A 144179-nucleotide genomic window follows, 5' to 3' on the forward strand; every position below is an offset into this window, starting at 1 on the left:
GGCATGGACAGGGTGTATAGGGAGCAGCTGTTCCCCTTATTTGAAGGGTCAGTCACGAGGGGACACAAGTTCAAGGTGAGGGGCAGGAGGTTTGGGGGGGATGTGAGGAAAAACTTTTTTACCCAGGGCGTGGTGACGGTCTGGAATGCGCTGCCTTGGAGGGTGGTGGAGGCGGGTTGCCTCACATCCTTTAAAAAGTACCTGGATGAGCACTTGGCACATCATAACATTCAAGGCTGTGGGCCAAGTGCTGGGAAATGGGATTAGGTAGGTAGGTCAGGTGTTTCTCACATGTCGGTGCAGACTCGATGGGCCAAAGGGCCTCTTCTGCACTGTGTGATTCTGCGATTCTATGAATATTGAATTAAAATTATATTAAAATGACTAACCAGTATACCATTGCCACATTATGGACACTAAAGTACTTAAAAGTTTTATCATTTAAGTAGTTCATTGAGAACTGTAACCCCCTCAGGACAGGGACTGAAATGATAATAAGAAATGCCTATTTGAAAGACTGTGGGTGGAATCCTCCAGTCCTGTTGGCGGTGGGCTTGATGGCGGGTGGGTGGGATAATTCGGCATGAGGGGCAGAAATCGGTTTCACGCCACTGGGCTCATCAGATGGTGTCCGCCATCATGGAATGCCAATCGCTCCGGAGTCCAGCGTGAACACGATTTGCATCCTACTCATCCAAGTAAGGCCAGGCCGGAAACATTCCCACATGCCCAATTTATCATTACGCTGACCTACCCAGAACACGTTTGGATAAGTGTGATGTGCCAAAGATCGCGGACATCCGAGGTTAAGATGATGCTGGAGCCCAACAGCTACCAGACCCTGGAGGAACACGTGCATCACATGCTGGGTGGATTCTCACGGATGTGGCTCTGCCACAAAGCAGCTCGGGGAAGGTGGGAGGTCTCCGTCAATGGCTTGGGTTTGCTTCAGGACATCATGGTCTTGGCCATGGGCTGCTAAGTCAAGGGACCGGTACCATGTAGAGGTAGCCTAGCTTTGAGTGGGAGAGGAAGGTGTTCCTGGGGTGGGGGTGGGGGTTGCGTTGCAGGCGTTGGTGGGAGAGGAAGATCCATGTGTGACTGGGAGAGGAAGGTGTATTGGGGGGTGAGGTTGGGGGTGGGGGGGATGAAGGTGTTGGGGGAGTAGGTGTGGAGGGGCACAGGGAGGGAGGAAGGTGTAGCCAGGGAGAATGCAGCAAGTGGGGAGATCGGTGTAAGGGAGGGGGTTAAGAGTGGGGGAAGGAGGGAGCTCAGGGGGAAGGAGGGAATTCAGAGGAGGAAAGGTGTCAAGGTGAAGGAGGGAGTAAGGGCAGAGGAGGAATGTCCAGGCAAATGTGCAAGGGAGGGGTCTGTGGAATCAATGACTGCCTTCTGGGGAGCAATCTGAGGGTGGGCATGGTAGGAGGGAATGGTGAGTATGCCAGGGGGCTGAGGGAGCCGGTAGGGTGGGAGTGCAATGGTAGCAGTAGAAGGGGTAGCGAGGGTGGTTGTTGGGGCCTCAGAGGCAGACATGGACCTTGAGGGTGGGAAGGAGGAGGTTGGGGAGGTCATTGTGGATGGGGGTGGGATTCCCGGGAAGATCAGTAATGTGCATGTTCACCAGACATCCAGGAAAGAAAAGGATTTGTTTTGGTAGGTGATGGAGGAGAGGTGGAAGCTGATGTCTGGGGGGGGTGATAGTGATGAGGGAAAGGACAGGGGTGACTGCGTGGGGGTAAGGAGTGGGGGAGCTAATTCAGAACATGAGCATGACCATGTTTGTCAAATTGAAAGTGGGCAGAGCCTCGTGTTGTGCGGGAGCAGGTGTTGCATGGGAGTGTGACCAGTGGCTGGGCGGAGATGCAGCTCAGCTCACTTAAAGAGAACCCCAACAGGCAGCATTGAAAATGCTCGGGAGAGTGGGATGAGTGTGATGGAGGAAGGATCCGTGTGTGTGGATCTGCACCAGGCTCTGAAAGGCCCTGCCACACACATACTTCTCCCTCCAGAATCACTTGTGGTCTGGCTACGTGCAGCTGAACTGCTAGTGAGGGGAAATGCAGGAGGAGGACTCGTGAAGCCTGCAAATGAATCTGAAAGTCACCATTACACATTATTCAGTGAAAGAGAATATATTTCCAGATTGTAAAGTGACAAAATATGTTCCCCTGTGCAACCACTTGTGATCAGATTTCTTCACTTTTCCAGGCCTACCACCACTTCTTCTAGGTGCTGCCCTGACATCCGCAGCAGAGGTGGGGACAGCCTGTTCAATGCTTGGCCCTGTTGCCTCTGATGACTTTGGTGTGGGTCCACGGGAGAGCCGAGGCCTTGAGGGCCCCGGCTTGCTTTGGCTGTCCTCCCGTAGGCCAGCTGCCCCTTCTGTGGTGACAGAGGGCGAAGTTGAGGAGGGGTCACAAGCAAAGGGGACTCAGAGGGAGAGGGCGGCCTCTGATGTCCCTGAGTTTATGACACAGGGGTGATCAGCTACAGCTCCTCCTCCCTTCAGGTGCTCGAGGGCCCCGGCCTGACACCTTGAGGGGAAGGAGCACCTGGAGGGACGTTGATGTTCCTCATTTCCCTCTCGCGTTGCCACTGCAGGAAGTCACCCATGTCTGCTGCAATGGAGTGCAGGTCTGCACACATCCCCACATTCTGCTAGACCCAGGTCTCCCCAGGTCCCACCATCTTCCCCTCCATACATGCACATGTGGGGACGACTTCATCAGAGAGCAGGAGGACGCACTCCTCTGACTCACATGCCACCCTGTTGAGGGCTTCCATCTGCTGACTCTCCAGGATGAGTAGGAAGGCCAAATCCAGAGGCTTGTCATCTGACCTGGGCCTCACAGATGCCTCTTCCCCACCAGTCCTCTGAGTGCCGGGGAGCTCGGCTGAACCTGCCTCCTCCTGCTGCAGACGTGTGTCTGTGCGGTGAACACCAGGTTGTGAACACGAGCCTGCTCTAGGTCTAGGTCCCACCGAGGTGTGTGTCTCTGCGCTGGTGGAGGGTCTGGGTAAGCGCTGTGACGGGTCTTCCAGGCTGCTTATTTCCAGCTCTTCAATGGAGCAGATGTCCTTTTGGCTGGAGATGAGGACCTGGATGGAGCTGAGGGACTAGCTAGAGTGTCAGTCACGTGGCAGAGCTCCCTGTGAACCAAAGTTGAGATCATTAATGCATGGCAGCACAGTCAAAAGCAGGTGAGAGAGCACTCACAGTTGCATTGAGAGATAGACGATGTGGTGCAGGATCCTCACGTGGGTGTTCGCTGCCAACCTCACCGGCTGTAGGCGCGGCCCAGATCCTCACCAGTCAGCGCGATGGCACACGCTGCCATCATGCGGGTCAATCCAGCCCTGGTCTGGGGACTCTTCCTCCTGTTGTCAGCCAGCTTCCCCGGCATGAAAACAGATGACGAGAGTGTGAGCAGCACACTAAGGCACTGCGTGTAATGTTTGTGTGCTGAGCAGAGCCATGGATGTCCCTGAGTTTATGAGGGTGCAAGCCCCAGAGGGTATAGGCCTGATGGAGATGCGAGGGTGTATGTGAGAGTTAGTCGTGTTGTCCCTTGAGGTGTGAGATTCCTGTGGGTGTGCGATGGTTTCTGTGAGTGTGTGAGCTGAGAGTGTTCAGGTGGTTGGATGAGAGCATTCATCCTCTTCCTGCACTGGATGGCTGTTCTCTCTGCTCTGGTGGTGCTGACCACCCCTGCCATCACCTCCCAGGCCAGATTGGTAACTCTGGTGGACCCCCTGCAGCTAGAGTGGGGGTAGAGGACATTGCGGCAGCCTTCCAGCACTGTGTCCAGCAGGCACCCCAGAGAGGTGTCGCTAAATTTGGGGCTGGCGTCTTTGCTTTCAGGGCTACCTGTTGCCTAGAGCAGTCCTGGTCTGTGGACATGAAGCAAGCTGCACTCTGGTGCGCTTTAAATATAACGTCTGGAGTGAGGAAACACTGAGGTCACAGCATGGCAGGCAAATCCGAGCCCACCCACCAGCAATCTGGAGTCTTTCCCATGAAAGCTTTATTCATGAGGCAGGATGTGCCAGGAATGGCACAACAACGGTACAAAAATCCACCATTGCGGCCGGCAGGTAAAACATCATTTTTCACATCCTCAACCACACTTAGTGCAAATCTGGGACGATTCCACCCTAGATTTCACACCCAATTGTGGAACTTACTGAGTATTCCCATGATATAAACCTGCCTCCAGCTACTAAAAGGGACACCTGCACCTTTAACACTCAAACACTGATTGGAAGCGATGTTTCTGGAGATGGATATGTAACCGGCACTAACCCACTTCCACTGAAGGTGTGGAGTGAGCTGACTGGGAGGGAAGTGAGAGTTACAGGATGTCTCAGTGACCCAGCGAGAGGGTCCACAGCTTCTCAGATGTGACTCTGGAGGCCCTGGTGGGGGAGGTCCAGAGGAGGAGGGATGTCCCTCAGCCACAGGGAGTGAGGAAGGAGGTTACAGAGGCAGCTCATGCAGTGAACATGGAGGGAGATCACCCAGGCGGTGACAGCCCAGAGCACTGTCCCCAGGACATGGATACAGTAACGCAAGAAATTTCATTACCTTATACATTTGGTCAGAATTACTGCACCACCACCAGCGTCACAACCTCAACACACTGTACCTAGCATCGAAGGCTACACTGCCATTCACACAGCCCATGCTACTGCATCCTTCACATGCACAACTCATAGCTCAGACACATCTCCCAGCTCTTCATCCTTGACCTTCCCTTCATCGTAAGGTCAGAGTGGGAATATTCATGGGTGATTGCACCATCCACAAGATGCACTGCAGCAACTCTTCAAAGCTCCTTAGACTGCACCTTCCAAACCCACGAACACTACCACCTAGAAGAAAAAGGGCAGCAGATAGATGGCAACAACACCACCTGGAAGTTCCCCTCCAAGCCACTCACCATCCTGTCTTGGAAATATGTTACCGTTTTTTTAATGTCGCTGGGTCAAAATCCTGGATCTCCCTTCCTAACAGCACTGATGGTGTACCTACACCACATGGACTGCAGCGGTTCAAGAAGGCAGCTCACCACCACCATCTCAAGGGCAACTAGGGATGGGCAATAAATGCTGGCCCAGCCAGAAAAGCCCACATCCTGTGAATGATTTTTTTAAGAAGCAGCCCATACCCAAATGCAACAAGATTAGGACAACATCCAGACTTGGGCTGACAAGTGGCAAGTAACATTTGTGCCAAACAAGTGCCAGGCAATGACCATCTCCACCAAGAGAGAACCCAACCATTGCCCCTTGACATTCAATAGTATTACCATTGCTGAATCCCCCACTATCAACATCCTAGGGTTTACCATTGACCAGAAACTGAACCGGACTAGCCATATAAATACTGTGGCTACAAGAGCAGGTCAGAGGCTGGGAATCCTGCGGCAAGTAACTCACCTCCTGACTCCTCAAAGCCTGTCCACCATCTACAAGGCACAAGTCAGGAGCGTGATGGAATACTCTCCACTTGCTTGGATGAGTGCAGCTCCAACAAAATTCAAGAAGCTCAACAGCATGCAGTACAAAGCAACCCGCTTCATCAACATCACATCCATCACTCCCTCCACAACCAAAGCACAGTAGCAGCAGTGTGTACCATCTACAAGATGCACTACAGGTATTCACCAAGGCTCCTTAGACAGCACCTTCCAAAGCCACAGCCTCTGCTACCTCAAAGGACAAGGGCAGCAGATACAGGGGAACACCATCACCTGGAAGTTCCCCTCCCAGCCACTCACCATCCTGACTTGGAAATATATGACCGTTCCTTCACTGTCGCTGGGTCGAAATCCTGGATCTCCCTCCCTGACAGCACTGTGGGTGTACCTACACCACATGGACTGCAGCGGTTCAAGAAGGTAGCTCACCACCACCATCTCAAGGGCAACTAGGGATGGGCAATAAATGTTGGCCCAGCCAGCGAAGCCCACATCCCACTAAGAATAAGAAGAAAACGTGAAGCATTTTGCATCCTCAATCATAGTTGTTAATTCCCAATCAGCACTCCGACTCTTCCCGGACGAGATAGCACAGAACAGGCTCGAGCAGGACCTGACCGTGGGGAGGAGGGGCACGTCAGTATGAGGTCACTCCCCTTGAGGAGGCAGCGCTGGTGGTGAACGGGAGGGCAGTCGGAGACACAGTGAATGCAAGGAGAGCAGCTAGGGGGCATCTCACCGGGAGGTATGTGAGCATTCCAGCTTCCTCACAGAGACACAGATATTCCCAATCCCGAATCCCCCAAACCCATCCTCACTCACAACTCCATATGGTCTCATCACACAGACCCTCCTGTAGAGGTCACACACACTGCACCCAAACCCTCCCAACGTTATCATTGCAGGTTCCAGAATCAAGATCCACCTCACCCCATCCCCCATAGAGGAATAGGAAGATCCACCTCACCCCTTCCCCCATAGAGGAATAGGAAGATCCACCTCATCCCCTCCCCTGTCGAGGAATAGGAAGATCCACCTCACTCCCTCCTCTGTAGAGGAATGGGAAGATCCACCTCACCCCCTCCCCTGCAGTGAAATAGGAAGATCCATCTCACCCCTCCCCTGTTGAGGAATAGGAAGATTCACCTCACCCCATCCCTGTAGAGGAAAAGGAAGATCCACTTCACCTCCTGCCCTGTAGAGGAAGAGAGGTGATGAGTGGGGACATTAGTGAGGCAAATGGGTTTTTACAGCAATCCAATAGTTTCATGGTCACCATACTAGCTTTTTCTTCCAGATTTATTTAATGAACTAAACTTAAATTCCCCAGCAGGGATTTGAACTCATGTCGATGGATCAATAGTCCAGGCCTTATGGGGCCAGTAGCCTGCATCACTAACGGAAAGTTAATATCACTAATACCCCTGACTGCTGAGATAATGAGAGGCACCAGTTCCTGTACACTGCGTTAGTCAGTTACCCTGAATTCTGCAGAGTGCTGACTTCTCTGTCTCGTCCTGAAGATCCATGCATTTTCCTGGTGGGAAGGGCCTGAAGTCAACAGAGTGATTACTACAACACATTGCTCACTGAGTGACTCCACTGTACTTTTGGGAGGCCCAGGAACCAGAGGACAACCTTAAAATTCGATCCAGGCCATTCAGGGATGATGTCAGGAAGCATTTCTTCACACAAATGCTTGTGGAAATCTGAAACAGCCTCTCTCAAAAAGCTGCCAAGCTTGGGGGTCAACTGAAAATCCCCAAACTGCGATGGGTAGACTTTTCTTGAGTTAAGGGTATTAGCTGTTCTAGAATTAAGGCGGGTGAATGGTGGTAAGATATAAATCAGCCATGATCTAATTGATTGGCCAAACAAGCCTAAGGAGGCGAATGGCATCCTCCTATTCCTTGGACGCTAGTTTCTTTGAAGTGATTTTTTCTTTAATCCCAACTAGATTCAGCCCCATGTCAGGAGTGGACACCCTGTGGGCAATTTTCAACAAGCAAATATCAGCAAAGGGAGGGTTGGGGGAGGTAGATGGAGCTACCCTTGCTGAGTTTAGATTCCCAAGGCCAGCCTGGTGCATTTCGGTTGGGCCTCTAACTGGGCAAGCAGGCATCGCATGAGCTGCAGGAGCTGTTTCAATATGTGGAATTCCCATAGTAACTGTTCCTTCCTCTTTGGCAGGTTGCGCAGGGTGTGTCACTTCATCGTTAACCTGCGGTACTTTGAGATGTGCATCCTGCTGGTGATCGCAGCCAGCAGTGTGGCTCTGGCAGCAGAGGATCCCATCAACAAAGATTCAGAGAGGAATCAGGTAAGCCTGTGGTGACCAGCGTAGAGTGAGCATGCTGAGCTGGCAGGCATGATGTTGTCCCCTTAAGGCCCTGGCTACCACCTCTAGGATTGTCCAGCATTGGCCTGGAGCCCCTTCAGGAATTTAAAAACAAATCTCCAGGGATACTGCAGCAGAGTTCCTTATTGCAACAAATATAGACTGCAGTGAACAAAGACCACTGGCACAGCGTGGAGCCTATAATATTAATGCAATTCAATCTACTCCTTCGGTAGGAGGGGGATTCAGTTCCAGTATGTCAGCTGTAGAATAATTCAGGCTCAGGTCCCTGACTAAGCTATGGCTCCTTTAAGAACTGCCCCTTTATAGATAATTGAGTGCGGTGAGGGAGAAGACATTGTTCAGTCAGGTTCATATAAGGGGATGTTCAGGAGACATAGGTTTCGAGAGAGGCTGGGAATTGAAGAACTCGATAGTTGTAATGTTGGACCTTGCATCGTGTTATGTGCATTGCTTGCAGCTTGAATTTTTATTTATTCCTTTATGGGATGTGGACATGAATTGGAAAGGCCAGCTTTTATTGCCCATCCCTAACTGCCCCTTGAGAAGGTGGTGGTGAGCTGCCTTCTTGAACCGCTGCAGTACATGTGGTGTAGGTACACACACAGTGCTGTTAGGGAGAGAGTTCCAGGATTTTGACCCAGCGACAGTGAAGGAACGGTGATATATTTCCAAGTCAGGATGGTGAGTGACTTGGAGGGGAACTTCTAGGTGGTGGTGTTCCCATCCATCTGCTCCCCTGGTCCTTCTAGGTGGGAGAGGTTGTATATTTGGAAGGTGCTGTCGAAGGAGCCTTGGAGAGTTGCTGCATTTCGTCTTGTAGATAGTACACACTGCTGCTAATAGAGACAGTGAAGGTTTAAGGTCATGGACAAGGTCCTGATCAAGCAGCTGTTTTGTCCTGATTTTAATCAAAGAGTATTGCTTGTAAAATAAGATAGCTCCGTGATGATAGGACCCTGTAACACATGGTGTCAGGAGTAGAATTTAAACACTCTAACAGTTTAAAAAAAAAGACCAATCCCTTGGATAAAATGTGGAGAGAGCTTGTGTGAGCCACACATGGCCTGCAACAGGCCCATGGTACCACACAAGAGAAGACTACCCTGATCCTTGAGGCCCAGTGGAGACTACCCAACTGCTGGTGAACCAGGGCAGCACATCGAGTCAGGAAAAGATCACAGAAGTGAGGCAGCAGCAGGGCCAGACAGAGTGACAGGCTTCCCTCATCCAACCCATCCAAACCTGTCAAATTACCCCAGAGGATGAAGTGCAAGTTTACCCATTGGCCTTTGTGCTCAGCAGATGAAGTGGCCACCAGACCAATGGGCTGGCACCATGGCTTCCTTCTGAGCAGGCCATGCTCAAAAGGCTGGCTTTGATCTCGAGCAGTAAGTGCTCAGTGGCCACGGGTGAAGGTGGCGTCCTTCACCAGGCTGGACTCCCCTTAACTGTACAGCCTCAGTGACTCAATGCCTGAATTGACCAGGTAGTCAAGGCACCCCACTGACTAATGTTTGGCTTTCTACATCAGTTGAAGCCACCATTTGGTCTATCAGGATCATGGAGTTGCCACTATCTACAAGCCTGTTCACACAGCATCAGGTTAAGGGGACCCAGCCTGTGGCCAAGAGATAATCACTGCAGAGGAACTGGTCAGATCCCTGACATTCTGCAGCTCATGTCACCCCTGAGTCCCAAGAATGGGACTGGACTCGGGGCTGATAACTCTAGGAGGCATGGTGGCCGCTGAGAAGCAACCAAGAGACTTACACCACCCCTGAGGGAATCGCAGCAAATGTGTCAATGTTTGCGGTTTGATGAGAGTGGTTAGGGAGTGGCATATAAACCAAACCTAGAGGAGCCCAGGTAATCAGCTTCCAGAGAATGCAAGCAGGGATTGGCCGAGTTAGTGTAGCTTGGGTGCCTTGTGGAGGCTGCTCACACTTTCCTAGAAACAATGAACGTTAACGGAAAGGAGCTGACGGCCCTTCCTGGTTCTGAATGCAGCAACCCTGCTTCCCTTGACTTTCACATGGCGTTCACTCTCAGCCAGGCAGCTAAAACAGGAACCCAGGGTCGAGTTGGAAATGAAGCAAGCTGCCTGGGAAGTGAAGCCTGGAGTAGTACTCCAGCTTTCGCAGCCTGTAATACTGGGAAGGCATTTCTCAAGAGTTTAATATCCTCATCAGTGAATCCAGAAAGGCAACAAAGGCAATGGGGTGCCCTGCTCAGACTCCAAGTTGTACCAGGGACCCAGGAAAACCAGAAAATCAAAAGGGGGCAGGGAGCAGAAGTTAACCCCAAGACGGTGAATCTGTGAAGTATTTGTAAGAGCCTGTGAGGTGACAGCTGAACTGGCCAGCCAGGAAGCTCTGAACTGCCGTTCCCAGCAAAAGCTGACTGGTCTGACCCAACTAGAGTCTGCAGAAAGCACAGGAGGAACTATGAGATCAGCTCAGCCATGGAAAGCTCGGCAATTGCAGCCTGACAGTCAAAGTGGAAATCCTGTGTAAGTTGGCACTGAAGACAGAAGAAAAGCATCAACCCTTTTCAATGATCGGGATGAAGTGAAGATGAAAATCAACAATGAAGAGCAAAAGCCAAATGATCTCAGCTGCAGGGTGGCCCTGTTGAACAGGCTTGACCGGTGAGAAGGAGCTGAAAGTGCGAGACTGCGAAACAGAGCAAAGAAATGGATAGACACTCTGAAAAATCACAATAAAAAGTCAAACCTAACACTGGAAATAGAGGAGCTGGTGTCTTGGTTGAAGTAGTTGGAGGGGGTGACCTGGTGAAGGTGGAGGTGTAAAACCAAACAAGGCAAAGCCTCCCTAACCCAACAGCTGGAGGGAATCAAAACCAATATTATCTCAAACAAGGTGGTTGGAGAAGAGGAAACCCCAGAGTTGAAATACTGAGACCGTGACTGCAAGAGACCAGAAACAAGACCTGGTGCCAGCAGCTCAGGCACTGAAAGGGGAATTTCACAAACTGACTGGCAATAAGGAGCTGATTTGATTATTACATGCTCTGGAAAAAATTCTAACAAGAAGCTCCACCCGAGCAAGGGTTTGGCTCCGTTAAGAAATCGCCCTTTAAAGATAATTATTCCCGGAGTGGGAGGAGACTTCTCCCCATCGGATGATGATAAGAGAGAAGGATCAGGTGAATTTGAAGAGGTAAAATGCACCTTGTGGGCCTTGCCATTGTAAAACAAAAGGAGGGCCCTACAACAACAAACAAAGACAATCTACAGCAAAATGCAGTGAGTGGAGGATAGTTACATACAAATTATGTGCCTATAATGAATCACCGTCACTTACAGCAGTTCTGTGCATGTGTGCAAGCGCTGTGTGTGCCCCCACTGTCACTCACTTTCTGGCTGAGTGCCCTATATGGAGTGGCCTGTTTTGACCTGAATGTTGGGAGGGTGTCAGGCAGGCCCCCCTGACAGATGGGCGAAGAAATGAGAAGGTACAGGTCCTCTGGGGCACAATTCTGAAGCAGCAGGGCTCAGGTTCACCATCTGTCTCCCTGCTCCAATCTGTGGGAAGGAGGGGAAAGGCAGAAAGGAGAAACAGGGAAAGAGCTTCTGAAAATAAAGGTAGTGCTTCATGTGTTTTATAACAGTGAGTCACTGAGCATCTCTCTCACTCTCTTCCAGGTGCTGAGGTACTTTGACTACGTGTTCACCGGAGTCTTCACGTTCGAGATGGTGATAAAGGTAAAATATTTCATCACCGAACTCTTATCTCAACTCTCCTTTCTCTAATCACAGTCTACCTACATCACAACATTTACAGACACAAAATGGAAATTTAATACTTCCCACATTTCAGAGGCAAACTGCCTTTTTCTCACCACAATGTCCAGTCCCTCTACACCCCAATCCATCACCAGAGTGTTAGGTCCCTCTGGCCCCCACCACAATGTCCAGTCCGTCTCCACCCCCATCCCTCACCACAGTGTCCAGTCCGTCTCCACCCCCGTCGATCAACACAGTGTCCAGTCTGTCTCCACCCCATCCCTCACCACAGTGTCCAGTCCGTCTCCACACCCGTCCCTCACCACAGTGTCCAGTCCGTCTCCACCCCCGTCGATCAACACACTGTCCAGTCTGTCTCCACCCCCATCCCTCACCACAGTGTCCAGTCTGTCTCCACCCCCGTCCCTCACCACAGTGTCCTGTCCGTCTCCACACCCGTCCCTCACAACAGTGTCTAATCCGTCTCCACACCCGTCCCTCACCACAGTGTCCACTCCATCTCCACACCCGTCCCTCACCACAGTGTCCAGTCCCTCTACACCTCCATCCCTCACCACAGTGTCCAGTCCGTCTCCACCCCCGTCCCTCATCACAGTGTCCAGTCCCTCCACACCCCCATCCCTCACCACAATGTCCAGTCCCTCTACACCTCCATCCCTCACCACAGTGTCCAGTCCCTCCACACCCCCATCCCTCACCACAATGTCCAGTCCCTCTACACCCCAATCCATCACCAGAGTGTTAGGTCCCTCTGGCCCGCACCACAATGTCCAGGCCGTCTCCACCCCCATCCCTCACCACAGTGTCCAGTCCGTCTCCACCCCCGTCCATCAACAGTGTCCAGTCTGTCTCCACCCCCGTCCCTCACCATAGTGTCCAGTCCGTCTCCACCCCCGGCCCTCACCACAGTGTCCAGTCCGTCTCCACCCCCGTCCATGAAAAAAATGTCCAGTCTGTCTCCACCCCCATCCCTCACCATAGTGTCCAGTCCGTCTCCACCCCCGTCCCTCACCACAGTGTCCAGTCCCTCTACACCTCCATCCCTCACCACAGTGTCCAGTCCCTCCACACCCCCATCCCTCACCACAGTGTCCAGTCCCTCCACACCCCCATCCCTCACCACAATGTCCAGTCCCACTACACCCCAATCCATCACCAGAGTGTTAGGTCCCTCTGGCCCCCACCACAATGTCCAGTCCGTCTCCACCCCCATCCCTCACCACAGTGTCCAGTCCGTCTCCACCCCCGTCGATCAACACAGTGTCCAGTCTGTCTCCACCCCATCCCTCACCACAGTGTCCAGTCTGTCTCCACCCCCATCCCTCACCACAGTGTCCAGTCCATCTCCACCCCAATCCCTCACCACAGTGTCCAGTCCCTCTACACCTCCATCCCTCACCACAATGTCCAGTCCATCTCCACCCCCATCCCTCACCACAGTGTCCAGTCCCTCTACACCCCAATCCATCACCAGAGTGTTCGGCCCCTCTGGCCCTCACCACAGTGTCCAGTCTGTCTCCACCCCCATCCCTCACCATAGTGTCCAGTCCGTCTCCACCCCCATCCCTCACCATAGTGTCCAGTTCGTCTCCATCCTCATCCCTCACCACAGTGTCCAGTCCCTCTATACCCCTATCCCTCATCACAGTGTACAGTCCGTCTCCATTCCCATCCCTCATCACAGTGTCCAGTCCCTCTACAGCCCCATCCCTCACCACAGTGTCCAGTCCCTCTACACCCCTATCCATCACCACAGTGTCCAGTCTGTCTCCACCCCCATCCCTCACCACAGTGTCCAGTCCGTCTCTACACCCATCCCTCACCACAGTGTCCAGTCTCTCTACACCCCCATCCCTCACCACCGTGTCTAGTCCCTCTACACCCCATCCTTCATCACAGTGTCCAGTCCCTCTATACCTCCAGCCCTCAGCACAGTGCCTACATCCCCAAACCTCATGAGAACACTCTGCACCTTACATTTCCTCCTTGAACACCAGCCCAACCAGTCCCTATTCAAGTGTCTGCTTGGCTCGGAAGGACCCTGTCCTCAGAAGGACTCTGTCCTCGGAAGGAATCTGTCCTCGGAGGGACTCTCTCCTCAGAGGGACTCTCACCTCTGAGTCAGAAGGTTGCTGGTTGGCATCTGGCTCCGGAGAGCTGAGCTAATAATCTGGGTTGACATCTCCAGTGCAGTACTGAGGGAATGCTGCACTGTCATGGGTGCCATCTTTCAGATAAGATGTTAAAGCCTGCTTTCTCGGGGATTGTAAAAGATCCCAAAGCAATATTTAAAGGAGGATAGGGAAGTTCTCGTTACTGTTCCAGTCAATATTTATCCATCAATTAATTATTTAATTTGATGATCTGGTCGTTATTACATTGTGCCTTATGGGATCTTGATTTCCCTGTTTCTTACAGTGACTACTCCGCAAGACAGCTTGAGTGGCTATGAAGTGTTTTAGGATGTCCTGAGGTTATGGAGGGTACTGTAGTAATGCACAATCCTTCATTTAGTGTTACCCTCTTCCGAGTTTACATTATCAGCCAAATATCTGGAAGAAATGGTCTTTAAACCAAATGTTTCACAGATATTTTTTGGGGAATGTGCCACTTTTAAACTTCAGATCTACTTGTGATTTGAGACCCCCACAATGTTCATTCCCCGTAAGCACAGCAATGAGCTTTCAAAATAGCCACTGCAATGATTTATTTAAAAATAAACTCCAAGCCCATTAGCAGGGCATACTGGGTATAGGCATAACTTAGCTTAATGAAGTTGATGAAATAATTAGTGAAAGGGCAGGTAACCATCTGATGAAATGAAAGCAGGCACCATGGCTTTACAGAGGACAGGTCCAACATCATCCATTCTTTCAAGGTAACATAGCATTTTGACAATGAGGGAGCTGCATGATACAGAGGACCTTCAGTTCACAGGCCCATGGAGGCATCTCTTACAAATGAAGGGCAGCGGTACCCAGGTTAAGATATAGATACATTGCAAGCTAATTGCACACACACACACACACAAACATGTCTATTCATGTAGCGTTCCTAATGTGAAAATCTTATCACATTCTTCACAGCAGGTAAAAGAGATAAGAGCAGAGGTGATCAAAAGTTAACTCACAGAGATAGCAGTAAAGTGGGATCTTAAAGGTACAGAGAGAGGGAGGGACACAGACATAGAGAGGCATTCCCAGAGTTTCAGCAGCAGAAGGGCAAAGGGGGTGGGAAATGCACAAGTGGGATTGATGGGGTCAGGCGATCGTAGAACTGAAGATGATCAGAGGATAGGAGGAGTGAGACTATGAAGGGGTTTAAATGTCAGGATGAAATTTTAAATTGGTGGTGTTGCCAGCCTGGGTGCCAGTGTAGATCAGTGACTCAGTGGTGATGGTTATAATGGGGTTTGATGCGGATTAGAATCGTACACGTTCCTGTTTTACATCGCTACTCCACTGGCTGCCACAGCTTCAGCTGCTCAGGCTCTGAGCTCCAGAATTCTCCCCTTATCCTCTACACCTCTCTCTTCAAAATATTTCCGAAAATTTGCCCCCTTACTCATCTGCCCTAATATCTCCTTATATGGCTTGCTGTTAAGTGTTGTACAATGATGCTCCTGTGAAGGCATCTCTGTGTGTTTTACTAACGATAAAGGTGCTATTTAAATGCAAGTCCTTGCTAATCTCTAAGAATTAATAGGTGACAGAGCTGAAATGTGAATCAACTACCGACTGCTAATTTTGCTGTGATCCTTTCTCTAGATGATAGATATTGGTTTGATTTTCCATGAAGGCTCGTACTTCCGGGACGTTTGGAACATTCTGGATTTTATTGTTGTGAGTGGGGCCCTGGTCGCATTTGCGTTCACGTAAGTGACTGACAGTAAGCAGAATGCTGGGTCAGGTTAGGCTACTTGGTGTTAATGCATGGGGTGGGGGATGGGAGGGACAGCGGATGGAGGTGTTAAAATGGGGGAGGGGGTTGAATACAGAGTAAAGCTCCCTCTACACTGTCACCATCAAACACTCCCAGGACAGGTACAACACAGGGTTAGATACAGAGTAAAGCTCCCTCTACCCCTCTACACTGTCACCATCAAACACTCCCAGGGTAGGTACAGCACAGGGTTAGATACAGAGCAAAGCTCTCTCTACATTGAAGCCATCAAACACTCCCAGGACAGGTAAAGCACGGGGTGAGATACAGAGTAAATCTCTCTCTACACTGTCCCAACAAACACTCCCAGGACAGGTACAGCACAGGGTTAGATACAGAGTAAGGCTCCATATACACTGTCCCTATCAGGCACTCCCAGGGCAGGTATACTAAGGTGGATTTACATAAAATTTCTATACTTTTGTTGATGAATTGTTCAAATATTGAAGCTGTAAAACATGGCTGTTGGGCTGATAGTCAAGAATCATTGAAAGAGGTAACGGGGAGTGTGATTGTTTGTAGGAAGACTGTGCACTGTGCGAATGGATGTGCCTCCCAACCATTTGGCAGAGAGTGGCAGTGGGGCAGATAGAGGGTATAGGCCATGCCATGATGCATCCAGCAAAATGTCCAGCTAGTGTTGGCAACTCTTCAGAGGGGCCTGCATGTGCACTGTCTGGCATCTCATGCTGCCGCTTGTCTCTGTACATGTGCTGAGATCTCCATGTTAATGCTCACTTGGCTCAAAGTATGATGGCCCTACTAACCCTGTACTCTTGTCTTCTCTCCTTTCTTCAATGACTCCTGCTTCACCTTCTAAAGGAATCTTATCGGGTAATTATAATCCAGATCTGCCTGCGTCTCAGCCTGAGGACTCCTCAGAGACTGACATGTGTCAACTACTGGTTGGGATCCCATGATGTGTGCTTGAATATTACTGTTGGGGTGGGGAGTCTAATTTCACTTGGGGACAATTGTTGGGGACTTAGTTAGGGCAATGTGGTGAAAAGGAAGCTCCATGGGATTCATCGCTGAAAAGGGCACAAGCCTCACTGGGCTGATTGCCCTCTCTTCTTAAATGTTCTTTATAGCTAACATTGTTAGAAGGAAAATGGTCAGATATCTTCACACTAACCGGGCTACAGGGAAATTAACAATAATGGTGTGTTATACATCTCTGAAGTGTTTAACACCAGTTTGGTGGGTACACGTTTCTGCCTGTTTAATGTCCCTGTGTTATCAGTCTCAGTGTTTAATGCTTGGGTGTTTTATGTGTCTATGTGTAATACCACTGTCTGATACATGCTAATACCCCTATGCTAATACCCTGCATTATACATCACTGTGTTTGTATATCTGTGTTTAATACCCCTGTATTATACAACTGTGTTTACTATCTGTGTGTTATACATATGTGTTTAAACCCATGTGGTACACATCTGTATTTAATACCTGTGTAGTATATATCAGTGTTTAATACCCATGTGTTGTACATCTCTGTGTTTAATACCCATGTGTTATACACCTCTGTGTTTAATACCCATGTGTTGTACATCTGTGTTTAATACCCATGTGTTATATATCTGTGTTTAATACCCGTATGTTATACATCTCTGTGTTTAATATCCGTGTGTTTAATATCAGTGTGTTATATATCTCTGTGTTTTATACTCATCTGTTATATATGTATATTTTATACCTGTGTGTTATACATATGTGTTTAACACTCCCCTGTTATAAACCTCTATATTTAATAACCGTGTCATACATCTCTGTGTCTAATACCCATGTTATACATCTGTTTTTAATACCTATGTTATACAACTCTGTGTTTAATACCTGCATGTTATATATCTCTGCATTTAATACCCGTGCTATATATCTCTGTTTTATACCCGTGTGTTATGCATCACTGTGTTTAATACCCATGTGTTATACATCTGTGTTTAATACCTGCATGTTATACACCTCTGCGTTTAATACCTGTGTATCTGAGTCTAACACCGTGTGTATCTGAGTCTAACACCGTGTGTATCTGAGTCTAACACCGTCTGTATCTGAGTCTAACACCATGTGTTATACATTTGTGTTCAATACCTGTATAGCAAACATCATTGTTTAATTGCTCTGTGTTCTATAACTGTGTTAAAAACCCCTGTATTATTCATAGATGTTTATTGCTTGAGTTAACATCTATATTTAATCCCCGTGTGTTACACTCCTGTGTTTAATGCCTGCATGTTATTTGTCTGCGTTTAATGCCTATGTGTTATAATCCTGTGCTTCATGCCTGTGTGTTATTTGTCTGTGTTTCATGCATGTGTGTTATATGTCTGCGTTTAATACCTGTGTGTTATACGTCTGCGTTTAATACTTGTGTGTTATACGTCTGCATTTAATACCTGTGTGTTATATGTCTGCGTTTAGTACCTGAGTGTTATATGTCTGCATTTAATACCTGTGTGTTATATGTCTGCATTTAATACCTGTGTTATATGTCTGCATTTAATACCTGTGCTATATGTCTGCGTTTAATACCTGTGTGTTATATGTCTGTGTTTAATACCTGTGTGTTATATGTCTGTGTTTAATACCTGTGTGTTATATGTCTGTGTTGAATACCTGTGTGTGATGTGTCTGTGTTTACTGCCTGTAATGTGTCATTGGTGTTTAATGTCTGTATGTTATTTTCACCTACAGGGGCTCCAGTGGGAAGGACATTAACACTATTAAGTCTCTACGTGTTCTGCGAGTTCTCAGGCCTCTTAAGACTATCAAGCGACTCCCCAAACTGAAGGTATGGACTTCATTTGCAGAGCATTTCTGACAATACCATGTCTGGTATTGGCCCCATAACATGGACATTACTCACTATTTCTGTGAAATTTCCTCTGTTGTTCTCCCGAATCTCCAGACCACTGACCCATACACATCTTCACATCTCCCTTTCACTTCATTGATCTAATCTCCAAATTCTCATACCATCTCCTACCCCAACCAATATTTACAGTAGCTCAAAGTTGTGGAAATTACCAGCGCAATGATCTCTGTAGCACATGTCAGTGCCAAACCGGAAAAGAAACAGGGATATTGATCAGGCATACCAGTAGCTACCCAGGCCTCTTAATCACACAGTCATTTCTTGGTTAGTCAGGGCAGATACACTTCCACCAATATTCACACCACTCCCTAGGAGGATTTAGACATTAAACTAAGAATGCTGCTTCAGTAATTGCCAAAGTTGCTATAAAATCTCTCAATTCCCAGTATTAACATATGAACATTGGTTTCAACATTGATAGAGAAATCTGCCATTCCTTGGTTTCCGCACGTCTCCCCAACTCCTTATGGTTCGAGTAGCCACCTCGACAGTTATCTCCTTCTAACAGCAATCCCAGTTCTTGTGCTGGCATGTTGATTATATGGCTACCAGCAAAATTCTTTACCTCTCTGTTGTGTTTCATTCCAAATCCATTGCCCACATTGCAACATCCAGGCCAAGAGGAGGCCATTCAGCCCCTCAAGCTCTGGCAGCCAGAAAAATCATGGCTAACCTATCACAATTCAGCATACTTCCCCTTTCCCTAAATCCCCTGACAACCTTAATGCCCAAAAATCAATTGATCTCTGAATTGAATAGATCCATTGGCTAAACATTCACAGCCCCTTGGGATAGGGAATTCCAAAGATTCACAATTCCCTGAGTGAAAGAAAATTCTCCTCAGTCCTAAGTGACCAACACCTTATCCTGAGAGAGTGTGACCTCTAGTTCTAGATCCTCCAACCAGCGGAAACAGCTTCTCAGCCTCTACTCTGTCAAGCCCTCTCACAAACTTATGTTTCTATGAAATCACCTCTCACTCTTCTCAGCTCCAGGGGAATATAGACCCAACGCTCTATTTATATTCAAAGGAGAATCCTCTCACATGAACATAGGAAATAGGAGCAGGAGTAGGCCATTCGGCCCCTCAAGCCTGCTCCGCCATTCAACTAGATCATGGCTGATCTATCTCAACACCATTTTTCCACACTATCACCATATTTCCTGATGTCTTTAACCATAAGGTTGGACGGGCAGTGAAAAATTTAATTCAATTAGATCTTTAATGGCCTTAATAGGCCTGTTAATTGTCAGCGAGCACCCACCAGCTGAAATATCGGGCGAGTACACAATGATGTCAGGACACTTGGCCGGCATCATACCACGTCATTTTACATTCATTCAGGTCGGGTGCGCGACACTGACGAGTGCAATATTCTGGCCCAAGGTGTGGTTTCACTGATGCACTGTAGAATTGGAGCAAGACTTCCTTTCTCTTATACTGCAAACCCAATAAAGGCTTACATAGCGTTTACCATCCTAATTGCTTGCTATACCTGCATGTTAACTTTCTGTGATGTGTACTAGGCATCCAAATCCCTCTGCATACCAATATGTACTAGTCCCTCATGATTAAAAAAAATTCTGTTTTCCTATTTTTCCTATCAAAGTGAATAATTTTACATTTCCTCACATTATATGCCACCTGCCACCTTCTTGTCCACTCTTCTAATCTGTCTACATCCCTTTTCAGCCTTGTTTTTGTGTCCTCCTCACAGCTTACTTACTCATCTTTGTATTGACAGCATACCTGGATATATTTTTTTCAGACTGGAGGAAGCTTTGTAGTGGAGTTCCCCAGGGGTCAGTGTTGAGTTCCTTGGTCTTTCATATATATGTATATAATATAATTAATAACCTATACCTTGGTCTAGATGCATGAATGACACTAGTACATTGTTCATTTGGACAGCCAGCACCGACACAGTGGGCCAAATGGCTGTAACAATTCTGTGATTCTATGATACATTATACTCGGTCCCCTTGTTAATGACATTGGAATACATTATAAACAGTTGGGGCCCCAGTTCTGAACTTTGCAGCACTCCATTAGTTACAACTTGCCACACTAAAAATGACCTGTTAATTCCTCCTCTCTGTTTTCTTTCCATTAACTAATTCTCACTCCATGTAAATGTATTACCCCATATTCCATGAGCCCTAATTCAAATGTAAAATACAATGGTGGTAATTTGAAATAAAAACACAAAATGCTGGAAATATTCAGCAGGAAGAGAGGAACAGGGTTAACGTTTCAGGTCGAAAACTTTTCATCAGAACTTGGATAACATGGTATATTAATCATGGTATGTTAAGATACACAGGTCGAGGGCATTGCTTGATAAATTACCTAGAGCATTTATAAAGAAAGACTTGGGTAGCTCCTCGTTAATATAATGGTTAGCGTTGTGGCCTGTCATGTGGGAGACCAGGGTTCAATTCCCCAAGTGGGAGAAGGCGTTGCCTAAATGGTTACTTGCCAAAGAGGCTGATGCGTGGCCAAGTGGATAGTATCCCTACCTCTGAGCTCTGGGTTTGAATCCTACTCCAGGACTTGATGGCCATAGAAGATGCATTATCAATCTTTGATTATCAACTTTTCAATCTTGCCACTACACCTATGGCAGGGGGTAGGAGCGGGCATCAGCCATGCTTGGTGTGGAGTGATGCCCCTCAAGCTTTAGCTGCTAGTGACCTGTTCTAGGAAAGACGTCTGGGACACTAGGGATTAGTAGGCAGGAGGCAGCCATATGTCATGCTGCTTTCTGGAAGTAAACCTATTAACAAGAAAAGTATTAGCTTCTAGTTTCATACTTCACCACTGGGCCTGGGATCAGCTTAACATGGCATGACATGTTGTGCCTGTCTCTGGAAAAAGGGAATGAGATTAAACAGTCTCTGTGCATAACAGCCTCAGTGATGTCTCTTATCGAACAGTAAACTGCAAACTGTGGGATGTTATTTATGTTTCCAGCATAGCCTGGGAGGAACAAAACACAAAAGTACATAGCCAAGGTCACCTTGACAGTCACAGGCAATGATCTTTGTCCTGCTCTGAGGTTGGAGTTATGGCTGCCGCAGATAGAAGATTTCAGTGATAACCCCTTTAGTGAGCGTTCTTCCCTGCTGAGGTTGAGGTAAGAATCTAGCTGCTAAAGTCCTGGGTAGATAGGGCCTGCTGCTGAGAGCCCTTCTCTCCCTTCCTTCCTCCTCCTCCCTCTTCTAGCAGCTTGTCCTGCTCAGCGTGGACTCTCTTCATTCTCAAGTCAAGAGGAAGCCCGAGTAGGCCAGCCATGTCTGGAAAAAACAAGTTTCAGTAAAAACTTCTAAATCAGCGCACTTCAGCACTAGATAGACTACTCTCAGCACACTTCTGAAACTTTAGTCAACCAGAGGACAGTTCCAAAAACAGCTACAATTTTATCTGTATCTAGAAAAAATAAAGCAGCAACTAACCTGTAAACAATTGACATTGCCAATAAGCAGTGGTGTTGGGGGAGGAGTGGGGACTGTGCAGTCGAGGGGAGGGTGATGGTGGCTCTTCATGCTGTTTAATGTTGTGCTCAGCTGTTAGATGTTAAGGCAGGGTGTAGGCTGGAGTGTCGAGTTTGAAAAGGTCAATGCAGGCTTCAATCCAGCCTACTATGCAAGCATTTATCGGTCCTTAAATATATCTCTGCTATTCACTTAATATTCCATGTGGCAACGAGGTCCATATTCTAACCTAAGAGAAAGCAAAATACTGAAGATGCTGTAAATCTGAAATAAAAACAAAAAATACTGGAAAAACTCAGCAGGTTTGACAGCATCCGTGGAGAGAGAAACAGAATTACCGTTTCCAGTCTATATGATTCTCCTTCAGAGCTAAAGCGAAGTAGAAATGAGATGGAGTTTATACTGTTGTGGGGTGGGGGGAGGTGGGGGTGGGGGTGGGGGTGATGGTGGAGCAAGTAAAGCTGGATAGAAGGCCAGCATTAGATGGGGGCTAAGGAGAGATTGACAAAGATGTCATGGACACAAGACAAAGGCAGTATTAATGGTAGTGGTAAAGACTAAAGAAGGTGCTGATAGTGGCATAAAGGTGTGAAAGTGGAATGTGTTAATGACAGAACAAGGGTCAGCACCCTGAAAGAGCAGCTGGCCCGATGTTGGGGAGAAAGGATATAAAGGGATAAAAGAGGAATTTGAAAGGAAAGACAAAAAATGAATTTAGAAGAAGATAAATATAAAAATAAGTAACTTTAAAAATGGGGGGTAAAGGTGGAGGAGTTCATAGTCAGAAGTTGTTGAACACGGTGTTAAGTCCGGAAGGCTGTAAAGTGCCTAATCAGAAGATAATGTGCTGTTCCTCCAGTTTGCGTTGGGCTTCACTGGAACATTGCAGCAGGCCAAGTACGGACATGTGGACATGAGAGCAGGGTGGTGTGTTGAAATGGCAAGCGACAGGAAGGTCTGGGTCATGTTTGTAGATTGAGCGAAGGTGTTCCACAAAGTGGACACCCAGTCTGTGTTTACTGTCCCCGATGAAAGCAGTATTTGCCCTCGGACAGTGAGGAAGTAAAAGGGCAAGTGTTGCACCTTCTGTGATTGCATGGGAAGGTGCCGTGGGAAGAGGATGAGGTATTGGGGTTGACAGAGGAGTGGAACAGTATGTCACAGAGGGAATGGTCCCTGCGGAATGCCACCGGAGGGGTGGAGGGAAGGTATGTTTGGTGGGGGCATCATGCTGGAGTTGGCGGAAATGGCGGAGGATGATCTTTTGAATGCGGAGGCTGGTGGGGTGAAAAGTGAAGACAAGGGGGACCCTTGTTAGGACTCCATCCAATTCTCTCAGTTCCTTCACCTCCGTCGCATCTGTTCCAATGATGCCACTTTCCAAAACAGCACTTCTGACATGTCTTCTTTCTTCCTTAACTGAGGTTTCCCCCCCAACTGTGATTGACAGGGCCCTCAACCATATCCGACACATCTCTCATGCCTCTGCCCTCACACCTTCTCCTCCCTCCCAGAACCATTATAGGGTCCCCCTTGTCCTCACTTTCACCCTACATTGAAGAGACCAATCGCAGACTGGGTGACCACTTTGTGGAACACCTTAGGTCTATCTGCAAGCATGACACAGACCTTCCCTGTCACTTGTCATTTCAACACTCCACCCTGCTCTCATGCCCACATGTCCACCCTTGACCTGCTACAATGTTCCAGTGAAGCTCAACGCACACTGGAGGAACAGCACCTCATCTTCCAACTAGGCACTTTACGGCCTTCCGGATTTAACAGTGAGTTCAACAACTTAAAACTGTGAATTGTCTCCTCCATCTTTATCTCTCTTTTTATATTTTATTTTTCATTTATTTATTTTCATACTTATCTTTTATTCATTTTTTATCCCTTTTTATCCTTTTCTCCTAACCACCCCCTCCTCCCCCCACCCCACACAAAGGGCCACCTGTCACTTGTTCAATCTGCTCTTTCACAGAGTGCTGACCCTCATTCTACCATTAACACATTCTGCTTTCTCACCTTTATGCCACTATCAGCACCTTCTTCAGCCCTCACCACTACCATTAACACTCCCTGTGTCTTGTGCCCATGACATCTTTGTCAATCTCTCCTTAGCCCCCACCTATCGCTGATCTTCTATCCAGCTTCATCTGCTCCACCCCCTGCCCTTCAACAAGATAAACTCCATCTCATTTCTACTTCTCTTTAGTTCTGAAGAAGGCCCATATGGACTGGAAATCTTAACCCTGTTTCTCTCTCCACAGATGCTGTCAGCGCTGCTGAGTTTTTCCAGCATTTTCTGTTTTTATTCCACGTTCTAACCACTCGCTGGGTGAAGAAGTTTCCCCTGAATTCTTTATTGGATTCATTAGCAACTATCTTATATTTATGGCCCTTGATCCTGGTCTCCCTTGCAAATGGAAACATTTTCCCTATTTCTATCCTAAGAAACCCTTTCATAATCTTCAAAACCTCTATTCCGCAGTCTTCTATTGTCTAGAGAGAAGAGCGTCAGCCTATTCAATCTTTTCTGATAGTTATAACCTTGCTGTTCTGATGCCATTCTAATAAATCTGTTTTGCACCTTCTCCAATTCCTCTATATCCATCTTATAATACGAAGACGAGGCATGTTCACAGTACTTCAAGTGTAGTCTAACCGGGATGTGATCCAACTTTAACATATCTTTTCTGCTGTTCAATCTCAATCCCCCAGCAATAAGCTCCAGTGCTTTGTTTTCGCTTTTTATGGTTTTATCTACCTGTGTCAATATTTTTAGTGACTTCCATATCTAAACCCCATTTGGACACCTATTTTCCAAACTAAGATATGTTGCCTCACATTTGTTGATATTTGGAGTTTCATTTGCCAATTACAGACTCACTCTGCAAGTTGATTAATGTATTCCTGTATTTTATTGCAGTCCCCTTCGGTATTAAGTACAGCTCCTGAATTGGTGTCGTCCACAAATTTCTAAATTGTGCTTCCAATTCCCACATCCAAATTATTTATCTCAACAGTGAACAATCCTTGTGGAGCACCAATTCCCAGCCTATCTGAGTAATTTGCCAATCTGAGTAATTACCTTTAACTCCTACTCTGTCCTGAAACCATTTTGATGTCCATTCTACCACTTCTCCCCTGTCTCCACATTTTCTGACCTTGATCATAAGTTTCCTAAGCGATACATTATTGAAGACTGTTTGGCAAACACAATACATTGCATCAACTACACTACCCTTATCTACCCTTCCTGTTACTGCTTCAAAGAATTCAATGAAGTTGGTCAAGCATGACTTTCTTTTTGGAATCCATGCTAAATTTAGTACATCTTTGAAGGATTCCATTACCTTTCCTGCCTCTGATGTTAAGCTAATTAGTTCCCTGGATTTGTTCTAACTCCCTTTTATATAAGGCGATGCTGTACTACAGTTCATTCAGAGAGTCCAAGTTGCTGTGGCAACATGCACTTTTACCTGCATGTTGTAGCCTGAAGCAATGGATAGTAATGGTAGCGGCTCCAACTTTCTTTCCATCACATGGCTGACCAGGAATCTCTACCACTCTTACCGCCTGCCAGTGGATTTACATGTTGATACTCAACTTGCTTGGTTACATTATGAATGCATCTTCTTTGGCCATCAAGTCCTGGAATGGGACTTGAGCTCGGAGCTTCTGGCTCTGAGGCAGGAGTGTTACCCACTGCACCACAATACCTCCTTTTTAAATATAGGAATCATATAAACTGTCTATCAGTCTCTGATGCTATTTCTTTTTCTAATTAATTTTTATGTATATGAATAATACCTGTGCCATCTCTTGCTTTCTATAATGTGTACGGATGCAATTCATCTGACCCAGGGGCTTTATCCTCTCTAAGTTTGATTAGTTTATCAAATAATCTCCCTATTTCCACCTTAGGATTTCCATCCTTTCTAATTTCTGTTTCTAATGGTGTCCACCATGTTAATATAGCCTGGTAAATATTGAAGAAAAGTAATGATTGAATATTTCTGTCATTTTGCAACCATTACCTGTAAGTTTATCATGTCTCCCTATCCTTATTTGATTCTACTTATATTGTTTGTGTCTGTATGATAATGCACTATTCCTTGATCATATCATTTTGTAGACTCTCTTTTCCTTCCTAAATGTTTTTTTCCCTAACATTTCCATATTTCCTTTTCTTATCCTCTCCTTTGTTATCTATGTACTTCGAATATGGTACTTTCTTTTATTTCTGTTTTACCTTTATTTCTTTATTTGTCCATGGTGAGTGAGCTTTTGATTCTCTTGGAATACATTTCTCCTGTACTCTATTGATCACCACTTTACATGTTTCCCACTGCCACTGTATTCCTTTATTTTTCTGTAAATTATGTATGTTTGTTTTCCCTAGTTTCATTTTTAATTCCTTGGTATTATTTTTTCTAAGTCATCACTTTGGTCTTTGTCTTACCTATATTCTTCTCAATCTTGATCCTAAACCTTCTTATGTTGTGATTGTTATTGCTTAGATGTTCCCCTACACTTTCCTTCATCGCACATGAAAAGAAATGAGAAGTGAGAGTGGGGGTTGATATGATATAAAATGACATCATCTCTCTCATTCTACCTCTTGGAGGGTGGTGGTGGTTCAGGGAAGAGTAAATTTACAAGCCTAAAGCGAAAAGTCAAGTCTGTAAAGCAGAGTTAGGATTTGGGTAAAATTGAGCAGAGTTTGTTCAGAAGAGACAGATTTTAACAACAATTATAGAGTATTAGTGACTATGGCCACATCAGGGAAAAATAGTAAGAAATTAAAATTAAGAGCACGTTATCTGAGAGGATGGGGCATTTGTAATAAAATAGCACAAATTAATGTCACAATACAAATATAAATGAAAACAAAATACAGTAGATACTGGATATCTGAAATAAAAACAAAGTGCCAAGAAACTCAGCAGGTCTGGCAGCAGCTGTGGAGGGAGAAACAGAGTTAACGTTTTGAGTCCAATATGACTCTCCTTCAAAGCTGGAGTTTGGAGACCCAAAGAGATTGGACTCAAAATGTTAACTCTGTTTCACTCTCCACAGATGCTGCCAGACCTGCTGTGTTTTTCCAGCACTTTCTGCAGATATATATAAGCTTGATCTAGTAGTTAATACTGAGACACCATTACAAGAGTCATCGAGGTTAAGGATTGAGAATTCCAGGTTGTTTGACTTTTAGAGAAGACATACAGAATGGAAAATGAACTGTTGTCCTGATAATGAGAGATTAGATAAAGACAGAAGAGAAGAAGGATCTTTATCCAAAATATCAGGATGTCGAATCAAATGGGTGGAGCTAAGCAATAACAAAAGGCAGAAAACATTGATGGGAGAAATTTATAAGGCCCATAATAATAGTTACAGTTTTGAATGGAGCATATGTCTGAAAATTAGAGCAGCACATAACAAGGGTGATCCAATAATCATGGGGGAGTTTAATCTTCATATAAACTGAACAAACCAAATTAGCAACTACGGTTTAGAGGACAAGTTCTTGGAATGCATTCAAGATAGATTTCTAAAACAATAAGTTGAAGAACCAACTGGGGAACAGGCTATTTTGGATCTAGTGCTGTGTAATGTGACAAGGTTAATTAGTAGTCTTATGGTAAAGGATGATCTGGGGAAGAGTGATCATAATATTATGAATTTTGTTTTGAGTTTGAGAGTGCTTTGGTTTAATCTGAACCTGGAATGTTTTTTTTAAAAAGTCAATTATTTAGGTATGTGGGGCAAATTGGCTGAGTTAGATTAAGAAATTATCCAAAAAAATATAATTTTAGATCATCAATGGTAGATATTTAAAGAGATAATTCAAAAGTGTTAAAGACAGGGTCTGGAGAGATGAACTGAAATCCCCAGTTCCTTTCTCTTACTGTCCATAATCAGTGTGGGTTTTTTTTATGAGGAAGTTCCTATCCACCAGAGTGTGTAGTCAATTTAGAAATGACAGCAGCAAGCTTTTGTGGATTAGGGAGGGTTATTTATTCACATATTCAATCCAAAAGCCTAAACTCTACATCAGTCACTCCCACACACACAAGAAACTAGTTTACTTTTACAAGTTGTAAACCAAAAGCACAGTTCATAGTTCACATGTTGTGTCCATGGTAGAAGAACAGTCGCTGTGGGGTCAATAGAGAGAGGAGTCTTTGTCACTCCGGAATTGTAGTTCACACGTGTTCAGTTAACTGACATCAGATATCCAGAATAATGCAGGATTTCTTCAAAGAAATGGATGTTCAGCAGGGCATAGAGCTTGGCACTTGTGGTTTTGTATCAGGAGGCCCAATATCTTGACAGAGAAACAAAAATAGCTGGAAAAACTCAGCAGGTTTCACAGCATTTGCGGAGAGGAACACAGTTAACGTTTCGAGTCCGTATGACTCTTCATCAGAACTAAGGAAATGTAGAAATGAGGTGAAATATAAGCTGGATGAGGGGGGTGGGACAGGTAGAGCTGGATAGAGGGCCAGTGATAGGTGGTGGCAAAGAAGAGACTGCCAAAGATGTCAGACAAAAGGACAAAGGGGTGTTGACGATGGTGATATTACCTAAGAAATGTGTTAATGGTGACATTAAGGGTAGAAAGCAGGACAAGCAAGTGACAGATAGCCCTAGTGGGGGTGGGGTGTTGGGAAGAGATCGAAATGGGCTGAAAGGTGGAGATAAAACAATAAACATCTTTGGCAATCTCTTCTTTGCCTCCACCTATCTCTGGCCCTCTATCCAGCTCTACCTGGCCCACCCCCCTCATCCAGCTTATATTTCACCTCATTCCTACATTTCCTTAGTTCTGATGAAGAGTCATACGGACTCGAAACGTTAACTGTGTTCCTCTCCACAGATGCTGTCAGACCTGCTGAGCTAGTCCAGGTATTTTTGTTTTTGTTTCAGATTTCCAGCATCCGCAGTTTTTTGCCAATACCTTGACAGATGGGCTTGAAGTTTGGAATCAGGCTGGGAGGCTCTTTAAAGATATATGGCTTCCAGGTTCTTAAAGGCAAGGATGGCACAACGTTCTGCTGCAGCTGTTGTCTCTTTCGGTGTTTTCTGCAGACTGTTCAAGTCTTTCTGGGTCTTCAGATAAAACTCATTATTTCCAGTTGGTCATGTAACCAATACTGGTATTGTCTGCCCATATTGGCTTAGCTGAAAGCCATTGCTACACAATGGAGATAATACAATGGACCCTTACTCAGGGTGAATTGGTTTCTGCTCAGCCCTCATTGTCAAAGGGTTCCAACTTGGAGACATGGGGCAGAATTTTAAGGTCGGCAGGTGGGCACACGCACAACCCGATCAGACACGAAATTGCACAAGATGATGTTGGGCGAGCCTGATGTTATCCTGCGCTCGTGTGATATTTCAGTCGGCAGGCATGCGGAAAAGTCAGAAGCGCGTCCGCCAACAATTAAGAGGCCAATTAGTGTAATTAAAGTTGCAATTGTCTCCAGTTTTTGTGGTCCGTCCAACCTTACAGTTGGCGGGCGGGTGAATCGGCCAGACAGCCTTTGCATTTTTCATGAAATCTCACCCAAGGGCAGGATGAAGTTTCCATTATTAAATAAAGAAATAAAAATCTATCGGCAGTATTTTTATCATCTACGTGCTGATTGTGATGCTCGGATATTTTTCTCCTGATTTTAAAGCTTTATTTATTTAATTGTTTTCAGGTCTTCAGCTCCCTGAGGCAGCTCTCTGCCTTCAAGGAGCTTTCATTCAGCGCTTACCTGCGCCTGCACATGCTTACATCAGCGCCAACCCTCCTCCCACCCCCACCCCAGCAGTGCTGACCATTTCAGCGCATGCTTCACACTGGTGGCCGTTAATTGGCCAGCCAGCATGAAATCATGGTCGGGGGCCAATCACAGTCAGCGGTCCTTCCCCAGCCGATCCTGAACCCGCCAATCGTGCCTGCCCGCAGACCTAAAAATTCTGCCCATGGAACCTGGGCTTGCGTTTTGGTTAAATCCTCAAACATTAACAAGTGTGAATTCCACAGATAGTATTCATCTGATATGTCCATTCCAAGGGAGGTCACCATCAAGGATGGGAAATTAGGAACTGTCTGGAAGTTTCAGTTGGTCTGTGTTAAAGTTACAAAGATCACCTGACCCCTGGTGGCCATCTTAAAGGTTTATCAGTGTCCAATTTAAATAATATGTAGTTTCAGAAACCTCTGTATGAATACAGAGTCCATATTTGAAGTTATCAATAGGACATCAATTCACTGGGCATGACAAATCTTAACATATATGCATTCCCTTGAGGAGTAAAGGCTCCATGGGAAATGTAGGCTAAGCCAGGCTAGAGAAGTGAAGATTCTTATTAGATTCAAAGAAGAGTTACATCATATTGCAACAAGGAGTGAGATTATAGGTGGGGTATTTGGGTATCAGCCAAAGATGGTCAAGAAATTGTTGGAAGGAGAAATTAGACTGATGTTTACAGGGGTGAGAAATGGAAAAACAGATTGTTAAAACTTCCGCATATCAAAAATAAATTAGTAAAAGTAAAAATGGTTCCCTTGGAAGCCGCACAGGAGAAATTATTATGGGGAATAAGGAAATGACAGATACATTAAACAAATATTTTGTGTCTGTCTTCACAGTAGAGAACACAAAAAACATATGGGAAATTATTACGAACCAAGGTCTAATGAGAGTGAGGACTTTAAAATAATTATTCAGAAAGAAAAAAAGTACTGGACAATTCTCTGGACTCAATGGCCTACACCCTAAGGTTTAAAAGAGGTGACCACAGATGGAGTAGATGCATGAGAATTTCCTAGATTCAAGGATGGTTCTCATACATTAGAATATTGCATATTTAGATTGGCAAAAGACATTCAATAAGATGACACACAAGAGTTTGTTGTATAATATTAGAGCTTATAGGATTGAGGATAATATATTAGCGTAGATCAAGGATCACAGAACACAAAATAAAAACAAACAGGTGATTTTTTGGGATGGCAGGGTGTAATGAGTAAAATACCGCAATGTTCAGAGCTCGAGTTTCAGCTATTTAAAACCTATATCAATCACTTAAATGAGGGGGCTGAATGTAATATACCCAAGTTTGCTGATGACACCAAGTTAGGTGAGAAAGTAAACTTTGAGGAGGATGCACAGAGAGTGGAAAGAGATATGGACAGGTGAAGTGATTTAGCAAGAAATATTGTGTACAGCTCTAACCTCCTTACTTAAAGAAGTATATACTTTCCTTATGGAAGGAGCACCCAAGGCTCTGAGGAGAGATTGAGCCTGTATTTCTGGAACTTAGAAGAATGAGAGTTAATCTATTGAAATGTGTAAAATCCTTGGAGGGTTTGACAGGATAGATACTGTGAGGCTGTTCCCCCGGCTGAAGAGTCTAGAACATGGGGTCACAGTCTCAGGGTAAGGGGTCGATCATTTAGGACTGAGTTGAGAAGAAATTCCTTCGCCCAGAGCATTGAGAATCTTTGGAATCCCCTATCCCAGAGAGCTGTGGACCTTTCATTTTGACTATCTTGAAGACTGGGATTGATAGATTTTTGGACACAATTGGAATTGAGGGAAATGGGATTGGGTGGAAAGTGGAGTTGAGATGGATGATGTCATGATCTTATTGAATAGTGGAGCAGGCTCAAGGGGGCTGCATGGACTACTCCTCCAATTTCTTATGTTCTTAAGCCCTGACCCAGCTTCATATCATCCACTACTCCTTGTCTCCCTTTCAGGAGAATGGGATGGGACCTGAGTAACTAAGGCATAGGTTGCAAGGGAGTCGGTGGGCTTAGGGCTTTGTCCTGATGTTACAATGCCTGTGGTATTCTGGTTTCAGGCGGTGTTCGACTGCGTGGTGACATCACTGAAGAATGTGCTTAACATCCTGATAGTCTACAAACTCTTCATGTTCATCTTTGCAGTGATCGCTGTACAGCTCTTCAAGGGCAAGTTTTTCTACTGCACAGACAGCAGCAAGCTGACTAAAAAGGAATGCAGGTGATGGAGGTCTTTCATAACTCCGAGTGTATTGCACGTGGTCAGACTGTACACACACACAGGCACACTGCACGCACCATACACACACACCATACACCAGACACACACTCACACTGCACACACCAGACACACATACACGCACACACCACACACAAACTCGCACATCCCATCCGCACCCCCACCCACACACAAACGCACAGTCACACTGCACACACCGTACACACCACACAGACACACACATGTACACACCATACACACAACCTACACACACCCTACACCACACACACAAACTCGCACACCCCATCCACTCCTACACACACACACTGACATATCCTATCCCCACCTAAACACACCCCACACCGCACACAAACTCACACGTTCCATCCACCCCTCCCCATACACACAGAAACACACTCTTTCACACACACACACACACGCGCGCACAAGCACACAGACACTGACGCATTCTCTCACTCTCGCACTCACTCACTCACTCACACAGACACACGTCCCATCCGCCCAACTCACTCACTCAAACGCACAAGCACATACTCATGCATGTACTCACACACACACGCACACACACCTCATACCCCATACACACAAACCTACCTACACACACACATGCAGATACTGCAAGTGTTCCCACACACGCACACGCACTCACACACACACACACACGCACACTCAATCAGAGAGTACTGCATGTGCTACAGTGAATACTACACTACAAACATGTAGTCTCACAGCAGGAACCAGAGTTCAAAAATACTTCAGCTGTAACATCCTGAAGTGATATGTGTGTGTATGAGTGAGTGTTTGCATGTGTACCTATATAACACTTTGAGACACGTGTTTATGTGCTCGTGTGTTTTTTATTCATTCACGGGATGTGAGCTTCACTGGCTAGACCAGCATTTATTACCCATTCCTAATTGCCCCTTGAGAAGGTGGTGGTGAGCTGCCTTCTTGAACCGCTGCAATCCATGTGGTGTAGGTACACCCACAGGACTGTCAGGAAGGGAGTTCCAGGATTTTGACCCAGCGACAGTGAAGGAATGGTGATATATTTCCAAGTCAGGATGGTGAGTGGCTTAGAGGAGAACTTCCAGGTGGTGGTGTTCCCATGTATCTGCTGCCCTTGTCCTTCTAGATGGTAGTGGTCGTGGGTTTGGAAGGTGCTGTTGAAGGAGCCTTGGTGAATTCCTGCAGTGCATCTTGTAGATGGTACACACTGCTGCTACTGTGCGTCGGTGGTGGAGGGAGTGAATGTGGATGTGGTGCTAATCAAGCGGATTGCTTTGTCCTGGATGGTGTGAAGCTTCTTGAGTGTTGTTGGAACTGTACTCATCCAGGTAAGTGGGCATCAAACTCCTGACTTGTACCTTATAGATGGTGGACAGGCTTTGGGGAGTCAGGAGGTGAGTTACTTGCCACAGGATTCCTAGCCTCTGGCCTGCTCTTGTAGCCACAGTATTTATATGGCTAGTCCAATTCAGTTTCTGGTCAATGATAACCCCCAGGATGTTGACAGTGGGTGTTTCAGTGATGGTAATGCCATTGAATGTCAAGGGGTGATGGTTAGATTCTCTCTTGCCTGGTCATTGCCTGGCACTTGTGTGGTGTGAATGTTACTTGCCATTTGTCAGCCCAAGCCTGGATATTGTCCAGGTCTTGCTGCATTTGGACATGGACTACTTCAGTATCTGAGGAGTCACGATTGGTGCTGAACATTGTACAATCATCAGCGAACATCCCCACTTCTGACCTTATGATGAAAGGAGGTTCATTGATGAAGTAGCTGAAGTTGGTTGGACCGAGGACACTACCCTGAGGAACTCATGCAGCGATGTCCTGGACCTGAGATGACTGACCTCCAACAACCACAACCACCTTCCTTTATGCTAAGTATGACTCCAACCAGCACAGAGTTTTCCCCCTGATTTTCATTGAATCCAGTTTTGCTAGGGATCCTTGATGCCACACTCAGTCAAATATGGCCTTGATGTCAAGGCCGGTCACTCTCACCTCACCTCAGGAGTTCAGCTCTTTTGTCCATGTTTGAACCAAGGCAGTAATGAGGTCAGGAGCTGAGTGGCCCTGGCGGAACCCAAACTGGGCGTCAGTGTACAGGTTATTGCTAAGCAAGTGCCGCTTGATAGCACAGTTGATGACCCTTTCCATTACTTTACTGATGATCGAGAGTAGACTGATGGGGCAGTAATTGGCTGGGTTGGATTTGTCCTGCTTTTTGTGTACAGGACATAGCTGAGCAATTTTGCTCATAGCCGGGTAGATGCCAATGTTGTAGCTGTACTGGAACAGCTTGGCTAGGTGCGCAGCAAATTCTGGAGCACAAGTCTACAGTACTATTGTCGTAATATTGTCAGGGCCCATAGCCTTTGCAGTATCCAGTGCCTTCAGCCATTTCTTGACATCACGTGGAGTGAATCGACTTGGCTAAAGACTGGCATCTGAGATGCTGGGGACTTCTGGAGGAGGCCAAGATGGATCATCCACTTGGCACTTCTGGCTGAAGATTGTAGCAAATGCTTCAGCCTTATCTTTTGCACTAATGTGCTTGGCTCCCCCATCATTGAGGATGGGGATATTTGTGGAACTTCCTCCTCCAGTGAGTTATTTAATTGTCCACCACCATTCACGACTGAATGTGGCAAAACTGGAGAGCCTAGATCTGATCCATTGGTTGTGGAATCACTTAGCTCTGTCTATCACTTGCTGTTTGGCATACAAGTCATCCTGTTTTATAACTTCACCAGGTTGACACCTCATTTTTAGGTATGCTTGATGCTGTTCCTGACATGCTCTCCTGTGTGAGCTTTGATACATGGCTCTGCTGTCATGGAGCCTTTTTTTATTTTCCAAGCTGTAATCCTTGATCAACCCATATCTCAAACATTTTATTTTCAAGCAAAACATGCAGTACATCTTTCAGTTCTTCAACTCTCAGCTCCATTTCCTAGGAAACTATACTTCTGTGCTCACTCGGCTTAGGAAAGGGTCCTCCCATTCCAGGTGCAGCTCTCTTTCAGAATAAGTTCTTAAAAGGGCTGCAGCCTCACTTGGCTGACAGAGCCCTCAGTTACCCCAGTACAACGAGTCTGGGTATGCATGTATGTTCCTGCGTGTCATGTGTATTCATTGGTTTGTGTGCATATGAGTGTGCACAAATATGTGTGTGTGTATCTTGCACACACGCTGATGTGTAGGTGAGTTTGTGTGTATCTTGTGCATGCCTGCATGTGTGTGTGTGTGTATGTGTCTGTATTGTATCTTGTGTACAACCAGAAGTGTGTGTATGTTTGGGTTTCTGTGTGTAAGTTTGTGTGTATCTTGTGCATGCCTGTGTGTGTGCGCGTGTGTCTGTGGGCTTGCCTATGTGCAAATGTATGAATGTGAGTGTGCATGTGTGTGCATGTCTGTGTGTGCGCATGTATGTGTGCCTGTGTGTGTGCACATCTGTGTGGGCGTCTATGTGTATGTCTGTGTGCATCTGTGTGCGCATGTGTGTGCGTCTGTGTGTGCGCATGTGTGTGCATCTGTGTGTGCGCATGTGTGTGATCTGTGAGTATGCATGTGTGTGCATCTGTGTGTGCATCTGTGTGTGCGTGTGTGTGTGCGTGTGTGTGTGCGTCTGTGTGTACGCATGTGTGTGCGTCTGTGAGTGTGTATGTATGTGCGCATATGTGTGCGTCTGTGAGTGTGTATGTGTGTGCGCATGTTTGTGCATGTGCGTGTGTGCACACGTGAAAATGTCTGTCACTTTATGGGATTCTTCTTTTCTGACCCCATTCAGAGGCCAGTATGTGGTTTACGAAACAGAAAATAAAGTTGTTGACCGTGAGTGGAAACGTTATGACTTTCACTATGATAACGTTATCTGGGCCCTGCTGACACTATTCACCGTCTCCACTGGAGAGGGTTGGCCACAGTAAGTACCTGCTAACCAGCAGACAGTGTAACTACCATCATTGGCATATTGGAAAGAATTGAAAAGGAACCTTTGTCATCAGCGAATTTGAATAAGGCTCCTTATGCCACCAAAAAACCATACCATGAGGGCATTGTGCCAAGACAGGGGTTAGCCTTGAGTTTAGAGTATCAGGGGTTATGTAGGATAGGGTCGATAGAAACAAATTATTTCCTGTCGTCGGTGATCCAGAACAAGGGGAATAACCTTCAGCTTAGAGCTAGGCCGTTGGGAGATATTGTCAGAATATAGTTCATCACATCAAGGCTTGTGGAAATCTGGGGCACACTCCCTCAAAAAGCTGTGATTCTGGGGGACAACTGGAAAAGGGATCATGGTGGACAGACTCAAGGGTCTGAATAGTCTTTGCCTATTCCAAAGTTGCTACATTATCTCTAAACAAATAGGAACTGATTCAGTGTACAGTCATAGCCCTGAGAGAGAGAGGGACTGAGAGACACAAGTCAGTGTACAGATATCTCCCTGAGAGAGAGGGACTGAGAAACACTAGTCAGTTTACAGCCATCTCCCTGAGAAAGAGAGGAACTGAGAGACACCAGTCAGTGTACAGATATCTCCCTGAGAGAGAGAGACTGAGAAACGCTAGTCAGTTTACAGATACCTTCCTGAGAGAGAAGGACTGAGAGACACCAGTCAGTGTACAGATACCTCCCTGAGAAAGAGAGGGACTGAGAGACACCAGTCAGTGTACAGATATCTCCTTGAGAGAGAGGGACTGAGACACACCAGTCAGGGTACAGCCATCTCCTTGAGAGAGAGAGACTGAGACACCAGTCAGTGTACAGCCATCTCCCTGAGAGAGAAGGACTGAGAGACACCAGTCAGTGTACGGATACCTCCCTGAGAAAGAGAGGGACTGAGAGACACAAGTCAGTGTACAGATATCTCCCTGAGAAAGAGAGGGACTGAGAGACACAAGTCAGTGTACAGATATGTCCCTGAGAGAGAGGGACTGAGAGACACCAGTCAGTGTACAGGCATCTCCCTGAGAGAGAAAGGGACTGAGAGATACCAGTCAGTATACAGATATCTCTGTGAGATAGTGGGATTGAGACACCAGTCAGTTTGAGGCTTGGTTTATGAGGAGGGTGTGCAGCATCCCTTTGCCTCAGGTATTAAGCTGTTGAACTCTGTGTTCTAACAGGGTCCTGCAGCATTCAGTGGATGTAACAGAGGCAGATCAAGGACCCATTCCAGGGAACAGGATGGAAATGTCCATCTTCTACGTTGTATATTTCGTTGTCTTCCCCTTCTTCTTCGTCAATATCTTCGTGGCATTGATCATCATCACCTTCCAGGAGCAAGGCGACAAGATGCTGGAGGAGAGCAGCTTGGAGAAAAATGAGGTCCTCACTATCTTCATTCTCTCTCTCTCACTTCTCTCTCTCCCTTTCCCCCCTTCACAACGATTCTCCCTCTCCTGCTCACTCTCTCCTTCACTCAATCTCTCCATCCATTACACCAAATTCTCCCCCTCCTTTGCACTCCATCCTCTCCCCCTGCTTTACACACTCTCCCTCCTACACACTTTACAATTCACACTCATTTGTTTCTGTGATGTTTAAGTATCAAATAAATAAAGCAGTAGATTTAAACTCTCTATTGTATCTGGAGCAGATTCTTGGGCAGTCCTCATGGCTATTACCTTCCAGTCTGCAGATTTCTTCTTTGCTGCCTCCAAAGCAACAGTGTACCCAATTAGAGTATTTTCCCAGATCCGCCCATTGTATCCTGCATTTACTGTGCCCTCCCACCTTTCACCTTAAACTGAGCTCCAGGCTCCATTCTACATTCTCATTCTGATCCTGACTGTCTTTGTGTTCCACATCCCAGCTCAACTTAACCCTTTGCACTTCCCTCCTGCACTTTTCTCTCCTTTGATCACCCCACCTCTATCACCACTCCCTTGTCCCCCAGCTACGTGCTTCTCACTGAATGCTGACTACTCTTCTCCAGCTGATGATTTCAACCTTCACCAAGTGCCCCTTTAAATCACAACTCCACGCCCCCATCCTCCACCTCAAACTTTAGCTCCCTCACCAGCTTGTTCTTTAACTCCTAAACCACTGCCCTGAACATTTGCACAACCCACCCCACCAGGTTTACTATCTGTTTTGACTCCCTCGGGGACTGTGCCTTCCACTCTGATCAGTGTGTATGTCTGGCAGTCTGTCAGTGTTTGAGCCTCACCCACTCGAATGCCTGGAGTGGTTCAAGCCCAGCAGCTGATTGTCACCCAGATCTGCATCCAACAGAAGAATTTAGGAAAGAGGAGGGATATTTATGCAATATGTGGAAAGAATATTTCAAGGCCTGTGCCCCTGTATTTACTGTATGTGTTTTATCCCCAGAGAGCCTGTATAGAGTTTGCCATCAGTGCCAAGCCCTTGACAAGGTACATGCCACAGAACAGACAGACATTCCAGTACAGAGTCTGGCACTTTGTGGTGTCACCTTCCTTTGAATACACTATCCTGACCATGATAGCACTCAACACAGTGGTCCTCATGATGAAGGTACGTTCCTAAATATCACAGTTTTGGTAATACTGGCTAACATTCCAGAATAGCAGGAATACAGAGTAATAATGGGTCATTTTGAGTAACACTGAGCTACACTGCAATGCTGGATAATACTGAGTAACACTGGGTTACACAGTAATACTGCATAATACTGAATAACACTGGGTTGCACAATAACACAATAATATTGGGTTACACAGTAACACTGAATAATACTGGATTACACAGTAACACTGAATAATACTGGGTTACATAGTAATACTGAACAACACTGGGTTACATAGTAATACTGAATAATACTGGGTTGCACAGTAACACTGAATAATACTGGGTTACACAGTAATACTGAATAACAATGGGTTAAATAGTAATACTGAATAACACTGGGTTACACAGTTATACTGAATAATACTGGTTTACACAGTAACACTGAATAATACTGCGTTACACAGTAACACTGAATAATACTGGGTTACACAGTAATACTGAATAACAATAAGTTACACAGTAATACTGAATAACAATGGTTTAAATAGTAATACTGAATAACACTGGGTTACACAGTAACACTGAATAATACTGCGTTACACAGTAACACTGAATAATACTGGGTTACACAGTAATACTGAATAACAATAAGTTACACAGTAATACTGAATAACACTGAATTATACAGTAATACTGAATAACACTGGATTACACAGTAACACTGAATAATACTGGGTTACACAGTAACACTGAATAATACTGGGTTACATAGTAATACTGAACAACACTGGGTTACACAGTAATACTGAATAATACTGGGTTACTCAGTAACACTGAATAATACTGGGTTACATAGCAATACTGAATAACACTGGGTTACACAGTAATACTGCATAATACTGAATAACACTGGGTTGCACAATAACACTGAATAATATTGGGTTACACGGTAATACTGAATAACAATGGGTTAAATAGTAATACTGAATAACATTGGGTTATACAGTGATACTGAATAATACTGGGTTACACAGTAACACTGAATAATCTGGGTTACACAGTAACACTGAATAATACTGGGTTACACAGTAATACTGAATAACAATAAGTTACACAGTAATACTGAATAACACTGAATTATACAGTAATACTGAATAACACTGGATTACACAGTAACACTGAATAATACTGGGTTACACAGTAACACTGAATAATACTGGGTTACATAGTAATACTGAACAACACTGGGTTACACAGTAATACTGAATAATACTGGGTTACTCAGTAACACTGAATAATACTGGGTTACATAGCAATACTGAATAACACTGGGTTACACAGTAATACTGCATAATACTGAATAACACTGGGTTGCACAATAACACTGAATAATATTGGGTTACACGGTAATACTGAATAACAATGGGTTAAATAGTAATACTGAATAACATTGGGTTATACAGTGATACTGAATAATACTGGGTTACACAGTAACACTGAATAATACAGGGTTACACAGTAATACTGAATAACAATAAATTACACAGTAATACTGATAACACTGAATTATACAGTAATACTGAATAACACTGGATTACACAGTAACACTGAATAATACTGGGTTACTCAGTAACACTGAATAATACTGGGTTACATAGTAATACTGAACAACACTGGGTTACACAGTAATACTGAATAATACTGGATTACACAGTAATACTGAATAATACTGGGTTACACAGTAATACTGAATAACAATGGGTTACATAGTAATACTGAATAACACTGAGTCACACAGAAATACTGGGTACTACTGAATAACTCTTGGGGTTACTCTGTAATAGTGAATAACACAGGGTTACACTGTAATATTGGGTACTACTGAACAACACTGGGTTATATACTGGAATACTGAATAACACTGGGTTACACTGTAATACTGGGTAATACTAAATAACACTGTAATACTGGGTAATACTGAATAACACTAGGTTACTTCTAAGTAACACTGAGCTATATATTGTAATACTGGTGTTGCAAACACTGATCTTTACAAGACAGTTATACTTTAAAATGTATCCTTTAAAAAGATGAAACAGCATGTTCTGGATAGGGGGCTGCGAGTTCATATTAAATACCTCCACTGGTATACAGACCCATGTGATCTGGTTGCCATGTGGCAGAAACTCAAACAGAAACCTATTGAAATAAAGTGAATTTTTCACACCTGAAAACAGTAACTCACAGAGAGGACAGGAACAGAACCAACAAGACTCTTGGAGATTTAGGGAACAAGTAGTCACCAAGGTGAGCCTTGTGAGCGAAAGTTGGCTCTGGAAGGCTCAGGCTGAGTGGAATAACTTTTGCAGGACCCTGGAAATTTCAACCTAGTGTGGCAGTAAGAAGTGAACCTGCTGGAGAACTGGGAGTAATTTTGGACTTGGTCTTGTAATGCTGCACATTTACCAGAAGTGCAGTGCACAAGGAAAAGCTTAGAAGGTGTATTCCTATTGCATTAATTAGTTACCTTTTTTTTAGTTTGATGTATCAGTTTCCCATTAAGTAATGTTTGACCTATGTTGATTTTAGTTTGTTTGTTACAGGAAAGATCTTAAAACCTAAAACCTTGTTATGTGATTCTTTCCCTTGGTGATTTAGAAAATTCATTTTCCAGAAGAAATTGATCAGTCTTTACAAGCATCATAAAATTGCATCACACTGTATCACTGTATAGTACTGAGTAATACTGTATTGCCCTGTCATCCTGAATAATACTGAATAACACTGGCTTACACTGTATCACTGGATAATACTGAGTAACACTGGATTGCACGGTCATCCTGAATAATACTCTAACACTGGATAATACCAAGTAACATTAGGGTAAACATTAAAATACTGGGGAACACTGAGTAACACTGTAACACTGGTAATATCGAGTAACACTGGGTTACACTCCAATACTGAGCAACACCAAGAAACACTGAGTAACACTAGTTTACATCACGTAACCATTTATAATATTAGCTCTCACTATGCCTTTACTGACTCATGCTAGGTAATTTTAGCTACGATTGGGTAACCCTCATTATCAATAGGTCAACAGTAACCTGAACAGTAATCTATAGCACTGGAATTAGCTAGCTTTCACTGGGTGAGGATAATGATTGATAAGGAGTTAAGGTGGGCCAATGGAATTGAGACACAGGCCAGCCATGATTTGACTGAAAAGCAAATCCAGTTCAAAGGACTGAATGTCTATTCCTGTGGGGGACCCTGAGACACACTGAGCAACACTGGATAAGAATGGTTAAGACCAGAAAATACTCTGGGTAACATTTGCTAGTCCTGGTTATAATTGGGTTTCCTGAGTTTCCGTGAGCTATTCTAAAGGGAAATACTGCAGATGTTGGAAATCCGAAATAAAGACAGAAAACGTTGGAAGCATTCAGCAAGTCTGGCAACATCTGTGGAGTGAGGAGACAGAGCTTGATGGAAGGTCACAGACCCGAAACATTAACTCTGTTCCTCAATCCACAGGTGCTTCTACACCACAGTTCCCACACTTTAGGAAGGATGCGAGGCTGTGGAGGAGATTTACTGGAATGGTTCCAGGGATGAGGGATTTTAGTTACAAGGTTAGGTTGGAGAAGCTGGGGTTGTTCTCCTTGAGCAAAGGAGATTGAGGGGAGATTTGACAGAGGGGTACAAGATTAGGACAGGTTTAGATAAGGTAGACAAAAAAAAGCTGTTCCCATTGGCTGATGGAACAAGGACTGGGGGACACAGATTTAAGGTTTTGAACAAGAGATACAGGGGGAATGTGAGGAAGAACTTGTTTACACAGCGAGTGGTGATGACCTGGAACTAGCTGCCCATGAGGGGGGTGGAAGCAGAGATGATGAATAATTTCAACAGGAAATTGGATGGGCACTTGAGGGAAATAAACTTACAGGGACACAGGGATAGAGTGGTGAGGGAGTGGGACTGACTGGATTGTCCCATGGGGAGCCAACATCGACTGAGTAGCCTCCTTCTGTGCCATAAATGACACTATGATCTACTGAGTAATTCCAGCATTTTTATTTTTTGATCAGTGAGTAATAACTGAGCATTGCTGGAGAACATTTCAAATTATTGGGTAACATTGGTTGCATTGCGGTATCTGGGTTTAACTAAGCAATGCTGAGTATTGTTGGGTTGCACTGGATATTGTTTAGCTGTCTCTGGGAGGCACTGCCGATCTCTGGCTGTCGCTACCCATCTCTGGCTATTCCTGGGTTTCACAAACTACCTTGGCATCACTGCATGTTTCTGGCATCACTGGTTGGGGTGTCACAGTCTAATTAATCACAGAATGAATTTGTACCTTTACGGACACTGGATCCCTCCATCCATTCCCTTTTTAATTGCCAAACCCGAGCTGATCCTAATCCGTCCAGTGGGAATAGTGTGAGTGATGTTTGGATTCCAATCGATCCACTATCTCCTTTCAGTCGCTGTTGCCTGATGGGTTAAAGTAAGCTTGGTGTTATTTATTTCCCAGTGTTGAGGTCTGCAGTCACTGGTGTAAGTTAGCTTGTCACACAGGTTCTATCCTTATTGTGTCCATGTGTGTTTTTATTGCAGCATCATTCTCCCCCATCAGGCTTTGTGAGTGTCCTAAAGTTCATGAATATCGCCTTCACCATCAGCTTCACACTCGAGTGTATCCTCAAAATCATTGCCTTCGGATTCCTGGTGAGCAAAGAGACAAAAAAAAATACTTTGGGGAAAATGTTGCAATTCAAACATTACAGATCAGGATAGATGGAGCCATGACTCGCTCCACACAGAAACGGAATTTGTGACAACCGGGGAATGAAGTGAAATCTCTACACCATAGTCAGCAATGGACAAAATTGAACACTTAATGACGAGATTGAGGTACAGAGAGATTTACTCTGTATCTAACCCTGCGCTGTACCTCTCCTGGGAGTGTTTGATGGGGACAGTGTAGAGGGAGCTTTACTCTGTATCTAACACCGTGCTGTACCTGTCCTAAGAGTGTTTGATGAGGACAGTGTAGAGGGAGCTTTACCCTGTCCCTAACCCCATGCTGTACCTGTCCTGGGAGTGTTTCTCACAACATATGGAAAAGTGCGATTGATCAAGCCATAAAAAGCAAATAATATAATAGGGTGTGAGGGAGCTGGGTTATTCTGATTTTGGAAAGCCCTATGATTTCAGTGATGTCTGGTTATCGGAACCATAATTTTGGACGATCCCAGCCAGCTCCAGCTCAATCTCTGACCACTGAGTCTGTGCCTCATGCAGCAGTTACAGTTTGCACAGCATGTTTACTGAGGATACTGTCTGGAAATGGTTTTCCACTTGCTATTCTGACACCTAATATTTATTCCCTCCTCCCAGAATTACTTCCGAGACTCCTGGAACGTGTTTGACTTTGTGACGGTGGTGGGCAGCATCAGTGAGATCATCGTTAACGAGTGCAATGTATGGACCTTCAGTCTAATACATATCAGTGTGTGAGGAAGCCTGGGAAAGAGTACACAATTGGGAGTGTGTATGTTTTACGAGAGAGTGAGTGAGGGCATGATTGGCAATGAAAGAGAATGAAGGGCAGGATTTTGAATGAGAGAGAGAGGGCATGATAGGGAATGAGACAATGAGAGAATGCAAGAGTGATGGTGGGAGAGAGTGAGAGAGAGCAGGATTGGGAGTGAGAGAAAGTGAGAGATGTGGGAGAGGGCAGGATTGGGAGTGAGAGAGTGAGGACAGGATTGGCAGTAAGGGAGAGTGAGAGAGGGCAGGATTAGGAGTGATGGAGGGTGAGAGAGAGGAGGATTAGGAATGAGGGAGAGTGAAAGAGGCCAGGATTGGGAGTGAGAGGGAGTGAGAGAGGGCAGGATTCGGAATGAGGGAGAATGAGAAAGAGGAGGATTGGGAGTGAGGGAGAGTGAGAGAGGGCAGGATTAGGATTGAGGGAAAGTGAGAGAAGGCAGGGCTGAGAGTGACGGTGAGAGAGAGAGAGAGAGGGACACACTGATATGGTAGGGGTATTGGGGCATGGGGATATTGGAACATTGACAGGATATTGGGACATTGACAGGGTAATGGGACATTGTCAAGGTTTTGGGGCATTGACAGGGTATTGGGACACTGACAGGATATTGGGGCATTGACTGGGTATTGGCACATTGACAGAATATTGGGTCATGGACCGGGTATTGGGACATTGACAGGATATTGGAGCATTGATGGGGTACCAATGACATATTGGGGCATTGACAGGGTGTTAAGTCATTGACAGGATGTTAAGTCATTGACAGGGTATTGGGATATTGATGGGGTATTGGGACATTGACAGTGCATTGATGCATTGGCAGGGCTTTGGGCTATCACAGGTAATTGGGACATTGTCAAGGTTTTGGGACATTGACATGATATTGGGGCATTGACAGGGCATTAATGCATTGACAGTGTATTGGAACATTGATGGGGTATTCGGACATTGACAGCATATTGCTACATTAGCAGGGCTTTGTGCAATCACAGTTAATTGGGACATTGCCAAGGTTTTGGGACATTGACAGGATATTGGGGTATTGACAGGATATTGGGCATTGACAGGATATTGGGACATTGACAGCATACTGGGACATTGACTGGATATTGGGACATTGACAGGGTATTGGGACATTGACAGGATATTGGGGCAATGATAGGATATTGGGACATTGACAGGATATTGGGGCATTGACAGGATATTGGGCCATTGTCGGGGGGTTGTACCTTTGACAAGGTGTTGGAACATTGACAGCATATTGGGGCATTGACAGGATATTGGGACATTGACAGTGTATTGTGCCATTGACAGTGGGTTGGAATATTGACAGGGTGTTGGAAAATTGACAGAATATTGTGACATTAACAGCTCATTGGTGCATTGACAGGGCTGTGGGCAATCACAGGGAATTGGGACATTGTCAAGGGTTTGGGACATGGACAAGATATTGGGGCATTGACAGGGCATTAAGGCATTGACAGGGTATTGGGACATTGATGGGGTATTGGGACATTGATGGGGTATTGGGACATTGACAGTGCATTGCTGCATTGACAGGGCTTTGGGCAATCACAAGTAATTGAGACATTGCCAAGGTTTTGGGACATTGACAGGATATTGAGGTATTGACAGGATATTGGGACATTGACAGGATATTGGGACATTGACAGGATATTGGGACATTGACAGGTTATTGGAGCATTGACAGGATATTGGGGCGTTGACAGGTATTGGAGCATTGACAGGATATTGTGGCATTGACAGGGTATTGGGACATTGACAGGATATTGGGATGCTGACGGGATATTGGGGCATTGACAGTGCATTGCTGCATTGACAGGGCTTTGGTCAATCACTGGGAATTGGGACATTGACAGGATATTGGGGCATTGACAGGGCATTAAGGCATTGACAGACTATTGGGACATTGACAGGATATTTGGGTATTGAAAGGGTATAGGGGAAAAAATAGGATGTTAGGGCATTAACAGGATATTGGGGCATTGACAGGGTGTTGGAATATTGACAGGATATTGGGACATTGACAGGGTGTTGGAACATTGACAAGGTATCGCGGCATTGACAGGGTATTGGGACATTAACAGGATATTGGGACATTGACAGCATATTACAGCATTGACAGGGTATTGGGGCATTGACAGGGTATTGGGGCATTGACAAGATATTGGGAGATTGACCGGGTATTGGGGCATTGACAGGATATTGGGGCATTGATAGGGTATTGGAGCATTGACAGGGTATTGGGTCATTGACAGAGTATTGGGACATTGACAGGATATTGGGGCATTGATGGTGTATTGAGATTTTGACAGGGAACTATGGCACTGATAGTGTTTTGAGGCTCTGATGGTGTATTGGGGCACTGATGTTGCATTGGGGCACTGATGGTGTATTGGGGTATTGACAGGGCACTGGGGCACTGATGGTGTATTGGGGAATTGACAGAGTATTGGGACATCGACAGTGTATTGGGGGCACTGATGTTGTATTGGGGCATTGACAGGGTATTGGGGCATTTGACAGGATATTGGGACATTGATGGGGCATTGGGGCAGAGACAGGATATTGGGACACTGATGGTGTATTGGGATGTTGACAGTGTATTGGGACACTGACAGTGTTTTGAGGCGCTGACGGTGTATTGGGGCACTGATGGTGTATTGGGGTATTGACAGGTTACTGGGGCATTGACAGCATATTGGGGCATTGACAGGGTATTGGGACATTGACAGGGTATTGGGGCATTGACAGGGTATTGGGGCATTGACAGGGTAATGGAGCATTGACAGGGTATTGCGACATTGACAGGGTATTGGGACATTGACAGCGTATTGGGACATTGACAGGATATTGGGGCATTAACAGGGTATTGGAGCACTGATGGTGTATTGGGATGTTGACAGGGTACTAGGGCACTGATAGTGTTTTGAGGCGCTGATGGTGTATTGGGGCACTGATGTTGCATGGGGCACTCATGGTGTATTGGGGTATTGACAGGGTACTGGGGTACTGATGGTGTGCTGGGAATTGACAGAGTATTGGGATATTGACAGTGTATTGGGGGCACTGATGTTGTATTGGGGCATTGACAGGGTATTGGGGCATTTGACAGGATATTGGGACATTGATGGGGCATTGGGGCAGAGACAGGATATTGGGACACTGATGGTGTATTGGGATGTTGACAGTGTATTGGGACACTGACAGTGTTTTGAGGCGCTGACGGTGTATTGGGGCACTGATGGTGTATTGGGGTATTGACAGGTTACTGGGGCATTGACAGCATATTGGGGCATTGACAGGGTATTGGGACATTGACAGGGTATTGGGGCATTGACAGGGTATTGGGGCATTGACAGGGTAATGGAGCATTGACAGGGTATTGCGACATTGACAGGGTATTGGGACATTGACAGCATATTGGGACATTGACAGGATATTGGGGCATTAACAGGGTATTGGAGCACTGATGGTGTATTGGGATGTTGACAGGGTACTAGGGCACTGATAGTGTTTTGAGGCACTGATGGTGTATTGGGGCACTGATGTTGCATGGGGCACTGATGGTGTATTGGGGTATTGACAGGGTACTGGGGTACTGATGGTGTGCTGGGAATTGACAGAGTATTGGGATATTGACAGTGTATTGGGGCACTCATGGTGTATTGAGGTATTGACAGGGTACTGGGGTACTGATGGTGTGCTGGGAATTGACAGAGTATTGGGATGTTGACAGTGTATTGGGGCACTCATGGTGTATTGGGCAATTGACAGAGTATTGGGATATGGATGGCATATTGGGGCATTACAGGGCATTAAGGCATTGACAGGGTATTGGGACATTGATGGGGTATTGGGACATTGACAGCGCATTGCTGCATTGACAGGGCTTTGGGCAATCACAGGTAATTTGGACATTGTCAAGGTTTTGGGACATTGACAGGATATTGGGGTATTGACGGGATATTGAGGCATTGACAGAATATTGGGGCATTGACAGGGTGTTGGAACACTGACAGGATATTGGGACATTGACAGGGTATTGGGTCATTGACAGAGTATTGGGACATTGACAGGATATTGGGGCATTGATGGTGTATTGAGATTTTGACAGGGAACTGTGGCACTGATAGTGTTTTGAGGCTCTGATGGTGTATTGGGGCACTGATGTTTCATTGGGGGACTGATGGTGTATTGGGGTTTTGACAGGGCACTGGGGCACTGATGGTGTATTGGGGAATTGACAGAGTATTGGGACAATGACAGTGTATTGGGGGCACTGATGTTGTATTGGGGCATTGACAGGGTATTGGGGCATTTGACAGGGTATTGGGACATTGACAGGGTATTGGGGCATTGACAGGGTATTGGGGCATTGACAGGGTAATGGAGCATTGACAGGGTATTGCGACATTGACAGGGTATTGGGACATTGACAGCGTATTGGGACATTGACAGGATATTGGGGCATTGACAGGGTATTGGGGCACTGATGGTGTATTGGGATGTTGACAGGGTACTAGGGCACTGATAGTGTTTTGAGGCGCTGATGGTGTATTGGGGCACTGATGTTGCATGGGGCACTGATGGTGTATTGGGGTATTGACAGGGTACTGGGTTACTGATGGTGTGCTGGGAATTGACAGAGTATTGGGATGTTGACAGTGTATTGGGGTACTCATGGTGTATTGGGCAATTGACAGAGTATTGGGATATTGATGGCATATTGGGGCATTAAGGCATTGACAGGGTATTGGGACATTGATGGGGTATTGGGACATTGAGAGCGCATTGCTGCATTGACAGGGCTTTGGGCAATCACAGGTAATTTGGACATTGTCAAGATTTTGGGACATTGACAGGATATTGGGGTATTGACAGGATATTGTGGCATTGACAGAATATTGGGGCATTGACAGGGTGTTGGAACACTGACAGGATATTGGGACATTGACAGGGTATTGGGGCATTGACAGGGTATTTCGGCATTGACAGGATATTGGGGCATTGACTGGACTTTGGGGCATTACCAGGATTTTGGGGTATTGACAGGGTGTTGGAACATTGACAGGATATTGGGGCATTGACTGGACTTTGGGGCATTACCAGGATTTTGGGGCATTGACATGATATTGGGGCATTGACTGGTTATTTGGGCATTGACAGGGTATTGCGGCATTGACAGGATATTGGCGCATTGACATGATATTGGGGAATTGACAGGGTATTGGAGCATTGACAGGAGATTGGGGCATTGACACGGTATTGAAACATTGACAGGGTATTTGGGCATTGACAGGATATTGGGACATTGATAGGATATTGGGGCACTGATGTTGCATTGAGGCGTGTATGGTGAATTGGGGCATTGACGGTGTATTGGGGCATTGATGGGTTATTGGGGCAGTGATGGGGTAGTGGGGCAGTGATAGTGCATTGGGGAATTGAAGGTTTATTGGGGCATTGATGATGCATTGGGGCAGTGATTGTGTATTGGGTCAGTGATGACGTAGTAGGGCAGTGATCGTGCTTTGTGGAATTGAGGGGGTATTGGGGCATTGATGGTGTATTGGAGCATTGATGGTGTTTTGGAGCAATGATGGTGCATTTAGGCATTGATGGGGCATTGGGGCAGTGATGGTGTATTGGGGCAGTGATGATGTATTGGAGCAGTGATGGTGTTTTGGAGCAGTGATGGTGTGTTGGAGCATTGACGGGGCATTGGAGCAGTGATGGTGTATTGGAGCAGTGATGGTGTATTGGGGCATTGATGGGGCATTGGGGCATTGACGGGGCCTTGGGGCAGTGATGGTGTGTTGGAGCATTGACGGGGCATTGGAGCAGTGATGGTGTATTGGAGCAGTGATGGTGTATTGGGGCATTGATGGGGCATTGGGGCATTGATGGGGCATTGGGGCAGTGATGGTGTACTGGAGCAGTGATGGTGTATTGGAACAGTGATGGTGTATTGGAACAGTGATGGTGTTTTGGAGCAGTGATGGTGTATTGGAGCATTGACGGGGCCTTGGGGCAGTGATGGTGTATTGGGGCATTGACGGGGCCTTGGAGCAGTGATGGGGCATTGGAGCAGTGATGTTGTATTGGAGCAGTGATGGTGTATTGGAGCAGTGATGGTGTTTTGGAGCAGTGATGGTGTATTGGAGCAGTGATGGTGTATTGGGGCATTGATGGGGCATTGGAGCAGTGATGGTGTTTTGGAGTAGTGATGGTGTATTGGAGCAGTGATGGTGTATTGGAGCAGTGATGGTGTTTTGGGGCATTGATGGGGCATTGGAGCAGTGATGGTGTTTTGGAGCAGTGATGGTGTTTTGGAGCAGTGATGGTGTATTGGAGCAGTGATGGTGTATTGGAGCAGTGATGGTGTATTGGAGCAGTGATGGTGTTTTGGAGCAGTGATGGTGTATTGGGGCAGTGATGGTGTATTGGGGCATTGATGGGGCATTGGAGCAGTGATGGTGTATTGGAGCAGTGATGGTGTATTGGAGCAGTGATGGTGTATTGGGGCAGTGATGGTGTATTGGAGCAGTGATGGTGTATTGGAGCAGTGATGGGGCATTGGGGCAGTGATGGTGTATTGGAGCAGTGATGGTGTATTGGAGCAGTGATGGTGTATTGGAGCAGTGATGGTGTATTGGGGCATTGATGGGGCATTGGAGCAATGATGGTGTATTGGAGCAGTGATGGGGCATTGGGGCAGTGATGGGGCATTGGAGTAATGATGGTGTATTGGAGCAGTGATGGTGTATTGGAGCAGTGATGGTGTATTGGGGCAGTGATGGTGTATTGGAGCAGTGATGGTGTATTGGGGCATTGATGGGGCATTGGAGCAGTGATGGTGTATTGGGGCAGTGATGGTGTATTGGAGCACTGATGGTGTATTGGGGCAGTGATGGTGTATTGGAGCAGTGATGGTGTATTGGGGCATTGATGGGGCATTGGAGCAGTGATGGTGTATTGGGGCAGTGATGGTGTATTGGAGCAGTGATGGTGTATTGGGGCAGTGATGGTGTATTGGAGCAGTGATGGTGTATTGTGGCATTGATGGGGCATTGGAGCAGTGATGGTGTATTGGAGCACTGATGGTGTATTGGGGCAGTGATGGTGTATTGGAGCAGTGATGGTGTATTGGGGCATTGATGGGGCATTGGAGCAGTGATGGTGTATTGGAGCACTGATGGTGTATTGGGGCAGTGATGGTGTATTGGAGCAGTGATGGTGTATTGGAGCACTGATGGTGTATTGGGGCAGTGATGGTGTATTGGAGCACTGATGGTGTATTGGGGCAGTGATGGTGTATTGGAGCAGTGATGGTGTATTGGGGCATTGATGGTGTATTGGAGCAGTGATGGTGTATTGGAGCACTGATGGTGTATTGGGGCAGTGATGGTGTATTGGAGCACTGATGGTGTATTGGAGCAGTGATGGTGTATTGGAGCACTGATGGTGTATTGGGGCAGTGATGGTGTATTGGAGCAGTGATGGTGTATTGGGGCATTGATGGGGCATTGGAGCAGTGATGGTGTATTGGGGCAGTGATGGTGTATTGGAGCAGTGATGGTGTATTGGGGCAGTGATGGTGTATTGGAGCAGTGATGGTGTATTGTGGCATTGACAGGGCATTGGGGCAGCAATGGTGTATAGGGGCATTGATGGGGCAGTGGGGCATTGATGGTGTATTGGGGCATTGATGGGGCATTGGAGCAGTGATGGTGTATTGGGACATAGATGGGGCATTGGGGCAGTGATGGTGCATTGGAGCAGTGATGGTGTTTTGGGACATTGACGGGGCATTGGGGCAGTGATGGTGCCTTGGGGCAGTGATGGTGTATTGGGGCATTGACAGGGCATTGGGGCAGTGATGTTGTATAGGGGCATTGATGGGGCAGTGGGGCATTGATGGTGTATTGGGGCATTGATGGGGCAATGGTGCAGTGATGGTGTATTGGGACATTGACGGGGAATTGGGGCAGTGATGGTGCATTGGAGCAGTGATGGTGTATTGGGACATTGATGGGGCATTGGGGCAGTGATGGTGCCTTGGGGCAGTGATGGTGTATCGGGGCATTGATGGGGCATTGGGGCAGTGATGGTGTATTGGACTATTGACAGGGCATTTGGTCAATGATGGGGCATTGATGGGGCATTGGGGCAGTGATGGTGTATTGGAGTAGTGATGGTGTATTGGAGCAGTGATGGTGTATTGAGGCATTGATGGGGCCTTGGGGCAATGATGGTGTATTGGGGCATTGATGGGGCATTGGGGCAGTGATGGTGTATTGGACTATTGACAGGGCATTTGGGCAATGATGGGGCATTGGGGCAGTGATGGTGTATTGGAGCAGTGATGGTGTATTGGGGTATTGCCAGGGTATTGGGGCATTGACTGGGCATTGACGGGGCCTTGGGGCAGTGATGGTGCATTGCGACATTGATTAGGTTTTGGGGCATTGATGGGATGTTGGAGCATTGAGGACATATTGGAGCAGTGATGGTGCATTGGGGCACTAAGGGGGAATTGGGGCATTGACGGGGCATTGGGGCATTGATGGTGTATTGGCGCATTGACGGGGTATTGGGACATTGACAGCGTACTGGGGCACTGATGGTGTTTTGGGGCATCGACAGAGTATTCGGATATTGACAGGGTATTGGGATATTGTCAATGCATTGGGACCTTGATGGGGTATTAGGGCATTGACAGAGTTTTGGGGGATTGACTGGGAATTGGGATATCCACAGGGTATTGGGGCAGCAATGGTGTATTGGAGCATTTACAGGGTATTAGGGCAAGGACAGTGTATTGGGGCATTTACAGGGTATTGGGGCATTTATGGGGTATTGGGGCATTTACGGGGTATTGGGGCATTTACGGGGTATTGGGACATTTGTGGGGTATTGGGGCAGCAACAGGATATTGGGATATTTACAGTGTATTGGGGCGACAATCATGTATTGGGACATTTACGGGGTATTGGGGCATTTATGGGCTATTGGGGCAGCAACGGTGTATTGGGGCATTTACAGGGTATTGGAGCAAAGATGGTGTATTGGGACATTTATGGTGTATTGGGACATTTACGGGGTATTGGGACATTTACAGGGTATTGGGGCAACGATCGTGTATTGGGACATTTACGGTTTATTGGGACATTTATGGGGTATTGGGACATTTACGGGGTATTGGGGCAGCGATGGTGTATTGGCACATTTACGGTGTATTGGGACATTTATGGGGTATTGGGGCAGCAACAGGATATTGGGACATTTACAGTGTATTGGGGCAACGATGGAGTATTGGGACATTTACAGGGTATTGCAGCATTTACGGGGTATTGGGGCAGCGATGGTGTATTGGGGCATTTACAGGGTATTGGGACATTTATGGGGTATTGGGACATTTGTGGGGTATTGGGGCAGCAACAGGATATTGGGACATTTACAGTGTATTGGGGCAACGATGGTGTATTGGGACATTTACGGGGTATTGGGGCATTTACGGGGTATTGGGGCAGCAACGGTGTATTGGGGCATTTACAGGGTATTGGGACATTTACGGGGTATTGGGGCAGCGATGGTGTATTGGGACATTTACAGTGTATTGGGACATTTATGGGGTACTGGGGCAGCAACAGGATATTGGGACATTTACAGTGTATTGGGGCAACGATGGTGTATTGGGACATTTATGGGGTATTGGGGAATTTACAGGGTATTGGGGCAGCAACGGTGTATTGGGGAATTTACAGGATATTGGGACATTTACGGTGTATTGGGGCATTTATGGGGTATTGGGACATTTACGGGGTATTGGGACATTTACGGGGTATTGGGGCAACGATGGTGTATTGAGACATTTACGTTGTATTGGGACATTTACGGGTTATTGGGGCAACGATGGTGTATTGGGACATTTATGGGGTATTGGGACATTTACGGGGTATTGGGGCAACGATGGTGTATTGGGACATTTATGGGGTATTGGGACATTTATGAGGTATTGGGACATTTACGGGGTATTGGGGCAGCGATGGTGTATTCGGGCAGCGACGGTGTATTGGGGCATTTACGGGGTATTGGGGCAACGATGGTGTATTGAGACATTTACGTTGTATTGGGACATTTACGGGTTATTGGGGCAACGATGGTGTATTGGGACATTTATGGGGTATTGGGACATTTACGGGGTATTGGGGCAACGATGGTGTATTGGGACATTTATGGGGTATTGGGACATTTATGAGGTATTGGGACATTTACGGGGTATTGGGGCAGCGATGGTGTATTCGGGCAGCGACGGTGTATTGGGGCATTTACGGGGTATTGGGACATTTACGAGGTATTGCGGTATTCGGGCAGTGATAGATGCTGGTTAGAGAAGCTAGCGAGGGGTATCTTGTTTGCTGCTTGTTTCACTGCCAAGGTGTGGGATGGTAAAAAGCAGGAAAGTAGATTGGATTGCCGAGAGTTTTCAGAAAGGAACGTGCCCCAATACCCCATGAAGATGCAGCTTGATGACAGGCAGTGATTATTACTGTGACACAGATGGTGAAAGAATTCCTTTGATCCAACATTCGAATCTCTCTACAGTTAAAGTTTGTGAATCTGAACTTCCTGAAGTTATTCCGTGCTGCCCGGCTGATCAAGCTCCTGCGTCAGGGCTATACCATCCGAATCCTGCTCTGGACCTTTGTGCAGTCCTTTAAGGTATGAGAAACACCTAAACACTTACAATCGGTGAAACAAAAAGGGGTTGAGCAGTGTCCCACTCAGCAAGGTCATGTGATCGATAAAGGAGCGAGATCCCATTGCACTGTAGACTCAGCACCAATCCAACACATCTCAAAAGTTCTGACCTGCACCCAGAACCCAATGCCAGGGCAGATCAGTTTGTATGAAGCTGTGCATCCTGACATCAATCTTGAACTTTCCTTTCCCGAGTCTTAGACACTGCCCCATTCTCTCGTATCCTGGGCACAAAATCACAGAAGTGTCCTCTGACATTGCACGATGCAGAACGTTCCACAGCCTGATCCCTGTTGCTTGTATTATTGTAGTTGTTGAAATATTGCTGAAAAAGGAGACATGCCATCTCAGCTTTTTGTTTTGCACCCATCAGGACAGCTTACAAGAGATTACCATACTGTAATGGGGGGGAAACAATTTATACTACATAACGAGTGCTGATTGGTTGGCAAGTGTTCTCTGATTAGTCGAGGCATTGCCATGGAAAATGTAGCATGGAACAGGCAGCCGTCCAGCTTTGTTCAGGTTCAAACCGGGTAGATCAATGATTGTCAAGGCATTGCCCTGTGGAATGAACCAGGGAATGACTGTTCGCTAAGCTTTTGTTTGGATGAAAAAGGTGCAAAGCGTGGACACGTTCCTCTGTACAAAGGACAGGGCCCTGTATGTGAATGTCCGTGGCTTCCCGCATGTGTAAGTGAGCCCAACTTAAACTAGTTTTCAGTGTAATCCTTAGCACAATTAGGATTGTTTAGCAGGTGCTGTCCAATTGCACATTCACATCTAATACTGGACACTATGTATTGAGTTTGAGTTTTGCAAGCACAGGCTGGTTGGGTAGGGCCTGTACTTTGCCCATAGTGCACAGTGGCTAGGACATGCTCTTTGATACCAATCGCCAGTCATTGGGATGTATGTCAACATACTTGGCATCACACCAGCACTGAAAATCATATACTATTGATATACATGTGATAGGCAGAATGTCTTTTAGGCTTGACAGCAGCATCCTGTTAGTGGCGAATACCACTCGTGTTGTTACTGCACAATAGCAACGTGAAACAGCTAGCTTCACCTGTTGCTCAAATTTTTGAGACACCTTACCCTTCCAAGATAATCTGACGTAGACTGGGCACTTTTCAGAACCAAAGTTGCAGCCTTAGGCCCGTGAGTTTGCGTGATATACGCGAGCAGTGACCTGATCAGGGTAGCCATTATCCCACAGGATAGCATTGATGCGCCCTATTTCAGCATCAAATTTGCATCCCAATGACTGGTAGAGCATATTAAACAGCATGCCCCTTCAGCTGTTCACAACAGGCAAAGTACTGACTGTACCCAACCAACACATGCCTACAAATCTCAAAACATGGTGTGCAACATTAGATGTGATTGTACGTTTGGAGAGCACCTGCTAAACAATCCTAATTGTGCTAAGGATTACACTGAAAACCAGTTTAAGTTGGGCTCACAGTGTGGCTCACTTACACATGCTAGATGCCACAGACATTCACACACAGAAAGAAGGAACATGTCCACACTTTGTTTCTAGGCTTTTGTTTGGATAAAAAAAGTGCAGTCATTCCCTGGTTCATTCCCCAGGGCAATGCCTCCACCAATCAGAGTCCACTTGCCAACCAATCAGCACTCTCTCCTCATGCAGTATAAACTGTTGTTCCCCTGTTACAGTTTGGTAATCTCTTGCGAGCTGTCTTGATGAGTGCAAGACAAAAAACTTAGATAGCATGTCTCTTTTTTCAGAAATTCTCAGGTTCTGTACCAGCAAATGACTATTTGTTTGAAATATTGATGCACAGGTTGAAATATTGATCCCCTGGGAGCTGTAACGAATCATTAATAAACAGAGGTTTGGGCTTTCCTCTTTCTGGTTGTCATCTTCTGATTAATGTATCACAACATTTGTGATCAGCAAATGTTCTTCTCCCCAGGCCCTTCCGTACGTCTGCCTCCTGATTGCGATGTTGTTCTTCATATACGCCATCATTGGGATGCAGGTGGGACTCTCTGTTACAGATTTTACACTGAGAGAAGATATGTGAATACATTGAGCCAGTATCATTCTGTGTGCTGACTAACAGAATTGTCTCAATCTCTTCCTGGATTCCCTCAGCTCTTTGGAAACATCGGCTTGGATGACAGCACCCCCATCAATCGACACAACAACTTCCACACCTTCTTCAATGCCTTGATGCTGCTGTTCAGGTGTGTTGCGCTCGTGGCCACACCAAGCCAAGCCGTGCCTATTAGATTCTTCATATCTGAGCATTGCATTGCTCTGAAAGTGTCGTTTATAATTTAGGCTCTGAAATGTGATTGTTCCCCCACTGACAGTTTCTCTGTGAGCTTAATCCAATTGATGTAAACAAATCATACACTATTGAACTGGGAGGTAGTAGCAGTTTCGCTAGCCTGCTGTTTAAAAAAAAAAAAATTAAGTATTTAATATTTGGAGAAACTAATACACAAACATGTCAGCCATGGCTCAGTTGGTGACACTCTTGCCGCTGAGTGACAAGGTTTCGGGTTCAAGGCCCAGTGCAGGACTTGGACACGGAAATTAAGGCTGTTGTTCCAGTACAGTACTGAGGGAGTGCAGCGCTATTGGAGGTGCTGTCTCTTGGGTGAGATGTTAAACTGAGGCTCCAATTGCCTATTTATTTACATATAGTGGCACTATTTTGAAAGAGAGCGGGTGGGGGGGTGGTGGTTATCCCCAGTGTCCAGACCAATATTTATCTCCCAGTCAACATCACAAAATCAGATTATCTGGTCATTATCACCTTGCTGTTTGTGGGATCTTGCTTTGCACAAATTGACGGCAGTGTTTCCTACATTGCAATATGTGACAATGAAGTACTCCATTGGCTGTGAATCACTTTGAGGCTGGTCATGAAAAGCACTATAGTGCAAGTCATTTTTTTTCTTTGTAATGGCTTTAGAGTTTTATTTCAGTATTAAAAAGACCTGGAAGTAAATTGCTGGCCTGAGTAAAAGTGACCATAACATTGTCAGATTTTAGTAAGACCCCAGCCAATTCATTCATTCCTTTAGTGAGGGAAGCCTGACCCACTCTGAGCCTATATATGACTCCAGACTCACAACAGTGTGCATGACTGTTAACTGCCTTCTGAAGATGTCCAGCAAACCATTCAATTGTGTCGAGGGAATCTAGATTGGGAATAAGGGTTAGCCATGCTCACAGTCAAAGAATGAATAAAAATTAATTAAACTGGATCCCTAGCAAATGAGCAAAGACATATGTCGACACTCATTGTGAGATTGGTTTAATTCCTTATTCCTATTATCGCACAGCACTTTCTTTTTGCAATTAGAATAGAAAATACCTAGTGTGTTTCCCCAATACCCAGTGCGTGTTTCCCCAATACCCAGTGCGTGTTTCCCCAATACCCAGTGTGTGTTTCCCCAATACCCAGTGCGTGTTTCCCCAATACCCAGTGTGTGTTTCCACAATACCCAGTGTGTGTTTCCCCAATACCCAGTGCGTGTTTCCCCAATACCCAGTGCTTGTTACCCCAATACCCAGTGCGTGTTTCCCCAATACCCAGTGCGTGTTTCCCCAATACCCAGTGCATATTTCTCCAATACCCAGTGCGTGTTTCCCCAATACCCAGTGCTTGTTACCCCAATACCCAGTGCGTGATTCCCCAATACCCAGTGCGTGTTTCCCCAATACCCAGTGCTTGTTTCCCCAATACCCAGTGCGTGTTTCGCCAATACCCAATGCGTGTTTCCCCAATACCCAGTGCGTGTGTCCCCAATACCCAGTGCGTGATTCCCCAATACCCAGTGCATGTTTCCACAATACCCAGTGCGTGTTTCCCTAATACCCAATGTGTTCCCCAATACCCAGCTTTCCCTGTTAGTGTTTTCCCCATTAGCCAGTGTTTTCCCCATTAGCCAGTGTTTTCCCCATTAGCCAGTGTTTTTTCCATTAGCCAGTGTTTTCTCCATTAGCCAGTGTTTTCTCCAATAGCCAGTGTTTTCCCCATTAGCCAGTGTTTTCTCCATTAGTCAGTGTTTTCTCTATTAGCCAGTGTTTTCTCCATTAGTCAGTGTTTTCTCCATTAGCCAGTGTTTTCCCCATTAGCCAGTGTTTTCTCCATTAGCCAGTGTTTTCTCCATTAGTCAGTGTTTTCTCCATTAGCCAGTGTTTTCCCCATTAGCCAGTGTTTTCTCCATTAGTCAGTGTTTTCTCCATTAGCCAGTGTTTTCCCCATTAGCCAGTGTTTTCTCCATTAGTCAGTGTTTTCTCCATTAGCCGGTGTTTTCCCCATTAGCCGGTGTTTTCCCCTTTAGCCAGTGTTTTTTCCTCAGTGCCCAGTGTTTTCCCCATCAGCCAGTGTTTTCCCCATTAGCCAGTGTTTTTTCCTCAGTGCCCAGTGTTTCTCCCCATTAGCCATTGTTTTGTCCTCAGTGCCCAGTGCTTCTCCCCATTAGCCAGTGTTTTGTCCTCAGTGCCCAGTGTTTCTCCCCATTAGCCAGTGTTTTTTCCTCCGTGCCCAGTGTTTCTCCCCATTAGCCAGTGTTTTGTCCTCAATGCCCAGTGTTTCTCCCCATTAGCCAGGGTTTTGTCCTCAGTGCCCAGTGTTTCTCCCCATTAGCCAGTGTTTTGTCCTCAGTGCCCAGTGTTTCTCCCCATTAGCCAGTGTTTCTCCCCATTAGCCAGTGTTTTTTCCTCCGTGCCCAGTGTTTCTCCCCATTAGCCAGTGTTTTGTCCTCAGTGCCCAGTGTTTCTCCCCATTAGCCAGTGTTTGTCCTCAGTGCCCAGTGTTTCTCCCCATTAGCCAGTGTTTCTCCCCATTAGCCAGTGTTTTTTCCTCCGTGCCCAGTGTTTCTCCCCATTAGCCAGTGTTTTGTCCTCAGTGCCCAGTGTTTCTCCCCATTAGCCAGTGTTTTGTCCTCAGTGCCCAGTGTTTCTCCCCATTAGCCAGTGTTTTGTCCTCAGTGCCCAGTGTTTCTCCCCATTAGCCAGTGTTTCTCCCCATTAGCCAGTGTTTTTTCCTCCGTGCCCAGTGTTTCTCCCCATTAGCCAGTGTTTTGTCCTCAGTGCCCAGTGTTTCTCCCCATTAGCCAGTGTTTGTCCTCAGTGCCCAGTGTTTCTCCCCATTAGCCAGTTTTTTGTCCTCAGTGCCCAGTGTTTCTCCCCATTAGCCAGTGTTTTGTCCTCAGTGCCCAGTGTTTCTCCCCGTACTGACAGAGCCTATGTGTTTGCTGCAGGAGTGCGACAGGGGAGTCATGGCAGGAGATCATGCTGGCCTGCCTGAGTGAGAAGAGATGTGAGGGCACCTCGGAGAGCCGCTGTGGCACTGACTTTGCTTATTTCTACTTTGTCTCCTTCATATTCCTCTGCTCGTTTCTTGTAAGTGACAATCTTGGGGAATCAGATTGAATTTTTGTTATCCTGATGAAACGTTTGATACAAGAGCTCAATTGTTTTCAATCATTAAGCTCATTCTGTAATCAGCCTAACCCCTTTCCCAACACATTAATGACTTGATTCCCTCACTCAGGCCTCCCTGTCTCCCCCCACCCCCCTTCCTTGATGTAAATAGTCCCATCTCCATTCATGTCAGCCGTGCCCAGTGGGCCTCTGATCTGAATGCCAAGATTCAGGTTCAAGTCTAATCACTTTGGCACAAGATCAAGGCTGACACTGCCAGTGCGGGACTGAGGAAGAGATACTGCCTTTTTGACACAATGTTAAACCGAAGCCTCTTTCTGCTCTCTGAGGTGAATGTAAAGTATCCGATGGCACTATTTTCAACAAGAGCAGGAGAGATCTCCCCAGTGTCCTGACCAACATTTAACCCTCAACTAGATCATCTGGTCATTATCACATTGCTGTTTGTGGGATCCTACTGTGTACAAATTGGCTGCCATGTTTCATACTTTACAACAATGGCCACACTTTGAAAAGTACTCCATTGGCTGTGAGGTGCTTTGGGAGATCCTGAGGTGCTGACAAGTACTGTAGAAATGTAATCTCCAAATTTGCAGATGACACAAAGCTGGGTGGGAGGGTGAGCTGTGAGGAGGATGCAGAGATGCTTCAGTGTCATTTGGACAAGCTGAGTGAGGGCAAATGCATGGCAGATGCAGTATAATGTGGATAATTGTGAGGTTATCCATTTTGGTAGCAAAAACAGGAAGGCAGATTATTATCTGAATGGCTATAAATTGAGAGAGCGGAATGTGCAATGAGACCTGGGTGTCCTTGTACACCAGTCGCTGAAGGTAAGCATGCAGGTGCAGCAGGCGGTGAAGAAGGCAAATAGTGTGTTGGCCTTCATAGCCAGAGGATTCAAATACAGGAGCAGGGATGTCTTGCTGCAATTATACAGGGACTTGGTGAGACCACACCTGGAATATTGTGTGCAGTTTTGGTCTCCTTATCTGAGGGAGGATGTTCTTGCTGTAAAGGGAGTGCAGTAAAGGTTTACCTGACTGATTCCTGGGATGGCGGGATTGACATATGAGGAGAGATTGAGTTGGTTAGGATTATATTCGCTGGAGTTCAGAAGAATGAGGGGGGATCTCATAGAAACCTATAAAATTCTAACAGGACTAGACAGGGTAGATGCAGGAAGGATGTTCCCAATGGTGGGGGAGTCCAGAACCAGGGGTTACAGTCTGAGGATATGGGGTAGACCATTTAGGACTGAGATGAGGAGAGATTTCTTCACTCAGAGAGTGGTGAGCCTGTGGAATTCAGTACCACAGAAAGTAGTTGAGACCAAAACATTGTATGTTTTCAAGAAAGAGTTGGATATAGCTCTTGGGGCGAAAGGAATCAAAAGATATGGGGAGAAAGTGAGAGCAGGCTATTGAGTTGGATGATCAGCCATGATCATAATGAATGGTGGAGTAGGCTCGAATGGCCTACTGCTGCTCCTAGTGTCTATGTAAGTCTTTCTGTTGTTACTGTCTCCCCAAATTATCATCTCCTAATCTCTGATGTCAGGTTACTTGCTTTCTCTGTACTTGAGCAGCTCAAAGCTGTGGTCTCAGTGCAGTAGAGTGACCAGAATGGCCCACTATTAACCAGCTGGGCCCCAAACATGACACCACTGTGGCTACACTCCCAGAGCCTTCTTGCCCTCTCGCCTGATGTCAGCTCAGGCTGGAGCGGCCTCAGCCATCGATGCCCACAGCAGGTCAAGCGGTCATGTCAGATACACCTCCCTTTGTACAGGGCTTGGGTGTGTTCCCTCCCTTGCTGTTTGTTGTTGATCCTGAGGTCCACCCAGGTTTCTGAAATTGGGTTTTCCTTTCCTTTCAGATGCTGAACCTGTTTGTGGCTGTCATCATGGATAACTTTGAGTACCTGACGCGTGATTCGTCCATCCTGGGACCACATCACCTGGATGAGTTTGTGCGAGTGTGGGCTGAGTATGATCGGGCTGCATGGTAGGTGTTCCAGCCTCAAACTGTTTGTTAATTATTCTGTCAACAGAAGCATACAATAACAACATTATGTAAAGTAGCTGTTCATCTGAATCAACTGAAGAGATAAGTATTCTTCAGAAGAGAGGAAAGGGGAGCCACACAATGAGAGAATGGGAAGATTCCAGCCTCCAGTCTCTGACACTAGGCGCCTGCAACATAGCAGAGGTTGACGAATATAGACTGAAGTCTATAAAGAGGAAATTGATTCACCTGACACTCTGCTTTGGGACAAAAAGAGTTATCTGTACACTGACTGGTGTCTCAGTCCCTCTCTCTCAGGGAGATATCTGTACACTGACTGGTGTCTCTCAGTCCCTCTCTCTCTCTCAGGGAGATATCTGCACACTGACTGGTGTCTCTCAGTCCCTCTCTCTCAGGGAGATACCTGTACACTGACTGGTGTGTCTCAGTCCCTCTCTCTCAGGGAGATATCTGTACACTGACTGGTGTGTCTCAGTCCCTCTCTCTCAGGGCGATATCTGTACACAGACTCGTGTGTCTCAGTCCCTCTCTCTCAGGGAGATATCTGTACACTGACTAGTGTCTCTCAGTCCCTCTCTCTCTCTCAGGGAGATACCTGTACACTGACTGGTGTCTCTCAGTCCCTCTCGCTCTCTCTCAGGGAGATGGCTGTACACTGACTGGTGTCTCTCAGTTCCTCTCTCTCAGGGAGATATCTGTACACTGACTGGTGTCTCTCAGTCCCTCTCTCTCAGGGAGATATCTGTACACTGACTGGTGTCTCTCAGTCCCCCTCTCTCTCTCAGGGAGATATCTGTACACTGACTGGTGTCTCATTCCCTCTCTCTCAGGGAGATATCAGTACAACAATTGATGTCTCTCAGCCCTTCTCAGCTATAGTACCATAGAACTGAGTTTGCTCCCATCTGTCTAATGTTGATCTTGTATGTGTGGTACAGGGGAAGCAGATACTGTGGCCAGAATTGATGCATGATGATGTCAGGCGAGTGTCCTGATGTCATTGCGCACTCATGCGATATTTCATTGGGCGGGTGCACGCAAGAGTTAGCAACACGCTCGTCGACAATTAATGGGCCTATTAAGCCCATTAAAGTAATAATTAAATGTAATTTTTCATTGTCGGACAAGGTGGCCTTTGTATTTTTTAGAAACCTCATCCACAGGCGGTATGAGGTTTCCAACAGAAATTAACAATAAAATTAAAATGTTTAAACCTCATTTTATAACGTGTCCCTTCTCATGTGCCAGAGTCACAGGAGGGGACATGTTGTTAACATTTTTAAATTCTTTATTCATGTTTTTAAAAATCTTCAGCTCCCTGAGGCAGCTCTGTTCCTTCAGGGAGCTTCCAGTGTGTGCACCCGTGTGCATGCGCAAACGTCCACACCTCACCCTCCTCCCCTCCTCCCCCTCCCACCCTGGCAGCACTGCAGCGCGTGATTCACATTGGCCAGCCAGCATGAAATCGCTGTCAGGGCTCGATCGCAGTCAGTTTTACCACCGCCCCCAAGGCCCACCACGCCTGCCCTACGAGGTCAAAACCCTGCCCCTGAGTTGAAACTGTTTGGAGGGCCGAAATTTTTGCAATCAAAATAGCAACGATCTGCCATAGGACTCACCCATTACTGCCAATTTCATACCCGATTTGAATGCACATCCTTAGGATAACCTGATTCTTCAGTGTGCAGGAGCTGAGACTGAGTTGGACACACATCAGACGTACAGTACTGGAGGCGAGTGATTTGTCCCCTTTTACCCAATGCTTAGACATTGAGACCCAGATAATTCATCAGATGTTCTCTTCTGCTAAAGTTGAGGGTGGCTGGGAATGATGTGATAAACAATCAATCCAAGTGCCAGAGAAAGCAAGACAAGTCGATGGCAGCGTCTTTTCCCAGCAGCCATTGCAGGACTGGATGTCCTATATCGAAACTAAAAGCCCGAAGCTTCATTGAGGACATTCACAGGCACTGATTGGTGAGATCAACCAACCTTCAGAGCTCGCCCGGAAGTTTTTAGACCTTTCAGCCAAAATAGCTGTGGTGAAGTGACGAAAAAATGAGGGATGGAAAAGACAAGGGATGATAACCTCTTGGTTACCCCTTGAAACCCAGGTGACGTCCATTTGTTTCTCTGTTTAATCACACTTATGGGGCTCTGGCTACCAGTTGACGTCTCAAGCTCTTGGCCTGAAGTGGAAGATGTCTCCATCCACGGAATTAGCACTGAACTGTCCTCTTGCTCAGTAATCAAAATTATCTGCTGTTTGACTGTTGTTGTTGTCTAACCAAATGTGCTTTCTTTGTAGTGGAAGGATTCACTATAAGGACATGTACACAATAGTGTGTACGATCGCACCCCCCTTAGGACTGGGGAGGAAGTGCCCTTGTAGGGTGGCCTGCAAGGTTTGCTTCATATTGACTTACCACCTGGTGGTTGCCCCTCTGACTGAGGAATGACGGGCTTCCTTTAAAGAGACAGTATCTCAGATATGCTGCTACCAGCCCTCTCTTTGCACTGCACCTTGCTTTTCTATATAGATCCAATCCCCAGATTGAGACCATTCCAAAATTCCCAGGACCACTTGCCTCCTGACATGGTTGGTTGGATATTTGCCTTGGTGCCAGTGCCCTGCTTCACCTGCCGGGGCACTCAGCCATGTGTGTCCCCATCCTGGAAGCCAGCATATCTCTCCCGGACGGTGCTGTTTGAAGGCAGTTCTTAGCTCACACACGCTCACTCATGCACACTCAGGCACCCATACTCACTGACTCGCAACTCACTCTTGCATACACACTCACACAAATGCATGCCCACACACATCCACACGTACTCATGCACTTACTAGGTTGGTTCCTGAGAGATGAGGGCAGTTCCAAGCTGAGAGGCTGAGTAAATTGGGCCAGTACTCTCTGGAGTTTAGAAGAATGAGAGGTGATCCCTGAAACATACAGGATTCAGAAGGGGCTGGACGGGGTGTACACTGAGATGTTGGGGAATCTACAAAGGCACAGTCTCAGGATTAGCGGTCCAGCATTTAGGGCAGAAAGGAGGACCAATTTCTCAATTCAGAGAGTTGCGGATGCTCCATCGTTGAATACGTTTAAGGCTGGGATAGACAGATTTTTGGTATTTCAGGGAACCGAGGGATATGTGAGTAGGCAGGAAAATGGAGTTGAGGCAAAAGATCAAACATGATCATATTGAATGCCGGGCAGGCTCGAGGGCCTGTATGGCCTACTCCTGCTCGTATTTCTTATGTTCTTACATTCTCACTAACACACACACACTCAAGATTCACACACAGGCTCAAGGCCCTCTTACACACAAACACACCACATGCTCACAAACACACAACACCCGATATTTATATAGAAGCTGTAAGGACATGAAATATCCTAAGGTGCTTCACAGAAGTATTATAAAGCAAAATTAGATACTGAGCCACATAAAGCATTATTAGGGCCAAAATCATTGCCAGAGATGTAGGAATTAACAAAGGCAGAGATGCAGAGAGGTGTAGGGAGGAATTTCCAAAGTCTTAGGCCTAGGCAAGTGAAGGTATGGACGCCAATGGTGCTGCGGTTTTAAATTGGAGATGCTGATGGGGCCACAGTTAGATCAGTGTAGATATCGTAGGGAGTTGTTGGGCTTGAGGATATTAGAGGGAATCAAGGGCATGGAGGAATTGGATAACAAAGGCGTGATTTTAAAAACCAAGACATTGCTTGAGCAAACACTAATGTCAGTCATTGAGCACAGGGCTGATGGGTGAGCAGGACTTGGTCTGATCTTCCCCGGAGGCAGAGTGCTGGATGAGCTCACATTAATGAAAAGTAGGATGTTGGAGGCCAGCCTGGAGTGTGTTGGAATAGTCAAGTCAAGAAGTTACAAAGATATTGGTGAGCCACCCACAAACGCACAAACACGTGCACACACATGTGCACATATACTGACACGCACTCGCTTTCACATCTCTCTCTTGAACACAGCAGCCTGGGGCACTGGCACTGCAAAGAGTCCATAGAGGAGGGTTTCCAAGCGGTGGCACTGCCCAACACATCATTGACAAGTCCGGCACAGCGGGAAGCTGTTCCGCACAGACGCTCACACTCAGTTGAAAATTCTGAATCGTGGCTGGGACCTATGGCAGCCCAACATTTGGCTGGGGCTAAGATATTAAATTGGAGGTGTGGATTTGTGTAAAGAGAAAGGAAATAAGAGAAACTGTTTCTTTACTGAGGGCAAAATGCATAATCCAGATGCATGGAGTGCATGTCTTCCTCCCCCTCCCTCCCCCACTCCCTCCCTCCCACCCACCCTCTAACTCATGCTTGCTATGCTGGATACTGCTCATATGGTGGGAACTTAACCAGTACCACCTCATCCTATGGAACTTCACTGAGCCCGACCACATTTTCCCACCGCATTTATGCAACAGCTGAACTTTGCATAGAGAAAAATAATAACGAGCTGATGATAATTGGCAAAAACAAAAAGCCTGCTGGATGATGAGGGAAATTGTTTTGACCCAGCGAGTTGGCGTGATCTGGTAGGTGCTGCCTGAAAGGGCAGTGGGAGCAGATTCATAAGAGGAAGAGGTTCTTGAAACAAAAAAATCAGGATTATGGGGAAAGAGCAGGGGAGTGGAACTAATTGGACAGTTCTTTCAAAGAGCCAGCACAGACACGATTGACCGAATGGCCTCCATCAGTGCGATATAATTCTATGAAGAAGAAATGTTCTGCTGATTGAGATAGATGTGATTAACTCTTTCCTGTTCTGTTTCTCCTGGACATGCTTATCATCCCTTCCCTCCATACAAAGTGGCCGAATCCATTACACTGACATGTATCAAATGCTGACCCTCATGTCTCCACCGCTGGGTCTGGGGAAGAAATGTCCTTCGAAAGTTGCTTACAAGGTAGAAAAACAAAACTCAAACTGTGTCTGCTGAGATTGAAAGGGTACTTATCAGTGTTTGTGTTCTGGGTTGGGTAGAATTCTCAATCAAATAGGCAGCCTTAGAAAAGATTACACATCACGGTTTGTATCAGATGATTAAATTTTCCCGATCATATTTCACTGTTATTACGGTTCCAGAACTGCGTCTGGATCCTGTTCATTTCACCCAATTCTTTTCTGTGAATTCCATGTTTCTCAGAGTGAGTGACTTACGTGTTGGGAATAGAACACTGCACTTTCAGCACCGAGACTAAGCGGCCGCATCATAGCAAATGTTTGATGGGGACAGTGTGGATGGAGCTTTACTCTGTATCTAACCCCATGCTGTACCTGTCCTGGGAGTGTTTGATGGGGACAGTGTAGAGGAAGCTTTACTCTGTATCTAACCCCGTGCTGTACCTGTCCTGGCAGTGTTTGATGGGGACAGTGTAGAGGAAGCTTTACTCTGTATCTAACCCCGTGCTGTACCTGTCCTGGGAGTGTTTGATGGGGACAGTGTAGAGGAAGCTTTACTCTGTATCTAACCCCGTGCTGTACCTGTCCTGGGAGTGTTTGATGGGGACAGTGCAGAGGGAGCTTTACTCTGTATCTAAGCCCATGCTGTACCTGTCCTGGGAATGTTTGATGGGGACAGTGTAGAGGGAGCTTTACTTTGTATCTAACCCCGTGCTGTACCTGTCCTGGCAGTATTTGATGGGGACAGTGTAGAGGGAGCTTTACTCTGTATCTAACCCCGTGTTGTACCTGCCCTGGCAGTGTTTGATGGGGACAGTGCAAAGGGAGCTTTACTCTCTATGTAACCCCGTGCTGTACCTGTCCTGGGAGCGTTGATGGGGACAGTGTAGAGGGAGCTTTACTCTATATCTAACCCTGTGCTGAATGCAAAGTCCTCTATTCCACAGCATTAACATTCCTCACCTGTAATACAGAGTAAATAAAAAATGCAGAATAAATGAAAGTTTCACAACCACTTAAAGCTGCCTCAGGCCATTTCATGTTGTAACCTGCTGCATGAGCAGGAAGAGTCTCTCCATCTCTTCCCCTGCACGTCCTGCAAGAACACAGCGGCTTTGTGTGAAATTTGCGCGGGTAGTGCATGGTTCGCTCCCTCATTTAATTCCTGACCTATCCCATCCCAATAATCATTATCACACTTCCTGTGCTCGAAACACTTAGTCCTGTCAGAGGACTGATTGCCGTTCACTGCTGCAAAGGCTGATAGTGTCCTCACACATTACAGGGCATTGCTTGGTAATGTCTGTCCTATGAATATATTATGTTGATTCAGTTGTTTACAGATTGTCAGAACTGAAAGATCAAGACGTGGGACATGTACAGGTAATCCTGAGCCACAAGATTTGATCGATCCATTTTTATCAGTGTGGAGGACCAAGCCTCAATTTTCCAATTGCGCCTCATCTCAGGTCAGAGGTAACCTGCTGATCAGAAAATTGGAAAATCCACTCAACTCCACTAGAGGCCTTCCAAGTTGAGGCGCCACACATTGAGTGAAGCCAACCCAGGCAAGGGGGATCACAGATTCTGTCCCCAGTCCACGCTCTGTGCTGAGGCAGCTCAACCCAACCGCAGCATCCTCAATGTTCTCCAATCGTCCTCAGAGTACCCCGCTTTCCAGGAAGGGCAGTAGGTTCAGCGAGGCCTCCCAATCCGAGCTGCGTGTCATACAGGGCCAGGCTGGGTTAGGGGGCCATGCTGAGCTGATCCTCGGTTTCCAGCCTGGTGCAGGAGGAATGGCCACTTGAAGAATGTACCAGAGGGTGGAGCGGGGAAACGTTGTCACCGTGAGGAGGGAAACTTGAGATAGGACAAGGGAAAGTAAATAGCTGCCAAAAATCTCTCAGAGGTGAAGATGGCCCGGGCAGTGTTTGCTGCACTGTGCACAGGGTTTGGTCTTTCCTAGCATTCAGTCTCCCTCTCTCATCTCTCTCTATCCCTCCCTTTATGCCCTTCACAGCTTTTCTCCCTTTCTGCCTCCCTTTCTCCTACTTCACTTTCTCACTCTATTAATATCTTCCTTTGCAGTGTCTCTCTCTCTCTATTTCTCTCTCTATTACTCTCTCAGTTTTGCTCTCACTCTCATACTGTCTCTCTCTCTCGCAATCTTTCCCCCTCTCTCTCCATCTGTCTCTCTCTGTCTGTGTGGCTCTTGCTTTATCAATATCTTACGCTGTGCTGTACCTGTCCTGGGAGTGTTTGATAGGACAGCGTAGAGGGAGCTTTTCTCTGTATCTAACCCCGTGCTGTACCTGTCCTGGGAGTGTTTGATGGGACAGCGTAGAGGGAGCTTTTCTCTGTATCTAACGCCGTGCTGTACCTGTCCTGGGAGTGTTTGATGGGACAGTGTAGAGGGAGCTTTACTCTCTATCTAACCCTGTGCTGTACCTGTCTTGGGAGTGTTTAATGGGGACAGTGTAGAGGGAGATTTACTCTGTATCTAACCCCATGCTGTACCTGTCCTGGGAGTGTTTGATGGGACAGTGTAGAGGAAGCTTTACTCTGCATCTAATCCCATGCTGTACCTGTCTGGGAATGTTTGAGGGGTAGTGTAGAGGAGCTTTACTTTGTATCTAATCGCATGCTGTACTAGTCCTGTGAATGTCTGAGGGGCAGTGTAGAGAGAATTTTACTCTATGCCTTTATCAATATACAAGAAGGCCACTGGAGACTAGTAGGGATTGCTGGGGAATCAGCTGTATTCACAGATGTTCCCATCGGGAGCCATCATGCAGGTAGCTCTTCTCCCGGGCTGGCTGAGCCTTCGTTAGTTTAGAGTACAGGTTCAGAGTGCGGCCAGCGAGACACCATCTACAGAGTTTACCTTCCGAACCTCTCCACATGCTCAGTGGGTAGCACTCTCTCCTCTGAGTCAGGCGAGACACCATCCACAGAGTTTACCTTCCGAACCTCTACACATGCTCAGTGGGTAGCACTCTCTCCTCTGAGTCAGGCGGTCATGGAATCCAGTCCAGCAGCTGGGGTGCGCATCACCTCCGGGAGACCTTCAAAACAAGGCCCTCTCAGATGGGCTTATAAACAACTAAAGCAGAGCAGGGGAGCTCTCCGGGCTAATCCTGACTAACATTCTGCTCTCACCCAACATCACCCTAAACTGGACTATCCTGTTTCCCATTTGGAGGAGCTTCTGTGTGACTGTCAGCTGCACGCTTTCCCGCAATAATCACTGCATCTCAACGGCCATTCCTTGGTCCTAAGGAACTCTGGGTTTCTCACGGGGGTGAAACGTTCTATATAAGTGCAGTTCATTCCACCCCAGACACGACTCTCGATTGCTCCAACATTGATACAGCAGACCTTTATTGGCCAACTCTTTGACCTTGCCAACACTGCCTCAGCCACTTCACCTTTGTCCCACTCATGAATCTTACTCTGACTTGTGTGGTATTGGGAGATTTGGAAAGGGGCTGTTCTTCACACTATTACCTTACCATGGGATAACTTCTCTGTCAGGGTTTCCTGTCGGCATCTCAAAATAATGGGGACAAACGCAAAGAGGGAATTTAAACTCGATATGAAGCCCCCGAAAGCTCCACCACACAAATCTAAACTATCATCACTAAAGACAGGCTATCTGGTTATTATCACTGTGCTGTATGTGGGAGCTTGCTGTGTGTAAATTGGCTGCCATGTTTCCTACATTACAACAGTGGTACAGCTCCAAGTACCGCATTGGCTGTAAAATGCTTGTTGGCTGCCCTGAGGTCATGACAGGAATTTCTCTCTCTCTCTTCCTCCCTTTCTCTCTTCATAGTGTCTCTGTCTGTATCTTTTACTTTCTCTCTCAGTAAACCAGTGGATTACTCTTCTTAGATTTCCAGAAGTCATTTGATAAAGTGCTACATCAAAGGTTATTGCAGAAAATAAAAGCTCATGGTGTAGGGGGCAACATATTGGCATGGATAGAAGATTGGCTGGCTAACAGGAAGCAGAGAGTTGGCATAAATGGGTCTTTTTCTCTTTGGCAAGATGTGATGAGTGATGTGCATCAGGGATCAGCGCTGGGGCCTCAACTTTTTACAATTTATATAAATGAGTTCAACTCTTTATAATTTATATTTATATTTAGATGAAGGGACCAAAGGTATGGTTGTTAGATTTGCTGATGACACAAAGATAGGTAGGAAAGTAGGGTTAGGTGAGTAGGCAAAGACATGACAAATGGAGTATAACATGGGAAAATGTGAAATTGTCCATTTTGGCAGGAAGAATATAAAAGAAGCATATTATCTAAATGATGAGGGATTGCAGAGCTCTGAGATGCAGAGGGATCAGGGTGTTCCAGTGTATGAATCACAAAATGTTAGTACGCAGGTGCAGCAGATAATTAGGAAAGCTAATAAAATGGTTATCATTTATTGCGAGGGGAATTGAATACAAGAGTAGGGAGATTGTGCTTCAATTATATAGAGCACTAGTGAGGCCACATCTGGAGTACTGTATACAGTATTGGATGTAAATGAATTGGGAGCAGTTCAGAGAAGGTTTACCAGACTAATACCAGGAATGGGTGGGTTGTCTTATGAGGAAAGGCTGGACAGGTTAGGCCTGTACCCACTAGAATTTAAAAGAGTAAGAGGCAACTTAATTGAAACCTTTAAGATTCTGAGGGGTCTTGACAGGGTGGATGTGGAGAGGATGTTTCCTCTTGTGAGAGAATCTAGAACTAGGGGTCACTGTTTAAAAATAAGGGGTCACTCATTTAAGACAGAGATGAGGAGATTTTTTTTCTCTGAGTGTTGTGAGTCTTGGGAACTCCCTTCCTCAAAAAGCGGTGGAAGCAGAGTCTTTGAATATTTCTAAGGCAGAGCGAGATAGATTCTTGATTAACAAGGGGGTGAAAGGTTATCGGGGGTAGGCAGGAATTTTGGGGTTGAGATTACATTCAGATCAGCCATGATCTCATTGAATGGCGGAGCAGGCTCGAGGGGCCAAGTGGCCTACTCCTGCTCTGTTCCAATGCTCTCATTCGCTCTCTGTTTCTGTCTCCTCTCTTTCTGTCTCATTCTCTCTCTCACTGTCTCACTCTCAGTGTGCCTCTGTCTGTGTGTGCCTCTCCCCCTCTCCTTCTCTCACCCACACCCTATCTCACCCACACTCTCTCCCACCCACACCCTCTCCCGCCCACACCCTCTCCCGCCCACACCTTCACTCACCCAGTTCCCTTCTCATTCAGACTCTCCTTTTCTCTCTTGCCTGAACCCTCCCTCCCTCTTACCCGGCTGTCTCTTGCTCAGACTCGTGTCTCATTAGGTCTCACTCTCTCACTCTCCCTCACTTAATTGCTCATCCGCTTGGCCTCACTCCCTCATCGCTCAGCCTCACTGTCTCGCTCACTCGCTCAGCCTCGGTCTCTCATTCATCTCACTCGCTCGGCCTCACTGCCTTAGTCTCACTCCCTCATTCAGTTTCTCTCTCGCTCACTCGGTCTCACTGTCTCGGCCTCACTTTCTCACTCAGTTTCTCTCTCATTCTCTGGGTATGGGAGGGCAAACAAAGCAAGGGAGGATATTGAGAGGGGTAGAGGAAGTGAGAGACCTGGGAATGCATGTCCACAGGTCCCTGAAGGTGGCAGGACAGGTGGATAAGGTGGTAAAGAAAACATATCGAAAGTTTTCCTTTATTGGACGAGGTATTGAACACAAAAGCAGGGATGTAATGATGGAACTGTATAAAACGCTGAGTAGACAGGGATGCCCTGTTTCCCCTAGCTGAGGGGAAAATTACCAGGGGGCATAGATTTGAGGTGATTGGTTGAAGGATTAAAGGGGACATGAAGAAAACTTCTTCACCCAGAGGGTAGTGGGTGTCTGGAATTCGCTGCCTGGTTTGGTAGTTGAGGCTGAAACACTTGACTCATTGAAAAGGAACCTGGACCTGGACCTGAAGCGCTGGAACCTGTAAAGCTATGGACCAGGAGCTGGAAAGCGGGAGTAAACGAACAGCTAGTTTCTTTTATCTCTTTTTTGATCGGCACAGACATGATGGGCCAAATGGCCTCTTACTGTGCTGTAACTTTTCTATGGTTCTATAGTTCCTTATTAAATAAGAAAATTTCTAAATTTTAGAGATGCACCCATCAGGGCAAAAGACCATAAGAAGAGGGGCCATTTGGCATCTCGAATCTGCTCCACCATTCAATATTGTCACGGCTGATCTTCTGCGCCAAAGCTCTTTTCACGCTCGTTCCCTATATACTTTGAACCAAAAATCTACTTGTCGCAGCCTTAAATATATTCAGTGATGGAGCATCCACAGCCGTTTGGGTCTAAGAATTCAAGAGATTTACAACCCTCTGAGTGATGAAATTTCCCCTCCTCTCTGTCCTAAACGGCCATCCCATTATCCTGAGATTGTGTCCCCTTGTTCTAGATTCCCAGTCAGTGGAAACCACCTCTCAGTGTCTACCCTGTCAAACCCCTTCAGAATCTTACACGTTTCATTCTTTTAAGTATAGGCCCAGTTTACTCAGCCTCCCAAGGATAAAATTAGCAAACTTTTGCTGTACTGCCTCCAATACTAAGTATATTCTTCCAAGTATATCATTCCTTAGATATGGAGACCAAAACTGCACGTAGTACCCCAGGTGTGGTCTCACAAAAGCCCCGCATAATTGTCGCAAGACTTCTTTATTCATGTATTCCATTCCCCTTGCCTTTCTAATGGTTTGCTGTACCTGCACACTGACTTTCTGTGTTCCTTGCACGAGTACACCCAAGACAAATCAACATTTACAAGTTTCACACCTTTTAAAAATATTCTGCTTTTATGACCAAAGTGAATAGTCTCTCACTTTTCCACATTTACACTCCATCTACCATCTTCTTGTCCTCTCACTTAACACATCTATATCTCTTTGCAGCACTTTGTGTCCTGAACGCTTGCATTTCCACTTAGCTTTGTTTCGACAGCAAACTCAGATACACTACTCCCTGTCTCTTTGTCTAAGTCATTAATATAGATTGTAAATAGCTGAGGCCCCAGCACTGACCTTGGAGCACTCCACTATTCACTGTCTGTCAACTTGACAATGCTGCATTTATGTTTTTTGTTTCCTGTCCATTAATCAACCCTCTAAATATGCTCATACATCACCTCCATCTCCCTCCTTAATAGCACTGTGGGTGTAGCTACACCACATGGACTGCAGTTCACAAAGACAGCTCACCACCACCTTCTCAAGGACAACTGGGGATTGGCAATAAATGCTGACCTAGGCAGTGACGCCCACATCCCATAAATGAATTTAAAAAGTCCTTACCTTGTGTATTAATCTTTTGTGAGGCACCTTATCAGAAGTCTTTTGGAAATCCAAGTATACCAAGTCTATTGGCTCTCCTTTATCAACCTTACTAGTTACATCCTCAAAAATCCTAATAAATTTGTCAAACAGGATTTCCCTTTCATAAAACCATGCTGGTTCTGTCTGTTCATATGATTATTTTCTCAGTACATTCTTATGACTTTATTAATAATAGATTCCAGAATTTACCTGATTACTTATGTCAGGCTTATTGGCCTGTAGTTCTCTCAGCATCCTTTCTTGAATAGCGAGCATTGCATTTGCGAACATACGAATGAGGAGCAGGAGTAGGCCACTCGGCCCCTCGAGCCTGCTCCACCATTCAATAAGATCATGGCTGATCTGAATGTAACCTCAACCCCACATTCCTGCCTACCCCCGATAACCTTTCACCCCCTTATTAATCGAGAATATAGCTCTGCCTTAAAAATATTCAAACATTCTGTTTCCACTGCCCTTTCAGAAAGAGAGTTCCAAAGATTCACAACACTGAGAAAAAATTTCTCCTTATCTCTGTCTTAAATGAGTGACCCCTTATTTTTAAACAGTGACCCCTAGTTCTAGATTCTCCCACAAGAAGAAACATCCTCTCCACATCCACCCTGTCAAGACCCCTCAGGATCTTAAAGGTTTCAATTAAGTTGCCTCTTACTCTTCTAAATTCCAGTGGATACAAGCCTAACCTGTCCAGCCTTTCCTCATAAGACAATCCACCCATTCCTGGTATTAGTCTGGTAAACCTTCTCTGAACTGCTTCCAATGCATTTACACCCTTCCTTAAATAAAGAGACCAGTACTGTACACAATACCTCAGATGAGGTCTCAACAGTGCCCTGTGCAACTCAAGCATAACCTCCCTACTTTTATAATCAATTCTCCTCACAATAAATGGAAGCATTCTATTCGCTTTCCTAATTACCTGCTGTACCAGCATACTTGACCTTTTATGATTCATGCACTAGGACACCCATATCCCTCTGAATCTCACAGCTCTGCAATCTCTCTCCATTTAGATAACATGTTTATTTTATATTCTTCCTGCTAAAGTGGGCAATTTCACATTTTCCCACAATATACTCTGTTTGCCAGATCTTTGCCCACTCACTTAACCTATCCATGTCCCCTTGTAACCCCTTTATGTCCTCTTCACAATTTACTTTCCTACCTATCTTTGTGTCAACAGCACATTTACCCATCATTCCTTCGGCCCCTTCATCCAGGTCATTTATATAAATTGTAAAAAGTTGAGGCCCCAGCACTGATCCCTGTGGCACACCACTTGTCACATCCTGCCAACCACAAAAGACCCACTTATGCCAACACTCTGCTTCCTGTTAGCTGGCCATTCTTCTATCCATGCCAACATATTACCCCCTATGCCATGAGCTTTTATTTTCTGCAATAGCCTTTGATGTGGCACCTTATCAAATAACTTCTGGAAATCTAAGTACATCCACTGGTTCCCCTTTATCCACAGCACATGTGACTCCTTCAAATAACTACAGTGAAATTGATTAAACATGATTTCCCTTTCACAAAACCATGTTGACTCTGCCTGATTGACTTGAATTTTTCTAAGTGCCCTGCTATAACATCTTTAATAATACCTTCTAACATTTTCCCTATGACAGATGTTAAGCTAACTGGCCTGTAGTTTCCTGCTTTCTGTCTCCCTCCCTTTTTGAATAAAGGAGTTATATTTGCTATTTTCCAATCTAATGGAACCTTCCCCGAATCTAGTGAATTTTGGAAAATTAAAACCAATGCATCAACTATCTCACCAGCCACTTCTTTCAAGACTCAGGAAGTTGTCAGTCCACAACCCCAGCAATTTGCGAACTATCACTTATCTGCTGATTGTAATTTTTCTAAATTCCTACCTCTCTTCCAGTTCCTGATTTCCAGCTGTTTCTGGGATATTACTTGTCTACAGGGAAAACCGATGCAAAATAACTGCTCAATTCATCTCCCATCTTCTTATTTTCCATTAGTAATTCCCAGACTCACTCTCTATAGGAGCAACATTTACTCTGTTTACTCTTTTCTTATTTAAATATCTATAGAAAATCTCACGATCTGCCTTTATGTCACTAGCCAGCTTTCTCCTGTACTCTAATTTTCCATCCTTTTGTATCTTTTAGCCTTTCTTTGCTGTTCTTTATATTCTGTCCAGCCTTCTGACCTGCCACCCATCCTTGACTAATTATGTTATTTTTCTTCAAGTTTGATACGACCTTTAACTTTTTTAGTTAACCACGGATGGTGGATTCACCCCTTGGATTTTTCTTTCTCCTTCCCTTTAAATGTCTGCCACTGCAGCCAAAATTTTCCAGTCCCCCCCGACGGGCTTCCCCACGACAGGGCCGGTGAGCCATTGAAATCTCCGTTCACACTGGCGGACATGGGAGGTCCCACTGGCATGAGGGACTGGAAAATTCTGGCCTGCATCTCTGTTAACCTATCCTTTAACCTCATTTGCCAGTTCACTCAAGCTAGTTCTGTTTTCAGATACTTGCCAGTATCCGAGTTTAAAAACACTCGTCTTGGGACCACTCTTCTCTCCCTCAAACTGAATGTGAAATTCAATCATGTTATGATCGCTGCTTAGGGGTGCCTTCACTATTGTTATCTCCCAATGCAGCATTTTAGCTTCGTCTCCAACATGGTAGGTCTCAGGAGTACAGATTCTGGTCCAGTCTCCTATGTGGCCTGGGGTTATGTTCCTTTCCCATTGTTTTTTTGTTTGAGCTGTGCAATGGGAAGTCACCTGACAAAAATGGATCATCTGTCACTTTAGGTGGAGATATAATGAGTTGCATGTCACCCAGCAGCTTCTTCTGGTTAAGAAGGCAGTGAGACTGGTTTGGGTTGTCATTATGGGAGTATTGTGTTAAAAGTTCACATTCACTGCAGAGATGACTGTTCACCTGCCAACTTGCACAAATTAGTGAGTAAATCATCTTGAGATGGGAGTGGCCTCGTTTAAGGCATCATTGCAGAATGTGGGTGACATCACCTGTTGCTGTTTGTTTGGTATGCTCTAAAGTTGCAAGCTCTCCTGGATGTCCCTGGAGTCGCCCAGAATTAAAGATTACTCTCCCAGACATTGCGAGCAAAAAACCAAGTACATGAAAAATCATTGGAGCATTAAATAAAAATGTTTGCATTCGTTACAAAAATGTTGGAGGTGGGAGCACATGTAATTTGGCTGTCAGTCAAGAATCACCCACTCAGCATGTGAAGGTGGGACAATACAGAGATGGACATGTCGGGCACCCAAGGACTGGAGTTTGACGGCAGACAACTGGAGGACATGAGATGAAACCTCCAGGAATATGCTCAATCAGAGCTGGCAGCCTTTAGCGAATACCTTAAACAACTTGCTTTCCGTTCTCAGCGGGAGGAAGATGCAGTGAATAGAGGAGCTGGGCAAGGAGGAGGAGGTACAAGGGTTAGGGAACATGGCGGGGCCAACAAAGGAAAATGTTAAATTCCAGCACACACAAACCATCACTATCCCTGGAGCTGAAGAGTGTAACTATATTCCAGTTCTCTTCTCCCTGGACGGGTGGCCTAGCTGGATTTGACTTGTTGTCCTCTCCTTTATAGAGGCTGGTACTGATGAACATGCCTGTAAGTGAGGAGAAGACTGTCCACTTCACTTCTACCCTTATGGGCCTTATCAGGACTGCACTTCATATCAAGCTTGCAAAAGGTAAGAGAGATATTCAGTGTTGACACCACATCACTTTTGGGGTTACCATAACAACAGCAGCTTTCATTTACATGGGTGAGGACTCCAGCAGCAGATGAGCTGAAGTGGGGCAGAATTGGGTGGTGTTACAGAGATGGAATTATTTGATTTTGATTTAAGCCAGTTGAATGACCACAGTCTTGTAGTGTCTGGCCTGGCTAACCCAGAGGCCTAAGGGATGCAAGTTCAGATCCCATCATGACAGTTGCAGAATTTGATTTCAACTTGAAAAATCGATAAATTAAAAAAATGTTATACACTAAATGACTGGTGTGCCTCAGTCCCTCTCTTTCTTTCAGGGAGGTATCTGTACACTGACTGGTGTTCCTCAGCCCCCTCTCTCTCAGGGAGATACCTGTACAATGACTGGTGTCCCTCAGTTCCTCTCTCTCAGGGAGATACCTGTACAATGACTGGTGTCCCTCAGTTCCTCTCTCTCTGGGAGATACCTGTACACTGACTGGTGTCTCTCAGCCTCTCTCTCAGAGTATCTCTGCATTCTTGAGCTCCCATTGTGTGGGTTATATTGTGATACATGTTGAGATGTAGTTCCTGAATAAACTCTCTTTCAGGTGGAGCAGACAAGCAGCAGCTAGATGCTGAGCTACGAAAAGAGATCATGACTATTTGGCCTCACCTCTCACAGAAGACTCTGGACCTACTGGTTCCCATACACATGCGTAAGTGATGGAGCTCCTGTGTGAATACCCTTCATATGGCAAAATTTCCTTCAGTACAGTCTAGCACAGGGCTCAGTAACCTTTCAGGAATGGTGTGCTGAGTCTCCATTTATTCACCCTAATTTAAGTTTTCACATGCCAGTAATACATTCTAATGTTTATTATCACTGCTATAATCTTACCACTTTATTGTGATCCTTACCGTCGCTTTTCCTTGCTGAGTTTTCCAACATCTGACATTTACTTGGGTACTTTAAGCAGCCCCAGCATCCCCACCAACCTTTCCTCCCATCAAGAACCCCTCCCCATCTCCCTCCAAACAGTCCTCCCCACCTCCCCTTGACTCCCTCCCCACCTCCCCCCGACCCCCTCCCCACCTCCCCCCCGACCCCCTCCCCACCTCCCCTGAACCCCTCCCCACCTCCCCCCCGACCCCCTCCCCACCTCCCTGACCCCCTCGCCACCTCCCCCCCAACCCCCTCCCCACCTCCCTGACCCCCTCCCCACCTTCCTCCCAAACCCCCTCCACCCCGACCCACTCCCCACCTCACCCTGACCCCCTCCCCACCTCACCCCAACCCCCTCCCCACCTCCCTTCGACTCCTTCCCCGCCTCCCCCCCGACCCCCTCCCCTCCTTCCCCCCCCCTCCCCTCCCCACCCTGAGTTCCTCAATTCCCCCCAGACCTCCTCTCCCAATCCCAATTTCCTCAATCCCCTGGGCCTTCTCTCCATTAATCCAAGTTCCTCAATCCACTCTGGGCCCCCTCTCCCAATCACAATCTCTACAGGCTGCTTTGGGCTCCTGATTTCAATCTAATTTTTTCCCTTTTCCGGCCTTGGTACCATTGTAGGCCCATGGCTGAGTCTGACTAATTCTACCTTTACCAGGGATTGGGCCAGGGATCTCCATGGTGTGTGTTACCCAGTGCCCGTACAGACTGAGCTGTGTAATGTAACAGTGGTTTTACCGTTTATCTCTGGTTCAGTGGTTGTGACCTCAGGAATAAAGAGCTTCTCCTGTGTTCTTCAGCCACAGATCTTACAATTGGGAAAATCTATGCTGCCATGATGATCATGGATTACTACAAACAGAGTAAGACCAAAAAATACCAACAACTCCAGGAGGAGCAGGTACTGACCCAGGGGGAAAATACAGCACTGAACCTAATTGCAACAATAAGCAACATAGCACAGAGATTGCAGGGGGAATCCAAAATAAAAAGAAGGAAATGGGATGGGGATGGGGCAGGATTGGGGATTGGGATGGGATTAGGAAGGGGGTGGAATGGGGATGGGATTAGGAAGGGAATTGAAGAGGGGATTGGATAGTGGATGGGATTGGGAGGGGAGGGATTGGGATGGGGTTTGGTTTGGGGATGGGATTGGGAGGGGAGGGATTGGGATGGGGATTGAGTTGGGGATGGGGATGGGATTGGGATGAGGATGGGATTGGGAATGGGATGAGAGACATGGTTTGTTGCATGTGTATACCAGTCCCTATGCAATGGTCAAGCTGTAAGTAATCCTTCCCCAGCGATTGTGTGAACAGCAGACTTCAGGTGCACAAGGTGAGGCAATCCCATGATACTGGAATATTTGCCTCTCTGTTTGTTTGACACTGACGCAGGGCAAATCGCTGAACACATTGAGACACATAGACAAAAGCAAAATACTGCGGATGCTGGAAATCTGGAACAAAAACAGAAAATGCTGGAAAACTCAGCAGGGCTGACAGCATCTGTGGAGAGAGTTAACATTTTGAGTCCGTATCACTCTTCCTCAGATTGAGACACATGTTTGCTTCCCTTCAAGGTATCAGTCGTGGTTCAGTGGACAGCACAGTGGACTCTGAATCAGTCATTTGGTTGTAGGTTTAGTTACTGTTACTGAGACAAGCTCCTACAACTTAATATACAGGAGGGAGAAGGCAACAGGCTGAAAGTGGAAAACAAAAACAGAATTACCTGGAAAAACTCAGCAGGTCTGGCAGCATCGGCGGAGAAGAAAAGAGTTGACGTTTCGAGTCCTCATGACCCTTCGACAGAACTTGAGTTTGAGTCCAAGAAAGAGTTGAAATATAAGCTGGTTTAAGGTGTGTGTGTGGGGGGCGGAGAGATAGAGAGAGAGAGAGGTGGGGGTGTGGTTGTAGGGACAAACAAGCAGTGATAGAAGCAGATCATCTTCTATCACTGCTTGTTTGTCCCTACAACCACACCCCCACCTCTCTCTCTCTCTATCTCTCCGCCCCCCACACACACACCTTAAACCAGCTTATATTTCAACTCTTTCTTGGACTCAAACTCAAGTTCTGTCGAAGGGTCATGAGGACTCGAAACGTCAACTCTTTTCTTCTCCGTCGATGCTGCCAGACCTGCTGAGTTTTTCCAGGTAATTCTGTTTTTGTTTTGGATTTCCAGCATCCGCAGTTTTTTTGTTTTTAGGCTGAAAGTGGAAGCTGGTCATTAGAGTGGAAGGAGGCTCATGTTGGGTATAAACAGCAACACCAGCTAGTTATACAGATAGGGCTGCCCCTGTGCTGTGAACTCTGTCCTTTTGGGAGTAATCAGGTGCGAGAATAACTGCAAGTTCTTTCTTTGCTTAGAGTCGAACCCCTATGTTCCAGCGGATGGAAGCTTCCTCTCTGCCTCCACAGATTATCTCAAGTGCCAAAGCATTGCCTTTTCTACACCCAGACGTGGGGCCTGACATGTAAGTCCCACACCCTTGCTGAATTCTAAACCTGACAACGCTCCAAGCATCAGCCCCAAGACATTGCAAAGGCTTCTGTTAAATTATCTGATTTTTCTCACTCCAAGACCTCTCAATGTTTTCGCTGTAGTTTATACTGACGATCCACTTCCTCACCCCGGGGTCTAACATAGCAACAGGAGGAGGCCATTCAGCCCCTCGAGCCTGTTCACCCGCTCAATTAGATCAGGACTAATCTGCATCCTAACTCCATCAGCCAGGCTATATTCTGAGATGCTGAATACTCTTACCAACAAAAACCGACCCATCTGATTGGGAACATTTACAGATTCAGCAGCTCAGCGTGGGAGGATTGAGTCTGGGAGAGTTACTCACTGTGCTAGCTCATCTGTTCCAGACCCTGCTGCCCCTCCTCACTCACTCCAGACCCTCCCCCTCCTCAGTGACTACAGACCCTCCCCCTCCTTGCTGACTGCAGACCCTCCCCCTCCTCACTCACTCCTGACCCTCCCCCTCCTCACTCAGTCCTGACCCTCCCCCTCCTCACTGACTACAGACCCTCCCCCTCCTCATTCACTCCAGACCCTCCCCCTCACTCACTTCAGACCCTTCCCCTCTTCACCGACTACAGACCCTCCCCCTCATCACTCACTCCTGACCCCCTCCCTCTTCACTTCCTCCTGAACCTCTCCCTCTTCACTCACTCCTAATCCTCCATTAGTCCTGACATCCCCTTCCCCACTCACTGCTGACCCTCCGCCTCCCCATTCACTCCTGACCCTCCCATCTCCTCACCCAGCCCTAATGCTCACTCTCCTCACTCACTGCTGACCCTCCCCCTCATGCTTGACCCTTCCCACCTCCATCATTCCAGACCCTCCCCAATCTGCATCACTCCTGACATCCTCCCTTCCCACTCACTCCTGACCCTCCCCCTCCTCACTCACTCCAGACTTTCCCCCTCCTCACTCACTCCTAACCCTCCCCCACCTACCTCACTCCTGACCCCCCCCAGCTCCATCACTCATGACCCTCCCCCCTCCATCACTCATGACCTTCCCCCACCACTCCTGACCCTCCTCCTCCTCACTCCTGACCCAACCCCCTCCTCCCTCACTCCTGACACTGCTCCCCCTCCTCATTCACTCCTGATCCTCCTCCTCCATCACTCCCGACTTTCCCCCTCCTTACTCATTCCTGCCCTCCCCCTTCTCCCTCTCTCCTGACCCTGCTCCCTCATCCCCTGCTCCTGGCTCTGCTTCCTGCTCACTCACTCCTGGCCCTCCCCTTTCTCCCTCACTCCTGACCCTGCTCCCCCTTCACCACTGCTGTCCACTCTGCCAATTTTGTTTGAGTTTTTGGGTAAGCTCATCATTCAGACTCCTGATTTGAAGCCTTGCTCTCCAGGAGGATCTCTGTAGATAGATCTCTGATCATTATGAAGGCTGACACCCTGTAGGTATATGGAGTAGCTGCACACATTGTTCCATCCACCTCAACCCTATAATATGTCATCCAGCATATTGCGAGCTGTGGCTCAGTGGGTAGCACTTATGCCTCTGAGTCAGTAGTTTGGGGGGTTCAAATCCCACTCCAGAGACTTATGCACAAAATCTACACTAATACTCCAGGGAAGTGCTGTCATGTGGCTGAAGCATTAAACTGACACCCCCACTCATCCACCCTCTCAGGTAAATGTGAAAGATACTGTGGTGTTTTTTCAAGGAACGGCAGGTATTCTTGCCTGAGGCTGTGAAAGATGCTATATAAATGCAAGTTCTTTCATTCTAATGCCCTCACAGGGATAGCAGGAGTGAGTTTGCCCCCCTGGTGCCACTACCCCCATCAATCATGTTCCAGAATAGCAGGACTTCAACAAGTCAAGCAGAAGAATTCCGTAACCAACGGCTAAAGGTATGGAACCAGCTTCTAGTCAAATTCTAGACTAAAGTGGATAAAGTTGTACAAGGCAACCAGGAAAGGCTTGGGGGCTACACATTGTATGTTATTCCATATGGCCTTAAGGGTACAACATTGTGGCAACAAGGGTGTAAAGGTGGAGATCTTCAACATAATAGGAAGACGCTAGGAACATTAGCAAGGACGTGTACAGATTACCAGGGCGTGTACAGATTTCTGGGGCACATGCAGATTTCCAGGGTGTGTACAGATTACCGGGGCGCGTACAGATTTCCAGGGCACGTACAGATTTCCAGGGCGCGTACAGATTTCCAGGGAGCGTACAGATTACTGGGGCACGTACAGATTTCTGGGGCACATACAGATTTCTGGAGCACGTACAGATTTCCGGGGCACGTACAGATTACTGTGACCATGTTCATCACCTGCGGTGTTTGGTAGGGTTCCAGTGGTGACTGCTAAGGCTGGTCTGCGCCCAGGAGGGTCGGCTGCAAATAGGACAGGGTGCCGCGGTTGATTTTGTTGCTGGCTCCTCTCCTGAATGCTGCAGAGGTTAATGTCGGTGGCATTTCTCCTGGAGCTGTTTTACTGCAAACACCCTATCAGTGACACCCTGAGCTTTCCTGTAACCGCACGTATGCTCTGGCACCAGATCCTGGTCGCACTAAGAGGTTCAGAAGGATCCTGGCAAAAATTTTTCTGGCGATCGAGAGGAGTGAGATTACACAATGACTGTCAGAGGATTGGTGAATCTCTTTCTAATTGTACAGGTGAATGATGGAGATATCTTTCTGCAGGATTGTTTCTAAGTCCCACATAGACCAAAAGAGTTCAGTGACCTTCTTGGCCAGGCATTGACCTCCAGACTTGTAGATCTCATCTGGGATAGCGTCAGCTTCTGGAGTTTTGCCTCTAGACAGGAGTTTGATCGCTTTCATCCTTTCTAGCAGCATGGGAGGGGCATGAAGAGAGCATTTGATGGCAGCCTGCTGATTGCTTCTTCATGGATGGATGAAGGCCGAATAAGAATGTAGTGCTCTGCCCATCTTTGTAGAATTTGGCTTTTTCTGTGAGCAATGTTGACCCACAGGGAGATGAACAAATAGGCTTGGGCCCATATAAAGATATCAGATCATCATAGAATCCCCCCCAGCCTTTGTCAGCAGAATGGGACTGAAGTTCGTCTGCTTTCAGATTTAACCAAGCGTCTTGTATCCCTCTGAGCTGCAGTGGACCCGCCTCAGATAGACGAGTCTCACTGAGAGCGGTGGTCTAGACATTGTACCAAGCCATCAGTCTACCAACAAGAGCAGTTCTTCTCTCAGGCTTGCCGGCTGCAGCGTTGTCCATGAGGCTGCACACACTCCATGCACCTGTGGTGATCCATGTCACCTCTACTTTCTTTCTTGAGATTGACTTATGGCCTATGATAGGATCCCTGCAAGCTGCAGCCTTCTGATCAGAGAGGTGACAATGTTTAGGATGCCTTTTCGAATCCCTTCCTCATACCAGAGAAGTCAGCAAGCGTGTTCCCGAAAGAACAAGTCCTGTGGTGATTGGTGAGCGACACACGTTCACTAGCTGCTGTAGCCAGAGACCTGTACACAGTCAGTCAAGGCAATGGGATCGCTGTTCACTGGAAAGAAGCAGAAGTGGAACTTGGCAGCCCCTTGAGTGACTGAGCAGTCTTTCCAGGACCACTCTGCTCACCTCTCTCTTCATTACAACAGTGAGTCCACTTTTAAAGAGACAGTGGCTTAGTGGTAATATCACTGGATTAGTAATCCAGAATCCCAGGCTAATGCTCTGGGGTCAAGGGTTCAAATCCCACCATGGCAGCTGATGAAATTTGAATTCAAGTCATAGTCTCGAATTGAAAGCTAGTCTCAGTAATGACAACTGTGAAACCATTATCAATTGTTGTGAAAAGGACATTAGTGAACCATCTGGAAAGAAATCTGCTGTTGTTACCTGGTCTAATCTACATGTGACTCCAGACCCACAGCACTGTGGCTGACTCTTAACTGCCCTCTGAAATGGCCCAGCCACCACTCAGTTCAAGGGCAACCATGCTCACATCCCATAACAAATGAAAAAAAAAGAAAGCACTTTGGAATATTCTGTGGTCATAAAAGGCCCTATATAAATGCATGTCTTTTTTACTTTATTGGAGATTATTGGAACGTGTACAGATTATCAGTGTTAGCCTTGCCCAGCTCATTTGCTTCCTTTTTTTATGCTGCAGTATCCTCCTTGCCCTCACCCTGCCCTTTTCACTGCTATCCATTGGTTTGTATCTTTACATTCCAACCTTAAGGTTTTTAACCCTTAATGTTTAACCTTCATAATGCTTCTTAATGTTGAAGGATTGTGAACCTAAAGCTCCTGCAGTCCAACTTCTCATTAACCTGGCCCTGACCTGCAGTGGGGGAAGTTGCACCGTGTCAAGAGTGACCCTGTTATGGGGTCGGTGCACTGTTCCAGCTGATTTGACGCACATTTCACAAACTTCATCGGCACGCGTGTGCTGAAGGCCTTCATTGTCAGCCGAACATGTGTCCAATAGTATGAGGGGACCACCCACCACCCCCAACACCAACACACAACCTGTGTTACTTAAAGGGCAAGGCATCTAACTTGCAGCTGAGCTGCTTTTGACTCATGTCTGCTTTGACAAGGTTCATGGAAGTACTGTGCTTTGTTTCTCATTGTTTTGGGGACCAGGGGGGGTTGGTCAGTGAACACTGCATGAGATAGTGGAGGGGGTGCTGTTGTTCCAGGGGCCTCTAGACCTGCAACACAACTGAAAAATGGAGCAAGGTCTGCGGAGAGGGGAAGTTCTGCACAGGGAGAGGAGGGGGAGGAGGGCTTTGCACAGAAGACCCTACCCACCTTGAGTTGTCAGGAGCAATTCTACCTCCACCTCAGCCAGGAACAATGCCTAAAGCGACTCACATTCAACAAGGAGGTGGTGACTGAACTTGTCCATGTCCTTCAACCCAACCCACAGCCTCATATCAGAGTGAGAATCATGCTGTCAGTGGCTGTAATAGTCACAGTGGCTTTGCATTTCTGCACAACTGGATCATTCCAGGCAAGAGCAGCTGATATAATCACCGTGTCCCAGTGCACCGGCATTGATATCCCTGGGAGATGAAGGGCCTCAGCAATGCTGGGAGGGATGAGTGCACATCATGTTCTCCCTCAGCAGGGAGAAGTAGCATGGAGAGAGTACATGGATTTGCCAGGATAGTGGGGTTCCTAGTAGTGGAGGGTACCAAAAGCGGAGGGTGCCAGTAACTACACTCCCCTGACTCTGCAGGTCTATGAGAGAGGCACAAGAACCACAAGTGACCGGTGAATGCCCGCTATCCTGGCAGCATCTGCAGTGTCCCCTTCCTGAGGCAGTTTGCGGTTCAAGCCTTCCTCAGGTCTCCACAGAGAACCTGTATACTTCACTCATGGCCCCCCCTCCACAACCTGACTGCGCAAGGAGAGCGGGCCTATAACAGGAGCCAGCAGCCATGAGGAGAACACCATCGGCGTGCTGAAGTAAGACTTCTGCGGCCTGGACCAGTCAGGGAGAGCTCTCCAGCATAGACCCTGCACAGCATCACCATCATGAAGGAGACCAGCTCAGGTGGAACAGTAGGGGCAGAACAGAAGGAGGCAGCGAGGATGCATCCTGCACCTCTTCGCATGGGACAGACTTTCCAAGAGCATCTGTTCAGTCTCCAGCTCGCATTTCATGCCATATAGAAGAATAAGATGGGATTTGAGAAGGCACATAAAGCAGTAACATACTACATCCTCAATGTTTTCGGCCATGCTCTCTACATGCTGTGTAACACTTGGTCCATGATGTGCAGCACCATCTCCTCTGTCGGTGTACCTGACCCCTGCTGGTTCCGTCTGCCCCCTTTGGGTATGAGCCCTTGTGTCCTGTAAGACAGAGGGCAGAATATCAGTGCTGGTGCTGGACTGTGTTTGAGTGCCACAGCTGAATAGCCAGTGGTATCCAGAGGCAGCCAGAGGTGGATGTGAGGTATGTGAGGGTGAGTTGGAATATCGAAATGTTAGGTCTGAGTTCTGAGTGACAGGGACTGCTGCTAGATGAGCGATGGGAGTTCACTGAGCAGAGGGAGATAGTGGTGAAGTGGGTGGGAGACGTCCTGTGAAAATGCATTCACTGACCTTGAACGTGTGTCTGAGGCCACTGAACTCATAACATTATTGGAAACCATCCACCTGCAAAAGAAAAGAGGCACCCTCAGCCATGGTGACAAGGGCTATCCCCTCAAAGGTGGCTCTCATAGAAACCTATAAAATTCTAACAGGACTAGACAGGGTAGATGCAGGAAGGATGTTCCCAATGGTGGGGGAGTCCAGAACCAGGGGTCACAGACTGAGGATATGGGTAGACCATGATATGGGGTACACCACCCAGAGAATGGTGAGCCTGTGGAATTCGCTACCACAGAAAGTAGTTGAGACCAAAACATTGTATGTTTTCAAGAAAGAGTTAGATATAGCGCTTGGGGCGAAAGGGATCAAAGGGTATGGGGATAAAGCGGGAGCAGGCTAATGAGTTGGATGATCAGCCATGATCATAATGAATGGTGGAGCAGGCTCGAAGGGCCGAATGGCCTACTGCTGCTCCTAGTTTCTATGTTTCTATGACATGTCTGAATTTAATATTATAACAAAAGGAACCTTAGAAAACAAAATGACATAGGTGTTAAAAATCACATCAACTCATAAAGACCTCATCTCGGGCCAGCACAAAAGCATCAGTGATAAACCCAAGGTGTGCCTAAGGTGCCTTATGCTTACCTTTCTGGGTGCCACGTCTTGGTGCTGCCCCCTCACTGGGAGTGGCACCTGAGCCAGCCTGCTGACTCTACTGTCTTGTTGGGCTTGATGACCTTGGCGGTCATACTCTGGCCAGTGGAGCCTGTGCTCCACAGCCTCTTCTGATGCCACAGTCACTGGGAGAGGGGCGGAGGAGCTGCTGCCCTTATCCGGAGCACCCTGAGAGGAGCCCGCGGAGATGACAGGCAGCTGCTGTGCCGGCGTGAGGTTGCTTCAGACCTCCCTGCTCACCATGGATGGATGGGCACCGAGCTGGGAAACTTGATGCCCAGACCATCTCCCAAACTGGCACTGACTAGCTGAGGTCAACGCTGATGTGGAGGGTTTGCTGGTCCGAGCACATCCCCAGGAAGCCCTGACTGGTCTCCAGGAGGAGCCTCTCCACGAGAGTTGCCACTGTCTCCATGGAGGATGCATGGTGCTTGGCCATGAGGCTCATTGCTTTGACATTAGTCCACGTAGACTCCTCCACCATGGAGACCAGCCAAGCATAGCTTCATGTATCTCCCCCAGATGCTCCCGCACACCCAGCCACATTTCATGCGTTTGGTGCATCGCGGATGACTCCAGAGGCACATCATCAGGCACTGACTGAGCATGTGCCTGGTCCCCTGCAGTCCTCCGATTGCTGGTGCCATGGGCATTCTCTGTTTCTGCCAGCTCCTCCAGCACCTGTGAAGTACCCTCACCGCTGTGTCCCGGGACACTAGCCAATGTTCTAATTCCCACTGAGGTGCTAGTATCTGCGCTGGTGCCTCTCTAGCAGAGATGGTGTGACGCTGGTGAGACATCAGGGCCCTCAGGTGTGAGAGGGGGCTCCTGCTGCTCCTCCTCCCAGCCCTGCTTCGCTGATGCTGAAAGGAAGAGCAAGTACATTTGATTAGTTAACGTGGAGACAATGTCGATGTGCATCCCTGTCCCCTGGATCATTATGCGCTCATCCTTCCATAAGCAATGGTCAAGCCATGTTGCAAACTTCAATCACTGAACATTCAGCACTGCCATGGCTGTTGGAAGAACAATGCTGACCTCAGTGCTGGGCAAACATACCTGCCTGTGGCACCCCAGCCTCACCGACACCAGTGGAGCTGGGCACATGGCCCCTCTCCAAATCCAGGGCCTCTTGCTCAAAGCGGCTGAGAATCGCCACCTGGGCCGGCCCTCCGCCAGTCCTCACCCTCTCGGCGGCATTATGTGTATTCTTCTCCTGAAAAGGAGGGAAGAGCGTAGATTAGTGCTATTTGTACCTGAATTCTCTTCGCGCACGGCCCACCCCAACCAGAGTGGGACATTGCAGGCCTCCAGTGCCTCCTCACCCCGCTGCTGCTGAACACTCACACAAAGATGCCTGTCCCTCAACCCCGCACCCCCCCCCACCAAGACCCCCACCCCACCACCCCCTTGGCCAAATGCTGCCTAAACCACATTAGGCAACACACAGTCTAACCTTCAATATCAAGGAGGCACAAGTACATGGAGTGCAGAGGACAGCAGATCAATCGGTGCCAACGCCACCTTGAAGCTCCCCTCCCAGTATGTCATCACCCTGACTTGGACATGTCCTGAGGTTCCAGCACTGCGCCTAGGTGCAGCTCCTCCAGGTTGCCCCCAAAACAGTAATTTGGGTCTCAGTGTAACACATGCTGCGGGGGCAGGACCCATCTCTTCACCACCCTCTCAGGGTGACCTCGGCATGGGCAATATCTGCTGGCCCACCCAGCAAAGGGTCAATGGCGTCAATGATTCAATGCAGTCACTGCACTCAGACTAGGTGGGGGTGCGGGATAGCCTACCTGCTGGGTTAAGTGACCAATGCCATCATGGTACTCACCCTTCCTGAGCGCAACAGCTCGTTGAAGCGCTTGCAACACTGGATCCAGGTGCATCGCATCGCATGACAGGAGCTCACCACCTCTGCCACCTCCTCCCAGGCACATTTGATCATGCGGGGGGCCTCCTCCTCCCACCCTGGGGTACCAGGACCTCCGGTCATGCTGCCACCTCCTCAAGGTGGGCAGCAACGCAATCATCAGAAAAATGAGGGGCACAGTGCCCCCCCTGCCTGATCACCACCCCGCCCCCCCGCCCCCCCCACCCTCCCCTCCTGCCTGGCCTGCTCACCAGCAGCGCTCTGGGAAGCCCTTCCACTGGCCATGATTCACAGCCTTTGAAAGGCTGCAGCTACTTTTTAAAACAGGGTCACCATTGGACCCTGTGGTCATTGCAGTCCCACCGCTGCCCGCTCACTCCCACTGTCCTCGGGAGCCGCAGTTCACGCTGGGTGGGCCTTAATTGGCCTGCCTGTGTAAAATGGCTCCGCGTCCAGCTGCACCCGTTCCCACACCGCCTGCCCGACAGGCAGAAAATTCTGCTCCAGGTGTCCACCTTCCTGGCTACTGCTCCCATTCTTTGAGGGCCTCCTGATCTCCCCCAATCCTCCACCCCAGGAAACATGACCTCCCTCCTCCTGTTCATCGCCATCATTAAAGCCTCCGACACTACGCCTGTGAACCTGGAAGCCTTCTCTCCGGCCTGGTGCTCCATTTGTCTAGCTCCTGCTTATCCAGTGTCAGTGCAGGCAGCCAGCAATCTTCCAATCAGTGCAACTCCCCTTTATGAGGGGCGCACTAGCTTTAAGAGAAGACTATCTGCACCATCATGATAAGCACACACTAGTGGGCTCAACTTGTTGAACGCTCAGGCAGCCGGCAGTAATAGCCCCACTCGGCCCAACGCTGTTGTCATTTAAAAATGGAAGGAGCATGAAGCTTGCTTGCTGCTTGCCTCAGTGGGAGTTTGGTTAGGCAGTTCAGGGATCATGACCCCTCCACCCAAGAAAAGGCCTTGATGAATTTTTCACCCAATATTTCGAAAGCCAATCAAAATTGTCTATTAATGCTCTGACTTGCATAATTTGAGTAGTTTTCAAATCACTAACAATAAAATCCTTAATATTCACAAATGGTTCAGAGGAGAGTTTTGTTAATTAAATTTCCAACAGTAGTAAACAACAACTCATTCTTTATTAATATTTTATTTGTTTACTTTCAAACCATCAAAAGCACATCTTGCTGTTTACTGAGATAAAAGCAAAAAACTGTGGATGCTGGGAATCCAAAACAAAAATAAAAATACCTGGAAAAACTCAGCAGGTCTGGCAGCATCTGCGGAGAGGAATACAGGTGACGTTTTGAGCCCGTATGACTCTTCAACAGAACTAAGGAAAAATAGAAGAGAGGTGAAATATAAACTGGTTTACGGTGGGGGGGAGGGGGGTGCTGGGGTTGGGGGTGGGGGGCGGTGGGTCGGTGTGGGGGGTGGGGTGTGGACAGGTAGAGCTGGATAGAGGGTCAGTGATAGGTGGAGGTTGCCAAAAGATGTCATAGACAAAAGGACAAAGAGATGTTGACGGTGGTGATATTAGCTAAGAAATGTTCTAATAGGCGACATTAAGGGTAGAAAACAGGACGAGCAAGGTACAGATAGCCCTAGTGGGGGTAGGGGAAAGGGATTGAAATAGGCTAAAAGGTAGAGATAAAACATTGGATGGAAATATATTTAAAAAATAATGGAAATAGGTGGGAAAAGAAAAATATATATAAATTTTTGGAAAAGGGGGGATCGGAAAGGGGGTGGGGATGGAGGAGAGACTGATAATATCACCACCTTCAACAGCTCTTTGTCCTTTTATCTATGACATCTTTTGGCTACCACCACCTATCACTGGCCCTCTATCCAGCTCTACCTGTCCCACCCTACCCCACCTCCCCCCACCCCCCACCACCCCCCCAAACCAGCTTATATTTCACCCCTCTTCTATTTTTCCTTAGTTCTGTTGAAGAGTCATACGGACTCGAAACGTTAACTGTGTTCCTCTCCACAGATGCTGTCAGACCTGCTGAGTTTTTCCAGGTATTTTTGTTTTTATTGCTGTTTGCTGATGTTGACTGGTTCATCTACTGCATAAAACAACATTTACTGAGAAATGAAATAAAGTTTAGTAATTCAATTTTTTGATGGGATTTTTCAGCCTTTTGGAGAAGGCAAAAAATCTCTAATATCCTCAGATTCTCATTGCCAAGCCTTGTGAGTGCACAAATCACATGCGAGTTAACTGTGTAAACTGCACATACTCAGAATATGCAGATGGGCCCCAAAGCCTTTGTAACTGTGTGAAGCTCGGGACTCTCTGACAGGCTGAAGTCTTGTGGTAATTCAAGGTATTTTTAAAACTCAAAAGAAGATTCAATGGGTAACTTCAGTCATTGTGAATTCGTTGTGAAATGTGTACTTAATTTGCTTTGGCACAGACCCTAATTTAATATACATAAATCTCAGTTACTGAGAAAAAGAAAGGGCAACAAAAATGAATCAGAAAGCTTTTCAATAATATGGTTGGCGATCAAGAAGGATAGTTTACATCTTTACTCAGGATTTTCCCATTACCAATGGTTACATTGGGATTTTCAATGGTAACATAGAAGTGTTACTGAAAATCACAGCAACAGGCTTTGTGGCCAGGAAGATTTATAAATGTGACATCTAGTTCGCATATTAACGAGGTATATTGCATTAACTAGACTGTGAGTCTATTTGATTTGTGATACACAGGAACTAGAGAAAGGAAAACTGGAGTATCCCCACAACAGCCATTACCTCCCCATCGAAAGCCGAGGACGGGCAGTGTCCATGCCCCGACTTGAGATTGAGTCCGAGGTAAATCCTATTTGCTCTGCCTTTATCTAAGCCAATGGTTGTGTGTCTTTCTCCAGTGCTGACAGTAATGTAAAGGAATTTTTCCAAACTCCTGCCCTCAATCCCTGTACAAATAAATTCACGACCCCCATTTTCACTGTCTCCATGACCTGAGCAAATTATCTCTCCCTACTTACTCTCTATCAACACTATTCACAATTTTAAAAAAACACAATCAATGTTTTTCTTTGCCTTTCCTGCTCCAGTGGAAACAATCCCAGTATCCCAAGGCTTTCCTTTTTCCTTCGCCCAGTCCTGGGATCACCATGATTAGTGGAAACAATCCCAGTATCCCAAGGCTTTCCTTACATCCTTCCTTCAGTCCTGGGATAACCATGATCAGTGGAAACAACCCAGTATCCCAGGGCTTTCCTTATATCCTTCCCCAATCCTGGGATCACCATGATCTATCTATGCTCTATGCTGTCAGTGCTTTTATTGCCAATTCAATAATGGGACACCCCAAACCAATGTTTGGTGTTGAATAGTCATTCTTTTTCTGCTCTTGTACCCTGTGCTCCTGTTTATAAACCCAAAACCTCAATGAGCATTTTTAATGGTCACTGGCACTCACACCGAATCCCTGCCTCTCCCTCTCTCCACCAAACCATTCATCCAGCCAGCAGCATTTCACTGCACTAAATCTTCTGAATCTGGTTTTGAACAGGTTTTGAATGGGCCAAGGATTGGACTTATTTTGTATCTGTTGGGATTGAAGGGTTAGTGTCACTTTGTGTAGGGTTGGCCCAAGGTGGAATTAGCTTGTGTATATCTATCAAACAGCTATAACTATTCAAAATGTTTTCAACCAAGAATGGGCCAAGGCTCACAGTGCAGTGTCATTCAGGTTAGAGAGAGTAGGAGGAAAAACATGATAGTTTATAGTGTAAAGAGATAACACTTTGGGGATGTTGTTCCTGGGAGATGGGAAGACTGAGGGAAGGTACCAATGACCCTTGAAAGAATTGAGTGGGAATGGGAGATGATGAAGTAAGTTTTGACATGATACAGTTGGGATGAAGGGATGCCAATCCTCATTAATTAGCATTAAAAGAACAGAGGTCCCAGTCAGAATGGAAAGGTACTGCATGCCTGAATTATAAAAATATTGGTTATTAAAATGCCTTGTGTTGGCACTAAAATGACATGTACTGCTAATCATTTTTTTCTGGCGCACGTACATTGCTCACTTGACTCAAGGTTTATATATTTGTTCCTTCTGTGACTTGACAGTCAACCGAAGACACAAGTCCAATGAAACGCTCATTGTCTACATATGCGGGCCACCATTCGAGTGGCAGCTGGCTCAACAAGTACTCGCTGGAGAGAGCCGGCCCAGAGGAGCTCTACCAAAAACGGGGCCGCCGGCCTGGGAGGGCATCCAGCAGGTCTTCAGCTGCAGGTAACCACTGGCACGTTGAGGCAGTGTGAGGACAGCAATGTCTGAGGATGTCGGATTAAAATATTGATGACTTTTCAGCTGATGTGGCAAGGGGAGTGGGTGGGTTGCAGTCTGAACGCACCTCCTTACTCAGGCAATTGTTGAGCCCTGTTTCCACTCCCTGGGCTGCCCATGTCAGCCCGAATCATTTACCTGCTTTAAGACTACACGATGAATCCTGAAACTGAAAGCAGATCATACAACGAAGGACAATAGATTGAGGCCCAAAAGGGATTGGAATTTACTTGGGTAATTTTTTTCTCGAGACCTTCCTAAATAACAGTAAAGGAACACGAGCTGGCAATGACCATATCACAGAATCACATAGTGCAGAAGAGGCCCTTCGGCCCATCGAGTCTGCACCGACATGTGAGAAACACCTGACCTACCTACCTAATCCCATTTACCAGCACTTGGCCCATAGCCTTTGATGTTATGACATGCCAAGTGCTCATCCAGGTACTTTTTAAAGGATGTGAGGCAACCCACCTCCACCACCCTCCCAGGCAGTGCATTCCAGACCGTCACCACCCTCTGGTTAAAAAGGTTTTTCCTCACATCCCCCCTAAACCTCCTGCCCCTCACCTTGAACTTGTGCCCCCTCATGACTGACACTTCAACTAAGGGGAACAGCTGTTCCCTATACACCCTGTCCATGCCCCTCATAATCTTGAACACCTCGATCAGGTTGCCCTTCAGTCTTCTCTGCTCCAACAAAAACAACCCAAGTCTAACCAACCTCTCTTCATAACTTAAATGTTTCATCCCAGGCAACACCCTGGTGAATCTACTCTACACCCCCTCCAGTGCAATCACATCCTTCCTATAATATGGCAGCCAGAACTGCACACAGTACTCCAGCTGTTGTCTCACGAAGGTTCTATGTACTCCAACATGACCTCCCTACTTTTGTAATCTATGTCTCGATTGAGAAAGACAAGTGTCCCATATGCCTTTTTTACCACCCCGTTAACATGCCCCACCGCCTTCAGAGATCTATGGACACATACGCCAAGGTCCCTTTGTTCCTCAGAACTTCCTAGTGCCATGCCATTCATTGAATACTTCCTTGTCAAATTACTCCTTCCAAAGTGCATCACCTCACACTTTTCAGGGTTAAATTCCATCTGCCACTTATCTGCCCATTTGACCACCCCATCTATGTCTTCCTGTAGCCCAAGACACTCAACCTCACTGTTAACCACCCGGCCAATCTTTGTGTCATCCGCAAACTTACTAATCCTACCCCCACATTGTCATAAATGATGAATAATAGGGGACCCAGCACAGATCCTTGTGGTATGCCACTGGACACTGGCTTCCAGTCACTAAAGCATCCCTCTGTCAACACCCTCTGTCTCCTACAACCAAGCCAATGTGCATTTGCCTTCTTTATAAGTTTCCCATGTGGGACCTTGTCAAAGGCTTTGCTGAAATCCATATAAACCTGATGAGGTTTATGAGGGAGAAGGATGAGTCATGAACTAAAGGTGTAAATGTGGGTATAGCTGCCAGTGGACAGATGAGACTGAAATTAACCACAATAGACAGAGCAGAACTATTGATGGATGAAATTACAGATGAACCATGTGTTGAAAGAAATAGTACAGAACCTGTACATACCTCTAAAGGGGAAGAACTCTATTAGTGCAATTAAACAACTTTGGTCAATAAGGGAAGCAAGAGATAGTATAATACCAGAAGTAAGGGCTTATTTGAAGGCAAAAAGCAGGAGAAATCCCACAGACTGTGAGAGATATTTAGATATAAAGAAAGGAGGAAGAATGATGGAAAGGGAATATGAAAAAAAAACTTGCAGGGGATAATATCAAGAACAACATTAAAGATTTGCAAGTATATTAAAACTGAGGGGACAGGTAAGAGCAATGAGAGCCTTTCAACTACAGGCGCAGGTAATATTAGGCCAAAGATCCCCCGTACAGAGCAATGACTGTGGTCGCTGTTAGTCAGACTAACTCTTCTCTGTTTGCTATGAACAATATTGTGCACTGCAAGTTGCTGCATGTGGGAAATGGAAATGGCACTGCACACTCTCCAGGGCATCTGGGAGCTGAGTGAAGAGGAAAAACAACTGTGTGTGTTTAAACAATCAGATTGAAGGATTGTGAAATGAATGATGCAAAGACAGAGAAGGGGGATAAAGCGGTCGGTGAGTTCAATGTCAGATCAGCTACAGAAAAAGAAATAAAGGGAGAGGAAGTAAGATTTGATTAAGAGAGAGAAAAAAAAGATAGAAAGTGTTTTAAAATGATTTATTGAATGGTTAATATCTCAAACAACGATAAAAATCTGAAGGAATAAGACAGTGCAGTTATGATAGTTAGCTTTCAGCGTCAAAGAGGTTGATTGGCAATAATTAGCAAGTATCACACTGTTAAAATGGTAATTGACTTGAAATGACTCTCTGTGCGAGTTTAGTCTGTATTTATAGTGCATATATCACAAAATTCTATTGAACAATAACTGTTTATTAATAACACATACCTATATATATATATATATATATATACATGTTAGTAAAACTATTACTTTTATCTTCAATATCTCTAGCATTTTTTCATACTCTTAGTTATACTTTTACTCATAATTTCCCATCTCATATTTATTTCTTGGTATCCTGTTGTAGGTTTTTAGTACTTCCAGCATGCGAGATTTCAGTTTTTCCTTGCACTTGTGAAAGCCTTTTCTTTTGCTTGATGCTATCTCTTAACTGATTTGTTGATCATAACTGCACAAGTAAAGCTCTTGCATTTTAGGGTTATGTATTAGTTTATCCCAAATGTTTCTTTGAACCCTTCACACGGTATCTGTTAATCCAGCCCAATTTACTGTGGTTAACTTATCTTTCATTGCTTCAGAGTTTACCATATTTATATTTATAATCTTGGTTTGTAACTCTCTCCCTTCTCCCCAATATCAAAGTTAATTGTGTTGTGATCACTATTTGTGAGATGCTCCCATACAATTACGTTGGTAACTAACCATAGTTTATTACTCAGCATTAAATATAATATGGCCTATTACCATGTCAGTTCCAAAAACTACCCGAAATACTTTCAACAGATGTGTTGCCTTTACTAGTTGAGCAGTTTTGGTTCTCCCAGGCTATGTGAAAATTGGTGGGATTATTGCTGTCCTTTACCTCATTTATTGACCTGGCAGGGATTAATCCTCTCTTACACACTGATTTGGTTTGGATTGAGCTACCCTTGTCTCTGTGTGCTTACTACCATCACTATCACAACATTAAAAAGTTGATAAAGTGGAATATGTTTGTAAATTATTCTCAGGGATTTGTTTTCCCCTCTCACAGGGCTGCGAACTGGGGACATCCCATATGCAGACAGTCTGGAGAGAGGCCGTTCCAAGGAAAGGAAACACTTGCTGTCACCCGATAGATCCCTGTGCAACTCAGCAGAGCGTACTCAGCATCCACAGCAACAGTCCCGGGATGGGAGGCTAACTCGGTCCCCTAGTCTAGGGCGTTCGCACAATCACCAGGGACAGGTAGGCCCCAAGCTTGAGCTCTTGTCTGACAGTTTCCATGGGGACCAGAAAGCTGGAGCCTTTGATACAAGTGTGGTGGAGCTGATGTTTGTTAGACTCAGTTCACACATTGAATCAAAGTGTGCTGTACATCGGATCTAAACTGATCTAGCAAGAGCTAGTCAGACATGGACTAGTCAAGAATTAAACATTGTACTTTTCATTCAAAAGTGTATGTCTGGGTGGCAGCATTGGAACAGAATTCCCTCTGGCTATGAGATATGGAGCCACTTAATGAGCATGGACCTCGTTTCAATTTTAAAATGTGGTGTCCCTGCTCAGTTCAAATCTGACCTCAGGAAACGGGGGAAATTTACCGTACAGAAGGAAGCTATTTGGACCATCGTGTCTGTGCTAGCTGAAAAAGAGCAACCCTAACTCTGTCTCCCTTATCAAGCCTGTGAAGGACAAACTTTGACTGACATTTCCGGATTATGGGTAGTTTGACAAGGGTCCTTAAAGAGATCTTTGGAGGCCCCAAAATCTTGGAAAATCTTTAGACCCATAGAGAATCATAAAGTCATTTACACCACAGATGGAGGCCATTCAGCCCATTGAATTCATGCTAACTGCCCATGGAACAATCCACTCAGTTCCACAATCTCTGCAGCCCTACAAGTTTACTTCCTTCAAGTGCCCATTCAATTTCCTTTTGAAGCCATTGATTCTATTTGTTTCCACCACTCTCGAGTTCCAGCTCATTACCATTCACTGTGTAAAAAAAATGTTCTTCTTCACACTCCTCTACATCTCTTCCCCAAAACCTTAAATCAATGTTCCCTTGCCCTTGTATCATCAGCTAATGGGAACAGTTTTTCTTTGTCTACCTTATCTAAATCTTAAACTATCAAATCTCCCCTCAATCTCCTTTGATTCAGGGAGAACAACCTCAGCTTCTCCAACCTAACCTTGTGACTAACATCAACCACCTCCCCGCCCCAAACCCTACCACTGGATACCATCCTCCAGTCTAAAAAATAACCATTTAACATGACTTGCTACTTTCTGCCCTTAAGGCAATTTTTAATTCAATTGGCCACTGACCCTTCAATTCCATAAGCCTCAATGTTGTTAACCAGCCTTTTGTGTGGTACTTTGTCAAACACTTTCTTAAAATCCATGTAGACAACATCCACCACATTCCCTTCATCAACCTTCTCAGTTACTCCATCAAAAAATTCAGTTTGATTGTCAAACACAATCTGCCTTTTACAAATCTGTGCTGGCTCTCCTTAATTACTTCAAACCTCTCCAAGTGCCTGCTGATTTTTCCTTCATCATGAATTCTAAAACCTTGCCCAGACTAATCAGTCTGTAGTTGCTGGGACTATCCTTAAAACTTTTCTTGAATAATAACATCACATTTGCCACTCTCCAATCCTCTGTCACCTCCCTAGTATCTTGAGAAGATTGGAAGATTAAAGCAAGCCCTTCCACCACCTCTACCCTATTTCCTTCAGCAACCTGGGATGCAAGCCATCTGGACCAGGTTGCTGATCTACTCTAAGGATATTCAGCCTTTCCAGTACACCCTGACTCTCAATTTTCACCCCATCCATTACCTCCGCTGTTGTGTTTTGGTAATGATATAAACGCACTAATTGCTCGTAAGGGATTGTGTAAACATATTGTGGGTTCATTTATTGAGACAAGGCACAAGAGAACATTTATACAGAGGTAGAAAGGTTGAAGACAGCAGCAGCAGAGCTATGTGTGCGTGTGTGTGTTCTGCTCAAAAGTAAAAATGAAACTAAACTGGATCACATAACACACTTCCCTTCTAGTGATGTCATGCTGCAATCTCTTAAAGGCATATTATAACATCCACTGTCTCCGCTTCTACCAGTATTTTATTAGATTCCCCTTCCTTAGTAGATACCGATTACAAGGAGCTCACTAAGTATTCTTCCCCATGAAGGAGCAGGGAAGTTATTTACCCACTTGCCCACCAAATTTTCTACCCACCTTTGAATTGTCTACCTCCTTCCAGATTGTCTACTCCCTATACGTGACAGGAGCAATGTGTGGTGGTAGCTGATAAGTACCAACAGCTGGCTTGAATAATTTTGATGAGGTGTGAGGGAGAATATGATTCCTTCTTCTGGCTTCTCTGTTCGTGGTGTGCTGCCAGAATCTTGGCTGGTTTGGAATGCCAAGAAATTTACATTCCAGGATCTCCAAGAGTGATAACGATCCCAAGGCTAATTCACCTATCCGTGTGGACAACCAGCATGCTTCCCCCAGTACAGGAGGAGAGGTGACTATAACTCAGTGATCCGATCAGGAGGCTCTCAACTCGCCCACAATAAAGTAACGTGGGCCTGAAGAGGAATTATTCAAGCACTTGCATTTCTGTAGCACCCTTCACAACCATAGGACTTCCCAGAGCGGTGTATAGCCAATCAAGTATTTCTTTGAGGTGCAGTCTCCATTGTTGTGTAGAAAATGTCACGGCCAATTTGCACACAGCAAGCTCCTACAAACAGCACCATGATTATGAGCAGGTAATGTGTCCAGTGATATTAGTTGAGAGATAAATATTGCCCAGCATTCCAGGCACACTCAACTGCTGTTCTTCAAATAGTCCGCCTGAGTAGGCAGAGGGGCCCCAGTTTACTATCTCATCTGAAATATGGCACCTACCACAGTGCTGCAGTCCCTTAGCATTGGATTATGTGCACACATCTCTGGAGTGAGATCTGAACCCACACCCAGAAGCAGGAGAGATATCCACAACATGAAGGTTCACCCTGCTGCTGTTTGGTATTGGCTGGGGTTCACTGTGATTTGGGAAACCCTCCTACTAGAAGTTCAATGATCCCTATCTTGTGGTGGGGTCAGGCATTAACCATCGTTTTTTCTTTCCATCCTGTAGATGAACAGTTCAGTGAGTGAGAGCCCAATCCCTTCTACATCTGGAACCAGTACACCCAAACATGGGCGACGCCAGCTCCCGCAGACTCCTTCCAAGCCCCGGCCACACATTTCGTATTCTCCCGTAGCACAGCGTCCCGATACCTTGTCACCTCCCACAGACCAAGCCACCCCGAGGAGCAGAGAGGCCCGCTATCAGTCCCTGAGAGTTCAGCCAAGCAAGACACTGTGGACCGAGTCTCCTGGTTTGAGCAAGAAGAGTGAGAGCCAGCACTCAACACCCCTGCGCTACATTTCGGAGCCGTCCCTGACCCTGCACGATGACCTGGGCAGCTTGGACCAGGCCTTGGGCGAGGAAACACTCACCTTCGAGGCTGCTGTGGCCACAAGCCTCGGGAGATCCCACACCATCTCATCCGCCCCTCCTCTCAGGCACTCCTGGCAACTGCCCAACGGGAGTTACCGCACACGGGTGGTGCGATGCGGAGCTACAGCTGTCCCTGACCCATTCACTGACACTGACGAGGACGACAGATGCTGAAGCTGGCGAGGAGGTGGAGTGGGGTGGGAGGGAGCAGAAGAATGAAGAAGGAAATCTAATCGGCAAGCTCAATGGCACAAAAGATAGCCAACACCGAAAAAATATCAAACAGTGATAAACCTGAGAGAACCTCGCCAGACACATACTGCTGAAGAGACCAGACATTTTTGTTGCGTGGGCAGTTTGTATGGTGAATGGCAGTGATTTTGCTCCCCTCACCCACCTCCCCACCCCGCCACACCCCTCCCCCCCACCACCCCCTCCCCCTCACCTCCCCCCCCCCCCACCCCAACCCCCACCACCGCCCCACCCACCCTGTCGGTCATACGTGGATATGCCGCAGTTCAGGTTGACATTTTCCTGACTGCGTTTGGACGATGGTGTCACATTTTGGGAGGTTTAACAAGAGGAGTCTGCACCACTTCTGGAAATAGTTTTGGATGAGCTTCCTGGGAGTCCTCCCCTTTTCCCACTTCCTGGTGGTGATTGATGCGATGGACAGAGGGATGATGGCAGGGGAGCTAAGATCCTCGCTCCTGGGCTCTCTAGCTGTGTGTCTGCGCTCGGCTGTGCGCCGCTTGCAAACCTGAGGGGGAACCGATTGCCAAACCCATCCTGCCCAGCCACTGGGAGAAGGGAAATCCTTCATCCTTTTCTGATTGCCCATTCCTTCTGTGTGTTTGAAAGTGTTTATTTCTCTCCGAAAATCCAAGCCAAAAGCAAAACCTGAAGCTGGACAAGTGTTGTGATGGATTATACGCAGAGTGCAGTCATGTCGACAGAGCCAGCCATGACTACGTGGGCCTAGTGGGTTCTATGGGGTTGGCTTGCGCAGTGTGTTCAGCAGAACGCAGCCACCATGAGATGTGCCAACTTGTACCGAATCAGTTTTGAAATGCTTTAGACAAAGTAAAAAGCCAACATTTTATTTGTAAATAATTAATTTTCACCTTCCTTAATCCCCCCCGCCGCCCCCCCCCCCCCCCCCACTCCCAACCAAACATCCACTCTTACCCATCCCACCTCCACCCAGCCCGCCCCTGCCTGAAAGACTGGCCGGTGTGTATTTCTAGTCTGATGCATGCAGTTTGGAAAGTTCCGTCAATCTAGTGAGTTCAGTGACTAACTTACTGGCATGTGATTGAGGTTTTAAGCAGTGTCTTTGTTTTTTTCCGGTCTATGAAACATGTTTAAATAAAAGGCTTGATTTATAGTGCAAGATGACCATAACAGTCAATGGGCTGCCCTGCAGTCAATTCGATTGAAACAACCCCTGAGTCTTGTGTTCCAATACTGTATATTTGACACTGCGGTTGCTCTATATGAAGTGTATTGTGAAGTATTGACAATCAGAATGCTAAAAATCCTTTGCTTTGTTCTGAAGCTCTACCTTTTATGTCCAAATAAATGAAAATCCTTGACTATGTAAAGGTGCTGTGGTTTGAAAGTGAACCTGATCATCTCCCTTTCTGAAGGGGCTTGGAGTCTAGCTGGCAGTGTCATCTTAACATGCTGTGTGAGTGAGTTGTACCATTTCCCATTGGATCACTGGGGGCGTGAGACCTTGGGAGGGTGGTGAAAATAGTTCTTTGATGTGTCAGTGGGTATGGTGGAACCCAGTGCCCAGGCCAGCCTCCCAGAACCAAGGTACCAACAAAAAAAGGATGTCACTGGTATGTAGAAATCACTTAATCTACACAACATAAATATTGCTGAAAAGCGAGACATGTGACCAAAGCTTTTTGTCTTGCACTCATCAGGACAAATGCAAGAATACCAAATTTCAAATGATCACAACAATTTATACTACAGTAGAAAAGGGTCTGTTTGGTTGGCATTTCAACTCTGATTGGTTGAGGTGTTGCCATGGAGAAAGCAACAAGGAGCTATAGGCTCCCCAAGCTCCTGGGTAATTCAAAAAAAGGCACATATTCCTTTTGTTTGCCGAGAATGAATCTATGTGGCTTCTAGCAAGCATAAATGAACCACATTATGAGCTCAACTGATTATCTTAAATTGATTATTAGTGTAGTTATTAGCACACTCAGGATAAGCACTCTTCTCTGTAGAATAATTGTTGTGATTGTTTGAAATTTGCACTCTTGCTTTTGTCTTGATGAGCGCAAGATGAAAAACTTGACAGCATATGTCTCTTTTCAGCAATATTCAGAAATAGACCCAGATATTAACTTGGGGGCACACAAGGAATGGGCCAGGGTGTCCAATATTGCATGATAAATGCATAATTAATTTCAAAATGTCTGCCAGTGGCTGACTTTGGCATCCAGTGTACAGCAGCAGCAACAGTGATGAGGACTCACGTGATACAATTTCAACAGCAGGGTTTAAAGGGTCAATCCAAAGGTGGTATTTGGAGGAGTTTGGAGTTATAAATAAGGAAGGAGGAAGTTCATGAATGAATTCCTGACAAAGGCTGCATTATGGTATAACGATGTTTTCCTTGATGTTCAGCTGGGAGCTGTGAGGAGCCGGAGAGAGATATTCATCCCCAGGAATGGGAGGAGGAAACCTTCTGTTGATACCAAGAAAGATTGGCTAGAGGTGGCAGAGGATGTCAGCAGCAGAAGCATTGTAACATACTCATGGGTTTAGTGAAGGAAGAGCTTTAATGGTCTAGCCAATCCAGGAGAGATGAGTATAGTTGCACATCCACCTTCATCCCAGCCCCTATCCCTTATCTTCTCAAGCCAACTCAGCCACACACCTTGCAGGCACACCCATCCTTCTCTCTCTACACTTTCTCACATCCCCAGTCTATCCATCCACCACTGCCACTCACCCTGACCTGCATGCAATTTGATGCCTGTTCCTGACAATTACCCTAATTAAATGTACAGCACCCATCAGATGAACACGCGCCACCGCACTTTCACCCAGATCTGTTCTTTCCCCAGGTCCAAGAGAAGAGAGCACAGAACACCAGAGAGAGGGAGAGAATCAGAGGGAGGCTTCTGATAGTTCACAGCTGTAGAGCAGGAGGCAGCACTGGAGATCAGTGGTGGTTTGACACCTCTGGCCGTTGGAGGTTGGGGAGACACAGAGCTCACCCACACTTCATACAACACTCAGCCATGTCAACAGCAAGTGAAATATGACCATCTTCAAAATGACAAACTGCAACACACCTACCTTGCCAGTACTAACTCATATCCTCCTCTCTGACAGGGCCTACAGGATTACAGCAGCAATCGCAGGACCACATAGGCAATGAATCCTCCAAGGAGCTGATCCATTTGCACCATCACAGGACTCAGGTTTACCACTCACCAGCTCAGATATTCACACTGTGGTGACCAGTTAGGTAGTGAGTTGAATTTTCACATGATGCCTCATACTTGCTGTGGCAGGAACAGGGGTGGAGGCCTTAGCTCTTTCCAGACTCTGCCCTGCAATACAGTCAGCTTCTGTATCCTGTTTCCATCAATGAAGAGAATCATTGAACAGCAGTAGAGAATGTGCAATCATCAGACCTCCCAAGCACACTGACCATGATTGCAGAAGGAATGGAGGATCCATGGCTTGAGTTTGAGTGCATGATTGTTTTTGTTGTTTTTACATATCACCACATTGTTTTTCCTCTTGGAGAATGGTGTGGAGTTTTGGAAGGATTTGCAAGCTGAACTGCATTATGAAAATCCCTTCCTTGGCCATCAAGCCCTGGAGTGGGATTTGAACTCAGAGCCTTCTAGCTCAGAGAGAGGAGAACCAACAACTGACCACAATCTCCAACCAGGGTTGTTGTGTGTGGGAGGTTATATTGCAGGGCATTGTGATGGTGTGCTTCCCATGGACAAAGTAGCCAACTCAGTGGAACTTCAAACACTTCAAACAATTCAACGCTGTTACAACTGGGTGAGAAAGAGTGAACCTCTTCAGTCCCCTCAGCTGGTTGCAACAAAAGTTTTGTCATTTTCTTTTTCCCCAAATAGGATTTTTCTAATCTAAGTGTATTGACCTATTAATGGAAGCATCAAACCAGGTTTTTTTGAGTCAAAGAAAGTGTAACTTTATTAGCTACTAAACCTGAGAAAAAATAGAGATGCTACAACATACACAACACACAGATACCAGATGTAAGAAAGTTAGAATCCAAATAAAAGTTAAAAGAATATACAATTAAGTCTTTGGCTTGTCCTTGAAGCATAGATTGCTGAATGTTGTGGCCTGTTGAAGTTAGCTGGTTTTCTTTAAAATCCTGGAGTTGAATTGAAGTCCAGATAACTGCACTTTACTGGAGTCAATCTTAGCTCAGAGAGAGAATCTTAGCTCAGAGAGAGAGAGATTCCTTGCTGCTCCCTTCAGCAGTTTTTCCTATGACTTTGATTAGTTCTCTCTGTTTCTAGCTTGGCTAAACCAGTTCTTGGGAAAACCGTTTGCCAGTATATTCCAAGAAGGAGTTCAATTAACATGTCTTGCAGTCTTTGTTGTACAACAAATGGTCACATTTTTGACCCTTCATCTCAGAAACTTTTGACACATTTCAAAATAGTAGAAACCAATAGGAGATGGGGTTATTTTGTCCTCCACAGGGGGTTTTGAATATCTGTTGGGGTGTATCTGGCTGGTTAGCAGTTCCCATTGTCTTGACAGAATTACAGTTGATTAAAGTCCAGCATTTTGCATTTTTAATGCCTTCCTTTTTGAAGTGGACCTTGACATCCCCAGGTGTGAAATTCCATGAGCAACAGGTCAGTGCAATCCATATAGTAACTTTCCAGAAAAGGTCAATTATAATTTCAGATATCAGGTGACACGTTAGCCATTTGTCTTTTATTGCATTTTTTTTTAAAACAGTTTTTTTTCAAATACTTCAGTATCTTCCTTCCACAGCTTCCAACCTGATAGTCTCCCAACCTCGGACGGCCCGCTTCTACCTCCTACCCAAAATCCACAAACAGGACTGTCCCGGCAGACCGATCATGTCAGCTTGCTCCTGCCCAACAGAACTCATTTCTTGCTATATTGACTCCCTTTTCTCTCCCCTTGTCCAGTCCCTTCCCACCTACATCCACGATTCCTCTGACACCTTACGTCACATCAACAATTTCCAGTTCCCTGGCCACAACCGTCTCCTCTTCGCCATGGACGACCAATCCCTCTACACCTCCATCCCCCACCGGGATGGTCTGCTGGCCCTCGGCTTCTTCCTCGAACAGAGGCCCGAACAATCCCCATCCACCTCTACTCTCCTGTGTCTGGCTGAACTTGTTCTCACACTGAACAATTTCTCCTTAAACTCCTCTCACTTCCTCCAAATAAAAGGTGTGGCTATGGGTACCCGCATAGGCCCCAGCTATGCCTGTCTCTTTATGGGGTATGTGGAACATTCCTTGTTCCAGTCCTACTCTGGCCCCCTCCCACAACTCTTTCTCCGGTACATCGATGATTACTTCGGTGCTGCTTCATGCTCTCGTCTGGACCTGGAAAAATTTATTAATTTTGCTTCCAATTTCCACCCCTCCATCATTTTCACATGGTCCATCTCTGACACTTCCCTTCCCTTCCTTGACCTCTCAATCTCAATCTCTGGTGATAGACTGTCTAACAATATCCATTTCAAGACTACCAACTCCCACAGCTACCTTGACTACAGCTCCTCACACCCTGCTTCCTGTAAGGACTCCACCCCATTCTCTCAGTTCCTTCGCCTCCGTCGCATCTGTTCTGATGATGCCACTTTCAAAAACAGTTCCTCTGACATGTCCTCCTTCTTCCTTAACCGAGGTTTTCCACCCACGGTGATTGTCAGGGCCCTCAACCATGTCCAGCCCATCTCCCGCACATCCGCCCTCATGCCTTCTCCTCCCTCCCAGAAACATGATAGGGTCCCCCTTGTCCTCACTTATCACCCCACCAGCCTCCGCATTCAAAGGATCATCCTCCGCCAACTCCAGCATGATGCCGCCATCAAACACATCTTCCCTTCACCCCCCCAGGCAGCATTCCGCAGGGATCATTCCCTCGGGACACCCTGGTCCACTCCTCCATCACCCCTACACCTCAACCCCCTCCCACAGCACCTTCCCATGCAACCACAGAAGGTGCAACACCTGCCCCTTTACTTCCCCTCTCCTCACCATCCAAGAGTCCAAACACTCCTTTCAAGTGAAGCAACATTTCACTTGCACTCCCCTCAACTTAGTCTATTGCATTCGCTGCTCCCAATGCGGTTTCCTCTCCGTTGGAGAGACCAAACGCAGACTGGGTGACCACTTTGCAGAACACCTTCGGTCTGTCCGCAAGCATGACCCAGACCTCCCTGTTGCTTGCCATTTCAACACACCACCCTGCTCTCATGCCTACATGTCCGTCCTTGGCTTGCTGCATTGTTCCAGTGAAGCTGAACGCAAACTGGAGGAACAGCAGCTCATCTTCTGACTAGGCACTTGACAGCCTTCCGGACTGAATATTGAGTTCAACAATTTTAGATCATGAGCTCACTCCTCCATCCCCACCCCCTTTCCAATTTTTCCGCCTCCTTTTTGTTTTTCCAATAATTTATATAGATTTTTCTTTTCCCACCTACTTCCATTATTTTTAAATGTATTTCCATTCATTGTTTTATCTCTACCTTTTAGCCTTTTTTGATTCCATCACCCCACCCCCACTAGGGCTATCTGTACCTTGCTTGTCCTGCTTTCTACCCTTACACATTCTTTAGATAATATCAACACCTCTTTGTCCTTTTGTCTGTGACATCTTTTGGTTATCTCCACCTATCACTGGCCCTCTATCCAGCTCTACTTGCCCCACCCCCACCCCCTTAAACCAGATTATATTTCACCTCTCTTCTATTTTTCCTTAGTTCTGTTGAAGGGTCATTTGGACTCGAAACGTTAACTGTGTTCCTCTCCGCAGATGCTGCCAGACCTGCTGAGTTTTTCCAGGTATTTTTGTTTTTGTTTTGGATCTGCAGTTTTTTCCTTTTATCTCAGTATGTTTTTGGTTAGTTGGTGAAGTTATAGGTAGATCTCACTCAGACACAAGTTCCCATCATCATGACAGCCCCCGCAGGTCTCCAGCATCATATAGTAGATTCTGGATGCCAACATATCTCCCACCTTAAATATCTTGACTGATACCTTAGTCTTGGCCTTACAGATCTCAAAGAGACCTCATTAAAGTGTTCTGCAGAAGTGAAATGCAGATGGGTGAAAGGAAGGGTGATTTTTAAAAAAAATAAATCTGGAGTTAAAACATGGGCCAGGATTTTTCAGCCCCGCTGTGGCATGTCTCTCCCCAGCGGATGTGGCAAGCCATTTAAATCTCCATTCAGCTCAGCAGGGCCATAATATCCTGGCCATGGGCTCAGTAATGGTGGCCATGAAACCACAGCCGGGATTTTCCAACCACAGGAGCTTTGAGGTCAATTGACTTTCAGCGGGATCGGATGATCCCAGCAGTGGGTGGGGCTGGAAAATCTCTACAGGATTGTGATAAAAACCCATTTGGTTCGCTAATGTCGCCTTTACAGAGTCTGGCCTACATGTGACTCCAGACCCACAGCAATGTATGTGACTGAACCAGTCTCAGAAATGGTCTAGCCAGCCACTCAGTTGCCTTGAACATTCTACGCAAAAGCATAAGACTTCGGCTGAGGCACTTGGTTCAGCCACAGCAATGGGACACTCAGCCCTGTCAACCCTGCAAAGTCCCCCTCACTAACACCTGGGAACTTGTGCCAAAATTAGGAGAGCCATCCCACTGACTTGTCATCCAACAGCCTGACTTAGTCATCCTCACGGAATCATACCTTACAGACAATGTCCCAGACTCCACCGTCACCATCCATGGGTATGTCCTGGCCCACCGGTAGAACAGACACAGCAGAAGTGGTGGCACAGTGGTTGGTATACAGTCGGGAGGGAGTTGCCTTCTGGACTTCATGAAGTCTCATGGCATCAGGTCAAACATGGGCAAGAAAACCTCCTGCTGATTACCTCCATGTTTTACACTAATTGGAAGAAGCACTGAAGGTGGCAAGGGCACAAAATGTACTCTGAGTGTGGGACTTCAATGTCCATCACCAAGAGTCGTTCGGTAGCACCACAATTGATGGAGCTAGTCATGTTCTGAAGGTCATAACTGCCAGACTGGGCCTGCGGCAGGTGGTGGGGGAACCAAGAAGAGGAAAAACCATGCTTAACCTTGCCCACATCGATCTAGCTGTCATAAATGCATCTGTCCATGACAGCATTGGTAGCAGTGACCATCACACAGTCCTTGTGGCGACAAAGCCCTGTCTTCACATTGAGGATTCCCTCCATTACATTGTGTGGAACCACAGCCGTGCTAAGTGGGGCCAATTCAGAACAGATCTAGCAACTCAAAACTGGGCATTTATGAGCCGCTTTGGGCCATCAGCAGCAGCAGAATTGTATTCAGCCAAAATCCCTACCATAAAACAAAGGAACTAACCCTGGTTCAATGAGGCATGTAGGAGAACAGACCAGGAGCAGCACCAGAAATACATACAAATTAGATGCCAACCTGGTGAAATTACAACATTCAGTCCAAACAGCATAAGCAGCAAGTGGTAGACAGAGCTAAGAGATCCCACAACCAATGGGTAAGACCTAAGCTCTGCAGTCCTGCTACATCCAGTTGTGAATGGTGGTGGACAGTTAAACATCTCACTGGATGAGGAGGCTCCACAAATATCCCCATCCTAAGTGATGGAGGAGCCCAGCACATCAGTGCAAAAGATAAGGCTGAAGCATTTGCAACAATCTTCAGCCAGATGTGCCGAGTGGTTGATCCAACTCTGCCTCCTCCAGAGGTCCCCAGCATCACAGATGCCAGACTTCAGCCAATTCGATTCACTCCACATGGTGTCAAAGATCAACTGAGTGTGCTGCCTACTGCAAAGGTTAAGGGCCCTGACAACATCCCAGCTGTAGTACTGAAGGCTTGTGCTCCAGAACTAGCTGTGCCTGTAAGCATGCTGTCTCAGTACAACCACAACACAGGCCTCTAAACAATAATGTGGAAAATTGCCCAGGTACATCTTGTCCACAAAAAGCAGGACAAATCCAACCCAGCCGACTACCACCCCGTCAGTCTCTCCATCATCAGTAAAGTGATGGAAGGGGTCTTTGATAGTGGACACATGACATCAAGTGCCACACACTCAGCAATAAACCTGCTCAGGTTGGTTTCTGCCAGGAGCACTGCGCTCCAGGCTTCATTACAGCCTTGGTTCAAACATGGACAAAAGAGCTGTATCCCAATGGTGAGGTGAGATGGACCACTCGTGACATCAAGATGGCATTAGACTGAGTGTGGTATCAAGGAGCTCAACAGGATTGAAATCAATGGGAATTAAGAGGCAAACTCACCACTGGTTAGAGAGATTTTGGATTGACAAAGGAGTCAAGGGTTATGGGGCAGTCAGAATTTGAGGTCACATTCAGTTCAGCCATGATCCTATTGATTGGCAGAGCAGGCTCGAGGGGCCGAATGGCCTACTCCTGCTCCTAATTCTTAAGATCTTATGACACCTAGCACAAAGGAAGACGATTGTGGTTGTTGGAAGTCAGTCATCTCAGCTCCAGGACATCACTGCAGGAGTCTCTCAGGATAGTGACCTCGGCCCAACCATCTTCAGCACTTTTTTTTTATTAATTCACAGGATGTGGGCTTCGCTGGCTAGGCCAGCATTTATTGCCCATCCCTAATTTCCCCTTGAGAATGTGGTGGTGAGCTGCCTCCTTGAACAGCTGCAGTCCATGTGGTGTAGGTACACCCACAGTGCTGTTAGGGAGGAAGTTCCAGGACTTTGACCCAACGACAGTGAAGGAACACTGATATATTTCCAAATCAGGATGGTGAGTGGCTTGGAGGGTGACTTCCAGGTGCTAGTGTTCCCATCTATCTGCTGCCCTTGTCCTACTAGATGGTAGCGGTCATGGGTTTGGAAGGTGCTGTCTAAGGAGCCTTGGTGAATTCCTGCAGTGCATCTTGTAGATGGTACACACTGTGTGTCGGTGGTGGGGGGAGTGAATGTTTGTGGATGTGGTGCCAAACAAGTGAGCTGCTTTGTCCTAGACGTTGTTGAGCTTCTTGAGTGTTGTGGGAGCTGCATTCATCCAAGCAAATGGAGAGTATTCCAGCACACTCCTGACTTGTGCCTTGTGGATGGTGGACATGCTTTGGGGAGTCAGGAGGTGAGTTACTCACCACAGAATTCCCAGCCCTTGGCCTGTTCTTGTAGCCACTGTATTTATGTGGCTAGTCCAGTTCAGTTTCTGGTCGATGGGGATTCAACTTTGGTAATGCCATTGAACATCAGGGGGTGATGATTGGGTTTTCGCTTGTTGCAGATGGTCATTGCCTGACACTTGTGTGGCACAAATGTTACTTGTTGCTTGTCAGCTCAATCCTGGAAAATGTCTAGGTCTTGCTGCATTTTGACATAGACTGTTTTAGTATCTGAGGAGCCGCCAATGGCGCTGAACATTGTGCAATCATCAGCGAACATCTCCATTTCTGACCTTATGATTGAAGGAAGCTCATTGATGAAACAGCTGAAGATGGTTGAGCCTAGGACATTATCCTGAGGAACTCCTGCAGTGATCTCCTGGAGCTGAGATGACTGACCTCCAACAACCACAATCATCTTCCTTTGTGCTAGGACATACCTGGGCAATTTTACACATAGCCGGGTAGATGCCAGTGTTGTAGATATACTGGAACAGCTTGGCTAAGGGCACGGCAAGTTCTGGAGCACAAGTCTCCAGTACTATTGCTGGAATATTGAGAGGGCCCATAGCCTTTGCAGTAGCCAGTGCCTTCGTCCGTTTCTTGATATCACATGGAGTGAATCGAATTGGCTGAAGACTGGCATCTGTGATGCTGGGGACCTCCGGAGGAAGCCGAGGTGGATCTCGGCACTCCTGGCTGAAGATTGTACCAAATACTTCAGCCTTGTCTTTTGCACTGGCAAGGATGGGGATATTGGTGGAGCCTCCTCCTCCAGTGAGTTGTTTAATTGTCCACCACAATTCACGATTAGATGTGGCAGGACTGTAGAGCTTAGATCTGATCCATTGGTTGTGAGATCACTTAGCTCTGTTAATCACTTGCTGCTTATGCTGTTTGGCACACAAGTAGTCTAGCTTCACCAGGTTGACACTTCATCTTTAGGTATGCCTGGTGCTGCTCCTGGTATGCCCTTCTGCACTCTTCATTAAACTGCTTCATCAATGACCTTCCTTCCATCATATATATAAAAACAAAAAAACTGCGGATGCTGGAAATCCAAAAACAAAATCCAGAACAAAACAGTTCTGTCGAAGGGTCATGAGGACTCGAAACGTCAACTCTTTTCTTCTCCACCGATGCTGCCAGACCTGCTGAGTTTTTCCAGGTAAATCTGTTTTTGTTTTCCTTCCATCATACTTCATTAGTGGAGATTTTTACTGATAATTGCACAATGTTCAGCACCATTCACATCATCTCCTCAGATACTGAAACAGTCTGTGTCCATCTGCAGAAAGACCTGGACAAAATTCAGGCTTGGGCTAACAAGTGGCAAGTAACATTCGCATCACAAAAGTACCAGGCAATGACCATCTCCAGCAGGAAAGAATCTAACCATCCCCTCTTGACATTCAATGGCATTACCATCACTGAATCCCCCACCACCAACATCCTGGAGGTTACCATTACCATCAAGCCAGAGAATCTACCCTGGGTGCAGGACAGCATACTAGGAGCCGCACTTGCCATTCTAAAATGCAGGTGCCAACATCATGAAGCTACCACTTGCATGACGAACAGCAGAAGCAGCAAGTGATAGACAGAGCAAAGCGATTCCACAACCAACGGATCAGATCTAAGCTCTGCAATCCCGCCACTTCCAGTTGTGGATGGTGGTGGACAACTGAACAACTAACCCAAGGACAATCTCCATAAAAAAATCCCCATCATCAATGATGGGGGAACCTAGTACATCAATGCAAAAAGCCAAGGCTGAAGCATTTGCAAACATCTTCAGCCAGAAATGCAGTGAAGGTGATCCATCTTGGCCTCCTCCTGCATCACAGATGCCAGTCTCCAGCCAATTCAATTCACTCTATGTGATATCAAGACACAGCTGAAGGCACTGGATAGTGCAAAGGCTACGGGCCCTGACAACAACCTGGCAGTAGGCTTGTGCTCCAGAACTAACCGTGCCCCTCGCCAAGCTGCTCCATTACAACTATAATACTGGCATCTAACTGACAATGTGGAAAATTGCCCAGGTATATCCTGTCCACAAAAAAAGGACAAATCCAATCCAGTCAACTACCATCACTGAAATCCCTCAATATCAACATCCTGGGGGTTACCATTACCACCAAGCCAGGGGAGCAACCCTGGTTCATTGAAGAGTGCAGATGACCAAACTAGCAGCAGCAGCTGGCATACCTAAAATGTGATGCCAATAAAGTGAAGCTACAACACAGGACAACCTGCATGCCAAACAGCAGAAGCAACATGTTCAGGAGACTGAGCTAAGCAATCCCACAACCAACAGATCAGATCTAAGCTCTGCTCATATCTCCACTGAACAATCAGCAAAGTGATGGAACATGTTGACAGTGCTACCTCATTACAGCCTTTCTCCAAACATGGACAAAAGTGCTGAATTCCACAGGTGAGGCAGCTGTTCTTGACACTCAGTGCTGCCCTGGGACATCAGTGTAGATTATGGGCTCCAGTTTCTGGAGCAGGTCACAAACCCAAAACTTTCTGCCCCAGACCAAAAAGGGCTGCCCACTAAACCACAGCTGACACTGATATGAATGCAGGAGTTGAAGGTGTGGGGAATATGCTGCTGAGAGCTGTCAATGCGGCAGGGAACCATTATAGATTATTGATCAGATTAAGAGAGAAGTGTCATCTCCCACCATTACATAGTGAGGTAAAGATGACAGTTTTGTCCACACATTTTGGTTGATTTGGTATCCTTCTATCTGAGGGATGTTGGGAATCCCAACTCAGAACTTTGGCGAGGTCAGATGAGATCATCTGCGCTTATTATGATGCCTGATCAAGTCAATTCTGGAATGGCAAAGTCTGCCCAAGTGCCATACCTGACGTTGTCCCTAGCCGGTGGTGCGAGATGGTCTCTGCTGACACCTTGTTTGCAGGACTGGCATCTGCTTTGGAGCTTCTGAAACATGGCATGGTGCTGGCGATTTCCTGCCCACAGCTGGTGTTACCATTTGCATTGCCACTTGTTCAGCCATTTTACATTGAAAATATTTGCATAGGAGTTCTGAATGGAGAATTAATTTTTCAATATTACTATTAGATTTCCTGTATTGTTCCAAAAAGAAGTTAGAGGATTCAGTATTTGATAACAGTACAAGTATTTATATGTAGGGACTAAGATCAAGGTTACTGATTCAAAGCAAATAAATTAATCAAATTATACTCTCAATAAAATGCAGTCTGGATTTATTCTGTGTTTTATGAATTGAAAATCACAACTATTCTCTTTATTCTGCAGACACTAAAGTGAGAGCTCTTTAATTTTATACATACATTTAGAAACTATTTCACATGATCCAAAAATGTAGAAGATGTGGCTGAAAGATCAATATATCGAACAGGATTCCAGGTGACAGTAAGTCAGAGTTGATTCACGCAAAGACAAATTAGACACGTTTTCATCAGAACATAAGATTCAGAATACAAAATATGAGGAATTTGAGACATGATTTGCTAAGTATCGGGGAGGAACAGGTCACCTATCATAGCATCATAGAATGTTACAGCACAGCAGGAGGCTATTCGACTCATCATGTCCCTGCTGACCCTCTGTCAATGCGATTCACTCAGTGCCACTCCACTGCCTTCACCCCATAGCCCTGCACATTTCCCTTTGCAGATAGTGATCCAATTCTCTTTTGAATGCTTCAATTAACCCTGCCTCCACCATATCCTCAGACAGTGCATTCCAGATCCTAACCACTTGCTATGTGAAAAAGGTTTTCCTCCTGTCGCCATTGCTTCTTTTACCAGTTACCTTACATCTGTGCCTTCCAGTTCTCAATCCTTACACCAATGGGAACAGTTTTTCCCTATCTACTCTATCCATTTCCCTCATGATTTTGAATAACTCTATCAAATCTCTTCCCAAACTTCTCTTTGAAGAGAACAGTCCCAGCTTTGGCAATCTTTCTCCGTAACTGAAGTTTCTCATCCATTCCCATGAATCTTTTCTGCACCCTCTTTAAAGTCCTCAGATCCTTCCTAAAGTGTGGGTCAGAACTGGACACAATGCTCCATGCTGAGGCCAAACCAGGAAGGCCTTTTCCAGGCTGCTGGTAATGAGGACTGAAGCCAGCATGGACCACTTTGAAAATCTCTTCCTGTCCACAGTGATTTTCTTTCCCTCGCGATCCTGTTTTTTTAACCTTTCTCTCAGGCATGGATCCAACCTTATCAGGAATGTCTGCACTACAGGCATGTCCTTGGCAGAGCTAACAGGCCTATCCTGTGATTTGCAGACAGCACGCTTTCTTCATAAGATTTCTAAAATTTTCAATAAATTTTTAAAGATTTCTCACAATATAGATTTTATTCCATGAGCTCTAACTTTGCTCACTAGTCCGTAGCGCAGCACTTTATCAAATGCCTTTTGGAAGTCTATGTACACCACCACATCAACAGCATCTATTAACATCTTTTACCTCATCCAAAAACTCCAGCAAGACTTTGGACTTATGATCCTCAAAGCTCTCCATCACTGGGGTTTCCCTCCCCTCTCGTCTGGGTCTGTTGTAGACGAATTGATACCAATTATTTTTTATGATTAATCGGCAACTCAATTAGCACTGTACCATGTGACGAGCAGGATTAAAAACACAAAAATTTCCAGCTCAGAAGAAGGGCATTCAGCCCATCCTGTCTGTGGTGGCCAAGAAACAACTATCCAGGCAAATCACATTGTTATGTCTTCTGGTTCCCATACGTAAGAAATAATCACACTTTTGACTCTCTTTGCTTTTCTTATTTGCTTTTTCAATTCCCCTCTGAACCTTCTATATTCAGCCTGGCTCTCGGTTACATTAGCCACCTGACATCTGTCATAAGCACACTTTTTCTTCTTCATTTTATTTTCTATTCTTTTGTCATTTTGGATTTGTTTTCCCTACCTTTACTTTTCGAGGGAATATACCTTGCACCTGAACTATCTCCTCTTCAGTTACCATTTTCCCTGTCAACCTTTGATTCCAATGAAGGAGAGTATTGCAGAGCTGGAGGAAGAGGACGGCCCAGAGAACTCAAGGACAGAATCTATTTCACCAGAGCTAAGGAACAAAGAAGGTACAATCACATTGTTCACTGTGGTCTACAGGCCACCAAGCAGTGGGAAGGATGTAGAGGATCAAATTCAGAAGGAAGTTACAGAAAGATGCAAGAATTATAGAGTGCTTAATGGGGGACTTTAATTATCCAAACATTGACTGGGATAGTCTTAGTGTAAAGGGCAGAAAGGGTCAAGAGTTCTAGAGTGTGTTCAGGAAAATTTTCTTAAGCAGTATTTTTCCAGCGCAACGAGGAAGGAGAGATCTGGTTCTTGGAAATGAGGCGGGCCAAGTGGATCAAGTGTCAGTTTGAAAACATTTAGGGGACAGTGACCTTTGTCATAAGGTTTAGGCTGACTATGGGAAAGGACAAAGAACAATCCAGAGTAAGAATAATTAACTGGGGAAAGCCAAGTTCAATGAGTAAGAACAGATCTGGGCCGAATAAATTGGAGCCAAAGGTTGGAAGGAGAAACAGTAGCTGGTCAATGGGCTACCTCCAAAGAAGAGAGAGTTCGGTGAAGGTATATTCCCTCGAAAGGGAAAGATAGCACAAACAAATCCAGAGCTCCCTGGATGACAAAGGAGATAGGTGAGACAAAGGAGAAAAAATGTGCTTTTTACAAGTGTCACAATTGAAAACCAGACTGAAGATAGAAGGTTCAGAGAGGAGGTGAAAAAGCAAGAGAAGCAAAGAGGGAGTATGAAAAGAGACTGGCAGCTAACATAAAGGGGAATCCCAATTTCTTCTATAGGCATATAAATAGTAAAAGGGTAAAAGGAGGAATTGGGATGATGAGGGACCAAAAAGAGGATTTACACATGAAGGCAGTGGGCATATCTGAGGTAGTAAATGAATACTTTGTATCTGTCTTTACGAAGGAAGAAGATGTTACCCAGGCCATGATAACAGAGGAGGTAGTTCAGACACTAGAAGTGTTTAAAACTGAAGAGGAGGAGTTATTGAACAAGCTGTCTGTGCTTGAAGTTGATAAAGCACCGAGACAAGATGAGATGCACCCAAGGATACGAGGGAAGTGAGAGCGGAAATTGCAGAGATGTTGGCCATAATTTTCCAAGCTTCCTTCGACTCAGGGGTGGTCCCAGAGGACTGGAGAATTGTAAATGTCACAACCTTGTAACAATAACTTGGGACCAAGTTAATCATCACATGGACAAATGCACATTAATTAAGGAAAGCCAGCATGGATTTGTGAAGGGAAAATCATGTTTAACTAACTTGCTGGAGTTTTTTGATGACATAATAGAGGATTGATGAGGGCAATGCTGTTGATGTGGTGTACATGGACTTTCAAAAGGCATCAGTGCCACACAACAGATTTTTTTATTCACTGGATGTGGGCATCACTGGCTAGGCCAGCATTTATTGCCCATCACTAATTGCCTTGTTCAGAGGGCATTTAAAAGTCAACCACATTCTGTGAGTCTGGAGTCACAAGTAGGACAGACCAGGTAAGGACAGCAGATTTCCTTCCCTGAAGGGCATTAGTGATGCAGATGGGTTTTTACAACAATTGACAATGGTTTTATGGTCATCATTACTTTTACTTCCAGATTTTTATTGAATTTAAATTTCACCATCTGCTATGGTGGGAGTTGAACCCAGAGAATCATATCCTGAGTCACTTGATTACTAGCCCAGTGACAATGCCACTATGCCATTGCCTCCCCTTCTGCACTCATGGAATAAAAGAGACATTAGCAACATGGTCACATAATTGGCTGTGCAAACAGGAAGGCAATATTACTGGCTAATGGATGTTTCTCAGTCTGAAGGAAGGTTTGTAATGGAGTCCTCCAGGGGTCAGTGCTGGGACCCTTGCCTTTCCTGATACATACAAACATACGAATGAGGAGCAGGAGTAGGCCACTCTGGTCTTCAAGCCTGCTCTGCCATTCAACAAGACCGTAGCTGATCTGAATGTAATCTCAGCCCCTCATTCCTGCCTCCCCCAATAATATTTCACCCCCTTGTTAATCAAGAATCTACCTAGCTCTGCCTTAAAAATATTTAAAGACTCTGCTTTCACCACCTTTTCAGGAAGAGAGTTCAAAAGACTCACAACCTCTGAGAGAAAAAATTTCCCCTCATCTGTCTTAAATGGGTGATCCCTTATTTTTAAACAGTGAGCATGAGGGCAGAGTGTTTTGCTCAGCATGCGTGCAGGCACATGCCCGACACGCCCAAGTGCAAAATAGCACATTGGGCGAGCATCCCAATGGCATCACACACTCGTGTGATATTTTGCTTGCCGGGCATGTGCAGATGCCAGAGCCATGCCCACCATTAATTAAGAGGCCAGTTAAGGCCACTAAAAAGGCAATTGGCAGCGATTTTTCATTGCCCGTGCGATTTTCTGCTCATCACACGGGCAAAACGGGCAGGTGACCAGCCGACAATTTCAAAAACCTCATCCAAGGGCAGGATAAAAAGGGTCAACAGCATTGTCGGTGTGGGTAATGAGGAGTTTGGTAGATAGTTTGCTGCTGGTGACTTATTGGCACTTGGCAGCTTCACCTCTGTTCGGGGCTTCATTGTTAGAATTTCCAGGCTTCATTTCAGGACTCCTTGGTGCCTCCAAGGACCCCAGAGGATTCAGGCCATGTGGATCCTTCCAGGTATCAGACAGCCTTCCCTTTCCCTGGTAATGGGAGTTGTGGGCTCAGCTGGGGGCACTGCCACTGAGGAGGAAGAGAAGGGTAGAAGGGAGAGGAGGCCAGGTGTCCCTATGCAGCTTCCAGGGGAGGGGCCGGTGGGAGGAGAGGTGCAGGTACAAGGGATGCGGGGCCAGCAGGTAGTCCAAGGTGGAAGGGGCTACAGGAGACGCCACTATCCTGCTGCCAGGGTTTACAGGCGGTGATGCAGCTACCTCAGTATGTCCGAGGGGCAATGCCATAGGAGGCTCTGCCTCTCAAGAGAGATCGTGACTTCCATTTGCCAGATTATCGGCCCTGAGATCAGCTCCGACTGTGTGGACAGACACCCCATGCCAGTGGGGTGTCACATTGGCCCTCAACTTATAGGCCTCCGGCTCTTTCCAGGGCTCAGTGTGGGATCTGTGTGGAGTGTCCCAATCAGCCGTCCACAGTTGCATCAAGCTGGTGATCGAAGCTCTGTTCAGGCAGGTACTGACTTTCATTCACAGAACAAAGAACAAAGAAAAGTACAGCACAGGAACAGGCCCTTCGGCCCTCCAAACCTGCGCCGATCATATTGCCGGTCAACTAAAATATTTTGCACTTCCAGGGTCCATATCCCTCTATTCCCATCCTATTCATGTATTTGTCAAGCTGCCTCTTAAACACCCCTATTGTATCTGCTTCCACCACCTCCTCTGGCAGCGAATTCCAGACACTCACTACCCTCTGCGTAAAAAAACTTGCCCCGCACATCTCCTCTATAGTTTTCTCCTCTCACCTTAAATCTATGTCCCCTAGTAATTGACTCTTCTACCCTGGGAAAAAGCTTCTGACTATCTACTCTGTCCATGCCACTCATAATTTTGTAAACTTCTATCAAGTCGCCCCTCAATCTCCGTCGCTCTAGTGGGAACAATCCGAGTTTCTCCAACCTCTACTCATAGCTAATAACCTCCAGACCAGGCAGCATCCTAGTAAACCTCCTTTGCACCTTCTCCAATGCCTCCATATCCTTCTGATGACGTGGTGACCAGAATTGCACACAATATTCCAAGTGTGGCCTAACCAAGGTTCTATACAGCTGCAGCATGACTTCCCAGCTTTTATACTCAATACCCCTGCCAATGAAGGCAAGCATGCCATATGCCTTTCTGACTACCTTATCCACCTGCGTTGCCACTTTCAGTGACCTGTGGACCTGTACACCCAGATCCCTCTGCCCGTCGATGCACTTAAGGGTTCTGCCATTTACTGTATAATTCCTGCCTGTATTAGACCTTCCAAAATGCATTACCTCGCATTTGTCCGGATTAAACTCCATCTGCCATTTCTCCGCCCAAGTCTCCAACTGATCTATTTCCCATTGTATCCTTTGACAATCCTCTTCACTATCTGCAACTCCTCCAACCTTAGTGTCGTCTGCAGACTTACTAGTTAGCCCAGTTACATTTTCCTCCAAATCATTTATGTATACTACAAACAGCAAAGGTCCCAGCACTGATCCCTGCAGAACTCCACTAGTCACAGCTCTCCATTCAGGAAACCACCCTTCCACTGCTACCCTCTGTCTTCTATGACCAAGTTAATCCATCCTGCCCGCTCACCTCTGATCCTGTGCGACTTTGCCTTCTGTACCAGTCTGCCATGAGCGACCTTGTCAAAGGCCGTACTGAAATCCATGTATATAACATCCGCTGCCCTTCCATTCATTACCATACGGACGAGACCAGCCAGGCTGAGTGAACCAGAGGCTTTGCAGTGATTGCTGGCTTCCCCCGCATCCAGGGTGCAATAGACTGCACACATGTGGCCATCAAGATGTCAGTGCCCGGTGCCTTCGTCAACAGGAAGGGCCTCCACTCCATGAACGTGCAAATAGTCTGTGACCACAGGATGCTGATTCTACAAGTCTGTGCAAGGTACCCTGACAACTCCCACAATGCCTACATCCTGAGACACTCCCAGTTGCCGGGGCTCTTCAGTGCTCCAGCCCGATTGGATGGATGGCTCCTGGGTGACAAGGGCTATCTGTTGAAGAGGTGGCTCATGATACCTCTCCGCCACTCAAGAACAGAAACAGAGCAGCGGTATAACAGGAGCCATACCCCCACAAGAGTGGTGATAGGACCATGTGTCTTCTCAAGATGTGCTTCCGCTGCCTGGACCGTTCAGGGGCAGCACTACAATACCCCCGGAGTGGGTGTCACTGATAGTGGTTGTACGCTGCACTCTCCACAATCTGGCACTGGCAAGGGGGGGATCCACTGGAGGAGGAGGATCTTGAAGCAGCTGCACAGGCCACAGATGATGATTCCAGTAGTGAGTCAGAAGAGGGGCACGGTGAGGAGAACGCTGAGGGTTCCTTAGTAACTTCCAGGGAGGCAGGGACACCTGGGACACCTTGAACCAACGGTCCTTCAGCTAGGCTGCCAAATAAGCACTACCACCTCAAGCCAAGATCCATCCCAGATCACAGAAATGACCCTTTCCTTGGCCCCCAAGATACACTCAAAGCCTATTTGAGCCAGTCATGTTCAACATTACATACTGGCCTACCCTGCACCAATGAAATAAAAAATAATAAAGGTGAAGCATACTCAGGCCATTACAACAAAAGAACATTTATATCATGTTGAAAGTCAAAACAAATTAACAGAACTTTCTCTGGTCTTCAACCCCAGACCAGTTAAAATAAACAGAACATGGCAGAACAGAAGATCACCGTGACCTGTCCCTCTTGTGCTCATGGTGCCTTTAACTTACATTTGCGAGAGCTACAGCTTGTTACCCACCCCACCCCCCACCCCCCTCACTGGCACCGCCATTGGAGGCAGCTGCTGACTCTGCTGTCTTGTTGGGCTTGATGACCTTGGCAATCGTCCTCTGGCCAGTGGAGCCTGTGCTGCCCCTGCCTGGGAGGGAGTGTCCAGTCCCATGGCTGGCACCTCCCCAGTCATTGCAGCCTCATCAGATGCTACAGTCACTGGCAGAGGGGCAGAGGAGCTGCTGCCATCATCCAGAGTGCCCTGAGAGGAGCCAACAGAGATGCCAGGCAGTTCATGCTCCACCGTGAGGTCGCTCTGGGCCTCCTTGCTCACCATTGATGGACGGGCACCTATCTGGGTTACTGGGTGCCTCATCCATCTCCCACACTGACACTGACCACCTGAGGTCAGAGCCTGTGTGAGGGCTTGCAGGTCCGAGCACAACCCCACGAGCCCCTGGAGCTGCCCCTCCATGAGAGTTACCACTGTCTCAATGGAGGAGGCAGTGCACTTGGTATGAGGGTTAATGCAGTGCTCATGCTCTGCATGGACCCCTCCACAACAGAGAGACCATGACACGCAGACCCCCATGGATCTCCGTCAGATCCTCCCGCACATCTCACTGGACATCCAGCACCTGCTGCCTAATGGAAGGCTCCAGAGGCTCATCATCAGCCTTTGACTGAGCATTTTCCTGGTCCCCAGCATCCTCCGGCTGTCGGCACACTGGGCACTCTCTGCCTTCGCCTGCACCTCAAGTGAGTGTGAAGTGCCCTCGCCAACGTGCACTGACATTCTAGCCGAAGGCCTAACACCCATCTGCGGTCGTCCCTGGTTCAGAGAGCGGGTGTGATGCATCTGAAGCCTGGTGGGCCTCTGGCATGAGGGGTGGCTCTTCCGGGTCCTGTGATTGGGTGCGTGGTGGCAAACCTAAGGAGAGAACAATGACATGTTATTAGTTAAATTCACTGTCACTGCACATGCCAGGCACCCTGGTGAGACAATGGAGATCTGTATCAAGGTGCCCTCATCTTTCAATGATCAATGGGGTCTCCAGTTTTGAGGCTCTGATTAATGATGAGGCTACACCAGGATGTTTGTACAATTTGAAACTCTCACCTCTGTGCACTGCACTCTTACCTTCGTTTGGCACCCCTGCCTCTCCGTGGCTGGTTGACTGAGGTGTGTGGTGCCTCTCCATATCCAAGACGTCCTGCTCATATCTTGTTGGGATGAGGAGGTTAGCAGGGCCACAGCCAGTCCGGCACCCCTCAATATTGTTATGGGATGTTTTCTCCTGAAAGGATAGAGGAGCATTGATTAGCCCACTCTCTACCTGCAGCTCCACTGCACCCTGGCCAACCCCACCTGAGGAACACTCCACAGGGCACATCTGGGTCATGGCCCTCGAGCCGCAAGGTACTCAGTCCAAGCAGCCAGAGCTCACCCCCTGGGCCACCTCTGGCGTGAATGACAGCTGGCACTCAGACTCTAGCACCCCTGAGGTCCACGGGGACAGCCAGACCTTAACACTTCACCACACTGGTCCATGTCAACATGGTATTCACCCTTCCTGAGTGCAGCATGTCATTCAACCTCTTCAGGCACTGCACCCAGGTGCACCATACAACAACATGGCTGCTAACCAGCACTGCCACCTCCTCCCAAGCTCTATTTTGTAGGTACAGTGGCCTCCTCCTTCCATCCCTGGGGACAAGGGTGTCCCTCCTGATAGCCACTTCCTCCGCGAGGAGGACCGCGAGGCACTCATCAGAAAACCAGGGGTCCAAGTGCCCACCTAAGCAGCCCCCCTGACCTGATGTCTGCAGCGTCATTGGAGTCCATAATTTTTAATCTCCTGCTGACACACCCAAGATGTCTTTGTCGCCGGCAGCCTCCCAGAGCCTCACTGCTGGTTTTAAACCAGCCGCCAGGTTGCCATTGCAACCACCCCTTCCCGGCCATTGAGGAGCCACCTTAACTGGCCCACCACTGTGAAAATCGCGGCTGGGGGCCGATCCATTCTTACCCCATTTAAGTTGGCTTTCCCCCCCAGTTAGTTATTCTTACTCTGGATTGTTCCTTGTCCTTTTCCATAGCCAACCTCAGCCTAATGATACAACAATCACTGTGTCCTAAACGTTGTCCTGCTGACACTTGATCTGTTGGCCCACCTCACTCCCCAGAACCAGGTCTAGCAGTGCCTCCTTTCTTGTTTGACTGGAAGCATACAGCTGTAGGAACTCCTGACCCTCTCTGCCCTTTACACTACTACTATCCCAGTCTATATTTGGATAATTAAGTCACCCATTATAACTACTCCATAATTTTTACACATTTCTGTAATTTCCCTGCAAATTTGTTCCTCTTCATCCTTCCCGCTAGTTGGCAGACTATAGAGTACACGGAGGAATGTAATTGCACCCTTTTTGCTCCTGAGCTCTAGTTAAATAGATTCTGTCCTTGACCCCTCTGCGACATCCTGTCTCTCCAGCTCTGCAATATTCTCCTTAACCAATATTGCCGACCCTCCCCCTTTCATTCCTTTCCTGTCTTTCCTGAACACCTTGTAGCCAGGGATGTTTAATGGTCAGTCTTGTCCTTCTTTGAGCCAGGTCTCTGTTATAGCCACAACATTGTATTTCCACATGGCAATCTGCACCTGGAACTCTCGAATCTCATTTACTATACTCTGTGCATTCACAAACATGCACTGCAACCCTGATTTAGGCTCTCTTGCTTTCTGCCTTACTCTGAACTCACCTAATAACTTTCTATTTAGTGCAATCTGTCTCTCCCAGGATACTGTGCACCCTAATATCCCAGTCTAGTATTACCAGGGGTGGACTTTCATGCTGGCAGGATTTTACCGTCCCGACAAAGTCAATGGACTATTGAACGGCTCGTCACTTTTTACAGCCCCACCCCCTCCACAATGGGACTGTAAAATTCTGCCCCTGGGGCTATATTCTATTGAGCAAACTAAAACTAAATAAACAACTTAACTAATTAACAACTCCAGAGTCTCCTTATACTCTTGTGTATGCTAATAAACCAATTAATGAGTAAGCAAATTAATTAATGAATTGCCCTTCAGAGGTGATGTAACAAAAAATTCAAAAGAAACTTTAAAAATGATATTACAATAACATTACAATAACACAATGCATTCCAGACCCTGCAGTGCCCACCGGTCACAGAAGGGCCTCAAGCATACCGGCAGACACCGTGCGCTCCATTTCTGGGGACAACTGCACTCGAATGTGAAGGAATCTGTGGAAAAGAGTCAGAGAGTCGGGTCAAACAATCCCCTCAATCGCCTGCCACCTGGACCTGTTAATGGCCACCTTGGCAAGGCCCAGGAGCAGATGAACAAGGAGGTTCTCCAATCTGCCCACCTCCTCCGTGTTAATGTGGCAATCATTTTGTTAAAACCAATTGGTAGCTAAACATCTGATGGGCATTGATTACTCCATTTAAATAGAATAAAAAGGTAAAGCTGGAGCACTTTGTGTGGAAGCTACTGGGAAGTTAGTAGCACTGAGGAGTTGTCTTGGAAATAAACTAGCTCTAATCAAGAGACCAGCCTGAGATTAATTCTTCCACCACAGCCTCTTATTAGGAGTAACAAGGTAGCAGAGGATGAACTTTAAGTTTTGCTGATTGTTGCTGTGGATGAAGATTTCTGTCTCAATCTTCTGAGGGAAAAGAAGTGCACTGTTGCTGAAAATTTAATTTATGGAATGGTGGAAGGAAGGTGTAAAATTGCAACCTTTGACTACCCACCAGTTTTTTCTGACTCTGAGCCTTTATCAGCAATGTAAGGCTGAAGTTGAAATGTGGACCCAGGTTACTGCCATACCCCAGAAGAAGCAAGGTATGGCTCTGGTGTTATTACCAGCCAAAAGTAAGATAAGGAGTAAGGTATTTTCAGAGTGGAAAGTGAGTGATTTGGATCATGAAGAGGGATTAAACCATCTGGTACAATTTTTGGATATGTTTTAAAAAGGATGAAGTGTATGAAGCTTGGATGGTCTTTGATAGGTTTAGGAAATCAGATGATCAGTCCATGGGAGAATATATCATGGATTTTGATAACTGGTACAAGAGACAACAGAGATTTGAACTTGAAATTCCAGAATCAGTATTGGCATTTAAGTAACTGGACTGTGCTCGCATTTCCCATGTTGATAGTCTTTAAGTACTAACAGGGGTTTAATTCCAGGGGAGAGAATCTCTCTTAGATCAAATGGCTGCTGCCCTGAAAAATTTCTGGGGAAACAGTTGTTTGCTGCCTCTTGTTTAGCAAATGTGAACAACTATGCTGTAAAACAAAGGATAGAGGATTCGATGGTGACCGAATTTCGCGGTCGACCAACTTTTAGACGAAGATTCCAACACAAAGATGAGGTTAATGATGGGAGATCTGAAGATGGTTGTAACCCTAGCCAATTTGAGAATCGGGACAAAAAGCGTGTCTGGGATGGTGACTGTAGACGTTCAAAGCCAAAAAATGCACGGGGAATGGTTAATTGGTGTTTTTGGTGTGATTCCCAGCATCATTACACAAACTGCCCACAGCAAAGGAATCGTGTTTTTGAAGTGACCCACGAGATGGATTCATCTGAAACTGAAAGTGATCATGGTGACCCTGCCATGATGGAATTGTATTGATCACTGAGAGTTTGAATCCAGTGATGTGCATCTTGATGGTAGATTCCTTCAATTGTGTGGTTCTAGACAGTGGTTGCACTTCTACAGTGTGTGGCATGGACTGGCTTGACTGCTATCTGGAGTCTCTCGATGAGGCAGACCGGCGGAAGGTCAAGGGGTATGAAAGCTCTACCTGCTTCAGGTTCAGAGATGATAATACATTAATATCCTCCAAACAGGTGGTCCTCCCTTGTAATATAGCAGGGATCAATCTGTTTATCAGTACTGATGTGGTTTCTAGTGAGATACTGCTATTATTGAGTCGATCCGTAATGAAGAAGACTCAGGTGACGCTAGATATGAAGAATGATAGAGCTGTTGTGTTTGGGGGAAAAATGTGGATTTACATTTTACTCAGTCAGGCCATTACTGCTTGCCACTAAGGAAGCCAGAGATTTCTCATCAAAAAGTTCATGAAGATTTGTTAACTGCTGAGAATGAGAATTTGGTGGACAAAAAGAAGATCATTTGGAAATTACATGGACAGTTTGCAATTCCGACGCCACAAACTGAAGACTCTGCTTCGAGATGTGGGAGTGGTTGATAAAGGATATGATGATCTTATTGAACAAATCACTGCTCAGTGTGAAATTTGCCTTAAATATCACAAGACACCACCGCATCCTGTTGTGAGCTACCACTAGCCAAGGAGTTTAATGATGCAGTGGCAATGGGCTTGAAAGTTTGGGACAAGGGATAGGGTTTTTTTTACTACACTTCATAGATGTGGCAACCAGATTTAGTCTATCTACTGTGATACATAGTAAAGACAAAAGGGCCATTGTTGATAAGGTCATGGAAAAATGGATAGGAACAGAAATAGGAACACCAACGAAGTTCCTCACAGATAATAGTGGGGAATTCGCCAGTGAGGAATTTCAAGGTATGTGTGATTATTTAAACATCGTAGTTATGTATACTGCAGCTGAGAGCCCATTTAGTAATGGTCTTTGCGAAAGAAACCATGCAGTAATAGATGACATGTTACATAAAATATTGGCTGATCAATCAGATTGTAAACTGCAAACAGCGCTAGCATGGGCGGTGCACGCAAAGAATTCTCTGCAAATGGTTGGGGGGTACAGTCTATATCAGTTGGTGTACAGAAGAAATCCAAAGTTACCTTCGGTGTTGTCAGATGCTCCCCCTGCTCTAGAAGGAACCAGCCTGAGCTCCACCTTTTGCTGCTCAGCTTTGCACGTGGGCAGAAAAGCTTTCATTAAAGCTGAGGTTTCGGAGAAAATTTGGCGGGCCCTACAGCACTGCATAAGACCATCAGGAATACAGTTTAGACAAAGAGACATGGTATATTATAAAAGGGAAGGCCAGAAAGAGTAGAAAGGACCTGGCAAAGTTATAGGGAGCGATGGGAAAGTAGTAATTGTGCAACACGATAATCAAACTGTTAGGGTACATTCTTCACGGTTAATTGGTACTGACTATACCTTTACAGGTTCTGAACAGGATATAGAGCACGAGGAGGCACCATGCACTTCACACACATACACTGGATAGTTATGAGGAGCAGACAATGGAAGATAAAGCAAAAACAGAATTACCTGGAAAAACTCAGCAGGTCTGGCAGCATCGGCGAAGAAGAAAAGAGTTGACGTTTCGAGTCCTCATGACCATTCAACAGAACTGAGTGAATATTAGAAGAGGGATGAAATATAAGCTGGTTTAAGGTGGGGCAGGGTGCGGGGTGGGGGGAGAGAAGTGGAGGGGGGGTGGTGTGGTTGTAGGGACAAGCAAGCAGTGATAGGAGCAGATAATCAAACAATGTCACAGACAAAGGAACAAAGAAGTGTTGAAGGTGGTGATATTATCTAAATGAATGTGCTAATTAAGAATGGATGGTAGGGCACTCAAGGTACAGCTCTAGTGGGGGTGGGGTGGAAAGACTAGCAGGGCATATAAGATTTAAAAATAATGGAAATAGGTGGGAAAAGAAAAATCTATATAAATTATTGGAAAAAAACAAAACGAAGGGGGAAGAAACAGAAAGGGCGTGGGGATGGAGGAGGGAGTTCAAGATCTAAAGTTGTTGAATTCAATATTCAGTCCGGAAGGCTGTAAAGTGCCTAGTCGGAAGATGAGGTGCTGTTCTTCCAGTTTGCATTGGGCTTCACTGGAACAATGCAGCAGGCCAAGGACAGACGTGGGCATGAGAGCAGGGTGGAGTGTTAAAATGGCAAGCGACGGGGAGGTTTGGATCATTCTTGTGGACAGACCGCAGGTGTTCTGCAAAGCGGTCACCCTGTTTACGTTTGGTCGCAAGAAAGACCCAAACCTCCCTGTCGCTTGCTCTCATGCCCACATGTCTGTCCTTGGCTTGCTGCATTGTTCCAGTGAAGCCCAATGCAAACTGGAGGAACAGCAACTCATCTTCCAACTAGGCACTTTACAGCCTTCCAGACTGAATATTGAATTCAACAACTTTAGATCTTGAACTCCCTCCTCCATCCCCACCCCCTTTCTGTTTCTTCCCCCTTCCTTTTCTTTTTTCCAATAATTTATATAGATTTTTCTTTTCCCACCTATTTCCATTATTTTTAAATTTTATATGCCCTGCTAGTCTTTCCAACCCACCCCCACTAGAGCTGTACCTTGAGTGCCCTGCCATTCATTCTTAATTAGCACATTCATTTAGATAATATCACCACCTTCAACACTTCTTTGTTCCTTTGTCTGTGACATCTTTTGATTATCTGCTCCTATCACTGCTTGCTTGTCCCTACAACCACACCACCCCCCCCCCCCCAACTTCTCTCCCCCAACCCCGCACCCCACCCCACCTTAAACCAGCTTATACTTCACCCCTCTTCTAATATTCATTCAGTTCTGTTGAAGGGTCATGAGGACTCAAAACGTCAACTCTTTTCTTCTCCACCGATGCTGCCAGACCTGCTGAGCTTTTCCAGGTAATTCTGTTTTTGTTTTGGATTTCCAGCATCCACAGTTTTTTGTTTTTATATTGGCAGATAAAGGGTTGACTGACTATGAACAAAGTAACACTGAGGTACAGGACAACAGTCTTCGTCCAAAATGGCAACAACCCAAAGTAGGAACAAAGGTAACATACATGTCAGAAGGGACCAGTGTGTGGAGGGATGCTACTATCATAGGGAGAGCAGGAAAGGCCATTGGTAAATACAAACATTGGCTAAATGTGCAGGATGAAGGACAGGAGACAAGACCTATCGATTGGCAAACCAAGGTAAAGATGTGGAAACCCAGAAAGCACAGTGAGTTCTGACAGTGGACCAGAAAATGATAGTGACCCTAGGAAAAAATTATGGAAAGGAGTTCTGTTCACATGGGAGGATGATCATATAGTAGTAGTCCAGAAAGGGAGAAGAATGTGAGTAGAGGCCGTAGCTTAACAATGAATATTAGAAAACAAGCTAGCAATCTCAGTAGAAGTAGAAGTCCTTATAACAGAGATTCTAGTAACTGCTAATAAATTGGAGAATAAGCTGATAAAGGAAGCCTAACGGAAAGAGTTAGAAAGCTGGAAGGGATTTGGGGTATATTCTGAAACACCTGACAGAGGACAGCCAGCTTTATCTCACAGATGGATCTGTACAGAAAAGGTACTCCCAGACGGCACATATAAGCCCAAAGCGAGATTAGTAGACCAAGGCTTTGAAGAGAGACTAGGAGATCAGGATGTCAGAGTGGACTCGCCTACTGCAGGGAAAGTGAGTTTGAAGATTTTTTTAGCTATTTTGGCATCGTATTCCTGGGAGTGCAAATCAATTGATATAAAGGCTATGGAAATTGAATAAGTGTGTTTATGGGTTGAATGATGCATCAAGAGTTTGGTATTTTTCCGTGAGGTCTGTCTTGTTGAAAACCGGTTAAATTCAGTTAAAGGCAGATCCCGTGATGTTCTATTGGTACCATAAGGAGAAACCAGCTGGAATTTTTATCATGCATGTTGATGATTTCCTGTGGGAAGGATCTGTAGAATTTGAACAATGGGTAATCGAGAAGGTAAAGGAGGAATTCCAGTTCGGAAATCTGGCTTCTGAGGCCTTTAAATACATGGGTTTAGACATTGAGCAGAGTAAGTTAGGAGTGACCTTGAATCAACAATCTTATCTAGAGAATGTTAATCATATCCCAATAACTCGGGTTAGATCCTCACATAAAGAGGATCCTGCTACCAAGGAAGAAATGGAACAGTTGAGAAGTTTGAGCAGTTGAACTGGTTGTGCACTCAGACCAGGCCTGACACTAGTTATGATGTGTTGGAACTGAGTACCATGATGAAACATGCTACTGTTAAGCAAGCTCTGAGAGCAAATAAAAAACTTAAAAAATTAAATTTGGAGAAATGTGTGCTCAAGTTTTCAGCCTTGGGTGATCCAGAAGATGAGGTTGATCATTTTTAGTGCCGCTTCACATGCCGATCTTCCAGATGGGTACTCTAGCACAGCAGGGTGGGAAAGAACGATAAATATTGCCCACTGGCTTGGGAGGCCAAGAAAATAAAAAGGGTAGTGAAAAGTACCTTAGCTGCTGAAACGCTGGCCTGAGTAGAGGTATTAGATAAAGGGGTTTACTTCTATAACATACTGACAGAAATATTGTATAAGGGGCAATGTGGGAAAATTTTGCCCATAGAATGTTATGTTGATAACCGGTCTCTTTGGACAAAAAGTGTTACCGAAAAAAGGCTACGAATAGACCTAGCCAGAATAAAGGAGATGTTAGAAAGAGATCTCTAAGATAAAATGGGTTGACACAAGTCACCAACTATTAAAAAAAAAGTGCTTGCTCTAAAAAATTATTAACTGTGTTGGAAGAGGGGTGTCTTATAATGATGCAATGAAAAATTGTTTTTGTTTTATAATTGTGTGCGTATATATGTGGTAAAAGGAATTTGGGAATTATAGACGTGGAAATACATGACATTATTTCCCTCTGTTTGTTTTAAAAAAGTGTTCAAGTTTTTTTTAGTTTAAAAAGAAAAGAGAGGAATGTGTTAATATGGCAATCATCTTGTTAAAGACAATTGCTAGTTAAACAGGTGATGGGCATTAATTATCCCATCTAAACAGAATAAAAAGGTACAGCTGGAGCACTTTGTGTGGAAGCTATTTGGAAATAAGTAGCATTGAGGAGCTGTCTTGGAAATAAGCCAGCTTTAACCAAGAGACCTGCCTGGGTTAATTCTTCCACCACAACCTCTTATTGTGAGTAACATTCTGCACCAGCTGACTAAAGAGCAGGAACGTGGGGCTGAAGTGCAACCAAAACTTGAGGAACAACCCCCTCAAGGAGTGCCACATCAAATAACCTACTGGCAGAATTTTGCCTTTGTTGGTTGGGTGTGGTTGGGAAGCTGACTGCTGCCTGTGATTGGGCCAGACCACCATTTCATGCTGGAGGGCCACTTAATGCATTGATCACATGAGCAGGGCCATGTTATGAATGAGGTGTAAAATCTTTTTTTTAATTTTTATTTGCACTTGGAAACCTCATCTTGCCTGTGGATGAGGTTTCCTAAAAAGTGCAAAGGCTGCTTAGCCTTTGTGTGTGCCTGCCAACTGTAAGGTCAGATGGGCAGCAAAAAAATTAAAGTTAATACTTTAATGACGTCAATAAGCCTTCTAATTGTCGGCGGGCACACTGCTGATTCCTGTGCACTGACTGAACTATTGCTGGCTGCAATTGGTGTCGGACACTTGCCTGACGTCATCACCTGTCATTTCATGCTCAAGTGGGTTGGGCATGTGCCTGCCTGCTGAGGTGAAAATTCTGCCCTGTATAGACATGGAACACAGACCCCTCTAGGTTGCAGAAATTACAGGTGGCCTGGAAGTCCGTGAACCATCCTAATCTTTTGTTGCCCGGGACTGCTACGTGCAACGTCCTCCACAGCCAAATCCCTGATTTGAAAAGGGGAGGGGGTCCCATGTAGTGAGCCTCCCCCAGGGGGTCCCCGCCATCTTCAGAGGGCAGAACAGAATGTCATGTCCAGGTGGCCAATGAGGGTGAGGAAGTGGAGGTCGTACAGCAGCAGCCTGAACAGAGTGGAATGGAACAAAGGGGGTTTCTGCGAGACAGCTCAAATTGTGGGACTCTCAAGGAAGGTCTTGTGACCCAGGGCAAAGTGAAATTCCATCTGACACCAGAGGGAACGGAGCAGGGACAGGAAGAGAAGACATTGCAAGTGATTCTCTAATTACAATGACATCGATAAGAATGGAACCAGGAGAGAGCAGTCCCACCCAGCTGGACAACAGTGAAGGGGCGTTGGAGGAGGATGGTGAGGTCAAACCGTGTCAAAGGCTGCAGACAGCATGAGGAGGGACAGTTTACCTTTGTCACAGTCACAAAAGAGCTGTTTTAGTTCTGTCGCAGGACCAATGAATTCAGTTCAAAATGAAACATTCAGTTACCACCGCTTTGTACTGTCTCTGGATCAGATAATGATATGTTGTGTCTGGTGGTTGCCTCCTGTTCTGATGCGTTATGAAAATAATTATTTGGTCTTTGTGCGGAAGGCAAGTCTAACAAATACACAAGTACTGTCTGAAGGTCGTTGTTAGGTTTAAGGCAAGTCAACTGTTCTATTAATAGAGTTAATTGTATCCTAAATCCAGTCAGCTCAGGTTTACATATGCAAATAAAGGGATAACACCTGTTTGAGGCCCCCCTTTCCCCCACACTACAACATAGGCTTCTTGTCTACTTTAGGCACAGTCCACACCAATCTCTCCCCACCCCGCTAATTCCACCCAATACTGATCCCCCACCCCTTCAGCTTTCTGATTACCCCACCCACTGGCCACCTCTCCCCAGGCTATTGATCCCCCTGGCTACTGATTTCACCCTCCCCAAGCTTCCCCTGACTATTGATCTGCCTCCATTCCTAAATACAGAGGATAATTACCCCCTCACCCCAGCAGCCAATTCCTTTCACTGCCTACCAATAACCCTTACTGGCTACCAATCCACCCATGCCCACAGCTACCAATTCCCTCAACTCCCCCTTATCCCAGCTACTGATCTCTAGCCCAGGTTAACAATTCCCCCACTGCCCATCAATTACCCACCTCCCCCAGCTACATGACTTGCTCCCCACCTCCTCATCCCACTCTGATTCCCCCTATCATTGCCAAGAATAAGGTGATTAGGTTAAACTTCTGATTGGTTTACTAAAGCCTATGTCCAGGCAGCTGCCCACATCCCATCGCTCAGAGTTGGATATTGTTTCTTGAACAATCAGAGGCCTCTTCTGAGAACTGCTCTGATTTGGTGCAACTGAAGTCAACATGGAGAAAAATAACAGCTGATTTTTTTTTTCCCTATCCTGCAATCTCTTTACCTTGATGTCACAAGAACTAAGCCATTTGGGGATGGTGTCAGGAAGCACATTTGCATAGAGTCATAGAAATCTGGAACTCTATCTCAAAATGCTGTTGAGGCTGAAGGATCGATTTAAAATTTTAAAACTAACATTGGTCATTTTTTATTGGTTAAGGCATTGATGGATTTTCCCGTCACTGATGGATAAGCGTCCAGCTTAAAGAGCAGTTTACAGTCTAGGTTGATGCTCACATGTGACATTAGGCCAAGTGTCTATTTGCATAACAGATTACAAATACTGCACAGGAGGTCAGAGTTGGAGGGATGGATGGAGGCATTGGCTTTCTGCTTTGCTCGCTTGTCCTGCAGACACTTGACTGACTCTGTCCTCAAATATCAAAATCACTTGATGACAAAGATTTCTCCATTTGGGTCTGTCTAAGATTGTTTTCCCCCCCACCCCCCCATGTATTGGGATCCAACTTACAAACCCTGAGGTTGGCTTTCACATTGTCTTGATACGTTTGGGATGCTCTATGGTGTGGGTTCCTGTGTCCAGCTGGCTCTAGAGTATTGCCTTTGGTATGTGGGAAAACTCCAAGTGAACCACGTGAGTTAAGGTATTAAGGGATATGGAGCCAGTTAAGATTCAGATCAGCTTTAATCTAATTGAATGGTAGAATGGACTTGATGGGATGAATGGCCTCTTCCTGTAATTATATGTTCCATCAATAGCAATATCACGACCTCTTTGGTTTCGCTTCCAGAATTGGTAAGTTACAATAAAGGGCTATTGATGAGACTATTCCCCAGGTTGTAGCTGTCAAAGCCTCCTCCAATCACAAGTTTCACTATAATCCATTCCACGTTTCTCATCCCTGTAGCTATCAGCTGAGTGCTGCACTATTTGAATACCCAGGATTGTTCCAATTGAGTCTCCCTCCACCTTCCTAGGGTTCACAGCACATTGTAGTTTCCATAACTATGGCAATGATTCCTGTACCTTCATGTGTGTGGTAAATGCAGGTAGCATGCCACAGGGTTAACAAGTAACCTGTTAGAATCATTAGGCACAGCAGGAGGCCACTTATCCCATCATGCCTCTGAAGGAACTATTCATTTCACCCTACTCTCCTCCTCTTTTCCCCATCGCACTGTACCTTTCTCCCCTTCAAGTATTTCCTTTTGAGAGTTATTATTGGGCCTTTCATATATTGCACTCTTGATCTACTGTATCAAATCCCCTCATGTATTTGAACACCTCAGTTAAATCTTCCCTTAACCTTTGCTTGAAAAGAACAATTCCATCTTTTCCACTCCCTCCACAGAACGAAAGGCCTGGATTTCCATCCTGGAGGCAGGTAGCAGGACTTGGAAAATTGCTGGCTCAGCCCACCCGCCTTGTGAGAAAGTGCCCACAAAGAGGGGAATGGGAGCGGGCTGGAGTCGAGTCAACTGACCCAGGAAGAAGTGCAGACGCAGCCACGGGGGCTGCTGCTTGTGGAGACGGGCTGTTTAAAAGGCCCTCCTCAGACATGGTCCCAGTGAAAGAAAAGCACTTTTTTTTTCCCTCACCCTTCACACCAACTCCAAACATGCCCCATTCATGCCACCTCATACCGCCCCACCCCCCAATCCACTACCTATGTCCCCTCATGCTCCCTCCGCCTGGCCCTGTCATTTCTGCGCCCACTTACCCACTGTACATGTTCTACAACCAATGTTCACCACAGAGTAAAATGGGATGTGTTTTAAAAAAACAAACTTTTTGCAAAAATTGAATCCTTTGATTGTTTTTCCTTACGCTCGAAAAAAGGGTTCCCAAGTCAACCCGACTCGGTGAAAACCCGGACCAGAGTCTCCCATCCGTTGTGCCAGCTTATCTCTCATGCCTCAGTGGTAAATGGTTTGCCTACTATACACTTGCGTCTTCTGCTAGCCCACATTGCTCATTGATCCACTGTACACTTTCTACAGCCAGTGTTCACCACACTGTAAAGTGGGATGCGTTAAGTAAAAGCTTTGAAAAAACGTCCTTTGATCATTTTTTTCCTTATGCTTGTAGAAAAGGTTTGGACGACAAGCTAATAAAAGTGTCAATCATCCAGGCCCTTTGATGCTTCTAAAACCACAAACCATAATCACTTGAAACCATTTATCTATGTCAACAAACAATTGTGAAATTGGGGCGGAGATCAGAGCCTGAGCTGTCAATCAAACAATCTTTCCTCAGGGAGCAGGTCTTCTTATTGAAATAGCTGTCTGGGCTCTCAGCCAAGTGTACATAATGAGGCTTGGCTGAGATCCCACATATCTATTAGAATAACAGAACACCCAGACCCCCATAGGAATCATTGTTTGATTGAGAGCTCAGACTCTTCATCTCTGCAAATTTCACAATGGTGGTTGAAATAAGTAAGTGGTTTCAAGTGTTAGTAGTTTGTGGTTTTTGAAACTTTAAAAGGGCCTGGATATTGACACTTTTATTAGCCTGGGGTCCAAATCTCTTTTCAAGCATAAGGAAAAGTGATCAAAGGGCATTTTTTTCAAAGCTTTTATTTAACACATCCCACTTTACATCGTGGTGAACACTGGTTATAGAAAGTGTACAGTGGATCAATGGGCATGAAAGTGCGCAGCCTGGCACAGGGAGCATGAGGGGACATAGGGAGTGGATGGAAAGGCAGAGCTTGCCATTGGGGCCTGAGGGGCTGGGTGGGGGGGGACATAACTTGGTACAGGGGGTATGAGAGGGACCTTTTGAGCTTACCTTTTCAGAGTGCCCCTCATGCAGACTAGGGTTCATGACTCCTCTGAGAGACCGAGAATGACAATTCTTTATAAGCCTAGCCCGAGCCCATGAAAATTGCGGAGAAGTAGGAGATATCTGTCTCCACAATGGAGCCGGCCTGGAAAATCGCACAGCCCAGGAATGGGGTCAGGAATCCCGGAATCAGGACCCGCTCACCATTTTTAAAGGGTTCCCGAGTCAACCCGACTCGGTGAAGACCCGGACCAAAGTCTCTCATCCCTTGTGCCAGCTTATCTCTCTCACCTCAGTGGTAAATGGTTTGCCTACTATACACTTGCGTCTTCTGCTAGCCTGTATTGATCAGGCTAAAGCTCGTGATGTAACTTATTTACAAATGTATATTTAAATAGAAGGAAAAGGCAGACAGCAGAATAATCAGCAAGACATTTGCTTAATTGATACATTACTCAAAATTACCCTGAAATAAAAGTGTCTGAGATCTTAGAGCCTTTCGAATCGAGGTTTTTCCATGATTTATATTGTGACCTGTTGTATATTCTGTTCAGTAGGCCTTACAGATCCTGATAAAAACAAAAAAACTGCGGATGCTGGAAATCCAAAACAAAAACAGAATTACCTGGAAAAACTCAGCAGGTCTGGCAGCATCGGCGGAGAAGAAAAGAGTTGACGTTTCGAGTCCTCATGACCCTTCGACAGAACTTGAGTTCGAGTCCAGGAAAGAGCTGAAATATAAGCTGGTTTAAGGTGTGTGTGTGGGGGGCGGAGAGATAGAGAGACGTCTCTCTATCTCTCCGCCCCCCACACACACACCTTAAACCAGCTTATATTTCAGCTCCTTCCTGGACTCGAACTCAAGTTCTGTCGAAGGGTCATGAGGACTCGAAACGTCAACTCTTTTCTTCTCCGCCGATGCTGCCGGACCTGCTGAGTTTTTCCAGGTAATTCTGTTTTTGCTACAGATCCTGAGTCTGGTTAAACATTAAATGTTTATTGATAACACACATACCCTGTATACATCTATACAGGGTATAGCCCAAGCTATGAGCTAACTCCATGCTTGGTTCTACAAAGGTCTCTGTCCAGTCCACAACTGATTCTAATCTCAGGTCAGGTGTCACTTTACGTCACACTGGGCAGTACAGTTTCCCAGTCCCACATTAACCCTTACTATACTAGATACTCTTGGACTACATGCCCCAGATAATTACCCCACTCTGGCTACCATCTGCCCACATCCTCCCCCTATCCAATTACTGGCACCCAAACCGTGCCCCCCCCCCCCCACCCCCCCCGCCACTGCACCCTGCACATGCTGATTACCCCCTCACTAAGCTTACCTTAGCTCTAAATTCAGATGTGTCTCCTTTTATTGGACTCACCCCACAAGAGGAAATAGTTTCTCTCTAGCTACCCCTTTCAACTCTTTACCAAACCCCACAATCAGATCACTCCTCAGCTTTCTAACCTCAGGGGTATACAAGTACAGTCTAAACAACCTGTTGTCTCATCCAGGTATCATTCTGGCCTTTTAAAATTAAGGCAATAAATGAATTAATTACAGAAAACTACGGGCCATCACTTTAAATCTCCTCAGCTAAAGGAGTTACCTTTTTTGAGTTTGTTCATTGATTTTTTTTTTAAACATGTATTAATTCATGGGATGTGGGTGTCGCTGGCTGGGCCAGCATTTATTGCCCATCCCTATTTGCCCTTGAGATGGTAGTGGTGAGCTGCCTTCTTAAACCGCCACAGTCCATGTCGTGTAGGTACACCCACAGTGCTGTTAGGAAGGGAGTTCCAGGATTTTGACCCAGTGACAGTGAAGGAATGGCAATATATTTCCAAGTCAGGATGGTGAGTGACTTGGAAAGAAAATTCCAGGTGGTTGTGTTCACATCTATCTGCTGCCCTTGTCCTAGATGGTAGTGGTCATGGGTTTGGAAGGTACTGTCGAAGGACACTTGGTGAGTTCCATCTTGTAGATGGTACACACTGTTGCTACTGTGTGTCAGTGGTGGAGGGAATGAATGTTTAAGGTGGTGGATGGGGTGCCAATATAGTGGGCTGCTTTTTCCTGGATTGTGTCCAGCTTCTTGAGTGTTGTGGGAGCTGTAGTTATCCAGGCAACTGGGGAGTATTCCATCACACTCCTGACTTGTGCCTTATAGATGGTGGACGCACTTTGGGGAGTCAGGAGGTGACTGACTTGCTGCTGAATTCCCAGCCTCTGACCTTTTGTAGCCACAGTATTTATATCACAGAATCACAAAGTGCAGAAGAGGCCCTTCAGCCCAACAAGTCTGCACCGACATGTGAGAAACACCTGAGCTACCTACCTAATCCCATTTACCAGCACTTGGCCCATAGCCTCGGATGTTATAATGTGCCAAGTGCTCATCCAGGTGTTTTTTAAAGGATGTGAGGCAACCCGCCTCCACCACCCTCCCAGGCAGCGCACTCCAGACCATCACCACCCTCTGGGTAAAAAGGTTTTTCCTCACATCCCCCCTAATCCTCCTGCCCCTCACCTTGAACTTGTGTCCCTTCGTGACTGACCCTTCAAATAAGAGGAACAGCTGCTCCCTATCCATCCTGTCCATGCCCCTCATAATCTTGCACACCTCGATCAGCTTGCCCCTCAGTCTTCCCTGCTCCAGTGAAAACAACCCAAGTCTATCCAACCTCTCTTCATAACTTAAATGTTTCATCCCAGGCAACATCCCGGTGAATCTCCTCTGCACCCCGTCCAGTGCAATCACATCCTTCCTATAATGTGGCGACCAGAACTGCAAACAGTACTCCAGCTGTGGCCTCACCAAGGTTCTATACAACTCCAACATGACCTCCCTACTTTTGTAATCTATGCCTCAATTAATAAAGGCAAGTGTCCCATATGCCTTTTTCACCACCCCACTAACATGCCCCTCCACCTTCAGAGATCTATGGGCATACACGCCAAGGTCCCTTTGTTCCTCAGAACTTCCTAGTGTCATGCCATTCATTGAATACTTCCTTGTCAAATTACTTCTTCCAAAGTGTATCACCTCACACTTTTCAGGGTTAAATTCCATCTGCCACTTATCTGCCCATTTAACCATCCTGTCTATATCTTCCTGTAGCCCAAGACACTCAACCTCACTGTTAACCACCCGGCTATCCATGATGCTCTCCGACTCACGGATGCTCCACAGTGTCCCCAGCTGCTGTTCCAACTCCGAAACCTGAGCTTCCAGGAGCTGCAGCTGGACACACTTCCTGCACACATGCTGGTCACACGCATTGGAAATCTTCCCAGCTTCCCACATGGAGCATGAGGAGTATACCACGGCTTTGGGCTCTCCTGCCATGATTTATCCCTTTAAATTAAACCTTTAAATCAATTACTCTAGGGCCCTTCTTTCCTGAGCCTCGTTACTTCAGAATATACAAACTATAAAGCACAAAAAGACCTTAAAATATAAGCGATAAAAGTCGTAAATACTTACCTGAGCTTACCCACTACTTACCAGTCATTCCTTTCCCTTGTAGCCTCCACTGCTGTAGCAGGGCAAGACCACTCTCCCTGAAGATTTAAGAAGTGGGATAGCAAAGAAAAAATGCAAACAGCACCTCTTCCCTTGTGCATCGAATTCCCATTGTGCACCAAATTTCCAATACCTACACTCACTCTGGCTGTGTCTCACTCAGGATGAGGTCTTTCCCCTGTTCGTGTGCAAGCACACTGTAGTCTTTGGCTAGTCTAGTTCAGTTTCTTGTCAATAGTAACCCCAGGGATGTTAATAGTGTGGGATTCAGTGATGGTAATGCCATTGAATGTCAGGGGATGATGGTTGGATTCTCTCTTGTTGGAGATGGTCATTGTCTGACACTTGCAAATGTTATTTGGCACTTATCAGTCCAAGCCTGAATATTGTCCAAGTCTTGCTGCATTTGGACATGGACTGCTTCATTTGAGTGAACATACCATAAACTCCAGAAACCTTCGTGTATTTGCCAAGTTAGCTAAAATCACCTGAAATAGAAGATGCCACCTCATAGTTTTCCTCAGCTCTCTAAGCTAGAGGAATGAAAATCATCCAACCTGCTGAGCTCTGTACAATTGCCAGCGAACATGTCAGCAGAATATAACTTAGCTGTGCTGATTCTTGAAGTTGCACAGTGAGTGGTCACTGTCTAGAAAAATGTGCAGCTGGGAGATGTCGAAAGGCAGCTCCATCTACAAATGTGTCCCTCAGTCAGTGTCTCTTGGAAGGTGAGCAAAGAGAAAAGTTTCAAGCAACGGTAGCCTAATTCTAGATAGGGCAAGTAAGACTGGGCCGTGGTATTACCCAGTGTTTTCCCACTCTTCTTCTGCAGCCCCAGCAGAAGAGTTGGAAAATCTGAAAAGATGGCATTGCTGGTGTTTAATGTAGGTCATGTAGTTGAATTGAGTTGGGTTGAGGAACTTCAATTACAGAGAAGCTAGGACTATTTTCCTCGAAGGAGAGAAGGTTGAGAGATTTCATAGAGGCATTCAAAATCGTGAGGGACCTAAACAGAGTAGATAGGGAAAAACTCTTTCTACTCGTGCAATGAGAACAGGGCTCAGATTTAAGGTAATTGGCAAAAAAAAGTAAATGAGACAGGAGGAGAAACTTTTTCAGGCAGTGAGTGGTTAAGATCTGGAATGCACTGCCTGAGTGAGGTGAAGGCAGGTTCAACTGAGGTATTCAAGAAGAGGTTGTATTATTATCTGAAAAGGAAGAACATGCAGGGCTACAGGAAGATTGCTCCCTTGGAGAGCTAGCGCAGACACGGACTGAATAGCCTCCCTCTGTGCAGTAACAATCCTATGATTCTACGAATTCTTTAAGATCACTAACATGATGGACATGGGAGTGTCTATGTTGTTTATATGGACTTGCAGTAGACATTTGATAAGCTTCCGAGCAAGAGATTATTAGCAAAAACAATTGGATTTAGAGCCAACTTTAGGATCTGGGATGGAAATTGGTTGAAAGTCAGTGACTCTGATTTGGAGGGATGGGACTAGTGGTGTTTTCCAGTTCTGGGATCTCAATTTTTCACCACATTCATCAATGATTTGGGGAGATGGTGGTGTAGTGGCAATGTCTCCGGACCGGTAATCCAGAGGCCCAGCCAGATGCTCCAGGAACACAGGTTCAAATCCCACCCTGGCAACTGATGGAATTTAAATTCCATTAATAAAAGTCTGGAATTGAAAGCTGTCCTCAGTAATGCTACTATGGAGTGATCATCGATTGTTGTAAAAACCCCTCTGGTTCACGAATGTCCTTTTTAGGGAAGGAAATCTGCTGTCGTTACCTGGTCTGGCCTACATGTGACTCCAAACCCACAGCAACATGGTTGACTCTTCACTGCAATCAGGGATGGGCAACACATGCAGGCATTGCCAACATCACCCACATCCAGTGAAAGAATAAAGGAAAACAAATTTGGATCAAGGAAGAGGGAGTTCCACATCCAAGTTTGCTGACAGCACTGTGTTGGGAGGTTCAGTAAGTTATTAACATGGGAGTTTCAAAGTTACAGAATGGCAGGAATGGCCAGAACTGTGCTGGTGGATCCCAAATGTAGGGAAGTGTGAGGTCATCCACTTTAGATTAAAGAAAGACAATTTAATGTTTTCTAACTAGCCAAAGACTAGGATCTGTGAAAGAGTGAATGGAATTGTCTGTCCATGAGTGCAAATAATTAAAAACTAGTGAACAGGTACAGTCAGCAAAAAGGTTACGACAGTGTTTACCCTTGCATCAAGAGGGCTGGAATACAAAGCGGACGAAATGGTGCTTCAGCTCTACAAAACTATGGTCAGACCTCCATGGGGCACTGCACTTAGTCTGGGGCACCGCACCTCTGGAAGAACAAAGAAAAGTACAGCACAGGAACAGGCCCTTCGGCCCTCCAAGCCTGCGCCAATCATATTGCCCGTTAACTAAAGTATTTTGCACTTCCGGGGTCCGTATCCCTCTATTCCCATCCTATTCATGTATTTGTCAAGCTGCCTCTTAAACACCACTATCATACCTGCTTCCACCACTTCCTCTGGCAGCGAATTCCAGACACTCACTACCCTCTGCGTAAAAAAACTTGCCCCGCACATCTCCTCTAAAGTTTTCTCCTCTCACCTTAAATCTATGTCCCCTAGTAATTGACTCTTCCACCCTGGGAAAAAGCTTCTGACTATCTACTCTGTCCATGCCACTCGTAATTTTGTAAACTTCTATCAAGTCGCCCCTCAATCTCCGTCGCTCTAGTGAGAACAATCCGCGTTTCTCCAACCTCTCCTCATAGCTAATAACCTCCAGACCAGACAGCATCCTGGTAAACCTCCTCTGCACCCTCTCCAATGCCTCCATATCCTTCTGGTGATGTGGTGACCAGGATTGCACGCAATATTCCAAGTGTGGCCTAACCAAGGTTCTGTACAGCTGCAGCATGACTTCCCAGCTTTTATACTCAATACCCCTGCCAATGAAGGAAAGCATGTCATATGTCTTCCTGACTACCTTATCCACCTGCGTTGCCATTTTCAGTGACCTGTGGACCTGTACACCCAGATCCCTCTGCCCGTCGATGCACTTAAGGGTTCTGCCATTTACTGTGTAATTCCTGCCTGTATTAGACCTTCCAAAATGCATTACCTCGCATTTGTCCGGATTAAACTCCATCTGCCATTTCTCCGCCTGTGTCTCCAACTGATCTATATCCTGTTGTATCCTTTGACAATCCTCTTCACTATCTGCAACTCCTCCAACCTTAGTGTCATCTGCAAACTTACTAATTAGCCCAGTTACATTTTCCTCCAAATCATTTACGTATACTACAAACAGCAAAGGTCCCAGCACTGATCCCTGCGGAGTTCCACTAGTCACAGAA

At 46.2% G+C, this 144179-nt stretch overlaps 1 protein-coding gene across 1 annotated transcript; it reads left to right on the forward strand.

Moving 5' to 3' along the window:
- The first annotated feature begins 7677 nt into the window (after window positions 1–7677).
- On the forward strand, window positions 7678–101724 carry LOC121289327 (probable voltage-dependent R-type calcium channel subunit alpha-1E). Its single transcript, XM_041208665.1, has 26 exons — window positions 7678–7800; window positions 11507–11566; window positions 15376–15482; window positions 16373–16384; window positions 18251–18347; window positions 31800–31960; window positions 35778–35912; window positions 37117–37318; window positions 38324–38488; window positions 43112–43222; window positions 43895–43978; window positions 54681–54797; window positions 56786–56851; window positions 56968–57059; window positions 60096–60237; window positions 62158–62285; window positions 67134–67230; window positions 78220–78325; window positions 78937–79044; window positions 80076–80176; window positions 81648–81754; window positions 83557–83668; window positions 93158–93262; window positions 94535–94703; window positions 98107–98270; window positions 101185–101724. The coding sequence occupies exons 1-26, from the start codon at window positions 7717–7719 to the stop codon at window positions 101722–101724; spliced, it is 3372 nt and encodes a 1123-aa protein (XP_041064599.1). The 5' UTR covers window positions 7678–7716.
- The last annotated feature ends 42455 nt before the right edge of the window (window positions 101725–144179 follow it).

Source organism: Carcharodon carcharias, chromosome 16, assembly GCF_017639515.1.
Source record: "Carcharodon carcharias isolate sCarCar2 chromosome 16, sCarCar2.pri, whole genome shotgun sequence".
Taxonomy (NCBI): domain Eukaryota; kingdom Metazoa; phylum Chordata; class Chondrichthyes; order Lamniformes; family Lamnidae; genus Carcharodon; species Carcharodon carcharias.

Coding starts and splice junctions, on each gene's coding strand:
- LOC121289327 (XM_041208665.1), top strand. CDS start 7,717: ATGTGCATCCTGCTGGTGATCGCAGCCAGCAGTGTGGCTCTGGCAGCA. Junction 35,913..37,116: donor ACTGGAGAGGGTTGGCCACA/GTAAGTACCTGC, acceptor GTGTTCTAACAG/GGTCCTGCAGCATTCAGTGG. Junction 67,231..78,219: donor CTTCGAAAGTTGCTTACAAG/GTAGAAAAACAA, acceptor TCTCCTTTATAG/AGGCTGGTACTGATGAACAT.